At 46.5% G+C, this 144,179-nt stretch overlaps 4 protein-coding genes, 2 long non-coding RNA genes and 1 pseudogene across 10 annotated transcripts; 3 read left to right on the top strand and 4 right to left on the bottom strand.

Moving 5' to 3' along the window:
- Nucleotides 1-41,705: 41,705 nt before the first annotated feature.
- LOC142574817 (heparanase-like) lies at nucleotides 41,706-98,560 on the bottom strand. The gene is made up of 8 exons (XM_075683825.1): nucleotides 98,394-98,560; nucleotides 93,488-93,663; nucleotides 92,311-92,481; nucleotides 91,123-91,273; nucleotides 89,258-89,305; nucleotides 49,718-49,918; nucleotides 43,389-43,626; nucleotides 41,706-42,017 (listed from the first exon to the last, which is right to left on the bottom strand). The coding sequence occupies exons 2-8, from the start codon at nucleotides 93,492-93,494 to the stop codon at nucleotides 41,706-41,708; spliced, it is 1,128 nt and encodes a 375-aa protein (XP_075539940.1). The 5' UTR covers nucleotides 93,495-93,663; nucleotides 98,394-98,560.
- On the top strand, nucleotides 53,907-54,087 carry LOC142576807 (U2 spliceosomal RNA; annotated as a pseudogene).
- On the bottom strand, nucleotides 62,209-64,438 carry LOC142573833 (uncharacterized). The gene is made up of 2 exons (XM_075683070.1): nucleotides 62,736-64,438; nucleotides 62,209-62,223 (listed from the first exon to the last, which is right to left on the bottom strand). The coding sequence occupies exons 1-2, from the start codon at nucleotides 64,383-64,385 to the stop codon at nucleotides 62,209-62,211; spliced, it is 1,665 nt and encodes a 554-aa protein (XP_075539185.1). The 5' UTR covers nucleotides 64,386-64,438.
- On the top strand, nucleotides 64,881-71,077 carry LOC142576409 (uncharacterized). 3 transcript variants are annotated; one of them, XM_075686536.1, is made up of 5 exons: nucleotides 64,881-65,205; nucleotides 65,287-65,415; nucleotides 65,727-65,822; nucleotides 66,409-66,468; nucleotides 66,526-71,077. In XM_075686536.1, exons 3-5 carry the CDS (start codon nucleotides 65,769-65,771, stop codon nucleotides 66,583-66,585), a joined length of 174 nt encoding a protein of 57 aa, XP_075542651.1. In that variant the 5' UTR covers nucleotides 64,881-65,205; nucleotides 65,287-65,415; nucleotides 65,727-65,768; the 3' UTR covers nucleotides 66,586-71,077. The 3 variants fall into 3 exon arrangements, with proteins under 3 accessions (XP_075542651.1, XP_075542650.1, XP_075542649.1); XM_075686535.1 differs by having other exon boundaries at nucleotides 66,409-71,077; XM_075686534.1 differs by lacking the exon at nucleotides 64,881-65,205 and having other exon boundaries at nucleotides 65,216-65,415.
- LOC142576410 (uncharacterized) lies at nucleotides 70,665-72,554 on the bottom strand. Its single transcript, XR_012826840.1, has 2 exons — nucleotides 72,269-72,554; nucleotides 70,665-71,728 (listed from the first exon to the last, which is right to left on the bottom strand). It is a non-coding gene; the product is annotated as an uncharacterized LOC142576410 (long non-coding RNA).
- LOC142576408 (uncharacterized) lies at nucleotides 72,647-76,863 on the top strand. 3 transcript variants are annotated; one of them, XM_075686533.1, is made up of 5 exons: nucleotides 72,649-72,930; nucleotides 73,012-73,140; nucleotides 73,452-73,547; nucleotides 74,116-74,175; nucleotides 74,233-76,863. In XM_075686533.1, exons 3-5 carry the CDS (start codon nucleotides 73,494-73,496, stop codon nucleotides 74,290-74,292), a joined length of 174 nt encoding a protein of 57 aa, XP_075542648.1. In that variant the 5' UTR covers nucleotides 72,649-72,930; nucleotides 73,012-73,140; nucleotides 73,452-73,493; the 3' UTR covers nucleotides 74,293-76,863. The 3 variants fall into 3 exon arrangements, with proteins under 3 accessions (XP_075542647.1, XP_075542648.1, XP_075542646.1); XM_075686532.1 differs by having other exon boundaries at nucleotides 72,647-72,930; nucleotides 74,116-76,863; XM_075686531.1 differs by lacking the exon at nucleotides 72,649-72,930 and having other exon boundaries at nucleotides 72,941-73,140.
- Nucleotides 76,598-80,262, bottom strand: LOC142576411 (uncharacterized). The gene is made up of 2 exons (XR_012826841.1): nucleotides 79,977-80,262; nucleotides 76,598-79,436 (listed from the first exon to the last, which is right to left on the bottom strand). It is a non-coding gene; the product is annotated as an uncharacterized LOC142576411 (long non-coding RNA).
- Nucleotides 98,561-144,179: the final 45,619 nt, after the last annotated feature.

Below are 144,179 nucleotides of genomic sequence, written 5' to 3'. Positions count from 1 at the left end.
AAGCTACATAAGAACAAGGACATCATTATAGCTGGGGATTTCAATACACAGAACATATCATGGGGCTACCAGCGCACAACTAAAGCAGGTCAGCGCCTCGAAAGAAAAATGCAAGATAACAAGTATACGTTTCTTAATGACACAACCGAGCCCACGCGCCAAGTCAACAGTGTCGAACGTGACTCTAACCCCGACTTAAGCCGGTACCGCGGAATCGGGACTGTAACTTGGGCGAATCTTCACGAAAGTCTTGGAAGTGACCATTACGTGATTGAAGTTACTCTAAGCATTCCTCGCTCTAAGGCTCGCCTTGCTAACGCAGCTTCCAATACACAACTTACTGACTGGCACCGATTCCGATCAGACCTAGACAGGGCCGACGAACAGCCGGACCTACATTCATGGGTGAAGAATATTAGCGAGACGAGGAAAAATGATTGCGCGTACTGCTGAAAACCCACACATAGACTCTCATCTGCTTAACTTATGGGATAAAAGACACAGGTTAATGCAGAATTGGAAGAAACACAAACAGCATCATGGCCTTCGCAAACTTATTGAGCAAATAACATTAGAAGCACAAGAATACGCGCAAAAACTTTGCACCGAAAACTGGTTAGGAACATGTGACAAGCTCAACGGCCGCCTGCATACTGCGGGAGTGTGGAATATCTTAAGATCACTTTTGGGCCAAGGAAAACCACGACACACCATGGACAAAATAATGATGAGCTCTGGCCAGACACGCGAAGAAATAGCTGATGAAATTCGTCAGACGTTCTGTCCCTTAGACCAAAATGCAGAACAACTTCCGGATTACCCAACTGAGTCACTCGAAGAGAGTACAGCAGGCACAAACAGCCTGTTTACTTTAGCTGAGCTACATACGGCTCTCTCTTCGCTGAAACGGAACGCAACGCCTGGCAAAGATGGGATTACTTATAGTACACTTCGTAACTTACCCTCTTCTCAGTTAGAACAACTTTTAGAATACATCAACAATATTTGGGAATCCGGAATCCTTCCAGAGGAATGGAAAACGGCAATAATTATACCAATCCCGAAACCCGGCAAACCGGCCAGCTGTATCACAAACCTACGTCCTATATCTTTAACGTCGTGTCTAAGCAAACTGATGGAACGCATGGCCCTTAACCATCTCAACTGGCACTTAGAAAACAGCAGTGCTTTCCCTTACACAATCACAGGCTTTAGATCACATGTTAGCACTCAGGATACCATGCTTCGTATCTCGGAAGATGTGTATCAATATCACAGTCTCGTACAAACCAGAGCAATCGCAGGTGTAGATATACACAAGGCGTTCTACCACGTGAAACACTCCGCTATCCTCAAGAACCTCTTGACCTAACGAACCGGCGCCCGCCTCTACAATTATATTAAAGATTTTCTTACCGGTCGCTCTATAGAAATTCAAATCAATGGAGAGCTGTCAGCGCCATACCCTCTGAGTACAGGAGTCCCTCAAGGCTCAATCCTATCACCCACTCTCTTCAATATTGCTTTGCTCGATCTGCCTGCCCGGCTCTCTTCGATCGCACTACTCGAACACAATATTTATGCAGACGATATTACTATATGGTGTTGCAAGGGGTCCCTAGGAGAACAGGAGCACACCATCCAGTCAGGCTTAGATACCATTCACGAATACGTTAAAGGTATTGGGCTTAAATGTTCTCCAACAAAATCTGAATACATAGTAGTAACTAATCAAATAGGCCGCCGCGCGGAAGAGCAGCGCCAAAGCATCAGTCTCCATACCGAACAAACTGAAATACCGCGCCGATCTAACATCAAAATACTGGGTTTCATCCTTCAGGATGACGGTAGAGCTGAAGTATGGTTGGAAAAGACGATCCGACAACTAAACCAGATATACCACATGCTATCTAGAGTAACACGTAAACACAGAGGACTAAAGGAGCAAGAACTTCGAAGGACTATTGAAGCGCTTGTCTGCTCCCGTGTGCTCTACCAACTTCCATATCAATCTCTCACCAAGACCCAGCACTCCAAATTAGAAACGGCGCTCCGCAAATATACGAGATTAGCTTTAGGAGTACCCGATTTGCCGCAAACGGCCTTGTGGCCGCCACTGGGCTTTTCAACACACTTGATGAACGCATTACAATTTGCAGACAAGCGCAAATTCAAAGGCTTCAAACATCCCGACAAGGGCGCAAACTGCTCGAACATCAAGGATACCAGACAGGTGCCTTACCGCCTTTTCCACCTTTGTATTCACCACCATGGGACTCACTACCCAGATTCATGGTCCTACCCATACCACAACATTTGCAGCCGCACAAACACGAAGCTCGCCGCTACCAGTTAGTCAAACGAATAAATAGGGAAAACCCAATACCAGACACTACGTATTATTATACGGACGCTAGTCACTCGGAGGGTAGATGTCTAGCTGCAGTAGTCGGCCCTGACTACGAGCATGTAAACGCACACATAGGAGTCCCCGATCCATCCGACGCAGAGGCTCTTGCTATTCTCGAAGCAGTCACCGGCCTCATAATCCTACCCAACGCATCTTGATTCGCACCGATAGCCAAGATGCATGCCGCATGTTTGGCGACAACTTGCTACATGAGCATATACACAGCCTACTTCAATGTCACTTGGATTCGCACCCTTCGCTCTGTGTTACCTTGCGATACCTGGGCACCAAGGCATGGGGGGGGGGGGGAGAGAACTCCCGAGCTCATGAGCTAACCCGCGTAGTTAGTTTTCCGGGTTCCTCGTGCCTATGGCCATCCGAATTTAACCCAAGGAAACACAGAAAAGCTTCGCACAAGCAGCGCACATAATAATTAATTATGGGGTTTTACGTGCCAAAACCACTTTCTGATTATGAGGCACGCCGTAGCGGAGGACTCCGGAAATTTCGACCACCTGGGGTTCTTTAATGTGCACCTAAATCTAAGTACACGGGTGTTTTCGCATTTCGCCCCCATCGAAATGCGGCCGCCGTGGCCGGGATTCGATCCCGCGACCTCGTGCTCAGCAGCCCAACACCATGGCCACTGAGCAACCGCGGCGGCTAAAGAGCGCACATCACTTTTAAAGCAACTTCGCGCCAATGCCGTCACCTTTATTACTCCTCCTGCTAACCTCTCGCCAGCAGACAGCGCTATTCTCCGAAGACTTCAAACAAACTCAATAGTGACTCCTCTTTTCCGTCACTATATTCAAGGCCTACCTGGGCCATCGAAATGCCCGAACTGCATGGAATATCCGTCCCTAGAGCACTGTCTATGGCATTGCCCTCACACTCAACCCAAACTGCAGTCAGCCCTCAATAACATTCCCACTAAAATCAAGCCGCGGTCATGGACGGACTGGCTCACTCCACCACCCCATGCAACTAACATTCTCCTGCCGGTGCTTATTCAGCACGTCAGAGACGTGTTGGGTGAGGACTGGTAGCTGACCGACCAGGGTTGAGCGCCGGACGCTGGCGTAAAAATAATTTTTTTTCTCTCTCGCTCTCCTTCGTCTTCTTCCACAGCTGGCTCCGATGCCACTCATCATGCCGGCGTTCCCATACTGCCCCTCACGCTTGTGCGACTGCTCGCGCCTCCTTCGTCTTCTTCCACAGCTGGCTCTGATGCCACTAATCATGCCAGCTTTCCCAAAGCTGGTATGATTAGTGGCAACGCTGGCACGCTGGCAACGCTGTCGTGAGGGATAGTGGATGTAAAACGAATGCAGAGCAGGCCATGGCCTCAGACGTGGATGTAAGTAGGTAAAGTGCCTGCGTCAGTGTCATGCAAGAATTTGGGCCCATGTTCACAAAGAGCTCGTACGCGAGAATTGTTCTTAAGTAAAATGTCAGCCAAATCTGATGCTGGACGTACCATTAGGAAAGGCGGCAGGTAAATGGAAACGAGCGCTTACAAACGAACATATTCGTGAATTTTTTAATATCTTTATGTCTAGGTAAAAAAATTCTAGCCTTGCTCTATCGGGCCCTAATATTCGTGTACGAAATTTATTCAGTTATTTAGAGGTTATGACATAGTTAATTGCTGTATTGGTTAGAGTAATTGCAATAATAGGATGATGCAGGCATAAACAGTGCAACTCAGGCACCTTTATTCGAAGCTGCGACATGAAATAGACATTTATGACCCCAAGATAGAGTACTATTAAAGTCAAGAGGCTAGCATCTACCGATGAAATTGTATCAAGCATTTCGTATTCAACAGCGCCTATACCCCTTGCGTACTGAAAGCAGGGTGGCAAAAACGCAACCTGCGCAGTTTGCAGCACGAACCAGCCAACTGCAGCATGAACGAGCGCGTGTACAGCACAAAACAGTCTGCCCCAGCGTCATCGCAGTAAAGCTAGCTTCTCTTCCAGTGTGACCCAGCTCTTATACAGCGTTAGGGGGGAGCATCGCGCATCACGATTCAAGCAAAGAGTGTCGTCCCAACACGTGGTGAAAACATCAGAGCACCGAGGACACGTCAGAGAGCGCGGTAGGCTTTAGTGCTTCCGGTTGATTTTTTCCCATACCCATTCGCATGGACGAAGAAAAAAGATCCTCCATGTCAGCAAATCTCGATTCTTTCTCCATGATCTCGACGCAAGAGCTCACGTGTTGGGCCGACGCTGAGCAAAGGGACTGACGTCACAAAGCGTTCCCTTGCCAAGGCTGGTTGCGTGAAGTAATGCTCTTTACTAACATTTTCCTTCATGTTCTCGCCGGTGTCCCAGTGACTCCCAGCGAGCGCCAGCGTTCTCAGTGCGATTCAGTTTCAAAAGAGGCGCTGGTTTTACACTGGAAGGCACTGGAAGGCGCTGGTTTTTGCAATAGCACAGGTTTGCTCTACAATGACAAGAAAGGTTCCGTAAGTTTCGGTGATGCTGAGCGGAATCGAGCCCACTTCCCAATGGTTCCTCAAGGAGAGCAAGCCGCCGCATTAGCATGCTACGCTACAAATGCTCTGGGTATGTGCCGCTTTTCAATGAACGCCTTTGACGACAACGCTTTAGCGAGCTGCATCCTGAATGCAGTGGGTATGTGCCGCGTTTCAGTAACCCTCTAGCCAACATAGATGTCTCAGAATATGCCACTTAACGTGCGGAAAGCGCGGGAAGAAGCGAGGGAATGTTCGCAAGCACTGCCGTACCATGTTTGTCGTCTCGGAGGCCACACTTAGACTTCTCAGCAGTGCCACTAGATGGCGCAGCGTGTCGTCGTCGTCGTCGTCAGCAGCAGCAGCAGCCCAGCTCCATTTTTTTTTTCTGTTAATGCCAGTTAGAATATCGGCTATCCCCGTGTGCTCTATGATCCATACCTCTCTCTTCCTGTCTCTAAAAGTTACGCCTGGGAGTTTCTCCTCGGCGTAACGTCATCTGTGAAATTAGCCGAGGCCAATTTAGCCACCTCCTGCTGGGCCTGGCCATTTGAAACCAGGAAGCTCTCGTTCGTTCCTACGGTTTGTTTACGTCGATGACGCGACCACTTCGTCCAATGGTGCGCTGACGCGTCCGGCTTTTTGTGTGACATGCTAGTTTTGCTCGTTCGGTTCAATAGCTTCATTTCCTTGTTCAGTTTGGTACAATCCTTGGAATTCGCCTCGTGTGGTCTATCGCAGTTCGAGCACTTGGTTTCTTTCAATGTGCATAAAGATGCGTCATGACTGCCAGCGCAAGCGGAGGCATGCTGTATGGCCTGCGCAAACAGTGCTGACGTTGCCTAAGTTCAGGCACCTGCGGCATTGTAGCGGTCGGGACACATAAGGACGCACAGGCTGTCTGAGGTAGCCCTTCTTGACGTGATCAGTTAGAATGTCTCCCTCGAAAAGAAGCTTGACGCTCGTCGACAGGCCGAAGCGATGAAAATTGAAAACCTTCACTGTTGAGAAAGGAATTTTTTGAAATTATTCGTCGCTGTAGTCAATGAGGACATCGGAAGTGACTCCTGCCCTAGTGCGACGAGCGTGAACGACGAACGAGCGCATTCTATATGTCCTTGTACGCTCACGGCTTTTAGATTTTCCAGGGCGGCCTGCGTCGCTAGTTCCACCATCGCTATGGGATTCTTGTAGTGGAACTGTGCTTCGTTAATTCCTGCAATAACCAAAGTACAATGACAGATGTTCAGTATCTGTCTGTGTACCGAATTTAAAATCTTCTACACGTCGAGAGGCACGTATGCAATCGTGTAAGCCCGAGTAGGCTGCTCGGTGGGACCTTGTTCACTCCCGTCATTCATTGTGCTGTAGTATTTCTTCTTGATTCGTTTCCCTTCCACGACGGTGTAGCTGTTGTCAGATTCCATGGGCTCGCTGTTGGAGAAACAAGAGCCTGACACCTCCGTGTCAGTGGGGCGAGCCTCGCACTTTAACATTCAGGCCCAAGGGCCAAGAGACGGGCTTGACCTCGACGCAGGAGTTGGCATGCCGTCTGTCATCGCCTCGGACGACTTCTCATTCTAAAAGCGCAATTAACCCTTCACTGTAACATAAACTATCAGAGCGAGGCAAGAAACTACGTTTGGCCACTTCACTTCGTCTTTGTCGCTCCCACGTGGCGTACTAAGCAGTTTACAAAGAGAGACCCTGGTAGGGTTCCGGTATTCCTCACAGCGGCTAAAAAGGGCAATGGCAACCCATGGCAGTGTAACAGAACAGCAGACCGAATTACAACGCGAACAGCTTTCTTTTGCTGTTCAGCCCGTTTTGTGGTGGTCAGTAGGTCAGCCCGTTTTGTGGTGGTCAACTGTGAGGCTTTTATTTCGAGGAACCCGTATGGGCTTCCTTTGTAGCAATCGCTACGAACGGGTGGATGTCTGATTTTCCCTTTATTAATTACTTCTCTCCACCTTGCGGGTTTCAGCAGAACTATTATGTCAAACTCGTCCCTTTGCTTCGTGTTGTCGACAAATTCGACTTCGCCCTGCCATCTGCTAGCCACCTGGTTAGCTCAGATGGTAGAGCGGCTGCCCCGGAATGGCGGTGGTCCCGGCTTAGAGTCCCGGAACAGGACGAATTTTTCTTCAATTATGAAGCGTTTCTTTCGAGGAACCCGTATGAGTTTCCTTTGTAGCAATCGCTACGTACGGGTGGATGTCTGATTTTCCCTTTATTAGTTACGTCTATCCACCTTGCGGGTTTCCGCAGTACTATTATGTCAAACTAACGCCTGGGATTTGCTTGATTTTAAAACAAAACTTAGAGAGAGAGAGAGAGAGATGCAACGCAGAAAAAGGCAGGGAGCTTAACCAGAATTAAAGCCTCCGGTTTGCTACCGTGCACTAGGGGAAGGGAAAGAGGAAGTAAAGACGGAAAGAAGAGGAGAGACAAAAAGAAAAGCATGAATGAAAAAGGGGAGACGGGATGGGATCATTATAGTCTTTCTCATAGGCCACTGCCACGTAAAACGGTCAACAAAGCCTTGACCGACTTTCGGTTCGACTACAGGTAATGTCGCCATTCCAAGACTGTCTGTTCTGAAAGTGGCCTGTCGTCAAGGCGTGCCTACACGGCCGCTAGGGACAGCCGGTGCGCGCTGTATCGAGGACAGTGGCAAAGTACGTGTTCTATAGTCTCCTCGTCACCGCAGGGACCACAAGGCGCGCTCTCGTCCGTAGCGACTAGGAAGGCGACAGACCGTGTGAAAGCCACTCCAAGCCACAGTCGGCAAACTACTGCTGTCTCGAGTTGGGAGAGTCTAGATGAGGGTGGAAGTCTAAGGGACGGGTCCAGTTGGTGTAGGTGTGTGTCCTTCAAGCTTGGTGTGTTCCATAAAGATCTTATGACTTCACTTGCAAGCACACGAATTTTCATTGCTGCGTCTGTTCTTGAGAATAGAATAGAGTCTTGCGAGCCTTCCCCATGTGCGAATCGACATGCTCATTGCCCATTATGCCACAATGACTTGTAATCCACTGTAACGTGATGTCGTCTCCTTGCTCGACAAGATAGTAAAGCAGCAGTCTGATTTCTAGAACTAGTTGTTCGTGGTGTCCACGGCGTAAGGCAGAAACCAAACAATGAAGAGCAGCCTTGGAGTCACTGAACACGCTCCAATTCTTGGGCAGTTCATCAGAAATTACGCCAAGTACACAACGAATAGCAGCGAGCTCCGCGACAGTCGATGTAGTTTGGTGAGATAGTCGAATCTTTACGGTGGACGTCTTTGCAGAAAGATCACCGATCTTGCAGACCCATACACCATGGTTGAAGCGTCAGTATATAGACTATGTTGCGCGTTGTATGTCTCGTACAGCACGAGCAGTGAAAGCTGCTCGTGCTGTCGAACCTTTGCTTGAGCCAAGCACCATGGGGGAAACGGAACTCTCGCTGGAGCTGTGTAACCTGATGGAAGGTATGCGCGGTAGGGCAGGACTGTCTGACAAAAGGAGGCACGTGGTCGATCCTCTGGCATTGAGGCTAAATGATGGGCAGGGGCTCGAGCAAGGTGCCTTACGTGGGCTCTGAGCGCTTCCATGACTATATGGGTCTTGGCAGGGAAATCGTGTGCAAGCGCAATTGTTTCAGCCACTGACGAGCACCGCAGCGATCCAAGACACACTCTAAGTGCCTGGGCCTGGACGCTTTGGAGTGTACGGATATTAGTTCTGCGGGTGTTGGTCTGCACAGGCAAGCTATATCGCAAATACCCAAGAAAGAGCGTCCTGTATAGTTGCATCATTCCATGTACTGACGTACCCCAGGCTTTTCCTCCAAGAAACTTGAACACATCAGAAACATAGTAAAATATCCGGCCTCAAGGCGGGACACGAGTAGGGAAGAAAGCGGAGATGTGCCGCCGCAGTCGTGTCAACGCCGGGTCGTGTCGACGCCGGGTCGTGGTCACCTTTTCCGTCGCCGTGGAACCGTCGTCGCCCTCGTCACGGTGTCATGTCATCTACTTAAACATGTCGGCGGTAGTTGGTGGCGCCATGATCAAACACCGTTATCGATGTCAACAGTGTACTTCGGTATTGTTGCTAGTGCGTCCATTTGATTTCTGCGTTTCGCATAACCTATTCCTTTACATTAAAAATCATCTTCCATGGCTCTCTGCAACAATTGTTTTCATGTCGTTGTTGGCCTCAGGCGACCTCCTCAAGCTCAGCGTCACCCTCAACACAGAGCTAAAAACAAAATGACCCTGTCTAGCGCCGCAGCTGGGATTCTATGTAATGTCCCTGGCGACATTTGCTGAGCATGGCGCAAACTTTGGAACTTCATATATTGTGCGGCGTACTTTGCGCTCCGCTAAGATCCCGATAGCAGTAGCGGCTGTAGCGCAACGGTATTTCGGGACCACAACATGCAATACTGCAGCGGGCGAGGACGAAATCGCGCGAATCGCAAGCAAGTTCATTCTTGAGAAAATATGGCCCCTCCTTAATATGCGTGAAATTTATCAGGCAACAAAATCGCCACGTCAACTCTAAGAGGCAGCCTACTGCTATGGCAGTAAATGAGTTCAAAGTCGGATGAATCACTCAAATTTGCTGATGCATGCATTCATTTCTCTTTTGAGATATAGAAGAAGCACTCATTAAACGTTTTGTAACGCTCGCTGATTCTTGAAATCAACCGGACCGAGCGACCATGTGTCAGCCATACTTGAGGATCCATGCTCGTCGGACTCTCGAGCACGCCAAAACTCTGTGCTAGCTCCTCTCATTTTATGTTTACCTGTTATCAAAGCTTTCCTTTTTCCAACACACCCGGACATCACTGAACTAAACGTCAGCGGGTTGCTGCCACTCTCCTGCCGAATAGCTCGCACACAGGACAAACGTAACGAATTTTCTACGTAATTACGCCACAAAACAACACCTGAATATCATCACCTTAAGAAATTTACGCTTGTAGATACATAATTCCTTTATTAGAACAAAGTTTCCTTTGCCTTCCTCCGACGGGTTTTCGCACGTCGGTACAGTCGGTTTCTCGCCGAGTAATGTGGGCCGATCCCCGAGACAGTACTTTAGTGAACAGCGTTGTTCCCGCAGGTGGTGTAATAAAAACAGGGTCAAACACTCAGGCAATGCAATCTGCGGTATCGTGGATCGCGTCGTGGGAGTTTCCGCTTCTTGTCGTCTTGCCAGGAAGGCACGCAATCACTGCGCAGCAAAGCACGCTAGGTGAACAGCTATTTAAACACCGATAGGGAACTATCGGTTTTTAAATGGCGAACTTCGTCCGGCGGTAAACGCAACACTGCGAACATCCTGCGCCATGCCACCGCACCTTTATGTGAAGCGCCAAGTTCATCTCGAAACATGCCTCCATGTAAACTGGAAGTCACGTGCTCGTTACCGCGAAGCGATACGACGCAAAGCTTTTGCGATGAGAAGAACTTGAGCAGGTCAAGCTACGCAATCGGCCCTATTATATTGCTGCGCGTATCTTGTCTCATTTCTCGTAGCAGTTAATTGAAACGTTTCAAGAAAGCTTCGCTTAGCGTTGATTTCAGCATGTGCGTTGGTTCTGCCGCCATTATTTTTCTCCGTCTATCTTTCACCCAGTGCAGAACAGACACCCGGTTCAGCAGTCGTGGTTGACGTCCGTACGTTATTGCTCCACTGGGGAGAGGTGCTCTCGCTCAAGCTGCCGCAACACTTGCTATGTGGTAACACTGACTGGATGGGGTCTTGGAAAGCATATGCAGTGAGGTGCCCGCGCAAGGTGTAGATATTCGATGAGTAAGACAGAGGGGGGGTGTGCAGATTACGGAACCTGAATAATGGTTGACGTAATGCGTACGATCGTTAGGGCTAGCAATGAAAGGATCTATGACAAGGCGGTTTCTACGAGAGACCTTCGTTTTTCCCGAGTAAGGACTCGCATAGCCGGCGAACCAGCGAAAACCTCCGTAATATATATTCAGCTTGTTCAGGTTACACGCACAGCGCCAGTGTTTGTGAGACGGATAACTTGTCAAATATTGTTACTGAATTGTGTGCGCAAACTTACAGAAATCGAGAACATTTGTACAGTTTTGTAGCAGAAAAAGGTACTTTTTGAAAAACCTACGGAATAATTGTGAGTGCAACAACTATTGTATCATGCTTGAATACTATATTTCTGGGTCGCAGTGAGAAGTCTCGCAAAAAATATCCGACAACTACAATACTCCCTAATGCGAAATTTGAGCGCGGGTGCATAGGTGTTTTCATTTCGCGATATATTGAGGCAGGGAATCTGAGACCGAAATCACCGCACCGACTTGCAGTAGGCCAGTGCCGCAGCACCTTCGCCGAGGGAGGGGCAGTCTGGGAAGGAGATGTGGAAGAACACGACGACGAATGTGCAAGGTGTGGCACGAGCGCGTTCGCGCAGTTGCGCCGAGGGACGGTGACGCTCAACCCAGGAACGGGCGCCTATGAGTTGCCCTCCAACAAGCTCACCGAAGTCTTCACGGAACTCCGGCTTTTTCGAGTAGCTAGCAGCAGAACACAGTGACATCTGTCGCAGAATTGTAGATATAAGCATGGATGCTCGTGCGACCCGGAACTTGTTTTTGCCAAGCCTCAGACATTTCGACAACGGAAGATAAGATTACCTAGTGCAAAGAAAATGTGTACCTGTTGAGATGTCCAAGCGAATACCGCGTTGTCCTTATCGCAACGAGCTTGCGGGTTCAATTCCCGGCAGCGGAGGACGCATTCTAGTGAGGGCTGAATGCAGAGATATTCGTTTTTTTTTAAATTTTGGTGCAGATTATGAAATCCGCGCTGGCCGAAACTGATCTGACTTCCTGCACTGCACACAGCCTCTCATAGACCGAGCATTCCTCTGTGGCGTTTGATAGCGTGAGTCAACATCGAATGACTACCGGTTCACTGGTCGAACAAACGCGCGGATGCGCACTTCCGCTTCGCGTTTACACAGTTGCTCTATTTACCACGCACGATAGTATATGTTAATGTTTATGTAATCGTGATAACTTCCCATTTCAAAGCTCGCAGTGGTGTGTTGTAGTAGCAGGAAAACAAAACTTAGTCAAACGTTCCGAATTCATAGCATGGTGACTGTCATGCGTTCCGTCCTTATCGCAACGTATCCTGCAATCTTGCGATACATCACAGCACACGCCACCTCTATCGTACACAACGCCTTACAACAAAATCTTGATGGACAGATGAAGAGTTCCCATGGCCCATAAACCATCTTCCTCGATCACTGATGCGCTGATTGGCCCGGCAAGATGCATGGGCGCATTGTCGACTAGCCTAGGCATGATGATCTCCTGCCTCCGTGACGGCTGCAACCGGTGCACGCGGTTGCGGGTTGCGTCAGTCGGGTGATGTATTGTGAGCACCAACTCGCCTCGAAAGGGCCACGTCATCTTCTCGTTGCCACTGCATGCACAGAACTGCCCCTGGAAAGACAGAACGACGTCTCCTCTCTTCGTCTCGCAGATCAAGCTCAGCCTCACACTGTAACCGGACACTTCCAGAGGAGCGCTGAACACTTCCTCAGAGTAGCATCTCGAGTAGTAGTAGACGCGACTCACTCTCTGAGCCAGGTTGAACGGGATCCACGTTTGCGAGGACGACGCGACGTAGGATGCTGAGCTGAGCGCACATTTCAACTGTGTCTGTAGAGACAGGAGCTCGCGAAGCGTTTCGCTAAGAACATTGCTTGCAGACTCTGCAAGGTTGCGCTGGAATTCCTGATGGTGACGTAGCTCAGTCGTAGCTCCTGTGAGGTCGTCAAGCTGATTCCGATGAGGACGACTCACACGTTGGCTCCCAACTCCAGATGCTACTGCCCTGGAGGGCACTGGCGGCGATTTGCAGGTGCTGTCACCATTCGGAGACTTCCCACCATTCTTCATGCCGGTCTCGTCTGGTACAGCCATTTCCTGCGCCTTAGTCGTCACCGACAGACGGCTTTCAAGCGCCGCCGACAGCTGGCGGACGGTGGCCTGAATTTTGTGGCTCGCCTCTAGCACCGACAGCAGGCTCTCTCCTGTTCGCAGCGAAGTTGAGCTCGTCAAACGAAGTTGCTCGTCGATCTCAGCCTTCGCGTCTCGAATCTCTGGTGTGGCCGTCGGACGAAGCGAGTCAGTGATATCTGTGGACTCTTGTAGTCGCAAGGCGTAACTTGTCATTACCGGTCTGTGAGATGCTGTCGCCATGCCTTTAAACGGCGCAAACTGTAGGACTTTCGCCGCGGAGTCGTCAGAGACATTATCCGTCGCCACCTGGTGACTACCGTAACCGCTGGCTTGAGCAATGGAAGCGTCTCTTTCTGAATTTCGATCGTGCGTCGACTCACCATTGTTCTCTCGTGAGCTTTCGGCCCGTGATGTTTGTTCTCTTGGCTTGCTCCAACTGGTCTCCTTGTCGCTGGAAGACGGAAACTTCTTCGCCATTGTAACAATTGGCCCTGTGCTTTTTCCTTGTTTAGCACGAATATCCGGAGGTGCCTACGTGAGCATGGGTTTGCAAATCGCGCGAAAGAGAAGCACAAGTATTTAAACTCGACATGCTTCATTTGTGGCTTCGCCAGCGCGCATCAAAGCATAGTGCAGCCCGACTTGTCGAGCGACAACCATTCTCGTGAGTTGAAGGAGCAATGCCGAGACGGCAGAGCGCGATTGGTGTACGCTGGCAGTCGAGCTGATTACCGGATTAGTCAGACCGTTACTACAGCAATGGGCTGATAAAGCGACAAAATACGCCCAGGTGTTATCGTACAGTAGCCCGCCGAGTGGGTTTTCTCCGGCACTAAACCGCTGCCGGCTCACTCTGCAGATATCGTGTTTGACTGACAATGGTGGCGGGGGAACACATTCGACGTGTTTTTAGGAAAGATGAGAGAGGCCAGGGAAGGAATGCGTAGATGAGTAAACAACAAGGAAACTTCTTCGAACGCATTTCTGGAAAATAAGGTATGACAGCCTCAAGTAAAGTAACCTGAAAACAAACGGAAATTAAACGTAAATGAAGCACTTAGAATTTTATACTCGGATATTAAAACATATCACATTTTTAAGAATTCATGGGCGTTTTATAATGGCGTTATTATGTTCAAGTAGCAATTGGAGCCTGAACTTGCTCTGTAAACAACCACATATACAGAGATCGTTGTCGATATTTATCAAATTCAGGGATAACTTTCTAGATTTCCTCGACGTTACTATGACACTTTTTTTTCAGGCGAACGTGTCATTCTAATGCAACGGAATTATTGAAAGCTGTCGCTGACATTTGTAATTATCAAAAATTATTTCTGCCGCAATTTTCTTCTGACATCGCTGCCTGACGCGCCAATAACGTTCATGACTACGACGCAGAAGGTCTTACTTTTTTTCTTCATTCATGGGCTCTGCACGTTTCCTACAGTGCGTGCTGTACAGTTTTGTTTTGGTGCGTGGTTTAGAGCGGGAAAAAAATGACAGAGGATAGACAGTGAAGCGCTTCTCTGTCACTCTTCTGTCCTTTTTTCAGCGCCCAAGCAAGAATGTACAGCTACCCTGAGCACCAGCTTGCTCAAGAAATTCTCTTGGAATACCCACCATGCTCCTCAGCTTTCAGCCTTCTTAGCAGCCTAACGACTAACTACTTCTGAACACGTTTTCTTCAACTTTTTTATCGCAGCAGGACTCAGTATGCTTTTAAAAGCATATTTGTGTAAAGGAGGCACAAATGCGTGAATAAACCAGAAAGAAGGTGGCAGGATAGCGAATAAGGCACGCGCGGGCACCGTTCCGGTAAGAAAGTTACAGGTATGAAAGAAGCCGTCGAGTATCACGTGCTCGTTCATCAAGAGCATGATGTGCCACAGTGGTTACTATGAGGCGACATTACATGCAGATGCTTTTGTCGTTACTTTTCGTTTTATTATGTAGAACACAAGTTGGCTCTCCGTCCCCATTTCTCGAGCAAATTCCGCGTTATAAAAGGCACTTTGCTTCCGTTTACAACTGAAGCAGATTGCCGTAGTTTCCGCCACTCCAGTCCTTTTTCAGACGTCACGTGAACACATCCTCGCAGCTTCGCAGCGGGCACCGACGTTTTTCTCAGCTCTACTAACGCACTTTCCCACTCTCCCGCGTTCCGCAAAAGCTTTTTCTCGTTTCGTAACTTCGGCACGTGTCTTGTCGATTGCTGGACTTGGGCACGCAGTCAGAACACGAAAAACCGCGAAAATCCGAAGAAAGCTACCGCTTCAAGTACAGCGACCCCGTATCAATATCGGAATCAACTTCTCGACAATGTCATCTTTTCGCACAGTGTATTCGGTCAGTCTGCCTTTTCTTAATGAGTGCCCATCTTCCCTGTGTAACGATGAGCACTGCTATTATTTTTATGGAGCGCCGTTATGCTAAGACGCAAGTAAAACACATGAATCAGAGTTTCAGACTCTCGCGAAACCTTTTAATTGTGATGCGGATTGATGCAAGAGATTCGGGCTATTTGGTGCATGACATTCAGAGCGGAAAACCACACAATAGCATAAAATAGCACAAATGATGTTCACAAGAACAGAAAATTTGGCAAGTTTGTTTAGATTCATGGTTTAAGGCTGAGTAAGGGACAACGGCGAAGACAGCGAGTCGACAAACTTAGGCGCTGAACTAGCAACCAAAAGTTTATTGCAGTATTTATTTATTTATTTATTTATTTACACATACTGCAGCCTCGGTGAGGCTATTGCAGGAGTGGGCAGTGAGGGAGTGAAGAAAAAAGAAAGCGAGAGAACAAAATACAGGCACAAAAAATATGAATATCAAGTAAATGCGATGGTGTTCAAAAATTCTTGCATAGGTAAAGAGCGGATGCTTCCAGGTAGTGAATTCCAGAGTTCCATGGGCAGTGGAAAGAAGCTGTGCTTGAACATCTCCGTTCGGGAAAAGAAAGGGATGAGGTTAAGATTATGAGAACTCCTAGTGATAGAAGGTGTACAAAAGGTCAAATAATTATTTAATGTAACAAGGCACTCACAGTAAACCAGGATGTTGAAAAATTTCATGCATTCTAAGCGGCTGCGAGGTGAAAGAACTGTAAGACCTGTAGCAGTATAATGGGAAGAAGGGGAAAATCTCGGCTGTAGTTGCGAAAAATGAAGCGCACTGATTTCTTTTGGACTGATTCTAATTATCTAATATCGGATTCCTTACGAGGATTCCATATGATGCAGCCATAATCAAGAATGGGGCGGATAAGTGTTTTTACGTCATCAGTTTGGTATGCTCTTTGGAGCCTTACGCAATGAACGATGGAGGTAACCGAGACGTCTAAAAGCATTGTTACATATTGTCACGTGGTCGTGACGTCAAAGAACACAGTAGCAATACTGTGAAAGGCAAAAACTAGCTTTTATTGGGCGAACCTGTGCCCACAAAACAGGCTACACTTAAAGCACAACGAGAGCGGCGAACACAGTCGGCGATCGTCGTAAATCTGATCAGCGGGTCAAGCGCGTCGGCTTTTATAGAGCAGTCGTCGAATGTTCCAGACTAATCGTTCGGACCCGCGTGCCTTCCACAAAGTTCTACACCATTCGCGTTACGCGATGAAATCAGATAACACAAGGTTCGGCGACAGCAGACAGCCGGGTAGAAGCATCAATAACTTTCCAGAAACGTCGGATACATTCAGGCGCGTCCCTCGCTGTGCGATTACAGCTGTTAAGCGGCGAAACGTGGTCGCCCGATAAAGATAAGTATACGTGTCAATATCATATCAATGTGTTTTGACCATGACATGTCATGAGAGAAATGAAGACCAAGGTATTTAAATTCGGTTACTCTTTTTTAAATCCTGACCATGGAAAGTGTACGTGAAAATTGATGGAGGCAGGCGTCTGGAAAAGGAGATGGAAACAGTTTTAGAGAAATTAAACTTAATTTGGCATTCCTTGCACCACCTACCAAATTTTACAAAGGAGTCATTAAGTAAATCATGATCCATTGGTGTGTTAATATTATAATAGAGGAAACAATCATCAGCATAAAGACGAATATTAACGGACACGCAATGCGGCAAGTCATTAATATAAAATAAGAAAACAAAAGGGCCTAAAATGGAACCTGGGGGGCCAGCCGGATGAAACACTGACTGGAGAGGAAATAGATGCGGTTAAAGTGCACAGACTGGGAACGCTGGGTTAGGAAGCTATGTATCCAACCTGCCAGAGAAGGGTTATTTAGAATGGAGTTAAGCTTGCAGAGGAGTTTTGGGTGTGGCACGGTGTCGAAAGATTTGTATAAGTCAACGAAAATGCCGTCAGTCTCTCCGCCTAAATCTAATGATTGAGAAATATCGTGCGTGAATTCGATTATTTGGGTAGTAATGCTATATCCGCGACGAAAACCGTGCTAGTAATTGGATAGGATATTGTAGCTTTCGAAAAATTCCGCGATGTGTTTAAAAATTATATGTTCGAGTAACTTGCATGAATGGGAAATTAATGGAAATGGGTCATTAGTTCTGCAGAAGTTGAGCGTTACCGGATTTGTAGATCGGAATTACCTTAGCAAGCTTCCAGGATTGGGGAACAGTGGCGGTGGATAATGATCTACGGAAGATAATGGAGAGGTATCTGCTTGTCCAAAGTGAGTAGCGAACGAGGAAGGAATTGGGTATGTCATTGGGGCCGCAGCTCCTTTTTAGCACCTAAATTGAGGATCATGTTCACAACACCTGAACTAGAGACGACGATGTCTTCAATAGGAGGGTATGAGTCACAGCTAAAAGGTGGAAGTGAAGAGTTATCCTGTGTGAACACGGAATGAAAATAGGTGTTAAAATCGGACGCAATCGTGAGTGAATCTGAAACTGCGACGCCATTAGCAATTAAACTGTTAAAAGTACTGTTACTTGGCGCTATCGATTTCCAGAACATACCAGGGTTTGTTTTCATTAATTTTGGCAAAGTAACAGCATGGTAGAAATCCTTGGCAGATGTCAGTTTCTGGCGAAGTTCCTCCTTGGCATCATTGAACTCTGAAATTTTGACAGGATTACCATTTCTAGTAGACTTGCGCAATCTCGAAACTGGACGCGATAAATGCAGTAGTTCTCTTGTCATCCACGGTGAATTGATATTTATCTTTCTTGTTTTCAAGGGGCCAAACTGGTTAATACATGTTTCACCAATATGCTCAAAAAACCTTACGGCAACATCAACATCACTGGTCAAAGATAATTCATGAAACTTCTCAAACGATTCGCTGTGTCGGTAATTGCAGCATCATTGGCACGGCTAAAATCACGAAAAGACTGTATATATATATAGCGAGCCCTGTGAGCGTTGCTGTCGAGAAACTTTCTATTTTGTACAGCCCCCGATGCAAGAGTCATCGCGTACGCTTTAGTATTTGCGGAAACAAAACGCCAAAACGCAGCCAACAAAACAGTCCGAATCACATCGGAAATCTCGATAGCAGCTTGCGCGAAATCGTATGATGTATCACCTCGTTGCTGTGGGTACAATCTTGCTAATCAATTATCGCGAGCTGTACCGTTCGCACCCTTACTTGTGGAAGATAGCTCGAGAACTGATATCGTCCGCTTCTGACGCGCGGAACTGTGCGGTCGAGTGACGCGCAACGGTAAAGCTACAACGGAGGGGTTGTTTAGGGCCACATCTTTCGCTCACTATGTGTGAGCTTTGCGAGCTCATGATAAGCCATGTAGTTGCGCATCGACATAATCAGTCCGTAGCGCAGCAGCGACGTGGAGGCACACCCTACTACTCCCTCCCGCTCCGAAGACCACGACTGTTCGTAGTATTTTTCATGCACGTGGTCGCTGACTAAAAGAACATGGCAGACGACGACTTCCAGAGGTTATTGATTAAACGAAACGGTGCGATCACTTATGCTCATGGCTGGTGGCAGCAAAATAGACGAAGAAGGGTGAAAAACACGGTGCTGAATCAGCCTCTGAAGTTTCACCGTGGTCAGAAAAAATTTGTATATAAATACGCTAAGCGCATCACAAGATTCTATTGTGTATATATATATATATATATATATATATATATATATATATATATATATATATGGAGTAGGAGGGTGTGCCTCCACGTCGCTGCTGCGCTACGGACTGCCTATGTCGATGCACAACTACATGGCTTATCATGAGTTCGCAAAGCTCACGCACAGTGAGCGCAAGGTATGGCCCTAAACAACCCGGCCATTGCAACTCTTATCGCTGCGCGGCACAGTTCCGCGTGCAATCGCAGAACACGAAAGAAGCGGACGATTTCATTTCTCGAGCTATCTTCCACAAGTAAGGGTGCGAACAGTACAGTTCGCGATAATTGATTAGCAAGATTGTACCCACAGCAACGAGGTGATACAGCATACGATTTCGCGCAAGCTGCTATCGGGATTTCCGATGTGATTCGAACTGTTTTGTTGGCTGCGTTTTGTTTCCGCAAATACTAAAAGGAGTGCCGGGATGCGATGACACTTGCATCGGGGGCTGTACAAGATAGAAAGTTTCTCAACAGCAACGCTCATAGGGCTCGCTCACGAGTCTAAAGTGGCAACCACACGCAATGACTTTTCAAGTGAGGCCGCTCGACCTCTCCGCGTTCATTTAACGCTGCAGAAGGACCTCGCCCTAACTCAGAGGGAATGGTGAGTCATATGGTTGCTGGGGGCTATATCAAACATCATGCTAATGTACAGACATTTTCACTTTGCAAAACTGTCATTCTTGCGCAGTACATCTGCGTCGTTCTTTGAAAGCCGTCAGTTGCATTGCAGAAACATTGCCATATAACTAAGCGACTTATCAGTAACACATTTCCCTCTTACTCCACTTCAGGACACATATCGTGGTGCCACAAAACCTCGAGCTTACAGAATTAGCTATCATGCGCCCCCGTACATTGCGACAGTATCCTAATAGAAAGGTGAAGCGTTTCCATTGCCCAAAGACCCTCTTCAGCAAGGGCGGCTGCTGAAATAGGACCAGCCAGGTGCACTGGTGGGCTGTCGGCGAGTCTGGGCATGATGATCGCCTGTTGTCTTGACGGCCTAGCCCTGTGCACGTGGTTGCTGACTGAATTTGTCGGGTGGTGTATCGTCAGCTCCAGCTCGTCGTGAAAGGGCCACGCCGCCTTCTCGTTGGCTGCGCACGCGCAGAACTGCACGCGAAAACGGAGCGTGACGTCTCCCCTTTTCTCCTCGCAGATCAAGGTCAGCCTCAAGGTGTAGCCGGACAATTCCAGAGGAGCGCTGGCCACTTCTTCGGCGTAGCCGTGCGTGTAGTAACAAACTCGGCTCACTCTCTGTGCCAGCTTGTGCGGTAGCCACGTCTGCGAGGACGACCCTCTGAGAGACATGGTAGTGAGCGTCGATTGAACACTACTCTTCAGCGCCACTAGCTCGCGAAGCACTCTGTCCATGACGTCTCTCGGCTCTGCAGCTGTATATGGATGAGGTGAGTTGCTGGAACCTGCTGGTGGAGGGCGCTGAATGTTACAATCTGCTGTCACCGACTGTGCGGTCTCGGTTGTCTGGATTCCTGCTAGCTTTGACGCAAGTTTCTCGACCACCTGCACATCGCAGTAGGGAACGGAATATATATGCGCGATGTGCCTGCCGGAACAGCTCCCCTGTGCGATTTGGCCGTGCGCTTTCGTGTGGAACCGGTGGCACTGCGAAGTCGATTCATTGGTGTTGCTTCCTGCGTTGATTGCCTTATCTTCGTCTTGTCGCCGCGAGCTCGAACTCGGCGTTTCCTCGTCGCTCGAGCAAGAAAACTTCCTTGCCATGACACCGACTACCTCCTTGGTATCAGCGTGTCAGTACTTGCTTCTTTGCTAAAGGTGGGTGCTTAAACGTATCAGCTCTGAGGGCCCGTGGGAATGTACGCGCACAGTCTAGGTAATGCGACAGAGCACCAACTGCAAACGTCAACTGTAACGAACGCTCGCATGTTACTCGTGTGACCCGCGCGGATCACGCTTGTATAGTCGCAAACGTCGTTTCCGCCTCTTGTACACCGGTGGCCATCCTGCCTTCGAGAGCGTGGGCCAATGAAGAGGTGACAGTGTAAACTTGGCGGTGCGCGTGCTCCTTTTATGCGTGAGTGACTCAAAGTATTACCATGGCAATGGGCTGATAAAGCTTTCCTGTGGGTGAAGGTCTTATCATGCCTAACTCGCCACTCGGGTTTTCCCGTTCTCGGCTGTTCTATTGCGCGATGACACACGAGCCCTCACCTTTGAATGAGAAAAGAAGTCGCTGATGACACATTTTGCAATCTTTATGTGTGGCTGTTCTTTACAGCCGATATTACAGAAGCTCTTGAATTATTTGCGTTGGTATTACCATGAATGGAAAAAGACAGAAGTGTTGCTATGACGTGCAAAAGCATGGTTGCCTTCTTACTCGATTATTCCAAGCAAAAAGAGGAAATGAGATGAACGGACAGAAGAAAGACATGAGATGGCATGACTTGCTTGGGCGTACTCGATGCTGATGAGGAAGTTCTTGGTTAGGTTTAAAGATAGCATTGTTTAAAGATAGCATTCGAAGAAATTCCAACCTCTATAATTGCAAACAAAATATTAAAAACAGTTATTGTGTGCATACCAGAACGTAATTATTAAATTCGATCCCGAAGCGTATTTTATCAAACGAACAGGAACACAGAGTTTCAGGTTCTTGAGTCTCCACTACAGAGGAGCGATGTTCTTGCGATTACTCGCACCATATTCTGCAGTGTAAAGAAATCTAATGAGCAACATAACACGCACTGTATCTAACACAATACCGTATGAACACATACATTCTTCTTGCGATCGAATTGCTCACACGAGATTTTTATCATATATGTGATACTGCGTATGTGAGCTTTACCTTACGACAGGGGGACGGGTGACACCCGCTAGTGAGCGATATGATCATGTGCCGCTGTCTTCATGGGCTTCTAGTGCTATTGAGTAAAAATTTGTGGAGCGCTTATCTGTACCAGTTGCTTCATCGTGATACGTTTAGCTTGGCCATGGTGTTCCACATACCTCTAAGCATTTCAAGCGTCATCGCACGAAAGGCCTTAAAACACAGCAATAAACGTAGTAGCAGGTACACTCATAAAAGAAACGAATCATATTTCCAGAAAAGCATACGGTGTCGATTATCCTGGCCCACCAAAGAACACAGCCCTTGTCCACTAGCCAGACTACTTGTGTAACAAAACCTTATGTAAAACGCTCACGTTGGAACATGCATAATATAAGTAGAACGCGAGATACAAAATAAGCCAGCATAAGCTTCTGAAGAATCGACATATAGCATGAAATTAAGTATATTCAGAAAGGCTGTCATAACCTATACGTATAACTGGTGAACTTTTTTTTTGTAATAAACAACATTACCTACCGTTTTCTTAATTTTTTATCTGTGTATGTTTTGTATCGCTACTTCATAAATCCTCACTGAGGTTTGTAAAGATTTCTGGCACGTAATATCTTTGCATTTATTTGAATAGTTGTCGTAGGCGCGGGCTTCAACACGCGTCTCTGTTCTTCTAAGTACGGTACCTTTTCTAATCCCTGTCTTGAAGCAGTAGTAATGGTAGCACAATTTTATTATGTTCTAGAGCAGGGATACCAGGGAAGGCGTGACGAGTAGCTAAATGGTATCTCTCATTCACTACTTCAATAACCGTAATGACACAAACCGTGTTTTTGTAACTAGGAACCGTTTGCAACTTTTCTCGCAATCACTGCTGAATTTTCAAAGTTTCTAGTCAAGTAGTCTATCTCTTATCGGTTACACAAAGACACAGGACTTGCAGAAGAAAGGCTGTCACATACAACTTGGCAAAGCCCCCTCTTTTCGGTTTTTGCTTCTGCGTGCATTATTTCAAGCAGTAAAAAGCAAAACGTTGTGAAACCGGAATGCTACTTTGTATCTTTAATCACTCATCATCATCATCAGGTTATTTTATGTCCACTGCAGGACGAGGGCCTCTCCCTGCGATCTCCAATTACCCCTGTCCGGTGCCAACCGATTCCAACTAGCACCCGCAAATTTCCTAATTTTGTCGCACCACCTAGTCCTCTGCCGTCCTCTACTGCGTTTCCGTTCTCTTGGTACCCATTCTGTCACCCTAATGGTCCAACGGTTATCTACTCTATGCATTACATGACCTGCCCAGCGCCATTTTTTTCTCTTCATGTCGATTCGAATGTCGTCTTTACCCGTTTGCTCTCTGATTCAAACCCCTCTCTTTCTGTCTCTTAAGGTCATGCCTAGCATTCTTCGTTCCATCGTATATATCGTATATTCTACTCGCATATAAATCAACATTCTTGCCTTTGTTATTCAGGAAGGGATTCAGTGTATGTACTAATAACGTCATCATTATAAAAGTGGTTTTGCTTCTCGCGCTTCGCCACACTGGGCAAACAACATAAGTTGGTCTCAGCGTTTTCGGTTTCAATTTTGCTGCTGTATTATCGTCGTTGTTGTCCTTTACTTTTGCGGACATCTTTGTCTTTACGACCTTTCACCGACTTTTTTCGGTCAAACACTTCTCGCGTATAGCCGACCTCTTGTTTGACGGGTTGATGTGGCTCCACAATCTGCTCATCAACTCTGTAGTGGCATCGATGCAGTACACAAAATGACAGCGTTTTCGAGAATAAGCCCGTATACGTGGCACAATGCCATACGGTGAGGTGACTATGCAATAATTAAGAGTGTGCATTTATTCCATACACAAGTAGATTAGCACTTTATGTGTGAGATTAGGCGGGTAGAGAGATTCAAGGAGTAATGCAAAAAAAAAAAATAATAATGGCAAGGTAGACACGACACCGCGAAAGCATTAGTGAACTTGCCCAGTTCAACTGCCCCAGTGGTGACCTCGCGAAAACTGCCAGAGCCCAGAGGTGTATGGCTGTCCCGTACCCCCAGCGTACCCCACCCTCCTACTCCCTGGCCCTCGTTTCCGTCGCAGTGACAGGCAAACCGGAAGCCAATAGGAGAGAGAGAGAGAGAGAAACAAAGACGACTCAAAAGCAGTGGTGTCGTCTCCGTCGTATCCAGCGGGCTAAATTAGCCCGCTGGTTAATGCGGCGATCGGCTTCGAGGTGTTCCTTTGAGAATACAGTCGTTTAGCACATTTAGTTTTGACGGCGGACGATTGTGCAGTCTATCAAGGACAGCCGACATCACTTACCATAATGTGTTACTCTTGCCCTGGGGCATGTGCAACGGTAAACCTAAATGTCTAATCGTGAGTCCTCTGGTCGGTACGGCCGCACAAGTTCCACTCAAGTTTCCACTTGTGTTCCATCACAGAAAGAAGAAAAAAAAAACACAGAAATTGGCCAGGAGTGCCGATTTTTGGGCTAATTGGTTCGTTGCGCTACCCGAGATCATACCGCTGGATTCACACGGACAATAAAAAGGACAGGACGTGCGCTAAGGACACAGCGCATGTCCTGTCGTCTTTCTTGTCCGTGGGAATCCAGCGGTATCACCTCAATTACAGTAACAGAACAATTCTTTTTTTTTTCGGTTGTTTGAAGCAGTGACCGCGATAGCCTCGCGCAAATGCCGATACCGTACGCTATAGAGTAGTAGAGCTGTTTTAGGTTGTCGAATGCAGTACGGAGCGGGCTGTTGACTTTTGAGAAATACTGTATATCTTGTGACCCCGTGACGTCAGATGAAAGCACGCCGTCGCACATAGTCCCGATAACCACAGCTCGCGAGCATACGGCTCCCGTAGGTTCGCGTTGAGTCCTGGGGCGAAGAGAGTTGTTTGCGTTAAAACGGCCACAGCGGCACGCGTTGTACCGATCGAAAGTTGACGGAAATTAATCGCTTCTTTCATCGGCTGTCGCGCTGCAGCAGCTGCGGTTGCATATGCTACGTGACGTGGAACGCCGCATTCTGACCTACACGCTTCAACATAGTATTCGATCGTGAATCCTTGTCTCGCATGTCGTCAACTGTAGCGGCATCTCAGTTTAGTGGGGATTCGTGTGCTGGACTGGCGATGTTCTGACGTGTGTGTTGTCTTTGGTAGGGTCGGCCGCGTCTAACATAAGGGAGCGACAGTAACATAATGGAAGCTAAAGTAACCAACAGCCAACTTTTTGACGTTTCTGGCCGCGGCAGAACGATCGCGCACCTTCTTTCTGGGTGACCTCGTTGCATCCAACAAAGAGCTTAGCGTTCGTCCACGCAGACCAGATGGACAATGATTCACTAACCAAAAGCAAAATTGTTGCGCACCAGCCTTCAGGAACGTTCACCGCGAGAGGCTGTAAAGACGATGCTGGTTTAATTGCTTAAAAGAGACCGGGTTTTGCACTACGTTATGACTGCGCGACATTGCGCACTCTGTGACTTTGTACGTTTCCATGGCTATGACATTGTTTTTTACCACGGAAAATCAGTTATGCAGAATCCCGCGAAGTGGAGGAAGTACCACGAAAGCGAAAAAAGAAATGTATCACGGAGCTACAAAGGAAACCCAAACGGGTTTCTCAGAAAGAAAGCTTCTAAGGTTGAAAAAAATTTCTCCTCCCGTACCAGGACGAATTTTTCTTCAACTGTGAAGCTTTCTTTCTGAGGAATCCGTATGGGTTTCCTTTGTATCTTCGCGCTACATTCGGGTGGATAACAATTTTTCGCTTCAATGTTTGTTGCTATGCATCGTCTTGATGGAGTGTGATAGTGCGCACACAGTCCCACGCTGTTCATCTGTATACTTTCTTTACTTCTTTTCTCTGTTTTCTTTCATTTTCCACGCCACTCTTCGCCTACCCTAATACAGGGCAGTGAACCGGGGACATCCTCTGGCTACTCTCCCTGTTTTCACTTTTATCTCTCTTTCTCTCACTCTGCTTTTCTTTCTATACTCTCAATGGCACTGCTGCACTTCTTTTTCTGAGAGAGAGAGAGAGAGAGAGATTTACGGAAAGGCAGATAGGTCGGCCTGAACTATTACTTGCTCTGGCCTGCTACTCGTACACTGGAGAAATTGCGACTAGCCTCTACAGCCGCCTTTGAGTACAGAGGGAACGCTGTTGTAACAGGGTAGCTGCGTGGGCTGTTGATGGAACAGTAATTCGAAGAGATAAGGCCTTATTTACCTCACAATTCATACGAAACGGGCTGAGTAGCACCTTCTATTCGCGAAGAAGCACTCTGTCCTTTCACCTTCCTTCCTGTTACCCATTATCCAGACCGAGCTGCCTTCTGCGGCGTGCACCCGAACCTTTACCGTTCCACGTTTAAACGGCCTCCCACTGGAAGTGGGAGGCCACTCTTTCCAGCACAGTCCTGGACGACCAAAGAAAGCTGACTGACCGGACCAGCCAGTTTGCAGCAGCGAATGAGGCCCTGACAAATGAATCCGATCTCTGGGAGTGACTAAGTAAAGAATAAACAAAGTTTGACAGCGAAGCTGTTTATGGCTAAGGTTCTGTGGATTTTTCGTGTCCGTCAGCAAATCTGCGCGCGCAACAACTCAGCTCCCGAATTTGATGCAAAATCGCCTAATTCTATGCAAAAGCTTATATGTCTCATCACTTGTATATGCATTTTCATTAAATTTTTTATCAACAGGCACCATTTTCAATATAAGTAGACGATCAGGTAGATAGTATATTATTTTATTTTAATGCCCACGAGGTACGAGCCATTTCTTAAGGAGGTATGTGCCGTTCATTGTCTTACGTGACTGACAAGTGTCTCGTTGGCAAGGCATAGAAATACTTGCGCATTCAATAACAGTGGGGATACAAGAATGTGTGTGCGTACCTATCGTCACGATGGCCAGTGATGAGGGCAATAAATGTGTTCGAACCTGTGTTCAAAATTCTGCCACCCCTGTGCCTTGCGCTAAGCAGCGTCGCTGGTCACCCACCTTCTCAGAGTGGTATGACTCATGAGTTCTTTACTACTACTACTACTACTACTACTACTACTACTACTACTACTACTACTACTACTACTACTACTACTACTACTACTACTACTGGTACTACAACCGCTACTACATTTTTTTCCTTGCGTGAGAATTGTGCGCTAAATGTGCCTGTATGTTGTTGTGTGGAGTCTGGCAGTTGCAGTATTCGTTTTGTCTGTAACAGAAAACTGTTTATAAATACCTGCTATAGTAAACAGCATCCGCGGATATGAGATGATGCAAATTTTATTTTCCGTTGTTACAAAGGAAGGAGCCATAGCACAAAAGCTACTGAACTAAGCAGTTTGAAGTTGCGTCCACTCCCACGAGTGGCAGCCTCGGTCAGCAGCTGCATACGCGAAACGCATAAAACAGGTAAGAAAGAGGGAGAGAACTACTACGCTAGCACATTTTTGAAGGCAGTCGCGAATGAAAAAAAAAAAAGTGAAAGACTCGAAAACAGGCAGAATCACGAGCTTTATTACAAAGTAAGCTATACATACAAAGCACAATTATTCAATGAATTAAATTATGGGGTTTTAAAACTTGCCACAATGGTGATCTCGTTTAGAGGCGCGCCGTAGTGAGGGCTGAGTATTAATTTTGACCACCCGTGGTTCTATAGCTTGCAGCAAATGCACGGTGCAAGAGGATTTTTTGCATTGCGCCTCCATAGAAATGCGGCCGCCGCGGCCGGGTTCGAGCCCGCGACCTCCAGTTCAGCAGAGAGAACGTCTTGGAAATATTGGAGATAGAGGAAGAAGTCAGTATGAGTCCTTAACTGATTGTTTTTTTACAAGTTTGTCGCCTACGCTCTTTAAGGAAGGAAAAGTCTATATCATTGTTGCAGATAAGCTCTTTTGGAAGTCAGGGCAATGTAAATCCCAGCATATGTTTACAGTATTTACTACGACAACAGCTGATATGCCGACGCCCATGACAACAAGGGCAGCACCATTGCTGTACTTTATATAATCTCTGGGCAAATGTCCGTAGTTTACCGATGACTCAATTACTTATCTACTTCTAGCAAATTACCCTGCGCCCTTACTCAACTGCCGACGTAGGGGTAGTTCCACGTGGTCGTCAACACATTGCGCGCTGGTACACGAGAATGCCGCTGTCGCGAAAAAGCACACAAACAATGCCGAAGATAATCTAGTAAATGTCCCTATGCCGTGTGACAGCTTCCCCCGTTTGTTCGTGCTGATACTACTGCAGGCATGATTCACGCTACTCGCATAGAATTTAGTGTCAAGGTATGCCGACTGGCGCGCGCAATCTGCCCCAAACATATCTCTTCACAAAAAAAAAAGAAAAACCGCCACACGCATGCGCATTCTAGTTAACTAGTCAGAATTCCGCACTAGTTCCTTTTAATTCTTTTGAAAGGCGACTGCAGCATTTTATTTTTATTTTGTTGTTGTTTTTCAACCATGTCAAGATAAGTGGTGCTTCAAATTGACTGATTCTCGTATCGTACGTTGAGTGAGGATTTCCTTAGAAGCTTAAATGGTAATAATTTATAAGATTCAAAATGGTATGTATTGAAACGCAACCCTGCTGAACTGGGTAGCTTGGAGAGCTGCTTCGTGTGAATCGTCGGAGTGTATACCTTTCCTGAACGCTAAGAGCATCGGCACAGTTTCTTCAAACGGCAACTGCGTTTTTTTTTATGAAACCGTCAGCGAACTCATCATTTCCAAACATAAATAAGTTTTATAAAATCAATGAAGCATTTCAATAATATGACCGTTCCATTAAGTGCACTGTGTGCTTTAGGGATACCTGGAGCCGACGCGATATGTGCAGATTATATGCCCTGATTTATTATTACATTATGAAGAATAGGTGGGCGCTCACAGGCACCACGTACCGGACGCCCCACTCCTCGGTCACCGTCGTCTGCACGCGAAGTGATGACGTCAGTAGGCACAGTGTGGGCAACAAAAGAATTGTACATACGCCCCCGCGAGTCAGGAGCATGTATGACAATCTTCTTTGCCAATGAAAGAAAAGACGCAGCTGGAGTTTCGTCCAGATCCACCGGCTTAGAAAAATCCGCCACAGTTGCCATTTAAATAAACATTAAATAGAAATGCCAAGTTTAGCCACACTTCTGGAATTGCGAATGGGTAAGTCATGGGCGAGCACAAACATGGTAGCCGGAAGGCACAGAAAAATGAAAGAAAGAACTAACGATGCAGAAAACAGGAGTTTCTAAGCCCCTTTGAAAGTTGAGCGACAACATCCCGTGACCTCATTGGCAGCGTTCACATAGCGCTAGTTAGCCGTCTTACACTTATGAAAGGGCTATTTTTAATTCAAAAGTAAGCAACGGAAAATCTCGTGATTAACTTCCTAAGGACATGCTATGCCCCAAGGCGGTTGCTCTGCTCTAAGAGGCTCCGTACACGCCGGACTTATGTTATTGGCTGCGTTGTTTTTGGCCCGCAGAATCTTGTACGAAATGCGAGCAAGCGAGCCTGTCATCAGTCGTCCCCCGGAGGCCCCAACGCCACAAAATTTTGCTGTCCGCTACACGGAAACCCAAAGGAGGAAAATACTTGTCCACATGGGCAGGTAACTTTTAATCTGTTTTTATTCTGCGTGCCTATTCTTCGTCACATATATGAATCAGTCCTGTATGGTTAATATTACTGACACGAACTAATTATTGTCGCCCGATGGTGAACGGTATAATATTCCGTGTCTGGGAAACCGTACGCGTCTTTATAGAATCTGTAGCGAACTACTCATTACCTTTATGTCATGCTTATTTGATGATATATTCTATTCTATTTGATTATGTTTGAATTACATTGGGGGAATTCAGGGAGACCAGATTGCACGGAATCTTTTAACGCTTCACATTTGTGTTGCATTTAATTTTTTCGAGAGAAGGAAATAGTGCGAGTATGTCAACGCATTAAAGGCGGCTTTATTAATCTTCCCTGTGCTCGGCACGAATTAATGTGCGCATATACATGCCCTACGTAGGCAAGTATATATCAGGATGTACGTATGCTCAATGCGACATTTACTCAACTGGCATTATTTAAACACCCTACCCTGCCTTCATTTTAGATAAATCCAGCACTGTGATGTAAACACTAACAAGGCGTCCGATTCTAATTTTCATCAAGCAAACCATGCCTTAATAAGCACGTCATATATGTGTTTTATTTTTAGACTGCAGAAGGATATCTTCACCTTCGGTGACTATTTTCTACCTGTATATATTTACTTAACGTATACTGGTGACGCTTGTTACAAGAACTGCACGAAGGAAAAAAAGCGCGAAAGGAAAAACAACACTAGATATGGCAGCTGCGATCAACAGGTTTATTCAATGTCGTTTTTAGATAATCGCTTCCTACTTTGGTCCCGTTTGTTTAACTAAAACTAGGGAAAAAGGATTAGCGCAATGAACTTTGTCTTCGAAAATTGAATTGATGTTTACTTCTTGCACGGAGTACATAGAAAATATGCGAAGAAAATGCATTTAGATCGCTAGCTCGAGGCTAGTTGAGTTGCGATCTATAAAGCAACTATGTAGAGGAAGCAAAGCCATGCAGATAGCACAGACACACGTACTTACCAAGCTATAGTACGCAACAATAAACACTTTACATCAAACAATGTATACAATGCATTTCAGAGACTCTTCAAAATGCAAATGGTGTATACTAAATATTTACGAGTAAAAGAAAACGCGCAACAAAAAAGGCAAGCGGTGAATGTAATATTACACATGGAAAGGAAGGACACTAAAATACAGTTTTAATGGTCCCTGAAAATCAGCGGCATGTTTTTAAACTACGGTACGGCCTTCATGCATGTGCGCGATCTGAAACCGCAATAAGTGCATGCGGCCTGTCAGTGCATTATGCAGCCGTTTTCTCGCCCAGCTTGACTAATCTGCTTAGGTGTAACTGCAAAGCTGCTATGCCAGCAACATGCCCACTTCCGCCGCAGTTGCGGGGCCATGCACTGGCAAGGAGGTAGAGCAGCGACAGCGGCGTAGGTCACCGTTCTTTCTTTCTTCTTTTTTTTTTAGGGTGGGGGGGGGGGGGAGGGAGTGCCTCATACGATTACGAGGCATGCCGTAGTGGATGACTCCTAACTAATTCTGGCCACTTGGCGTTCTTTAAGGTGCACCCTATGCATGGCACGCGGACGCTTTTGCATGTTTGCCCCCACCAAAATGCGGCCACCGGAGACCGCGGCGGCCGCAATGCTGTGCTGGTCGACGGGCGGGCTTTGCTGGTTGACGGTTAGCTGCGCAGCTCATTTCTTCTGGCTGAGGATGCGGCGGTTCGGAAACTCGACAGCGACTGCTGGATCTGTCGGCGGACGACGTCAGAAATTGAATCCACCTGGGACTGGGTCGCAGGGAGCATCTTTCCTAGTTCTTCACGAACAATCTTGTCAGTTGTCGCCTCTCTCAAGTAGTTGGAGCAGACGGCTTCAACTCCTGCCGATTCTGGCATCGACAGACCATTGAATTGTCTCGTGCGCATTCGCAGCGTATTCTCGATCATCGTCGCTCCTTGGCAGAAATTCTGCTACAGTCTTGGCCGGGTAGCACATCGGTCGGGCGAAAAGGTTTTGCTTTAGATCACTCGTGAGAAAATGTACATGCGTTTTTCACCTGAGACATTTCCGGGTCGATAGAACTGAAGATTGTGGAACGGAAGCGTCTTGTTGAGGAGCTGCACTCGGGCTTACAATAGAAGTCCAGCCAATTCTCCTCTGATGACGCTTGTTAAGGTCTTTAAGAACTCGCTGCAGAACAAGTCCCGTGTTGTTAAGGACGACTCGATTTTAGAACCAAGTCCTCTTCCAATGAAAATTAGACGTGACGCAGCTTGTCCTCTAGTTTCCACTTGTTGTAGACGTCTCGAGCCAGGTCTCCGTGTCATCTGATAACGCTCCACGGTTCGTGGGTGGCTCCCTGGGTGGTTGAAGCATAATCGTTGAATGCGACACCGGGCTTGATGCTGCGACTCCTGACTTGATCTTTCTGCTCTCCTCGGATAGAATTCCACGCTCCGGGGGCAAGTGTTATAGTGTGCTACATGCTCGGTGGTCCGCGACGACGTTGGCGTTGTCTTCGCGGTTGGCGCTTGCTTCACGGCTTTGTGGGGGTGTCCAAAGCATAAACGATGAAGCAGTTTCCCCAGATGTCCCATTGTAGTGACGGCGAAGAACACAGCAACCACAAAAACTGTGAGCCACGAAACTAACTATTTATTGGGTGAAGCTGCGCAAAGAAAAAAGCAAGTGATCAATGCACAACGATCACGGCGAGAACATTCATCAATCATCGAAATCTGGTGTGCGGATCAGACGCGTCGGCTATTTGTAAGTCACTCACTGAATCTTCCATCGCAATCACTGGTGCTCGTGATTGGCTTTCACTGATGTTTTTAACGCGATGGCGTGAAGGGCCCTGTGCCGCAGAAAATCCTGTGTTGGCGTCGGCGCGCGTCGCCGGCGTCCACGGCTTTGAAAATCATCCCCTACCACGCGTCCCCAGCCACGCAGGCCCTTCGCGTGGTTCATAAGCGTTGCTGAATTAACAGAATTTCTGAAAGTAAAATGCGTGAGAAAATTTTTCAAGTACGACTTACACACAGCCTGCAGTCATGGTAGCGTCCGATTGTAATTTGAACATGCGAGAAAACAATTCTGTTGCACCGAAACTCGAACACAAACCCCTTTTAATGCGATAATACAGCTGGCGTTTGAGGTCTGTCCAAAAGTTGGAGCGGCGCGGACCGCTCGATTCATTGCAACACCATCGAAAAAAAAAAAACCACGAAGCTCTCCTTCGTGCATAGCGTTTGCCGCCAGCGTTTTCAGGAAAATATTGCGGTTACATAACCTGCAGTAAGAAGCCCAGTCAGGGATCGTCGAATACTATCGCGTTCCACTCTTCGAAACTTCAGCGTCCTCCCAAATTTTTTTACCCACTGTTTGCTCTGAGACTTCAGCTCAATCTCGTAGTCATAAATCAAAGTTCCGTCACTGGTGAGAATTCATCGTTGTCCACTAAGGTTTCCGCTAATGCAACCTTCTTTCTGTTGGAACTTTTCCTCAGGAGTCAGCAGTTCCGGCGCCATCTTGGCGCAGACCTTAATTTTTAGTCAGATTACGATGAACGGACGACATTCCCAAACCAAGTGCGTCGGATATCAGTTCAACAATGATTCGGCGGTCCGTCACCACAAGAGAGCGCACACGATCGATGTTCTTCGCACGAGGGGGTATGGCTTCCTGATTTTGCGTACACCTTGGAAATTCACAGAATTCCCCGCCAAAAATATGCTAAATTCACTTAAACGCAGTTGCTTCCCTTACAGTATTATTTCCATAGGTCTCTCGTAACTTTTCAAGAACTTTAGGCGCATTCTTGCTCGATTTCACAAGGAATTTATCATTGATCCTTGTTTTGCCTGTTCGTTGATCTATAATTTTACAAAATTCACGCATAAATGTCTGCCTTACCTCAAAGCACTCGGGCTCGTACCAGAGACAACCGGGTCCTTTTGAGTGGAGAGAGCGTGAAAGCGGAGTCACCACATCCTCTCTCTTTTTTCTTTTTTTTGCTGACTCGCTGTATCAACTTTTGCGACAGATCTCGTACAATCCCAGATGCTTAGTTTCTCATGAGTGCTGTGCAATTCAAGCGGAAGACGTCAGCGAAAATTGCACTTTTAATTGGCAGATCATTGTGTAGTCCGTACAATAGATTTCTCATAAGCTCTGGAAGGCAGCTATTGAATCACATTTTTATGAATAAACAAAAAAAAATCATATCAGTCCTCCGTTGAGACGCATGCTTATTTCGTTTTTATTGTTCGGCTGTTGCCGGCAACGCCACGTGGTGCAACGTCTTCCGGTGGTCGCGCAGGTGCGGGTGAACCTTGAAGAAATACAGAAAAAAGAAGCACGGCGACATTAGTCAAGAGGACGCGGAAAAGAAAAGCGAAAGAGACGCAGACTTTTCTCAGACATCGGGCTATAGCGTCACATCTCTTAGCGACATTAAAATGTCGTTCGTATTTATTCGGGCAGGCGATGCCACAACGAATGGCTTGCATTTGTAGTGCTGGTGTTTGATACAGTGTGTTTCCAAAAATCGGTAAGAAATTCCTTTAAAATGGGGAAAATTTGATAATTAGGTGATTTCCTCGGCATAGAGTTTTAACATCTCTAGACATAATTACACAGCTAATTAGTAAAATAAAAAAAATTGTTGATTATAAAGGACATACGATTGACCCTAAGTCAAACTTGAATTTTAATGGGGGCGAATTAAAAGAAAGAAGAAATCCGAGGACGCTAAAGCACTTCTTACGAGTTGTGAATGCGAAAGCATTAATGTCCAACTGAACGCCGCTGAGAGGTCCTTCGATTTATGAACACCTCGTGGGCAAGCGAGCGTGTTGAGACGCTTGGCGCGTTTTGATTTGGCCTTACCCGTGCGCAATTCGAACGCACGAGCGAATTTGCGCGGAGAAGAGATGCGCGAGTAACACAGGCTTCGGTGAGAGAAAGCGAGGACGACGTGGCGTCGCGGCGATGCCCTCTCCCCTCACGCATCACCTGACATGTTAGCGCGGAAGCAGGTGTCCCCTTTCGCCCGCTCTGCTTCGTAGATGCGCGCTCGTGCCTTAGAGTCACAGCCAATGTCGTGGCGTTTGGCTGCCACAGAATACAGACGCCTACTTTATCGCTCGGGGGGTCGTTTGACGCTTTTGCATAAAAATTCGAGTTTACTTGAATTAGGGGGCACGTTATAGAGAACCCCAGGTAGTCAAGTGAACCCGGAGTCTACCATTACGGCGCGTCTCATAATCATATTGTGATTTCGGCTCGTGAAAGGTCGGAATATATCTTTTTCTCTGTTAAAAATCATTTGTCTAATTTTTATTGTCACCAGTCTAATTACTACTTTGAGAGATTGTGAAATCTATGGAACTGTGACACAAAGAAATGCCGAGGATATCACTTAGTCATCGCCTCTTCCTTGTACTTAAGAAATAAATTGAACACATTCTATGAAGCACCTTAAGTAATCATCAATTTACACCAAGAAGGATTTTCTATCTCGCTTTTTGTTTCCTTGCTTCAAAATTGAACCTGTTGTAAAAGAATACCACCGGGAGCGTGTTGTTTCACCACGTACACTCAGTAAAGCTCGTCACAGCAATTTTAGTGTTTTCCAAGCACAACAGGGTAATTATTTCTCAGTTTTACGTCCTTTGTAAAACGCGCCTGTGACAGCTGCATTCTCGTCCTTGAGCTGGATTATTCAAACAGGCCGGTATTACTTACACCAAAAAATCGAAACACATAATCAAATAAGTACCAACCATTCACAATTTAACTTCCTAATTAATTACTTTACGACTATATTGCAATTCACGAATTCTGGACGTTGAGCGTACATCCACTTAGAACGAATTTTCAGGATGCGATGGGTTTCTATATATGTGTCATCAAACTTTGGCAATAAATATCTCGAAACTATAGTGTCATTCTGAAAATTATTTACGATTACAAACTCACCCCCCCCCCCCCCCGCTGCAATTCGCATATTTCAACATGTGCCGTGGAGCGAATATTTAAGAAATTAATTAGTGAGTTCGTTGAATATGTGCTTCGATTTTTCGTGCAAATATGTCCGCTTCTTTAAATAATCTAGCTCATGAACTAGAAGTAGGCTATCTGCTACCGGTGAGTGTTACATATTCTGTAAAACTTCAACATGATCACCCGCTATAAGAAAGAAATTTAGGCTTGGCGTGCCTTCCCGTCAGGTGTAAAACACCTTCCTTTCACAGAAGAAAACGCACGAGCTCAAAGGAGGCCGGGAGGCAATGCGCCCTCGCATTCCTCCCTGATGGCCGCTCAACTGGGCGCTGATTGGCTTGACATAGCGCCACAACTTGTCTATAAAACGCACAGCTGGCAATGAAACACATGTAATACGGAATGGTGTTGTGTGCGCTTTTATGGAATCCAACTAATGAGAGCAAATTTCTATTCCTTCATTTCTGTTGATGTTTTTGAAAGGCTCCATTCGGTGTGCTCAGAAATTCTGCGGCCAGCTAGTATGGATTTCATGTGAGCACGTGAAAGCGTCAGAAGACAGGGAAGCCGGGGTGTGAGAGAGAGGTGGCGCTCTCGAAACTAGGAACGTTATATCACCAAAATATGGCTCTGTGTCTTGGCACTTCACTTTTTATTTCAATAATCTCTGGTATACACCGCATACTGTCAACCCGTTTAACTTGGCGTTTCAACGTTTACGAACTTAGGACTACCACGAATAAAAATTTAAGAAAAAAGGGGGACATTTCCCAAGCGATGAAACAATCTTGCTAGGATCGTAAATATACAATTTGTTTCACGAGAAGGACCAGCCTGCTGCCGTGGACAGCGCGGGACTATGTGATAGCAGAAGTGTGGTTGGACGTCTGGCGGCTTCGGCTTTTATTTCAGTAAGCATTTTGTTTGAAGATGTCACGCTTTGTGCACCAGTTTCCTTCTGCGTTCCTGTGTCGGAAAGCGGAGTACGGGCTTACAGACTTTCTTTACAAAAACAGGTAAATATCTAACGCATGAATAAGCCATCAACCGTGGTCAGGCCTGCAAAATTTCTAAGACCAACCGGAGAACATTGGCGCCATTGTTACAGCTAAAGACCCCGGTTTCGCGCTTCGACGCAACTTTTATTATAAGGCCTCATGGAGGGCTGGATGTTAAGAATACGGACCTTATTATTTTCAAGCGTGCGCTCGCCAAGGCGGCTTTCCTAACAGCGGAGCAGCTGTTCGACGACACGTTGTGCACGAACCCCTTCCAGAACATTCTCGTGGTTGCCACGCCGTTCGAGGCGAACGCGCGCGCCTACCCCGAGGTTCAGCAGATTTGTATGGCAAGTGTCGTAATAGAAGTGGCGGCCTACGTGGCTGCGTCGGACGACACATGTGAAGGAGTGATCCGCGGAATCAACGTGGACATCAGTGACGCAGAACTGACGGAGATGATCGTCAACAGGAGAAACCCCGGCACTCTGGGGGTTCGAAGAATCAAGAAGACAACAACAGTGATTGTGTTGTTCGACGGACACAAGGTCCCCCTAAACGTCGTATGTGATGATGTTCGCTACCCTTGTTCCTTGTATCGCAGGCAAGTAGACGTTTGTTATGCGTGTGGAGAATTGGGCCATAGGTCCGACGTTTGCCCGAAGGGCGAAGACCAGAAAAAATGCCGCGGATGTGGCATTCTCACACCATAACACCATCAATGTGATCCCAAGTGCACCATCTGTGGTGGGGCACACCAGACGGCGGACCGCAAGAGCAAACAGCGCTTCCAGGTATCATACATCGTGCGCCAAAGACGGCGGCGCCGCAGGCGCGCACAGCACGCGCAGCTGGCGGCAGGACCGCGTGGCTTCGACACAGCTAGCGACGGATAAGCAATGGCGGGAGAGAAACCCTTCTTCTCCCCCCGCCGCAACATATCGACATCGAGAGGACGCTCCCGATCCAGAGGTGGCCCCGGCAGCAGATCTTGCTCTCGCTCCAGAGGGCGCGACAATAGCAGCAGACGCTCCCGTTCGAGAGGACGATCGGGTTCCAGGGTCCGAATCCAGGAACCAATGTCCTGGGCGGACAAGGCCAGGATGAACATCCCAAGCGGCAAAACGCTAACACAGGGCATTACGCCGGAGCATAAAAGAGAGCAATCTGAAATTTTAATGCTTAAGAAGGAAAATGCAGAGCTAAAAGAGGCACTACGAACGCTGCGGTCTGAGTTCGAGCTCTTCCGTAACTCGCGTGAACCCCGCGAAGTAGCCTTACCCATCCCAGTTCAAGCAGAAGGGTCGAATAAGCGCAAAGCTATCCCCCCCCCCCCGCGACTACGGAAAGAGAGCCCATTCAAATTGACGAGTCCCCCGCTCAGGACCCTAAGCCAGAGCCAAACATACTCGCGTCTTTGAAGGTAATTGAAGAATTGCTCACGCAGATGAGAGAGGCCTTAGCCATTCAACCTAGCACTGTCGAGCATATGGACAGTAACATCTCCCACCTAACACGTAGAGTTGGCATCCTCTAGTCTAAAATGAAAGTGATAGACTCCAGCAAAGTCAAATGCATCACCACTGGCACCATTGCAAAAGCTAAGAAAGCACAGCAGGATCCCGATAACACGAGTTCCCTGCAGGCTCTGTTAGTTCAATAGAGATCAAAATGGCGGACAAACCGGAAACCTAGTTATCTAGCAGTGGAATTGCGCCAGCTTCTTAAGGCGCAAGGCTGCTCCATTGCAGCTCATCAGAGCACAAGCGATAATGCCGCACGTCCTGCTCTTGCAAGAAACACTTAGTGAGAAGGTAAATTTATCGGGTTCAATAACCTCATTGACGAGCATTGCTCCGAACTTAATAAACAGCAATGGAGAGACGCCTGCTCGGCAGCGGATGGAAAAATGCGCAAAGGAGGCAGATGGACCCTCTTCAAACATCTCTTAGACGATGGACAATCCAAATGTAATCAGAGACTAGTCATAGACTGCTTAATTAATAAGGAAAAATGGAAGGCATCTCAGAGGCCTCCATATTTCGGAAACTAGCGAACAAATACCTTCCAATTGGCCAAAGCCCAGGTTCTCCCCTCCCTCAGTATGAGGGCGCGCCTGCCCGAGATCTGGACGTGCCCTTCTCGGAAGCTGAGATCAGGGAAGTGCTGCACAATTTAAACGGAAGGTCTGCCCCAGGCCCCGGCGAAGTTACAAACCGGCTCTTAAGAAATTTGGACGACAAAGCAATTCAAGCTTTAGTGAAGGATATAAATGAGGTATGGGAGGAGGGCGTTGTACCGGAGAGTTGGAAGAAGACCACAGTGGTCCTAGTCTCCAAGCCAGGTAAATCACCCAGCTTGGAGAACCTCCGTCCTATCTTCCTTACTCCTTGCATTAGCAAAGTAGCGGAATATGCAGTGCATAACAGGATATCGAGACATATCGAGTGCAACGAACTATTCCCGTATAACATGGTTGGTTTCAGGCCCTTGCGTTCAACGCAGGATGGCATGCTCCTGCTCAAAACACAGATAATCGACTCTCAAAGCAAAGATGTAAAAGGGGTCCTCGCACTGGATCTATCCAAGGCATTAGATACAATTGCACATGACTATATCCTTCAGGAGATATCGGCCTTGAACTTAGGAGTTAAATTCTTCTCCTTCGTTGCATCCTTCCTCGAGAGCAGGACGGCGGCCATAAAGTTGAGGCAATCAGTTTCGGAATATTTCACACTCGGAAAAAGGGGTACTCCCCAAGGGGCAGTTATCTCACCCCTTTTGTTTAATATAGCAATGCGCAAGTTGTCGGAAAGCCTTGCAGCAATTCCTTACGTAGGTCATGCATTATATGCTGACGATATTACAATCTGATGTCCTGGAGGTTCGAAGGCTACAGTCGAACAAATGCTACAGGAGGCTCTGGACGTTACAGAGTCTTTTTTGGAAGATACGGGACTGGCACTCTCGCCTAGAAAGTCGGAACTCCTGCTGTACAGACAGGCTAGACGAGGTGCTAGGGGACTCCCGCCACTCGATCAGGTGCCCATTAGCGTTCGTACCAGAGATGGGCACACCATCCCGAGAGTGTACTTTATCATAATGATAGGGCTTTCAATAAACTCAAAGGGATGCAACGCTAAGACTATAGCCCAACTCACCACGAAAACTGAGAACATTATTAGATTAATTATGAGAGTGTCCAACGAGAAAGGCGGCATAGGCGAGGATATACTCCATAGGGCTCACCATGCTTTCCTCATCAGCCATGTCATTTACATAGTCGCGGCCCTCAACGAAAACGGAACTGGATGACTTAGACACCCTTATGCGCAAAAGTATCAAAAGGGTGATCGGCGTGCCAATCACGGCTAGCACAGAGAAACTCATGACATTGGGAGTACACAACACAACTTCGTAATTAATAGAAGCACAAAGATCAGCACAAATTATTAGATTAACAAACTCCAAAGCAGGCAGAAGACTTCTGGATGCGGTAGGCCTCCGTCCTAGCTTCAATCAGGAAAATACCACGTAACTTTATATTCAAACAAGGAACTTCTTTATTGTAGACCCTTTTCCAAGAAATGTGCACCACCATCACAATAAAGGTCGAAGGTTAGCGAGGCCTAGAACTTTCTTAAAGAACATATCCGGAACGGAGACCTTTGTTGACGTGGCGCGACACGCCAGTGCCAACAAGTTCTCCGTAGCCATAGTCAATGACAGGGGAGAACTCCTCTTGGCAGCCTCGCTGAAAACCTCCTCGGTCGATGTGGCGGAATAGGCTGATATAGCTCTCGCATTATTGGACTCAAAACGCACTATGGTGTACACGGACTCCCGAGCAGCCGTTAGAGCGTTCGCATCGGGATTGATAGCCAAAGAAGCAGCCAGAATTCTAAACGGCAAACACCCCTCTGACATTGTTCACCACATAGTCTGGTTCCCAGCTCACATGGGACCAGACGTATTACCGGGTCACCTTAACCCCAATGAGATAGCCCACAACCGTGCGCGAGGTTTCGTATGCCGCGACGGGATGGTGTCTCGGGTGTGTTCGGGAGAGCTCGTCCACAGTGATCCACTAGTTACTTTTCATGAAATCACCTCTCATTACAGAGGGAATAGGCAGAGTTTTTCTTTCCCCCATCATAGGCTCAACAGGCCACAAGCTAGCACGCTGCGCATGCTCCAGACGGGTTCCTACCCCTCTAGGGGCTTTTTGAACATGCTCCACCCGGACATTGTTCCACTCTGCCCAGATTGTGGCACTGACTTTAGCTCATTAAATCACATGCTCTGGCAGTGCCCTGTGATACAGGATTTTAACCGAGAAGACTGGACGAAGGCCTTCACAGACCCGAAACAAGACGTCCAGCTCCTGGCTGTCCAGAGGGCCCGTAAACGAACGGAGAGGCATCTCTGTTCCGACATGGGACTAGCCAACGGCTGGGTAGGTACCTGCAGGCCCCCGCTTAGCTCCTCAGGACCACAATAAAGTCGTTTGTTGCAGCTGCTGCTACAGAAGCCTTAAGTGTAGCTCAGTACTGAGGTTCTGCTTCTGTGGGCCTTCATTTTCCTTCAACTTGGCATCAAACAATGCATGAAGTTAAGCCAGTATGCCCTCTAAGCTCACTGTATAGTACATCGTTTATTTACAAGATGGACAGGTAAGTACGCTTACCTTGAAAGAGTTTTAGGAGATGAGCACTTCGGAGTGGTCTGCTGATGCTCTTTATGGTTACTTTGTTTCTTAAAACGCAGAATATAGTTTCGCGGTAATAGCGATATTGTAAAAAAAATACCCTTTCACTGCTATTCTTTGTCGCAATGTTTAGTGTCTCGTGAATACCTAGAGTGTTGAAGAAACACCTGCGAAATGTTTGAAGACATACGGATGTTTTCGAGCCCCTTAGCACTCCTGATAATACCTGCGACCCTCCCCCCCCCCGCCCCTACAAACTACACCAAATATACATCCCGCTTCATTTGAAAAAAATCTTACTGCTGGTACCCGTAATGATTACAGCGGTTGCTTGAGGTAGCTATTTTTGTGATGGTGCTTGCGGGCGGATACACCTACAAATGAGTCGAGCGGCAAAAGCACCCACAACTGCTGGAGCTATAAAAAAAAAGCAACCTCACCACATTGTGCGAGCTTCCTGCAGAACGGCGCGACGGCGTGGTCAGAAGGTCCCGGTGCAGGCGGGCGCCTTGTAGTCGGCGAACACGAAGAAGGCCATCGAGTAGGCGCCGATGGCCATGGACTGCCGCGGGTGGAGGACGGCCGGCACGATGTCTGGGAAGCGTAGAGACTCGCTGAGCACCAGTGGGCGACCGTTGAGCAGCACGTCCTCCGCCACCAGGTTCCCGGCGGGGTCGGGACCCACCGCGTAGGCCATCACGTGACTCGCCTGCAGCTCGGGATCCTTGGGCGTCAGCACGGCCGTCTCGTTGGACAGGTTCAGGCCGAACACGATCACCGCGCCCCGGTGACCCTGCAGCGGAAGCGGTCCCGGGTGCTGGCACGAAACTCTAGCACCCGTACGCACACGCGACGGCTAGAGGGAGGGCGTTGTTCCGGGGCTCGAGCCCCCTCCGAAGCTTTACGAACGGTCGAGCGTCATCTGCTACAGCACTTGGCGGCGAGGCTTCCGAGAATGGCGAAGCCTACTCTCCCCCCTGAAGTGTCATTACCAGAGCTCTGTTACCCACATCATTTGAGGTTTCTTTTGAGTTGCCTCTAGCTATTCACTTAAAGGTTTATTGTGCCTACAAGCTTACTGCATCATTGTTGGCGCCGATGAAGACGGAGTTGAATTCACAATTTCCCTTTATTTCTGCAAATATCGACATAGGAGGACAAGCGCAGTAGAAGCACCGGCGGCGGCTACCTCATCCGTGCTTTTTTCATTTCCACATTTCTTTTTAAATTTCCACTGTGAACACCTTGTACAGACACAATATTTTTCAATATATACAAAGGACAAAGTCCAATATATACTTAAATAGACGGAAGTAGCTAACTAACAATTATTTCTAATGGTATCGATAGCCTATGCCTAGAGAACTAATATGTTGCTGTATGTTTACCTCCATTCAAATTCACTTGCGTTCTTTTTTTTTTACCCTGAAAAAAGAAACTGCAGTCTGCATGACTAAATTCACTGCAGAGGTCACATGCCGTTGATTTCACATGCCCCTGATAAAAGACTGCCGAAGGAGTCATTACAGTCTGCGGTGACCCCTTCGGCAGAGTCTTTTATCAAGGTCGTGTGAAATGCACGTGAATGATGTGTGTCTCAATATTGCTTCCGTTTCCAGTAGGCAATATTCACGCCTAGTGGGGAAAAAAATCTAATAATTTACAACATTTATTAGGGATGTAAACAAGGTCACTTGGATGCGGAGGTCATAAATATATATAATTCACTCAGTAACCAAAACGAGGCCACGCTGGACTCACTCGAAACCAGATTCAATATCAGGCATGCGCAGCAGCGCTTATATTGCAATCGGCGTAAAAAGAAATAGGCTGCAGTTTTGCCGGAAAGGCAAAGCAGTATTAGTGATAGCGAAGTCTAAGACAACTACACGGAGGAGCATTACACCGCTGAGAAACGCCAGTCTCTTCGTAATGCGAGGGGACTCGGGCTGTGAAATTCAACCGTCTCCTACCCATGAAGTTTTCTAAATACTCATTTTACGATGCTTACAATGTATTCCACGAAGTGTTCACCCTCTGCTGCACAGCGAACGGGGCCGCCATCGAGTTTGTGTCAATTTGCTCATAAAACGGGTTTTTTCGGCAACCTCCTCTTTTTTTTAAATGAAAGCAAAATGCCGTCAGCACAGTGGCGCTCGCGCACCTTGATGGCCCCGTCCCGGAGGCAGTGGGCGTACAGGCGCACCGCGTCGTCCCTGGGCTGGGTGCGCAGCTGGAGCGCGCGGGCGCCGACGAGCCGCTTGTGGACCAGGCTGATCCAGTAGTCGGGCAGCGGCCGGAACTCGTCGTCGGCCAGCAGCCGGTTGTTGCCCTGCACCAGGTCCTGGCGGAACACCACCGACACGCCCTGCCTGGCGGCCGTGCCCAGCGTGTCCAGCCAGCTGCGACGCGGGTCGCGTTTCAGTTTCATTGCGATAGCAGTCGCGTGGACGCTCCAAGCGAAATTTCGCCGTCGCCCTGAGGTTTCGTGTATGTCTAGGTGTATGTGTACGCCCTATGTCACGCCATGCTATACGACGGGCAGTACAAGGGGCATATATTGCCGCACCATTCTATCACTAAAGTTGATCGTACCAGGTTTCGCACTCTTGTCAAAATGGTTCCTCGGAAGTTTGAAAATGGCAGCCCACAAACAAATGTCGTGAAAGAAAACACCGACAGCTCGTGCCTTTCATCTTAAAACTTCTCAGACGTAAATACTAAAAGTACGAAAAACTAACAGAACTCAAACCTGAAAATGATGTAATTTTATTGTCGCGGCTGTGCGCTACCTGTGGGATCGGCCCAGGAAAGAGCTTCGAAAAATACCTGACGCGGAAAAGCGGTGGTAAATTCGCTAAGAAAGACGTTATGTTAATTAATAAACAAATGAAATTGTGCGATCGCAGGATTCAAACAGAGGATGTCTAGCAACTCTGCTCGATTTTACTTAGCTTACGTTGACTTCAATTGATACTGCCACTACAGGTTCGAGTCTTGCACTTTGTGTAATATTCTAACATGTCGCTATCGCATTCAATGCTTCGTCCTTATGGCGAAACTGCGATAATTTTTTCTGACACTGAAAGCCACGGCGATGCGCGAAATCAAGGTGCGCGAAATTAACTAAGCAAAAAAATATAAAAAATTGGGCTCTTTAGAAACATTTGGAAACACCGAACTTTTATTGAAGCTGGTAACATTTTTGAACGACAGAACCGAGCAAACGTCATGTCAAGATGCAGTACGCCTGCACTATATAGTACAAACATGCAGGCTCTACATGTTGCACATTCCGAAAATGAAATACTGCGTAGCTTTACCGGGAACAATCTTTAGGGTACAGAGGCATAAGATCGCAAAGCTTTAGGCGTCTGACATACTGCATTGAAAAGTAAGATCACGCTGGGGCATATCACCAAACTGTTCCTGCCATTCGAGTGACCAAAGGGCTAAATGGGTAAATTACGTAGTCAAATAATTCACAAAACAATATCAACCATAAGAAGGAAACTTATGAACCAATAAAGGTGGGTAAGAATCCCTGGATCCGGACAGGCCGCCATTGGAATGTGAACCTAGCAACGTTTAACGCTACAACGTTATCTGGTGAGGCGAGTCTAGCAGTGCTATTGGAGGAATTAGAGGGCAGTAAATGGGATATAATAGGGCTCAGTGAAGTTAGAAAGACAAAAAAAAAAGCATATACAGTGCTAACACGCGAGCACGTCCTGTGCTACCGGGGCTTAGCGGAGAGACGAGAACTAGGAGTCGGATTCCTGATTAATAAGAACATAGCTTGTAACATACAGGAATTCTATAGCATTAAGGAGAGGGTGACAGGCTTTGTTGGGAAACTTAATAAGAGGTACAAAATGAAGGTCGTACAGGTCTACGCACCTAAATCCTTTCATGATGACCAGGAAGTTGAAAGCTTCTATGAAGAAGTGGAATCGGCAATGGGTGAAATCAAAACAAAATACACTATACTGATGGGGGACTTCAATGCCAAGGGTAGGCAAGAAGCAGGCTGGGGACAAGTCAGTGGGGGAATTGGCATAGGCACTAGGAATAGCAAGGGAGAGCTATTAGTAGACTTTGCGGAACAGAATAATATGCGGATAATGAATACCTTCTTCCGCAAGCGGGATAGGCGAAAGTGGACGTGGAGGAGCCCGAATGGCGAGACTACAAATGAAATAGACCTTATACTCTGCGCTAATCCTGGCATCATACAAGATGTGGACGTGCTCGGCAAGGTGCGCTGCAGTGACCATAGGATGGTAGGAACTCGGATTAGCCTAGATCTGAGGAGGGAACGGAAGAAACTGGTACATAAGAAGCCGATCAGTGAGTTAGCGGTAAGATGGAAAATAGAGGAATTCAAGATCAAGCTACAGAACCGGTATTCGGCTTTAACTCAGAAAGAGGACCTCAGTGTTGAAGCAATGAACGACAATCTTATGGGCATCATTAAGGAGTGTGCAATACAAGTCGGTGGTAACTCCGTTAGACAGGATACCAGTAAGCTATCGCAGGAGATGAAAAATCTGATCAAGAAACGCCAATGTATGAAAGCCTCTAACCCTACAGCTAGAATATAACTGGCAGAACTTTCGAAATTAATAATAGTAAGACAGCTGACATAAGGAAGCGTAATATGGATAAAATTGAACATGCTCTCAGGAACGGAGGAAGCCTAAAAGCAGTAAAGAAGAAACTAGGAATAGGCAGGAATCAGGTGCATGCGTTAAGAAACAAAGCCGGCAATACCATTACTAATATGGATGAGATAGTTCGAGTGGCTCAGGAGTTCTATAGAGATTTATACAGTACCCACGACGATAATGGAAGAGCGAATAGAGTAGAGAAATTCGAAATCCCACAGGTAACGCCGGAAGAAGTAAAGAAAGCCTTGGGAGCTATGCAAAGGGGGAAGGCAGCTGGGGAGGATCAGGTAACAGCAGATTTGTTGAAGGGTGGTGGGCAGATTGTTCTAGAGAAACTGGCCACCCTGTATACGCAATGCCTCATGACCTCGAGCGTACCGGAATCTTGGAAGAACGCTAACATAAACCTAATTCATAAGAAAGGGAACGCCAAAGACTTGAAAAATTATAGACCGATCAGCTTACTGTCCGTTGCCTGCAAACTATTTACTAAGGTCATCGCAAATGGAATCAGGAACACCTTAGACTTCTGTCAAGCAACGGACCAGGCAGGATTCTGTAAAGGCTACTCAACAATAGACCATATTCACACTATCAATCAGGTGATAGAGAAATGGGCGGAATATAACCAACCCTTATATATAGCTTTCATTGATTACGAGAAAGCGTTTGATTCTGTCGAAACCTCAGCAGTCATGGAGGCATTACGGAATCGGGGTGTAGACGAGCCGTAAGTAAAAATACTGAAAGATATCTATAGCGGATCCATAGCCACCATAGTCCTCCATAAAGAAAGCAACAAAATCCCAATAAAGAAAGGCGTCAGGCAGGGAGATACGATCGATCCAACGTTATTCACAGCGTGTTTACAGGAGGTATTGAGAGACCTGGATTGGGAAGAATTGGGGATAGGAATTAATGGAGAATACCTTGGTAACTTGCGATTTCCTGATGATATTGTCTTGCTTACTAACTCAGGGGACCCATTGCAGTGCATGCTCACTGACCTGGAGAGCTAACGCAGAAGGGTGGGTCTAAAAATTAATCTGGAGAAAACTAAGGTAATGTTTAACAGTCTCGGAAGAGAACAGCAGTTTACGATAGGTAGCGAGGCACTGGAAGTGGTAAGGGAATACATCTACTTAGGACAAGTAGTGGCCGCGGATCCGGATCATGAGACTGAAATAATCAGAAGAATAAGAATGGGCTGGGGTGCGTTTGGCAGGCATTCTCAAATCATGAACAGCAGGTTTCCATTATCCCTTAAGAGAAAAGTGTGTAACAGCTGTATCTTACCAGTACTCACGTACGGGGCAGAAACCTGGAGGCTTACGAAAAGGGTTCTACTTAAATTGAGGACGACGCAACGAGCTATGGAAAGAAGAATGATGGGTGTAACGTTAAGGGATAAGAAAAGAGCGGATTGGGTGAGGGAACAAACGCGAGTTAATGACATCTTAGTTGAAATCAAGAAAAAGAAATGGGGCATGGGCAGAACGTGTAATGAGGAGGGAAGATAACCGATGGTCATTAAGGGTTACGGACTGGATTCCAAGATAAGGGAAGCGTAGCAAGGGGCGGAAGAAAGTTAGGTGGGCGGATGAGATTAAGAAGGTTGCAGGGACGGCATGGCCACAATTAACACATGACCGGGGTCGTTGGAGAAGTATGGGAAAGGCCTTTGCTCTGCAGTGGGTGTAACCAGGCTGACGATGATGATGATTATGACGATGAAAGATGGGTTGTCATCGTCACCGTCGCTAACTGCATCCATAGTAGGTGATAGCCGAAGAATGCGTATGCAAATGGAGCGCTGCCAAATTCGAGAAAAATTTGATATGTGTGCCTGCCAATTACTTTCGATGGTTTCCGTCACGTCATGGCGGAGGCGAACATCTTTCAATGTAGATGCCCCCATGATTTATGTTTTGGGGTACGGAGGCACAAGGAGCAATTGCAGTGCGGTGTTGTGGCCGGTGCTTGAGCTTGATTCTTAGGTTGTGACCCAGTGTCGATAGAAACAGCTCTACAGAGGCGCCAAGCCGCCCCACAATAAGAGTTGCGTTCAACTCGTTGCAAGTAATTCGATAATTAAATAACTTACTTCTTGTTATTGTATTGTCACGTTGTAGTGTCAACGCTATATGGGCAGTAGTAATACAGTAATACCACCAACGCGTGATACACGTATTACTCGTGAGATTAATCGTATTACTCCATGAAAAGGGATAACTCCATCGGATAATTTTTTTCTCAGTGGCAGCACAGCTGGCGATTTCATCACAATTTTTAGTAGTCATTCACTAGCTACAATACTCAGCAAACGTGAACTTGCCAGCGAAAGAAAAGCAATATCGGTAGGAACGTTTTCCTCGTTGCCTTACGATAGTCAAGCTATATATAGAGATTCTCGGGCCTCAGGACGTCTTGCTCATGCCAGCCTAAGCCGGTACTTCTGGTATTGGCCTATCAACGACTTACGCCGTCATTTAGCGGCGAGTTCCTGCGCCGTCTGCAAAGTGTCAATCGCCGACTTACACAGCTTTCGACAAAGAACGACGTTTGTTCGCTGCTTGTCCTGGTTGTATTTCACATTACAGTACACTACGCAAAAAACGGTCCGTTTGCCTACGCTAATCTTGTCGCCTTCAAATCTGATACCCCGTATGGCAATCGCACAAATACCGCTATACTTCTTCGCCGAATCTACTCAAAAATATTTCCCACGATGGCATGTACGGCGATAAACCCTCGAAATTGTCGGCTAAGATGTACTCATTGACAAGCTGAAAATTCAGTAAATGTTATACCGAAAAAAGCCGCAGTTTCGCCGGAAAGTTGAAGCATCGGTTGGGATAGCAAATTATCAGACATCTATACGAAGTAAGGATAATATATTTATCAGCCATATAAACTTGCAAACATTCGATTACTAAGTTAACAAGCATGGTGTCAGCGCGCACACGCAAACATCAACACATCCCACTCGATAACCGTGGACACTCACCGTCAGAACGTGGGCTTGAGGAAGCACGGCAGCAGTAGCGAGCGAAGAACTTCATGCTGTCTATAGCTTCAACGCAAACTGAGTGGCGAGAACACAGCTCGCACAAAGTTACGAGGCGTCTGCAAATCGCTTTCAAGATAGGGCGCGTGCGTCCGTGCGCGGCCGAGCAAAGTACGCAGTTGCTACCGGAGTAGAACGCCGCCTCCATCCTTCCCGAACTGCCTCCCTACTTTCCTCCGTCGCGCGCGCGAAATTGAGCCGCGATCATCGGTTCCCTTTGCGCGTGGCGGCGAAATACAAAGTTGCTGCCGCATAACAATGCCGCCGCTCATCCCCCCACAGCCTTTTGCGCGACTGAAGATGGTTCATTTTCTCTCAGCTTTCCTCCCTTCTGCGCCTCAGATTAAGCCGCGATCGTCGGCTGCCTTCGCGCGCTTTCACTCAAATACAGCATACGGTGAGCGGGGACGGTGTTATCGCTCTTGGGCTTTGCACAGAACATCACGGCAACAGCGACACCGACGGCAAAAAAATGCGCCTGGAGTGTCCATGTATACGCTATTGCAATAAATAACCGCTCTGTCCAGCGCATCTGTGCCTGTGCGCTCCAAAAACATAGTTCTCCAGAGATGTTCATATTGAAAGTAGTTTGCTGGCAACCGATCGTGTCGTTGCTGAAACAGTGCGCGTAATTGGCTGGTGCGCCTGCACTAGTATGTACTCGTTATATTGTACAGGGTTGTACTTGCCAGGGTAGCATGCAGGGCTGTATGTTCACCCAGGGTATAGCATACATAGGAAGGCAAGCAGGCTTACACGAGCGACGATGCGTACGTGTCCGAGATGGCGAGCAGTCCGTCGCCGGCGGCTGACGCGGCCTCCGTGATCCACAGCGACTTGCGCAGACCGTTACGCCTCAGCACTGACCACAGCTGCTGAATGCTGTCTGAGAGGCCGCGCAGCGTCGTCCCATTGAGGATGTCGGCCACAGTTCCTGCCGGGTGGCGGTGGTGGTAGCTGCCAAAAAAGAATACGTATACAATGTAACTGTGATTTTTCCCTTTATTAACAATTAATGTAACTATGGACAAGGGGAACAGTGACAACCCATTGAAGTAGAGTACGGTCGTGATCAAATGCCTCTATAGTCGCTCTCGGAAAGAAGTAAGGCGGTGTCGCGACATGCTATGCGTTTCATTGCGATAGCAGATATACGAACACACGAGGCACGTTCGCGCCTCCGCCGCCGATGTCGTCGTGTTGCATACTGACATCTACGGCAAATCCGCGGCCAGCGCGTACGCGACTAGAAAGGTCGGCAGAGGCGCGCAGTGCGGCGGGCTGCAAAATCGACAAAACCAAGTCGACGCACCGCCACGCTTTGTTTGGTGGTGTGCCCTTGTGATAACCTTGCGATAATTCGGTTGGGACTGTTGGAGATTACGCTTACAGATACCGAAATCGGGGTCCCTATACTTCTTGGAAGACAATTATCTACGGTTTTACACGTATACTCAGTGCGGTCGCCGAAAAAAGCAAACGAAAAGATGAGGGAGCGCGAGGATGGACGCTTCGGCAGGGATGGACGCACTGTATACAGCGACGCCACTTTAGATTGCTGTCTTTACGTCTACGCCTGCTGTAGCTGTATAACATTAACCTTCATTGGTTGGTATTATCTGCAAAAAAATTACAATTGCTACATGATGACAATGACAATTGCTGTGTTCTATGTGCCAGGCCATCTATTTCTGCCGCCTGGCGAAATTTGTGCATGCTATATGCGAACAACTCGATAGTATTGTCGCCGTGTCGGAGTACAAAGTGCACTGCACCGAACCGGTTCGCGAACCGTTGTAATCTTTATTTGCCCAACGGGAACTGAACCGAAACTAAATTGGAACGGGCTGAACTTGCACCCAAAGCAAACCGGTATTTCTTTCGTTTCAATATTTTTTGCTTAAAACTCATTCTAACCTTGTGAAGTGACCAACTCCACTTCATAAATTACAGTATGTGCCCCGAAGTTAATTTCTATTCCTATATCGTGTTCGTTGTCTGCGGGCATGCATACGGCTGTGACTACTGAAAATCGCGACCCTTAGTGCAGAGGAAGCTTTAGCTCGGGCGCACCTATCCAAATACACAGGGACTGAGAAATTGCTTCTTTGGGCAACCACTATAGCACAGAATTTGATAAGGTTTGTTACACGTCAAAGAAAAAAACTAAAGTGTAGTAATTTTACCAAGCGAATCTTTTAATGAAACCGTCAAACTTAAAAGATAGGAAACGTTGTTGGAAATCGCTAAATTGCAAAGAAGGTAACTAAGAAGTTTACAACTACCAACTAAGCAATGAAAAACTACATCACATTTGTGTAAACTGCGTCAAATAAAAGAGCTAAAGCGAACAAAATTGATATAATGTACACCACTCTGAAATATACCAACACGTGAGTATGACTTTTGCAAAACTCTTGCAAACAGTGTAACGAATTTACGCAAGCTGTAAATTCATATATGCAATTTGTCCGCTTTATATTGTCTAATCGACGTAATTTACAGGACTGAAATTACTGTATTTTTCTTTGGGGTGGGGGGGGGGGTTGCAGACTTACGGATTTTTAAACCTCGCGCTTCTATATAGCTTGAAACTTGGCGATGTTGGGCAATCTTCGCAAAACACTCCACGCCCTACATCAAAATTATGGTTCCTACAGTCACTATAATTTCACTTTTTTTGTTTAAGTCTAAGGAACCTCTTCAAATTTGATGCAGTGTTTGCCAAGAAAAAAAAGCTAGTTCCCCGCTTCCATGTAATTTAAATAGGTGCGCGTGAGCGAAAGTTTGCAGCGCGTACTACTAAAGTCGTGCATTCGGTGTGCACGGGGCACACAGAGCCGATGCAGAGAGCAAGTATGGAAAGGCGCTTTGTAAGGCGTAACAAGCAGTACTTTGACATGCGACAGCAAAACTTCGTCTTGAGCAAACTCGGCGGAGCAATTGGTGGAGAAACTGGTGCCGCGAGGGCGACGTGGCATACGGAAGGAGGCACAACTTGATTGCGACGCCTTCGCTTCACTTCAATATACAGGCTGATTATTTTTAAGTTTTTACGGAATTCTGGGGTTTTACGTGCTGAAAATCACGATATCATTATGAGGCACACCGTAGAGGGGGCCTCCGGATTAATTTTGACCACCTGGGGTTCTTTAGCGTGCACCCAACGCGCGGCACACGGGCGTTTTTGCATTTCGCCCACCGTCGAAATGTGGCCGCCGTGGTCGGAGTGCGATCCTGCTCCCCCGGGCTCAACACGGCAACGCCAAAGCCACGCGCCACCGCGGCGGGTCGGAATTTTTGCAAAATCGCCTGTGGCAGAAAGCGTAACTATTGTCGTTGAGCTGGATGCTGGATTATTCGGAGAGGCGGACATTGCAAGCGCGAGAAGCCGAAACATACATTGAGCTAAATAAAACTAGACTGAGTAACATTTAAATAATTACGTTACTGCAGATATGGGAATTTACGCAATGTAGCCGGTGAGTTTGCAAAACGCATCCACTTGAATTTAATGTAAGGATGGCGCCGATTTCGACATATGATTTCCCAAAGTGGGGGACGAAATACATGGGTGTTGCAGTTACTTTTGTGCTTGGATGCACGAAAGAGCGTGTCGTTAAAATACTGGACCAACAGGGCATTCTTGCGGCGAGTTTGATGGCGCAAATCTCCAAACTGGTTACATTCTGGAAATTGATTCCTAGCGGATACGCCTGACACTCTCACTGGCTATACAGTTCGTAAATTGCAATATGTGGTGTAAATTCAGTAATTAGGAAGTTAATTGGTGAATTTTTTTAATAGTGATGTCTGCCTCCAGGAACAATCCAGCTCATGGACGAGAATTATGTTATAGGCAACAGGTGATTTTTAAATACTCCATAAAACTTACATTATAACTACGCTAAACAACACTTCAATAGGAGGAAATGGTTATATAAAATTGCAGTCCCTTTGCGTTCTTATCATTTTCTGAAGATATAGTTCCACGCAGAAAATAGTTTAATGTCAAGCAACAGTGAAGGCTATGCAAGATGGATTGGCGGGATTTCTGTGGGGCCGTAGTTCGTAATGACACTACGTCACTTGTACCTTCATTCAACATGACATTCCTGATGCTGCGTTAATAATACCCCAGTTTTGTTTTTATAATACGGATGTACTCGAGAATTAACCTGCGAAGCGCGGTATTGTTTCTGGACTAAGATATATTGTTAGAATACAGCATGTCGCAGAGAATAGTTTTTGAAACGAGCATGAAATAGTTGCAAGTTTCTATGTAACCTGTTTCTCTAAAAGTATAAATGAACTTCTCTTTTATAGTTCTACATCTTGTGAAACTACGTAGCTGTAAACGCGCATCTCAACGGTTCCTGCAATTAAGAAACCGCTGTATGTTGCTTCCCACCCGCCGTCCGCGTCCGTGGCCCAATCCCGGCCACGGCGGCCGCATTTAGATCGATGCGAAATGCGAAAACATCCTTATACTTTGATCTAGTTGTCCGTCAAAGAATCCCAGGTGGTCCAAATTTCTCCCCCCCCCCTCACCCCCCCCCCTAACTGATGGCCTTATAATGAGATATTGGTATTGGCACGTAAATCCCCATATTTTTTTGTATACGGCTTACCCATTTACGTTTGTGCAGCGATTGTACGGACAGCCAAAAATCATGAGTCATTCCACTCTGTGAATGTGGATGACCAGCGAAGCTGTTTAGCACACGACTCGCAGGTAACACACCATTTTGAACAAAGGTACGGGCTCATTTATGGTGATTTCTTGTATACGTTCGCGTCGACGACGGGGTTTCCGCCCCGAGGAGCCGGATGAAACCAGGCACGCGTGACGTTTCGACGGGAGCGCACCGCGGGAGAGCGCAAGGAAAGTGGATACGCAAGGCGCTTGGAACGCCGACAAAGAGAGGGCGGTGCGAACGTAGACATGGCCGACGCGGGTGAACGTGTAATAGCTGTTCTTATCAGCTTAATATCTTATACTTGTTCTACTTGGACACAAGGTATTAAACTTACTTTTTTTGCAAGTTCGAGGAGTGCGTGAAGCCTGCTTCACCTCAGTCGCTTTTGGCCCGTTATTGCGCTATCTCCGGGTTTGGGCCCACACTTTCCGCATATGCAGAAGAAAAATGCACGCAACCCTTGCCATAAACAGCTTCGCCGTTAAAAAGAAGCGTTCGCGCCGTCGCCGTTGACACGGTTGCGGTGCGCTGGCATCGACAGCACATGCGAGGCACCCGCATGGAAGTTTAGTAGATTTCCAGAGATGCGCAGCGCGTTTGGGCTGCAAAAAACGACGAAGCCGGTGTTAACGCACCGCCGCGCCAGGCTCGGTCTGTTCTGCCGGAGCCGGGGCGGTATCGTCTTTGTGTGAACACACATAATTAGCGTTCCTGCAGAGAAGCTTGCACACCGTGATGCATAAACATGGTCTAAGCGGAACGGACAGTAAATGTCAAGGTGAATACGGCTAATATTAATGCGCAGCATTCTTTGGCCACCAGTACCACAGAAATATTGGAAGCAAAATCGTGCAAAAATCGGGTCTGTAACGCAAAAATCGTTTCCCGTAGGAATACACAGAGCGGGCTCTACGGAATATACGTGGTGTTGGCGTGGGCAAACTTGAATTTGGGAGCGGGTCAACCTAAACTTGAGGGTAATTTAGGGGTGGGCCAACCTAAATATGGGAGTGGAGCCAGCCTAAATTTAGGGGTGATATGGGGGTGGGCCCACCTAAATTTGGGGGTGATGTGGGGATGGACCAAGCTGAATTTAGGGGTGCAAAGCTTGAAATTTGGGGTTGGTGAACCTAAATGTGGGGTTGGGCCAACTTGAAATTTGCGAGAGCGAACAGGGAAACAAAAGCACCGACTAGGCTAAACATAGGGAAAGAAAAGTGCGAGCCTAGCCAACAAATGCTACGAATTATGAGACAATTGGCTGATTTTTAAAAATTTTTCTGCTCTTAACGTTTTCGCGAAGCCTCTGAAACGCATGCAATTACGAGGAGAACATAAAAACGTTTGAAGATTTGCCAGTGCAAGAATTCTAAGTTATGTGTTAACAGCCGGCCAAAAGCCATGTTTGTTCCTATAAGTACCAAGCTCTCTTCTTAAGCAACCTGGATGCTATATTAGTAGTTAAATGGCACATGACGAATTTTAACCCTTAATTTGCTTTATCATAGGGAAAATCCTCTGCTCAGTTATGTTTGCTTTTTACCACTTTCGGAAGTGAACCTCGTATAAATGCGAAACATTTTTTTTTGTCTAGTCGGAGCCGAGGTCAGAGCAAGACCACGCCGAAGGACGCACCAATTTTTTATCGGAGAAATGTGTGCTGGTCCCAGAGACTATGCAGTTGGAAAAGCCACTGGATGTGGTACACACAAAAGCCGGATGTAGTGCGAATTAAGGCTGGCCACGGTGATAGGTGATACAAGTGAGCGCAGGCACTATTTTAAACACTAACACCAAAGTTAATTCAAATGGATCGTGAAGCTTCTGGTGAAAAGCGACCTAGAATCAATTGTCACCGATACCAGCAAGGATGGTTATGGGAGCAGTGATTGAAGCGCGACTAGGTGAGGAGTGAACAATTTTTTTTTTTACAGTTAAGCTGTATATGGCTAGGGTTCCGTGCATTTTTGTTCTCAGTGAACAAAAACTATCATCATCAATGGTTCATAGCACCATGAGGCAGAGGCTACAAGCGCTTAGCAAAGTCAGGCGAACAGTGCTTAAATTCTTTCTAATCATGCACACAACATACAGAACAGTATGACGAAAACTGTCACCATCAATGGCTCCCACCCCCACGAGCAATGGCTCTTACTCCTATGAGTAATGGCTCTTCCTCTCGTAAGCAAGCAAACGATCCAATAATTCATAGTCCCGTAAGGTTCATGGCTACTGGATCACTTTGCGTGAATTAGCTGCGATGACACTACTCCTGTTGTCGTTGCCGGCGGTTTCAATGTGAATGAGTCGGTACCGAAAAGGGAGTTGTTTACGCGTTCCGTGTTTCAGACATATCCCTTGTGACGCCACACCGATCCGGCCCAACCGACCAACCAGGGGCGTACGTACATCGTTTTGACATTATCCAAAGATAATGATTTCAGTTGTAAGTGAAATATTGGCCACCGATCAAGGCAATAAATGAGCGTGCGTACCTTTCGTCACGACGACCACCCACCAAGACAATGAGTTCGTATCTTTGTTCAAAATTATGTGTAACCCCGCGTCGTGCGCTAAACAGCATCGCTGGTCAACCACCTTCACAGAGTGGAATGGCTCACCTTTTTTTTCCTTACCGGGCCCACCACCTCACGTTTTTGGAAAAAGCTTTTGTACAACTTTCTCATAAAAGGATTGTTAACAAATTATCGGCGTCAACCGCGCGATCGCGCTCGTGCCACTGGTCGCGCTTTCACCGTCGTCTTCTTCCACAGCTGGCTCGTTGGCGCTCATCGTCCCAGCGTAGAATTTCACTTCTCTCGTCATAATGGGGAGGCAGCAATTACGGGGGTATATATATATATATATATATATATATATATATATATATATATATATATATATATATATATATGTCATTGCTTAAGGATGTATGAGACATTCATTGTCTCGCGTGACGGGTACATTTAATAACAGACGTGATAGGCGAATGTGTGTGCGCACCTATATGGTCACGATGACCACAGATCAGGACAATAAATATGCACGTACCTTTGTTCAAGATTCTGTGTCACCTCTGTGTCGTTCGCTAAACAGCTTCGCTGCTCATCCACACTCACAGAGTGGAATGGCTCGTGAATTTTTTTCGACACCACGGGAAAACAGATTTTTCGACCCATGAGCCACATAAAGGGACACTAAAGGCAGATATTAAGTCAAGCTAAAGTGATCGCTTAGTGCTCGAGAATCTCTAAGGCGTCAAGATTATCGTGAACAGAGTCCTAATAATAGAGAAATTTAGGTAAATGCAGGACATGGTTAGGGACTCCCCTGGCACATTCAAGTACTTGCCAGATGACGAAAGCACGCCTCAGTTAAATTCTGTCACTATCACTCGAACATTCGTTGCAAAAAACATCCTTTTATTGAATTATAAGACGAAATAAAATGCTACTTGACCTGTTCTATTTCATTTTAAAGAACTAATTGAAAATACCCTTGACAACGACGCAGGCGGTCAAAATGTATCCTTTTCGCTCGATTTCGCGCTGCCCACGCTTTCGCGTTTCATTAGTTGGTTACAGCGTAGTACTGCGCTGGTTTTGCTGGCTCGCAAAACTCGCAAGAACGCAACGCAGCAGAGAATTCACCTTCCATGTGATTTCGCGGGATGCCCGTACGGTCTACGTCACTTGACCAAAAAATTCGCAGTTCCGCCGGAAAGGCGAAGCACTGATTGCGATAGCAAATTAGTAGATAGCTGTACGAAATATAGAGCTTTATCGGCCGTATAAACTTGCAAACATTCGCTTACTAACTAAATTAACAATGATAGAATGTGTAAGCGTGACTCAGCGAGGTCGTAGAAAGAAACAGACGCACGGAAACAGCGCTCTATTTTTGTCTCTGTTTCTTTCTACCACCTTCTTCAGTCGCGCTTACATATTCCATCATGGATTCAAACCAACAAGCCCGTCAATCTTTTTAACTAAATTACCCAGCATGGTGTCCCGCGTGGAAACGTAAACATGAACGCGCATCGCTCGATGACAGCGGAAACTGTCTATGAAAACGCTGGAGGTAGGAATCGCGGCAGCAGCCGTGAGCTAATTGACCTCTGTGCATGTGTCGCTTCAAACCGTACGAAACGTCGAAAGCACAGCGCATGCGAAGCTACCGGCATTACGTGCAGTCTTCAAACACCACAGGTCGCTTTGAAGATGAGGCCCGCGCGGATGTGCACTTTAGCCACGTTTCAGAGCGTTTTCAAGACACGCGAGCGCCGGTAACGCGTCCCTACGGCGTCCACTAAAGGCGCCTCTATGGAGTCCGCGATTCGCGTGGCCAACGCCGTGGTAGACGCCGCGATAGTCTCCACTCTGTACGGAGCGGCGGACGAGGAGGACATCAAGGCACCGTAGCAGCCGCCGAAGAAGAACGGCCATCCTCCCTTGCCGAACACCCCTGTCTCGCGCGCCACTGGAGAGGGCACGCATCCGATCGAGCCGCGTTCCTCGCTCGCGCACGCGAGATTGAACCACAGAACACCTGAACTGAACCTTCCACAGCGCAACGGAAATAAGCGTAGCGGTGGCGTCGTGAACTAAAGTATGCGACCACAGATGGCGCTGTACAACAGGAAACGGAAACGGGGTTTTGCACAGTAAAGCCGTGTTCTGTGGCAGTAAAGTTTCGTTCGTTCTCCGTCCTCGCTTCACCGTTGGAACTTGAAGCTTCTCGGACGATGATCGGCAGTTGTTGATCAAACGCAGGCAGGAAGCGATGAGATCAGATGTACAAGAAATATTTATAGGTAAACTTTTCTACATACATGGCAGGTAAAACAAATACATTACAAACTTGAACAATTGAGAAACAAAGTCTCACTCTTCGACTGTCTCAATGACTGTTAGAGCCCAGACTCGTTTTAACGTACATAGTACGGAGGCTCACTGATCTATCAGCAATCCTGATTTCAGCCAAGTCTCAGGGACAGCATGTCGTCCCGATTTTTATAGCCCAAATATACAAAGAAAAAAAAAGGCGGTAGGGCCGTTGGCCCGTCCCACAGGTTCAGTTGCCAATCAGGGTCAACCGTTTGTTAAGCCACAACCCACAGGGATGGGCTTACTCTTAAAAATAAACATTGGAAAACAAAGCTCTTTTCCTTCTTCGCCAAAACTCCGTTGCCCTCTCATTTCTTCGTAGTTAGTGACGGGCTCAGCAAAACACGCCAGGCCCGAACAAGTTATCGCTAGACCGTTTCAAATCCCAACGGCGTCTAGGCCGCAAATGTCTCGGAAGCAGGGGCATCGATACCACGTAGTGCGGCCGTACTCAAAGTTTGTCCGCGTGGGAGACTGATGGCCCTCCTTGTCCTTCAAACTTATTGTCTACAAGACAAAGTTCTCCGAGTGCGTGTTTCCAGGACGCCGTCGTCCGAATGCACTCTTTACGTGTGCACCGCATTCCTACAGCGTGCACTGTAAGCTGGCCTTCGACACCATACCGGCAGCCGCACCCAACAACAAGGCTGGCGATTGCGTTCCGGACGCGTAGACGATTAGGTCCATGCTCACTGCATGCGGAACGGGGTCAGAGTTGCTAAGCCCTTCTTAACCTCGGCGGCGCCTCCAATTAGTCAGGCACTCGGGAGCCACACTCACAATACCTTGTACAGCGGTCCCTTTCAAGGCTGGTCTGTATGGACTCGTGTGACCGTCGGCGGACTGCCAACACCGTGTGCACAATGCCGACTTCCCGGAATCGGCACTCGCCCACCTGGCACCTGCCGCGACGCGTCACCCAACACCGCGCGGTGCCTGTGACCCCACATAACACAGCAACTGTCGCCCGGCTGACACGGGGGCAAGTGAACCCCCTCTCTATGCACAAAGCACGTGGCCGATTCGTGACACTTAAGAACCCGAACAATCAGAGCGACCTTACACGTCCCTCGTAAAGAGTATACTGGGCTCACAATGTGCCCAGCTATACTACAAGAGCCAAAGGGCGCTGTATCGTAAAATTTAGGCTCTGAAGGTTCCGTCAAAGAAAATTGACATACGCCGCCCAACACGGGTGCTGCGGAGCCCGTAAGGAACAGGAAAATGAACTAAAAAGACCACGAAAAAAAAACAATTTTCGCACAGTGATAAAAGAAAAGGGCGAAGGCTCAACACATTCATGGCAGTGAGCATGCAAAAGAAATACTCATGTAAGTACAGGAACACTTTCCAACGCGCTGCACAGCACAACAGCAGAAAAGTGACATATACAGGGTATATACATAGTATGTACACAGTCTTATAACCCTCACACACATAAACGACAACAACCACCGAAAGTTCCATCAAGGCTGAACTGTCCCACGCACACGTCCTTCGGGTGAACGGGAACATTCACGCCTGTCGTAGCTGGCATGGCTGTTTCTGTCTATCCTTTCTTTTCTGCTCTTTACTCGGTTGGCTCCCATGAACGATTCGAGAGCCTTGACAATGCATCAGCGTTGGCGTTACTTGTTCCTTTCCGGTGACGCACCGTTACATTGTAGCGCTGTAGTGAAAGCACCCATCTTGCTAACTTGGCCCCCTGCGGGGTGCTGGTTGTCAAATATGACAATGGGTTATGGTCAGAGACAACATTCACCACTGCTCCGAAAAGCCAGTAGTCAAATTTCTTGAGTGCCCAAATAATAGCAAAGGCTTCTCTCTCTATAGTCGACCAGCGCGCCTGTGTCGGGTTAAAGCGATGGCTAGCAAAAGCGATCGGCTTTTCTTTTCCGTCCGCTGACATTTGAGTTAAACAGGCACCGGCCGCCGTCGCCGACGCATCAGTGAATAGCCAGTACGGCTGATGAGGCTCAGGAGTGTTCATGGCGACAGCCTGACAGAGAGCTAATTTCAGACTTTCGAACGCGCACTGCGCTTCTTCCGACCATGGAATTGAATTAGGAACCCCTCGCCTTGTCAAAGCTGTAAGCGGGCTAGCCACGTCGGCGTAGTTTGAGACATAGTCCCGATAATATCCGCAAAGCCCCAACAGACTTCGCAACTCCTTCTTTGTGTGAGGTGGCACAAGGCCTTCTATGGCAGCTATCTTCTCAGGGTCTGGCGCATGAGTTCCAGAGCCAACTATGTGTCCCAAATAGCGGATATGAGTTTGCGCTACCTGGCATTTTTCAGAGCTGGCTTTCAGCCCAGCATCACTTAGCAGTTTAAGCACTATGTCTACATGCTGCAGGTGTTCTTTCCAGGTATTTGAAAAGATTGCAATGTCATCTAGGTATGCTGACGCATAAGCTTGGTGTGCAGCCAGCAATGAATTAACCATCCGTTGAAAGGTAGCCGCAGAGTTTTTCAGCCCAAATGGCATTACCTTCCATGCGTAGTGCCCATCATGTGTCACGAATGCCGTGAGATGTTCGCTTTGGGGTTCCATCGGTACCTGCCAGTATCCTCTCCTCAGATCAACGACTGTTATAAAATTCGAGTGACCAACTCTGAAGATCAGCTCCCGTGGATTGGTCATTGGAAAGGCATCTACTCTGGTCACGGCATTAAGCGTTCTATAATCGACGCACATGCGCACTGACCCGTCCTTCTTACCAACACACACAACCGGGTGTGCAAATTCGCTCTCCACCGGATATATCAGGCCCAACTCAAGAAGCTCTTTCACTTGCCTACTAACCTCTTTCTTTAATAGTTCAGGGACTCTGTAAGGAAACGTCCTCTTTGGTTTACATCCTTCCTCCAGTTCGATGCGGTGCCGCCCTACTTGTGCCCTCCCAGGCTTTCCGTCAAAGACGCAGCGATGTTTCTCAAATACCGCCTCGATTTCCATGCGCGCATCTGAACCCAAATGAGCTAGCTTGTCTTCAGTTATTGGGTGCTCGCTCACTGAAGTGCATAGAGCTTGCGGCGCGTATTCCACCTCACCAAATTCTCCGTCTTCCTCGAACACTACCCCCACATGACTCACTCTAGCGTAGTACGGCCTGAGTCGGTAGCGTGCACTACCGAAGTCTTTCTGTCATTTATTTGCAAGCGATACGAGTGTTCTCTCTCTCTCCCAATAACTGTGAAAGGACCCAGCCACCTGGCAGCCATCTTGGTTGCCCGATCTGTGTCAAAGAGGAGTACTTGGTCCCCGACCTTAAATTCTTTAGTCCGTGCCCTCCTATTGTAAACTTCAGCATATTTGCTCTGGCGCTCGGTGCTTGTCAATTCAGCTACACTCGCGGCTAGTTCTAGTTGCTCCCGCAGCTGCTGCAAATACTTGGCAGGTTTCTCTCTCAGAGTTGAGGGCACCGCGATCTCACCCGTCCAAGTTTGCTGCAATATTGATAGGGGCCCATTTGGGTTTCTACCATACAATAGCCTGAACGGCGCCACCCCGGTAGTATCATGCGGCACTTCGCGATAAGCCCACAGAACAAATGGGATGAGCTTGTCCCAGTTTCTTCGGTCCCGCTCCATTACATGATACAACATATTTTTGAGGACTCTGTTCCATCTCTCAACCACTCCATTGCTCTCAGGGTGTTCAGCAGTGGAGAACCTGGGTGAGCAACCCAGTTTTTCCAACATTAGCTGTGTCAGTTGAGCTTTAAAGTTCGTGCCTTGGTCTGAACAGATGGTTTCCGGCACTCCAGTACGGCTGAAAATCTCCTGTAAAGCCTCGCATGTGGCCCTCGCTGTCAGGGATCGGAGCGGCACTACCTCAGGCCATCTCGTGCAAAGATCGACAAGACACAAAGCATATTTGTGGCCCCTCGCAGATGGCACCTCAATAGGCCCAATGATGTCCACATTGACCACCTGAAATGGATGCTCCGGTCGCGTAAGCGGCGTGATGGGGACTTTATCGCTCTGACGGCTATCTGAACGTGTTTGACACTGGTGGCACGTCTGACAATGCCCAGCGATTTCCTTCTCCATTCCTGGCCAGAAGAAACTGTACTTTATCCGGAGCTTCGTCTTTTTCGGCCCTAAGTGTCCACCCCACAATGACTCATGCGCGAGCTGCAATACCTCATTGCGCTTTTCTTCTGGTAGGACCAGTTGTCTGACCTTGACCCCCGCTAAGGAATCCCAATGGTACAAAAGTCCATCTGACACGAACATGCCAGCTTTACCGTTTCTCGCATCATTCCAGGCCTTCTTCAGGCTTTCATCGGCAAGCTGAGCAGCTCGAAATTTCTCCCGCTGACTGGGCACCCCAGTGACATCTTGAATGAAACTATTCTCTTGCAATACAGGGATGTTGTCTGTCGTTTCTTCACAACTTAGGCCGCAGTCTGGCTCATTGTGATCAACTATTTCGACTGATCGAACTCCAACGGAATTGGCTACCCGCGGAATACTTTCTCGTCCAAACTCGTCTTTTTCCTGCGCCTGTAGTAGTTCCCAATCTTCCTTTGACAACAGGCAGTCAACCCCCTTTGCAAGTTCGTCTGTAACCGCGCACACCAGATCGATCCTCTGCGGTTCTATCACAGCGCCCGGGCGATGCATGCCTACGGGCAGCGTAGCTAGGTTAGCTCGAATGGTCTTTCCGAATGCCGACTCGAGCCTTACTGTTCCCGATGGCTCCTGTAAAACGACGGGCAACATGCTTTTACGGACGACCGTTATCTCACTACCTGTGTCCAACACAGCTTCCGTTGCTATATCCCCGCACATGATATGGATTAGGTCCAGCTTTGACCTCCCTGAGCTAGCATGTTGAGCTAAGATTTCTACTCTAGCGCTAAGCACCCTTTCTTGCTCTGGTAGAGGTTCTTCACTTACAACAGCAACCTTCTGTACCCTTTGTTTTTGCACAGTCGGTGCCTTCCCCTGTTGTTCTTTATTTGAAGCTTTTGGGCAGTCTCTGGCTAGGTGTCCCTGTATATGACACACGTGGCATTTTAAATTTGTCCTCTGCGGGCTAGCTAGTTTTGCTTGCTGCGTCAATGAGGCTGTTGAGGCTGGCTTAGTTGCTCGTCCTTTCCCTTTAGCTTGCTCGAAAGTCTCCAGCACTTTCGCCACCTCCACTGGCTTAAACCACTCTTCGCCCTCCCGCAAAAGAACACATTCAAGGGCTTCTGAGCTTAGACTGGCTTTCATACGGTCAGCGACCATAAGCTCCGTCATAGCTTCTTTTGTGTTTGCATGGCGAGATTGAAGGTAATAGGCCAAATAAGTTCTAGCTCGGGACGCGAACTGAGCCCAAGTTTCCTCCTTTCGTTTAGATGCCTTTTGAAACCTCCCCAAGTATTCAGCTGGCGTGAGCTTAAGTTCATCTAGTACCGCCTTCTTTACAGTCTCGTAATCCGTACATTCCTCATCATTGAGGCTACGCAACAGATAATGGACCCGCTCAGTCAGCGCTGGCATGATCAAATGTACACGGCTATGTGCTGGTACTTGAAAAGATGCAAACAACTTTTCGACCTCATCAAACCATATCGGAACGTCAGCGTCACACGGCAACCGGTATGCCTTAAGCACTTTAGCACATTGTGCTATTCCATCCGTGATGGCACCGCGCCGATCGCTTCCTTCCGACACCGAAGGCGGCCTGCCCGACTGCTCAAGCTCCACTCTCCGTAGAGCAATGCGCTCGCACTCTAGCTGTAGGCGCACCTTTTCCAGCTCCAGCTCCAGGCGTCTCACCGCCATGGCTTCTGGATCCGTCGTGCTCGGAGCCTGCGCAGCGCCTTGCGCCTCACTATCCATTTCAGTATCCGACGTCTCAGACTCGGTCTCTCCGACGCGTTGCAGCTCCTGCCGTCTCTGACCCTCTATTTGTCCAGATGCAGTATCAATGTTTATGTTAGCCTCAATCGCATTTGCTGTTCTGCGCGTGAACACCATTAACCTCACTGAACAACAGCCATGCCAACCTCGACAAAACGCAAGGAATCCCGCTCACCCGTTGCTGCTGGGGGCGCCGCCTGACGTCCTCGTCCAGATGAAGTGCAACCCTTGCGGAATTGGCTGGTGGCCCTCTGATGCCTTGCGCCTGGCTCGCTGCTCGTTGTGGGGCTTGCCGATCCTGTCGTGCTGCGCCAGTAAAGTTTCGTTCGTTCTCCGTCCTCGCTTCACCGTTGGAACTTGAAGCTTCTCGGACGATGATCGGCAGTTGTTGATCAAACGCAGGCAGGAAGCGATGAGATCAGATGTACAAGAAATATTTATAGGTAAACTTTTCTATTCGCGCTTTCCAGAAACGCTAGCGCCGCCGCGCGGATCTTTTCGGAAGCCGGGAGGGGGTGATGGATTTCTCGCTCACGCGGTTTCTGCAGCTGCGTTGGCGTACTTGTGCTCTTCGTTATGGAAGAAAACAGTCGACGAGCGAAGAGCAACCGCATGTGCAGTGTGCCGCAATGCACAAATCGTGCAATTTCCGGAAAAGTGAGCCTGCACCACTTTCCAAAAGATAAAAAACGGAGGAAGTTGTGGGCGATCAAGCTCCGCATCGGGAAGCAAGTGAGCGAAGAAATGGTCGTATGTAGCGATCATTTTAACAAAGACGACTTCTTTTGGGGCCACCTTGGTGAGTAATTGACTGTTGCGATGCTCTCAATGATTTCATTTTATTCTTGTGGTGAGCTGATTGTGAAATTTTGCCTTAAAGACGGGTTGAAGCCCTTACGAAAGCGGCTGAAAAGAAACGCCGTGCCTTCGCAAAAGATCCCTATGCGCTCCCACGAAGCAAGTGTGAGGCCTAGGGTTCCCCGAAGAAAGCCCCCCACAGATTCTCAAGGTAAGTTTAAGTACGCAAGTGTCACCGTTTATTAAATGTTCTGCCTGCACTCGCGCTGTTTCGGTAAATATTCCTCGACGGTGCCTGACGCTGCGTAGTGAGCATTTCACACTAGCGAACGTATTCTGCATCTGTTCTTAGTCGTTCTGTGTGAAAATCAAACAGGCGGTCAATGTGCAAGGCGTTCGCTACTTTTTTTGGCTGTAGTGAAAGTTGTGTACCGATCGGAGGTACTGCGCAAGCGTTTGTGATCTTGTATTTGTTTTGCTTGGTCTTAAAGCATCTCTTCTATTGACCTAACAATGTTGCAGGAAACGAGGGCCAACAGGACGACGTATCTGAAGTCGTCATTAATGAAGATTGCGCATGCGAGCTTCCTGATAATTTGGAAGAAAGTGAATACAATGGTGAGAATTTTTTTTCCGACCTTCGCACCCAAGTTTTGATGATGCATAGGCGTTATCGCATGTTTAAGTTTGCCGTTTCACCAAACAAGGCGAGTCCGGTTGTGCAACTGCAAAGGGCAATATATCGAGAGTGGTATCGCCGAAAGATTTTGGGCACCTAGATAAATACACGTTCTACTATTAAGAGACTAAGGCTTTTCTAATGTCACCTTAGGCAAGTAACCTACTGGAGTGACTCTGATGCAATAGTGTTCTGTGTGTGTGAATGTGTTTTTTTCTATGAATGTGTTTTTTTCTATGATCTTTCTCACTTTTTGTGCTTTTCTTTGTAATATTTCGGCACCCCCCTTACCCTTTCACCTGTGCACCAGGTTAGCAAAGTGGATGTTTACCTTCCAGGTAACCTCCCTGCCAACCTCCCCGCCTTTCGCATCTGATACTTTCTCTCTCTGCTCTTGAATTTTAGAGCAAAGGCAAGCCAGTGCAATGCATCTTGTTTTATTTTGCCGTAGGACTGAATACACCGTGTTGTAGGACACTTCACATGGTTTTATGAAGGATTTAGTTCACCATCATTGTATTGCAGACCCACCTGTGCAGGATTGGCTTCCCCCCCTTTCAAGCTCTTGCTCACGAACAACAGCAGGTAACTTTTTGCTTAAAACTGTACCAATTTCGCTCTAAATTTTTTCTTGCGTTACAGAACGAGACGCTGCAAGGGCACTTGTTGAACTTCAAGAGCTGGGCCACACACCTGAGCTAAACAAATCCGTTCAAGTGAACTCACTGGACTTCACACAAAAATTTAGGATTTCGGACGTGCTTCTTTCTGATGCTCACCTAAACACTTTGACTGGCGTACCTTCTCATGCACTTCTAAACAAGATTGTTTCACTCGTAGAGAAGTATGAGGCGGCAAATAGGATGGAAGCTTCTGTGAGGGACAGAGTTATTTTGGTGTTCATAGTTCTGAAACAGGCTATGTCATTTTCCTGTCTCAGTGTACTTTTTCAATGCAGCATTTCGTCCATACACAGATATTTTGTGCACACACTGCCTCTTGCTGCTGCAGTGCTGAAAGCTGCCATTGAGTGGCCTTCAAAGGAGGAAATTTTAAACAATATGCCTTCGCACTTTAAACAGTATCCGAGAGTGCGAGGTGTTGTAGATTGCACAGAAATCCCAGTTGAAAGATCTCGCTGTGTGAAATGTCAGCTACTGACATATTCACAATACAAGTCGACTTACACTGTAAAATTTCTCATATGTGTAAGTCCAGCTGGCACAATAACATTCATCAGTGAAGCATTTGGTGGACGAGCCTCAGACAAAGCCATTACAGCTGAGTGTGCAATACTGGAGAAGTTCGAGTCATTCACAGATGACATTATGGTCGATAGGGGTTTTTTCATTGATGACTTGTGCACTGCCCGTGCAATTGGCGTAATTCGGCCACCTTTTGCTAAAAAGGACTGCCAGTTTGACCGCAATGATGCCCTTAGGACAGCTGATATTGCTAGGGCACGGGTTCATGTAGAACGAGCAATACAACGAGTTAAAATATTTAAGCTCTTCAACTCAACTCTGTCCTGGGAAATGCTGCCTTATATCAATGAGCTGTTCACAGTTGCGTGTGGGCTAACTAACTTGTGCGCACCAATACTGGCTGATGATAAATTTCAGTAAGCACGCTTGCAAAGCTGACACAATTCATCCTCATCATTGCAATCCTATTTTATGTCCACTGCAGGACGAAGGTCTATCCCTGCGACTTTTCAATTATCCCTGTCCTGTGCCAGCCGATTTCAACTAGTGCCTGCGAATTTCTTAATTTCATCACCCCAGCTATACTTCTCCCGTACTCGACTGAGCTTCCTTTCTCTTCGCACCCATTCTGCAACCCTAATGGTCTACCGGTTTTCTAACCTACGCATTACATGATGTGCCCAGCTCAAATTTTTCTAATAATGTCAATAAGTATATTCGGTATCTTTGTTTGCTCTCTGATCCACACCACTATCTTCCTGTCTCTTAACTATATGCCTAACATTCTTCGTTCCATCGCTCTTTGCGCGTTCCTCAACTTGTTCGCAAGCTTCTTTGTCAGTCTTCACGTTTCTGCCCATATGTTAGCACCGGTAGAATGCACTGATTGTATACCTTTCTTTTTAATGATAATGGTAAGCTTCCAGCCAGGATCTGGCATGTGCTCCAACCCATTTGTATTCTTTTGCTGCTTTTACTATAACTTCGAGATTGCTGGTGCCATTACCCTGCTTATCTTTTAGTGCATACATCTTGGTTTGACCTACGCCAAGCTTCCTTCACCGATTTCATGCTGCGTCCATCTTTTACGGCTTTTTTCAGTCTTTATCGCGTTATAATTTCGAATCAATTATTTTCGCCTTGTTGATCAGTTTTGACAGTTTCGCAAATTCTATCTTATCTCTTGAGTTGGACACTTTCATTCTTTGTCGCTTCTTTATTAGGTCCTTTGTTACTTGGGAGAGCTTGCCTACTGGTTGCCTTGGTGCCTTGCCTCCCACTTCAATTGCTGCCTCTGAAGCCATCCTCGTAACGGTTTCATTCATTAGCTCTATGTCATCTTCATCTCTGTTCTAAGGCTGCATATTTGTTTGCAACTACCAGCCTGAATTGGTCTGCTTTTACCCTTACTGCATCTAGATTGGCTTGTTTCTTCTTGACCAATTTTAATCTTTCCCTGTTCAAATTGAGGTGAATCCTAGCCCTCACTAACCTATCAGTGTTGATCAGACACATATTGCTATGGTTAACGGAACACAAACTGGCGAATGTTAATGTTACTTTAACAGAACAATCTCTTTTGGTGTATTTTCCACTTAATTTGTGCGACATCATCAGCTGTTCAATTATACATACTGTCTATAGTATGCGCTGTTGGGTCAAATAGGCGTGATGGTTATTTTTTTTTTATTTTTTCATCACTTTGTCGTGTACATTGCAATGTGTGACTAAGTACAGCTGTGAACTTGTGGGCATTGCAACCACAAAGACGTGAAGAATGTGAACCGAGAGCAGGTGGCAAATATACGAGCATGCGAGAGCCTCGCATGTGGCATACATTTATTTGCAGACAACCTATACAAATGGAAGTGATGTGTACACATTCAGTTAAGAGACATATGAAAGTTGAGAGGAGGGCGAATATCAACATTTTCTAACAAATAGTAAATATTGAATATCACATAGCAAAACGCAGACACACATTTACAGGAGGAATGTTTATTGTGGTATGTTTATAGGTGTGATACGTGTACTGACAAGTAAAAAAGAAAGCAGCCAAGTATATCAGGTACAAAGGACCAGTTATAAACACAGAAGCACTAATTTTCAAGTAAAAAACTACTTGTATTCGCTCAAGTACTTTAGAGTGACTGCAAACAAGCTCTTCAGGAATTATGAGCTGCTGTGTGACTAGCTTTTCGAAGAATGCAAAATAAATAGTTGCTTAAAAAAAGGATCAACAGCTTTCTTCTCTTTTTTGCAACATGTGCACTGTAGACACTTGTAAAGGTGTCATTTGCAGAGAAAACATCACAGGTTGTAGAGTAAAAAATGAAACTCCATGACTAGACATCCAAAAGCACTAAATGACAGAATACAAGCAAAATTTGCAGCTGGCCATTTATGCATATGCTGCAAAACCTAGAACCAAACTTGAACTCCTCATTTTGCTTCTTCGATGCTTCAAAAACTCTTGCCATTTCAGTTCTCACAATTTGCTATACTTTCCTTAGCAGACATTGAACAGTAAATATAATTAACAATTGCTTAATTGCTGCTACATATATTGCAATTCACGGCGGCCGCATTTCGATGGAAGCGAAATGCGAAAGCACCCGTGTACTTAGATTTTCGTGCACGTTAAAGAACCCCAGGTGGTTGAAATTTCCGGAGTCCTCCACTACGGCGTGCCTCGTAATCAGAAAGTGGTTTTGACACGTAAAACCCCATAATTTAATTTTTTAATATATTGCAATTCGTAAATATTACAAAGTACTGAATAGCTTTTCTTCTAAGTATCCCCCCTCCCACTGAATGGAAGTGATCAACAACGAAAAAAACCTATGAACACCAACATACTTTCAAGCCTTGCTAATCTGCACAAGCTTAGGTAGTACCCTTTTGAAGTAGACATACTGCAGCCTGTCTACAAGTGCCTGAATATGCTCGGTGTCTCTCGGCACATGAATGACAAGGCTCTCAACTTTCGAATATACTATAAAATGACACAGATTCATGTTAAGGAGGAGCATGCCCAGTTGAACCTGGGAATAATACTTGTGAGCACGTCTCAATGCATAATTTTCTCCATCACACACAATAAATGCCAGCTTCTTAGCATTTACAAGGTCTTGTATGCTAGAGTGCTTGCCTAGAACAGGACACTTCACTTCCAGCAAGATGTTCGTTCCCCTCTGCTCACTTATTCCATCCGGGCTGTAGCCAAGCCAAGGAACATCTGGAATGACGACGAGTCCCAGCTTGCTCACGCTTTCGTTATGAGTCTTCTCGTACTCTTCAAGTGCAAGAGGCTCGTTGTCTTTTCCATACATTGTGGCTTCATTTCCCTTGAAAGGCTCCCTGCAGTACAGCCTGTCCAGCTTTGCTTCCCAACTGCGTGTACCTCTTTCTTCAAACGTGTAGAGTTCTCTGCAGATGCTTCCAGTAATTCTTTTTTTTCTTTCGCTGTGCCACAGAGTGGATGACTGATCAGTTGTCTCGCGGCATATTTCCCTAGCTTTGGCATAGGAGAGGCACACATTTTGAAGATAGAAACTCTTTTCATTTTCATTGAGATGTTCAAGAGTAAACCTTTTCAGTACTGTTTTTTCACCATCTAGCACCGATTCAAAAAATGAAAATTTTGTGTGCTCTCTCAAGTAGCAACCTTGTGTGAAAATTGTGTCGATGGCGCGGACTATGTTCAAATTGCTAGTGAAAGGGATTGACTTTCTTGCACGAGTTTTGTGTTTTGCCAGTGCAGAATTTGGTACTGCATCGATAAGTTCTTTCCTAATCAGGGCTTGAACATCTTCAGGGACACTTATTGGTTGAAGCTGCTCGACGTGGCAAAACAAACTAATTGGCCTTGGTTTGTAGATGCTGGCGGCACTGGCACGTCCCCACTGTTGTTGCACATCCGTGCATGACAATGCATCCAGGGAAGTGGCACTTGTCCTGTACATCAAAATAAACATACCTTGCTGAAATACTCTGTGTATTGGCTTTTTTCTGCATCTTTCATATGATTCAAGAAAATGTTTCCTAACAGTGTCGCGATGGGGCTAGTTGGAATTCTATGATGCAACTTGGTAGTGCGGAAAAAAAAATGAGACAGACGGGAACCATTTCAGTTTTGAGTTAGCGCTTGTGTACATTGGTTCCATTTTGTTTCATCCTTTGTTTCCGTGTTAGTAAGTTACATCAACAATATTTTACAGCAGATTCAGAATCAAAATCCTACAGTAAACAAATAAAAAAGCCCAGAACGTTTAAAACATTTCTGGGCATTCTGTGGTTATTAATACAGCCTGTGCCCACCTGAAGTGACTGAAGCAACACATACTCAATTGATTGCTGTGTGCATGTTCTTGAAACTCTGTTCCTAGTGCAACAACAAGCCCCAGATGGCATTGAAAAGGCATCATTGCCACTGACTTCTATGTTCGCCTTTTACAATGTGGCTCTTAGTTCGACATAAGGTAAACATATTCACTGTCACTTGATGCACATTACAGGCAAGCCAACTAATGAAAATAAATAAACACATGATGTATAAAGTTTTACCTGTTCAAATATATCAAAGTGGCAAACAAATGTTTGCATTGACCAGAGAGACCGGCCTTGCACGTGCATTCTCCCTGAAAACAATCAAACCAATGTTAAGCACGCAAACGACCTTAAAACCGCGCTAATTATTTACAGGGCAAATGCGTAGGCTCCCACATGCACATTGAATTCTGGAAGCCGAAAACAACACATTGGTGCTTTTATGACACTAGAACGACGAAATTGCGCGTTTAAGCCCGAGAAGTAAGTAAAAAAATAATTGCATTTAACGCGTTGCACTTTGGCGAAATCGCCGTACAGCACGCGAAAACGCTAATCATGCTGGAAACGGGGCGCGCTGGCACACCTCATTGTCTCGCTCATAGCTTCTAAATCGGCACTACTGAAATGTTTCCGTGTTACCTGGCATTTTTAACAAGCATTCCACAAATAAGCCATTGCAGGGAGCCATGAATGCACATAACGTCATCAATGCACACAACGTTTATATTATGCAGCGGCATGAGGGGTACTGCGCTTTGTTTACATCCGAGCGCCACCAATTAACTGCTTGGTGTCAATTCTCGTACATCACGTATATCTTTAAAAAAAACGTAAGGTGAAATACTGACCTTTACGGCGCCGGTTTCATTGCAGACTTGAACTTTTATAGTATGCGGGGGGCCTCTCACGGCGCTTGTCTGCAGGCATAGTGACTCGACCTCGACAGCCGCGCTTGTCGTCGCTCGTATACCGCAGCATATTATATGGCCAGCGTTAAACGCAGCCTCTCCTTCTACAACACATCTCTGCGTTTCCTTTGCAAGATCAAGGATCGCGCTTAGAGATACTAGAGGCCCGTGAGCCGCCTGCACCTGTAGACGCGCACGCTTTCGTGTCGGCTCCATCACCTCTATCCCCGCCATATTGAAACGTTCTCCGCGCCCCCTATTCGCGCTTTCCAGAAACGCTAGCGCCGCCGCGCGGATCTTTTCGGAAGCCGGGAGGGGGTGATGGATTTCTCGCTCACGCGGTTTCTGCAGCTGCGTTGGCGTACTTGTGCTCTTCGTTATGGAAGAAAACAGTCGACGAGCGAAGAGCAACCGCATGTGCAGTGTGCCGCAATGCACAAATCGTGCAATTTCCGGAAAAGTGAGCCTGCACCACTTTCCAAAAGATAAAAAACGGAGGAAGTTGTGGGCGATCAAGCTCCGCATCGGGAAGCAAGTGAGCGAAGAAATGGTCGTATGTAGCGATCATTTTAACAAAGACGACTTCTTTTGGGGCCACCTTGGTGAGTAATTGACTGTTGCGATGCTCTCAATGATTTCATTTTATTCTTGTGGTGAGCTGATTGTGAAATTTTGCCTTAAAGACGGGTTGAAGCCCTTACGAAAGCGGCTGAAAAGAAACGCCGTGCCTTCGCAAAAGATCCCTATGCGCTCCCACGAAGCAAGTGTGAGGCCTAGGGTTCCCCGAAGAAAGCCCCCCACAGATTCTCAAGGTAAGTTTAAGTACGCAAGTGTCACCGTTTATTAAATGTTCTGCCTGCACTCGCGCTGTTTCGGTAAATATTCCTCGACGGTGCCTGACGCTGCGTAGTGAGCATTTCACACTAGCGAACGTATTCTGCATCTGTTCTTAGTCGTTCTGTGTGAAAATCAAACAGGCGGTCAATGTGCAAGGCGTTCGCTACTTTTTTTGGCTGTAGTGAAAGTTGTGTACCGATCGGAGGTACTGCGCAAGCGTTTGTGATCTTGTATTTGTTTTGCTTGGTCTTAAAGCATCTCTTCTATTGACCTAACAATGTTGCAGGAAACGAGGGCCAACAGGACGACGTATCTGAAGTCGTCATTAATGAAGATTGCGCATGCGAGCTTCCTGATAATTTGGAAGAAAGTGAATACAATGGTGAGAATTTTTTTTCCGACCTTCGCACCCAAGTTTTGATGATGCATAGGCGTTACCGCATGTTTAAGTTTGCCGTTTCACCAAACAAGGCGAGTCCGGTTGTGCAACTGCAAAGGGCAATATATCGAGAGTGGTATCGCCGAAAGATTTTGGGCACCTAGATAAATACACGTTCTACTATTAAGAGACTAAGGCTTTTCTAATGTCACCTTAGGCAAGTAACCTACTGGAGTGACTCTGATGCAATAGTGTTCTGTGTGTGTGAATGTGTTTTTTTCTATGATCTTTCTCACTTTTTGTGCTTTTCTTTGTAATATTTCGGCACCCCCCTTACCCTTTCACCTGTGCACCAGGTTAGCAAAGTGGATGTTTACCTTCCAGGTAACCTCCCTGCCAACCTCCCCGCCTTTCGCATCTGATACTTTCTCTCTCTGCTCTTGAATTTTAGAGCAAAGGCAAGCCAGTGCAATGCATCTTGTTTTATTTTGCCGTAGGACTGAATACACCGTGTTGTAGGACACTTCACATGGTTTTATGAAGGATTTAGTTCACCATCATTGTATTGCAGACCCACCTGTGCAGGATTGGCTTCCCCCCCTTTCAAGCTCTTGCTCACGAACAACAGCAGGTAACTTTTTGCTTAAAACTGTACCAATTTCGCTCTAAATTTTTTCTTGCGTTACAGAACGAGACGCTGCAAGGGCACTTGTTGAACTTCAAGAGCTGGGCCACACACCTGAGCTAAACAAATCCGTTCAAGTGAACTCACTGGACTTCACACAAAAATTTAGGATTTCGGACGTGCTTCTTTCTGATGCTCACCTAAACACTTTGACTGGCGTACCTTCTCATGCACTTCTAAACAAGATTGTTTCACTCGTAGAGAAGTATGAGGCGGCAAATAGGATGGAAGCTTCTGTGAGGGACAGAGTTATTTTGGTGTTCATAGTTCTGAAACAGGCTATGTCATTTTCCTGTCTCAGTGTACTTTTTCAATGCAGCATTTCGTCCATACACAGATATTTTGTGCACACACTGCCTCTTGCTGCTGCAGTGCTGAAAGCTGCCATTGAGTGGCCTTCAAAGGAGGAAATTTTAAACAATATGCCTTCGCACTTTAAACAGTATCCGAGAGTGCGAGGTGTTGTAGATTGCACAGAAATCCCAGTTGAAAGATCTCGCTGTGTGAAATGTCAGCTACTGACATATTCACAATACAAGTCGACTTACACTGTAAAATTTCTCATATGTGTAAGTCCAGCTGGCACAATAACATTCATCAGTGAAGCATTTGGTGGACGAGCCTCAGACAAAGCCATTACAGCTGAGTGTGCAATACTGGAGAAGTTCGAGTCATTCACAGATGACATTATGGTCGATAGGGGTTTTTTCATTGATGACTTGTGCACTGCCCGTGCAATTGGCGTAATTCGGCCACCTTTTGCTAAAAAGGACTGCCAGTTTGACCGCAATGATGCCCTTAGGACAGCTGATATTGCTAGGGCACGGGTTCATGTAGAACGAGCAATACAACGAGTTAAAATATTTAAGCTCTTCAACTCAACTCTGTCCTGGGAAATGCTGCCTTATATCAATGAGCTGTTCACAGTTGCGTGTGGGCTAACTAACTTGTGCGCACCAATACTGGCTGATGATAAATTTCAGTAAGCACGCTTGCAAAGCTGACACAATTCATCCTCATCATTGCAATCCTATTTTATGTCCACTGCAGGACGAAGGTCTATCCCTGCGACTTTTCAATTATCCCTGTCCTGTGCCAGCCGATTTCAACTAGTGCCTGCGAATTTCTTAATTTCATCACCCCAGCTATACTTCTCCCGTACTCGACTGAGCTTCCTTTCTCTTCGCACCCATTCTGCAACCCTAATGGTCTACCGGTTTTCTAACCTACGCATTACATGATGTGCCCAGCTCAAATTTTTCTAATAATGTCAATAAGTATATTCGGTATCTTTGTTTGCTCTCTGATCCACACCACTATCTTCCTGTCTCTTAACTATATGCCTAACATTCTTCGTTCCATCGCTCTTTGCGCGTTCCTCAACTTGTTCGCAAGCTTCTTTGTCAGTCTTCACGTTTCTGCCCATATGTTAGCACCGGTAGAATGCGCTGATTGTATACCTTTCTTTTTAATGATAATGGTAAGCTTCCAGCCAGGATCTGGCATGTGCTCCAACCCATTTGTATTCTTTTGCTGCTTTTACTATAACTTCGAGATTGCTGGTGCCATTACCCTGCTTATCTTTTAGTGCATACATCTTGGTTTGACCTACGCCAAGCTTCCTTCACCGATTTCATGCTGCGTCCATCTTTTACGGCTTTTTTCAGTCTTTATCGCGTTATAATTTCGAATCAATTATTTTCGCCTTGTTGATCAGTTTTGACAGTTTCGCAAATTCTATCTTATCTCTTGAGTTGGACACTTTCATTCTTTGTCGCTTCTTTATTAGGTCCTTTGTTACTTGGGAGAGCTTGCCTACTGGTTGCCTTGGTGCCTTGCCTCCCACTTCAATTGCTGCCTCTGAAGCCATCCTCGTAACGGTTTCATTCATTAGCTCTATGTCATCTTCATCTCTGTTCTAAGGCTGCATATTTGTTTGCAACTACCAGCCTGAATTGGTCTGCTTTTACCCTTACTGCATCTAGATTGGCTTGTTTCTTCTTGACCAATTTTAATCTTTCCCTGTTCAAATTGAGGTGAATCCTAGCCCTCACTAACCTATCAGTGTTGATCAGACACATATTGCTATGGTTAACGGAACACAAACTGGCGAATGTTAATGTTACTTTAACAGAACAATCTCTTTTGGTGTATTTTCCACTTAATTTGTGCGACATCATCAGCTGTTCAATTATACATACTGTCTATAGTATGCGCTGTTGGGTCAAATAGGCGTGATGGTTATTTTTTTTTTATTTTTTCATCACTTTGTCGTGTACATTGCAATGTGTGACTAAGTACAGCTGTGAACTTGTGGGCATTGCAACCACAAAGACGTGAAGAATGTGAACCGAGAGCAGGTGGCAAATATACGAGCATGCGAGAGCCTCGCATGTGGCATACATTTATTTGCAGACAACCTATACAAATGGAAGTGATGTGTACACATTCAGTTAAGAGACATATGAAAGTTGAGAGGAGGGCGAATATCAACATTTTCTAACAAATAGTAAATATTGAATATCACATAGCAAAACGCAGACACACATTTACAGGAGGAATGTTTATTGTGGTATGTTTATAGGTGTGATACGTGTACTGACAAGTAAAAAAAAAAAGCAGCCAAGTATATCAGGTACAAAGGACCAGTTATAAACACAGAAGCACTAATTTTCAAGTAAAAAACTACTTGTATTCGCTCAAGTACTTTAGAGTGACTGCAAACAAGCTCTTCAGGAATTATGAGCTGCTGTGTGACTAGCTTTTCGAAGAATGCAAAATAAATAGTTGCTTAAAAAAAGGATCAACAGCTTTCTTCTCTTTTTTGCAACATGTGCACTGTAGACACTTGTAAAGGTGTCATTTGCAGAGAAAACATCACAGGTTGTAGAGTAAAAAATGAAACTCCATGACTAGACATCCAAAAGCACTAAATGACAGAATACAAGCAAAATTTGCAGCTGGCCATTTATGCATATGCTGCAAAACCTAGAACCAAACTTGAACTCCTCATTTTGCTTCTTCGATGCTTCAAAAACTCTTGCCATTTCAGTTCTCACAATTTGCTATACTTTCCTTAGCAGACATTGAACAGTAAATATAATTAACAATTGCTTAATTGCTGCTACATATATTGCAATTCACGGCGGCCGCATTTCGATGGAAGCGAAATGCGAAAGCACCCGTGTACTTAGATTTTCGTGCACGTTAAAGAACCCCAGGTGGTTGAAATTTCCGGAGTCCTCCACTACGGCGTGCCTCGTAATCAGAAAGTGGTTTTGACACGTAAAACCCCATAATTTAATTTTTTAATATATTGCAATTCGTAAATATTACAAAGTACTGAATAGCTTTTCTTCTAAGTATCCCCCCTCCCACTGAATGGAAGTGATCAACAACGAAAAAAACCTATGAACACCAACATACTTTCAAGCCTTGCTAATCTGCACAAGCTTAGGTAGTACCCTTTTGAAGTAGACATACTGCAGCCTGTCTACAAGTGCCTGAATATGCTCGGTGTCTCTCGGCACATGAATGACAAGGCTCTCAACTTTCGAATATACTATAAAATGACACAGATTCATGTTAAGGAGGAGCATGCCCAGTTGAACCTGGGAATAATACTTGTGAGCACGTCTCAATGCATAATTTTCTCCATCACACACAATAAATGCCAGCTTCTTAGCATTTACAAGGTCTTGTATGCTAGAGTGCTTGCCTAGAACAGGACACTTCACTTCCAGCAAGATGTTCGTTCCCCTCTGCTCACTTATTCCATCCGGGCTGTAGCCAAGCCAAGGAACATCTGGAATGACGACGAGTCCCAGCTTGCTCACGCTTTCGTTATGAGTCTTCTCGTACTCTTCAAGTGCAAGAGGCTCGTTGTCTTTTCCATACATTGTGGCTTCATTTCCCTTGAAAGGCTCCCTGCAGTACAGCCTGTCCAGCTTTGCTTCCCAACTGCGTGTACCTCTTTCTTCAAACGTGTAGAGTTCTCTGCAGATGCTTCCAGTAATTCTTTTTTTTCTTTCGCTGTGCCACAGAGTGGATGACTGATCAGTTGTCTCGCGGCATATTTCCCTAGCTTTGGCATAGGAGAGGCACACATTTTGAAGATAGAAACTCTTTTCATTTTCATTGAGATGTTCAAGAGTAAACCTTTTCAGTACTGTTTTTTCACCATCTAGCACCGATTCAAAAAATGAAAATTTTGTGTGCTCTCTCAAGTAGCAACCTTGTGTGAAAATTGTGTCGATGGCGCGGACTATGTTCAAATTGCTAGTGAAAGGGATTGACTTTCTTGCACGAGTTTTGTGTTTTGCCAGTGCAGAATTTGGTACTGCATCGATAAGTTCTTTCCTAATCAGGGCTTGAACATCTTCAGGGACACTTATTGGTTGAAGCTGCTCGACGTGGCAAAACAAACTAATTGGCCTTGGTTTGTAGATGCTGGCGGCACTGGCACGTCCCCACTGTTGTTGCACATCCGTGCATGACAATGCATCCAGGGAAGTGGCACTTGTCCTGTACATCAAAATAAACATACCTTGCTGAAATACTCTGTGTATTGGCTTTTTTCTGCATCTTTCATATGATTCAAGAAAATGTTTCCTAACAGTGTCGCGATGGGGCTAGTTGGAATTCTATGATGCAACTTGGTAGTGCGGAAAAAAAAATGAGACAGACGGGAACCATTTCAGTTTTGAGTTAGCGCTTGTGTACATTGGTTCCATTTTGTTTCATCCTTTGTTTCCGTGTTAGTAAGTTACATCAACAATATTTTACAGCAGATTCAGAATCAAAATCCTACAGTAAACAAATAAAAAAGCCCAGAACGTTTAAAACATTTCTGGGCATTCTGTGGTTATTAATACAGCCTGTGCCCACCTGAAGTGACTGAAGCAACACATACTCAATTGATTGCTGTGTGCATGTTCTTGAAACTCTGTTCCTAGTGCAACAACAAGCCCCAGATGGCATTGAAAAGGCATCATTGCCACTGACTTCTATGTTCGCCTTTTACAATGTGGCTCTTAGTTCGACATAAGGTAAACATATTCACTGTCACTTGATGCACATTACAGGCAAGCCAACTAATGAAAATAAATAAACACATGATGTATAAAGTTTTACCTGTTCAAATATATCAAAGTGGCAAACAAATGTTTGCATTGACCAGAGAGACCGGCCTTGCACGTGCATTCTCCCTGAAAACAATCAAACCAATGTTAAGCACGCAAACGACCTTAAAACCGCGCTAATTATTTACAGGGCAAATGCGTAGGCTCCCACATGCACATTGAATTCTGGAAGCCGAAAACAACACATTGGTGCTTTTATGACACTAGAACGACGAAATTGCGCGTTTAAGCCCGAGAAGTAAGTAAAAAAATAATTGCATTTAACGCGTTGCACTTTGGCGAAATCGCCGTACAGCACGCGAAAACGCTAATCATGCTGGAAACGGGGCGCGCTGGCACACCTCATTGTCTCGCTCATAGCTTCTAAATCGGCACTACTGAAATGTTTCCGTGTTACCTGGCATTTTTAACAAGCATTCCACAAATAAGCCATTGCAGGGAGCCATGAATGCACATAACGTCATCAATGCACACAACGTTTATATTATGCAGCGGCATGAGGGGTACTGCGCTTTGTTTACATCCGAGCGCCACCAATTAACTGCTTGGTGTCAATTCTCGTACATCACGTATATCTTTAAAAAAAACGTAAGGTGAAATACTGACCTTTACGGCGCCGGTTTCATTGCAGACTTGAACTTTTATAGTATGCGGGGGGCCTCTCACGGCGCTTGTCTGCAGGCATAGTGACTCGACCTCGACAGCCGCGCTTGTCGTCGCTCGTATACCGCAGCATATTATATGGCCAGCGTTAAACGCAGCCTCTCCTTCTACAACACATCTCTGCGTTTCCTTTGCAAGATCAAGGATCGCGCTTAGAGATACTAGAGGCCCGTGAGCCGCCTGCACCTGTAGACGCGCACGCTTTCGTGTCGGCTCCATCACCTCTATCCCCGCCATATTGAAACGTTCTCCGCGCCCCCTATAGTCGCTGGAAAGTGCGAATAGTCGCTGGAAAGTGCGAATATACATGGCAGGTAAAACAAATACATTACAAACTTGAACAATTGAGAAACAAAGTCTCACTCTTCGACTGTCTCAATGACTGTTAGAGCCCAGACTCGTTTTAACGTACATAGTACGGAGGCTCACTGATCTATCAGCAACCCTGATTTCAGCCAAGTCTCAGGGACAGCATGTCGTCCCGATTTTTATAGCCCAAATATACAAAGAAAAAAAAAGGCGGTAGGGCCGTTGGCCCGTCCCACAGGTTCAGTTGCCAATCAGGGTCAACCGTTTGTTAAGCCACAACCCACAGGGATGGGCTTACTCTTAAAAATAAACATATTGGAAAACAAAGCTCTTTTCCTTCTTCGCCAAAACTCCGTTGCCCTCTCATTTCTTCGTAGTTAGTGACGGGCTCAGCAAAACACGCCAGGCCCGAACAAGTTATCGCTAGACCGTTTCAAATCCCAACGGCGTCTAGGCCGCAAATGTCTCGGAAGCAGGGGCATCGATACCACGTAGTGCGGCCGTACTCAAAGTTTGTCCGCGTGGGAGACTGATGGCCCTCCTTGTCCTTCAAACTTATTGTCTACAAGACAAAGTTCTCCGAGTGCGTGTTTCCAAGACGCCGTCGTCCGAATGCACTCTTTACGTGTGCACCGCATTCCTACAGCGTGCACTGTAAGCTGGCCTTCGACACCACACCGGCAGCCGCGCCCAACAACAAGGCTGGCGATTGCGTTCCGGACGCGTAGAAGATTAGGTCCATGCTCACTGCATGCGGAACGGGGTCAGAGTTGCTAAGCCCTTCTTAACCTCGGCGGCGCCTCCAATTAGTCAGGCACTCGGGAGCCATACTCACAATACCTTGTACAGCGGTCCCTTTCAAGGCTGGTCTGTGTGGACTCGTGTGACCGTCGGCGGACTGCCTACACCGTGCGCACAATGCCGACTTCCCGGAATCGGCACTCGCCCACCTGGCACCTGCCGCGACGCGTCACCCAACACCGCGCGGTGCCTGTGACCGCACATAACACAGCAACTGTCGCCCGGCTGACACGGGGGCAAGTGAACCCCCTCTCTATGCACAAAGCACGTGGCCGATTCGTGACACTTAAGAACCCGAACAATCAGAGCGACCTTACAGTGGCTTTACTGGGTTTCTGGCTGCTGCGTCTCGATCGTGCTCCCGCCAGTTTGGTTGCTGTGTGGCAAACGTAGCGCCTACATATATAAATACATGTAGCGCTAAGTCATATCGAGTTAAGGCACACTCTGAACTGTTTTTTACGGGCATCCCGGGCGGTTTTTCGTTTATTACGCCGCCGTTACCCCGAGTTGTGCCGCCGCGCTCCAGCTGCTGCATTTCCTGTAGGGCTACTGACAGAATGCGGTTTTCAGGTGGCACGATGGCCTCGACTGGAATAAGCGCACACGACACCAAAGATTGAGCAAGCCTGAAAATATTTTATTTGCATTTTACAAGTACAACAAAAAGCACACGTCTACGCATCCACACAAACGCGGTTACATAGTCAAGAACATAGTCAAGAAATGGCTCATTAAATGGGTAGCGCAAACGCACAAGAAAGAAGACCTAAGCTACAAAATGTACGGTCGGCTGCTAAGTATAATAATTTCCCTGTCACCGCGTGTCACTTTTAGACAGCATCTTTACAGCACTACCAGGCCGGGTAGTTTGGCAGAAAGAACGCAACAGCTTACGGCCGTCAGCTGCCTGTTGTTGATGAGTGTCATAATTATCCTAATCTCCGCATCAACGTCGTGCAAGTCCGCATACAGGTGGCATCTGTATCTGAACCATATGTGCCAGCTTAATACATGTGTAGTAAATTATGATAACCACTGCATCTTATCAAACATGTATTGGTTTTGCAAATGCGCATTACAGCTGACGGAACGACATACTGTGTGTGAAGCACAAGAGAACAAAGACAAAAGGAGGATACAACACTTGAAGAAGAAATGAAGGATTAGTAGGCGTACAGCAAACAAGCGACGACGGAGAACACACAATGATGCATCGGGTGTTCTGTGACATCGGTTTGCGTACTTACGGTGTTATGGAGATCAACGGCATAAAAACGTACCTTCAAGCGTACTCCCTCAACCTCCGCCGCATTCATTATCATAATCAACGCCTAAACAATATGAGGCACTATTTTTTGCCAAGAGTAGAGCTCTTTATAGCAAGTCTATGCAATGACTAGCAGACGAAACCAGCATGCTTTTCGAAAATGTTTTACTGCCGAAGTATTCGAACGCCAGCGGCCAGGAAACACATCGATGCCAATAGGCCGTCGGCTGTCGGTGGTTAATCAAGTACAAAAACCTTGACGCTATGACTACAAAGCAGCTTCAGCAATCCAATTTTAAAAAAATCAACTGCCTATTTGCCTGAGGTAAAAAACATCTTTAGACACCTCGATTGTTTATGTCAATGGTTTGTGTAAAGTAAAAAATTCAGCATGTTCAGCGCCCCTAACAGAGAAAGTAGAAATTAAAGTATGTGACCAAATTACAGTAGCTCCACTTGCGCGCTTACGCTGCAACGCGCCTCGATTGATTTTTCGCCCTCTCCGGCCATTTGTTGAACTTGAGAGTGTGCGGGGCCTGATTGCACCGAGTTCGCCTAAAACTCCTTAAACTTCGTAAAGTAGCGACACTCTTCTCCTCCGCCTTCACTCCTCCTCGTTTCTCCTCTCTTTCACGCTCCCTCCTCGACCGTGGCGCCACCTACACTGCTCGAGCGTAGCGACGGCGCCAACATACGCTCCTCGCCACTCCGTAGACGCTTCTCGAGCAAAAATGGCGCTGAAGCAAGGCGCGAGAGCCCACGTGGTGCTATTAGGCCAATAGCGACGCGGCGGCGGCCTCGGCCAGAGCGCGCGAGGAGGAGGCGGCATTATTCAAAGTGTGGCGCTACTTTACGAAGTTTAAGGGGCTTTACGTTTGCCGGCTCGCCCTCACACGTTTTCACTCATACGGAATCTCACGGCGACGGCGACGGCAGAAATGCGCCTGGAGTGTCCATATGATTGCTATAGCAATAAAAGCAGCTGCAGCGACGAATCCACCTTGGGTCGGTACCGCCATCTGTCGAGTGCCGTTTTACTCATCGACGACAGCAAAGGGTGCTGATGACCTATGCAACGTCAGCGCTCCCCCCGGGAGATCTGAATTTCGAAGAAGGCATTCGGACCAATGAGATGCAATTTTCTCGTGAACTAAGTCTTGGCGCGAAACAAGCGTTGCGAGGTATCTGGAATGGTATTTAAACAGTCCACGTCGACTTAGTATTTCCCTTTTGTGTCACATTAAGGCTTTGGCCTTAGTAAGTGGCAAAATGCGTAATCCCTAAGTCTTATCAGACGTTGAAGGCAAAGCATTAGGTATGCTTTGTCGTTATTATTTATATCAGTTGTTTGTTTTGATGCTGATAGGACACCAGAAGCGGTGCCGAGTCGTAAAAGTATTGATGTCAACTTAGCAGATGGCCCCCCAACATCAGCACCCGTCATGCGTTGACGATGCCGAATTGTTCACTGCGCCAATAATTTGCTACTCCGCTCTAGTACGGTACGTGGTGATCGCTGAAAGAGCATAGGATGAATTTTCGGAGCGCCACACATCAATATTCAGTGTATTGTGAAAGAAGCATGGTTGTTCGTGCTAAAAGCATTCGGCTCGGTCAAAAAATTACTGGGTAAAAGCGCTATAGTACGAACGTTGTCCTAAAGAAAACCGTGTTCCTCACAAATACCAGCGAACGCTGCCTGTACCGGTGCGGTTCTGAATTTCAAGGAAACGCTGAAGTAGTGTCGCCGAAGAGCTTTTTCCGTGGGGGCTGAGGTCAACTACGGAAGAAGAAACTCAACAATTTTGACTTGAGTGGGCTGCGACAAGTCTGGTACATTGCAATTTAAAGTGGAACCAACTCCCCACGGTGCTTGCCACTAATTTGAACGAGGATGAAACATTGCCTCCACCTTTACCAGAAACAATGCATCACATGCTCGGGAAGATCGGTTTTCACTTTAATAAACGGTCCCGCAACGCTCTCCTTGATGCTTACAGTGCCACCGTAAGTGGTTGCGGTAAATTAGAGAATTGCAGCGCCAAGGCAGGCCAATTTTCTACAATGACGAAACGTGGGTTAACGTAGGGCACACGGCTGATAAGGTGTGGATCGACGACAGTGTTAAAAGTGTTGAACAAGCCAACGCTAAGCAAACAGGGCCAGCCACTCAGCTGGCCTGCAGAACCCAAGTGGTAAGAGGACCCGATTGATTGTGACACACTATGGGAACGAGAATGGGTTAACGCAATGTGCCGGAGAAGTATTTCAAGCGAAAAAAGACACAGAAGACTACGACGAAGCGATGGAAGCGTCCCACTATAAAAAGTGGTTCCAAGAAACACTGCTACCACGCCTTCCACAGGGCAGTGTGATAGCCCTGGACAATGCGCCGCACCACCGGCGAGAAAACGTTCCCTGCATGAGTAGCCTCACAGAAGAAATGCAGGCATGGATTTCACAAAATAGGCTTCCCTAGAGTGGCGATATAGTAAGTGAAGTGTATAAAACATAGAGATTGCGAAAGTTGATGACAACGCATGCCGTGTGGACTGCATGGCTGCCGCTGTGGTACAGCTCGCTTTAAGGCTACCACTCTATCACTGCCAGCTCAGCTCCATAGAGCTGGTGCGGAGCGACATGAAGAATTTTGTGGCTTCTGCGAACCGCGTATTTAAAGTACAAGAGCTGAAGGAACATGCTGCAGATATTATTGCTCAAGCAAGTCAACAGAAGTGGAAGAAATACGTAAAACACGTGATCGAGGAAGAAGAGAAGATGCGACAAATGGACCACATCATTGACGAAATTGTCAACAAGAACCAGATTTTGTCAATATATACAGGGGAGGATACAAGTTCTGACAAGAAGGAAGATGAAAACTTTAGGTCCCATTGATTCCACTAACTTTAGGCACTTCTAGTGGAACATTGCATTGTTTGCCAGGCACGCATTAAACTTTAGAACCTGATTCTACTTTGAATCATGTTACAGTTTGTGGCAGCCACAAACTGTTACGGGCAAGCGAAAATTGAGCTGTCGAGCTTCGTTATCAAGCGAGTTTCGGCAGCGCAATGTTGAATGCTTAATAGCCTTAGTTTGAGCATGTAACGATGCATGGTTCCCGACTGCTGCAACTTAAGTAACGTTACTATAGTTACACATTGTCGGGCTCGGAGTAAGTTATTAGCCTTATCGTTTCCTTTAATTTTCAGGCGTAATAACCAAGCTGTGTCAACTGCGGAGAGCAAGTACCGACAATGGAGTGAGATGACGACAAAAAGACGCCGAGCAGACGACGAGCAGACAACGTGGCGTAGATGAACACATCTGGAGAAGCTTTCACCTTTCATATCGGCTAACGAGCCCTGCAGCTTCCACAGTGCCGCAGCGTACTACAGAGATGAGTATAGGAACTTTGGGTCAGCCTTCTGAGACTGACCGAGGGGGGGGGGCGGAGGGGGCGCATCCTTGGAGGCGTTTTTGCTTTCCCAGCCCTGATATATTCACCTTCTGGGGATGGATTTTTTTTATTTTGTTAAAGTAACTCAAATAACTCTCTCCGCGGCAGCGTGCTGCTCTTGGAGTGAAAACACTCGGCACGTCCTCCCATCGCGCCTCTTCACCCCTTTTCCTTTGACTTCTACTAGTCTTTCCATTTACACTATCTTGCTACGAATACAACAAAAATCTTACGCTCAGCGAACACAGCGAATTGGTTATTTGTATCCACACAGACTTGCCGTATGTTCGCCAGGCAGTGCAGCCGATGTCTCGAGCCGAGAAAGCAACACGCCGCAGTTTCTCAACTCCAGAGACCTCAGTGATGGACTGTATAGTCTGTATGTGCACCTTCTGACAAGGCGAAACCCTCAATGTTCTCAATGCTCTCGAATGTCCGATCCCTCCTTTCTTTCTTCTCGTCTCTCAACCCATTTTTCTCTCCTGTGTAGGGTAGCATAACGAACGCGCGTCTCGTTGAAGTACTCTCTCACACGGCAAGCAGCTCGGCGCAGCTTTCGGATTTCCCTTCTTCACCGAGCGGCAGCTGCCACTTGGAGCTTGCTCAATAACATGAGTGATGCGGCGGCACGCGGGCTCCTGGGTCACATCAACAGAACCTGGGAAAGCTCGAAGTTGCCCGCAGAATGGAAAGAGGCCGAGGTACGGTTCATACCTAAACCCGGCAAACCTCTGACCATCGAGAAAATGCGCCCCATCTCGCTCACGTCCTGTGTGGGCAAGGTCATGGAACGCATGGTTCTCAGAAGACTTCAAGCGCACCTGGACGAGACAAATCAGATGCCGGCGACGATGTATGGAATCCGCCAGCACCTGAGCACCCAAGACGTCCTGATCCAATTACACGAACTAGTGATTAAAAGAGCAACGAGGCACGCGCCCCGGGATATACTGGCTTTGGACCTCAAAGGGGCCTTCGACAACGTGTCCCACGCCAGCGTGCTCGAGAACCTGCGCAAGACGGGGTGTGGCCGGAAGACCTACGGCTATATTAAAGATTTCCTAACCAATAGAACAGCAACTATCCGGATAGGAAATGAACGGTCAGAGCCTGTGGAGCTCGGAGACAGGGGTACCCCGCAGGGGTCTGTCCTGTCGCCTCTGCTTTTCAACCTAGCACTCCTGCACCTGGACGAGACAAATCAGATGCCGGCGACGATGTATGGAATCCGCCAGCACCTGAGCACCCAAGACGTCCTGATCCAATTACACGAACTAGTGATTAAAAGAGCAACGAGGCACGCGCCCCGGGATATACTGGCTTTGGACCTCAAAGGGGCCTTCGACAACGTGTCCCACGCCAGCGTGCTCGAGAACCTGCGCAAGACGGGGTGTGGCCGGAAGACCTACGGCTATATTAAAGATTTCCTAACCAATAGAACAGCAACTATCCGGATAGGAAATGAACGGTCAGAGCCTGTGGAGCTCGGAGACAGGGGTACCCCGCAGGGGTCTGTCCTGTCGCCTCTGCTTTTCAACCTAGCACTCCTGCCCTTGCCCGAACTACTCAATCAGATCGAGGGCGTGGACCACGCGTTCTATGCCGACGATATAACGGTGTGGACGAACCGCGCGGAGTCCGATGCCTGGGCGGAGGAAGCCCTGCAGAGAGCGGCAACGACCATCCACGAGTATGCCAGGACCTGCGGCCTGAGCTGCGCTCCACAGAAATCGGAGCTGCTCATGGTACAGCCCGGAAGACCAAAGAAAGAGCCGCCGCCGAACATAATCATCACCATCGACGGCACAGAGATCAAACCAACGCAGCAGATCCGGATACTGGGCCTGCTGTTGCGCAGCGACGGCAAGGCGCACGCAGCCGTCAACAAAATCAAGACCACATTCGAGCAAGTCCTGAGCATGATCAGGAGAGTCACCAACCGGAACAGAGGAATCAAAGAAGAAGACGCACTGCGCCTGGTGCAGGCATTCGTCGTGTCACGCGTAACGTACTCCGCCCCGTACCTCCAGCTTGCGAAGGTGAACCGCGAGGCGCTGAACACGACGATAAGGAAAGCAGTCAAACTCGCCACGAGCATCCCAGTCTACTCGTCAACGCAGAAGCTGCTGGAAATGGGTGCCCACAACATGGTGGAAGAGCTGGCGGAAGCACACCTATCCCATCAGAGAGTAAGGCTGAGCCGGACAGAGCACGGTCGGGCCGTCCTACGCAAGATAGGATGGCAAATTGAACAGCTACCGACAACGGAGCCGCTCCCCACAACGTGGAGAGACATTATTAAAACCAAGCCCCTCCCCCGGAACATGCAGCCGGGGAGGAACAACGAGAGACGCTCTGCGCGGACCAAGGCACTGGCTCGACAGCTGGAAGAGGACCCCGAGGTCCTCTACGCGGACGCCTCGCTTCCCAAGCACGGAACAAGAGCAACGGCGGTCGTCACCACCATTGATAAACTGGTCACAGGCGCGTCGATACGAATGACGAATACAGCCGAAGCAGAAGAACTGGCCGTGGCCCTCGCACTCGCACAACCGGGAGTGAGGACCGTGGTCACAGACTCCCAGACCGCCTACGCAAGCTACCGCAAGGGGAACATCTCTCCCGCGGCACTAGCGATCCTCACCAAATGCAAATCACCGGGACGGGCCGTTGAGCTCGTGTGGGTCCCGGCTCACCCGCACGTGGAAGGCAACGCACTCGCCGACCACTATGCCCGAGAACTTTCAATCCGGGCCGAGGACGAGCCAGAGCTACCGCACCCCGTGACAAGCTACAAGGAAATCACGTAAATGTACAGAAGCGGCAGATGTAGGCTTCCCCGTCCGCATCCGCAACTCAACCGAATGCAGCAAACGATCGTGCGACGCACGCAAGCGGGGTCGCTAGCGCATTCCGTGCTCTTGCACAAGATGTTCCCAACAGAGCATGACACTTCTTGCCCTTTTTGCAGACGGTCAAAAGGCACTCTAGCACACATCCTTGCAGAGTGCACTAAGCTCAAGAACCCCCCACCATCCCTACCCCCCACCCTCCCCAGCCCCAACCCCCCCGAGCGATGGGAGACCTTGTTGTCCAGCCCCGACCTACCGACCCAGCTCGCGCTGGCGGCTAGGGGCCAGGAACTGCTGGACGCATACGGGACCTGAGAAGAAGGTTCCACCCCATCTGGTGCCAGCGCGCACCAACCGTCACTAAGGGCTCAGCACAAAAGTTGATTCTCTCTCTCTCGATGGCGCAGCTGTGCAGCTGGTGCCCACGGGCGGACGTTACACTTAAGTCCAATCACAGCAACAAACCATAATAATATTAAGAATATTATTAGCAATTATAATAAAATAAATGTAATAGCGAGATACTTACTGGTGGAACGTGACGGCGTCGATGCTCTTGTACGCGTCCTCGATGAAACTGTTGTGAAAGAAGAATGGAAACAATATCAGCTGGCGATCGAGCAACCTTACCGTTCGTGCTCGTGGGCAGTCGCTGCTAGACCGCAGCAGTAATAGGACAAGCATGACTCTCAAAATACAAGCGGGTGACAACGACCTGCGTATGTCCCCTACTCGTGCCGTAAGCTAGTAGACGTTATACTTCAGCGCTTATCTCATAATGCCAAATCATGAACATCGTCGTCACCAGCCTATCTAAAGGCCACTGCAGGACGAATTCTTCTCTGAACGATATCCAATGACCCCTGTCTTGCGTCAACTCGCTCCATCCTGTACCTGCAAATTCAGTAATTTGATCGCACCACCTAATCTTCGAGCGGTCTCGTCTGTCTTTACCGCCTATAGACACTCATTCTGTTGCTGAAATTTATCATCGCTTATTTGTCGTAGGAATTACACGCGACCAGCTCAACTCAATTTTTTTTTCTCGATATCTTAAACAGAATATCGGCTACCCTCGTTGCCCTCTAATCTAGACCACTATCTTCCTGTCTCTTAACGTTTTGATTATCCGTTTTCGTTGCATCGCTCGTTGCGCTGTCTTAGATGGGTATTCAAAGTTTGGTATTAAATTTAACATACCTTGAATTCGTTAAAGGGGTCCTGAAACTATATTTTAATTAATCATAGCATGAACTAACTATCGAGGGCGGTCGCCTCATGAATTTTAGCTCCCCCTCACCCCCCCCCCCCCGAAAAAAAAATTCAACTCATCAAGTTTAAGTGGTGTTAGAAGTACAGTTATCGAAATTATGCGTGGCTTCCTCTCTCCTTTCGTCTCCACTAACGTGCTGAAAAATACACAGGGGGGTTACAGCAAGGAGGGAAAAGCTCCATCCAAAGGTTGGGTATCTTGGTTAATTTTATCTTTAACGGCGATACCTCCAGTTCACGCGCGCGCGTCGCTCTCTCGACTGGGCGCTTGGGCTACCTCGCCTCACCACGCCCCCAAAGCTGCGTCACCCACAGAGACTAATTGGAGCACGCGGTTCTCAGCGGCCATCGAGAAAGGAAACTTCCTCATGTCAGCGGCCAAAGCGCTCGTCGCGACACCCCGTTGCGGCCGCGGTATCGACGCTGTACGCAGCACGCCAGTGCGATCTCCTTGGCTACGCGCGCCAGATGCAGCTGCGATTTGGTATTCTTTGGTATTTCGGAGATCTCAGGCATATATATTCTTTATTTATTGCACTCAACATTATAATTAATGGAAATAATTAGAATGTTTCGCCATCTGTATATTATCGTCACCATGTGGGTGCCCGTCTTCATCGCACTTGTGGGCGCATCATCAGCGTGGACTGCACCTAGGGTCATTCGTCGTCTCTCTCGGACTCATAAAGCTCAGCCCTTACTGTGAGGTCACTATTTATTTATTTATTTATTTATTTATTTATTTATTTATTTATTTATTTATTTATGCTCGTTTAGGAATGACCAGTGAAAGCAGATAGGTGGTAGCTAATTGGCACCGTCTGTTGTGTCGTGGTGGTGAAAATGCTCAAAACTATATCCGGCGAGAACAAAAATGAGACATTAATTTTTCTTTTTCTTTCCCCTAACCATAGTATCCCTTAACGCTGTGTCTGGGCCGATGTGTTTGTTCGTTCGTTCTTAAAATGTGTAAGATTCATTTATCGTCGACTCGATTTGGCACTCGTCGACGCGTGCAGCTGTCGCAGCACATTCGCCCTGCGTCCCCCGACAGAGTCACCATGACAGAGAGGCACGTGCTCGGTTAGCCTGTGCGCACGACCCTAATCCTCTCTCGCCCACCTGTCGAGGAATGCGAGGGCGTCCGGCGAGGTGTCCCCGATGTCCGGACCCACGAGGTGGCCCTTCGCCGGCCAGAAGAGGAGCAGGTGCCGCAAAGCACCGTAGTCGCGCGCCAGCTCGTCCGCATGCACCAGACCGGTGGCCTCGAGCTCTGCGTGTGCAGGCGTGCAGCGCATGAGCCCCGCTGCGCACGTGGCAACGCTACCATCTTGCCACCAGAGCTCTAGTGAGCGCCTCTGAAAGAGCCGGGCTAGCTGGAATCCGCTCACAGATAGGTGCTTTTGCTCTGTTCAGGTAAATGCTATGCGATTGGGAAAATAAAGGCCCGTTGTTTCTGGCTAAAATGTCACCTTCTGGCAGAATACTATAACCAAAGCCACGCCATGAGAAGGGACAGCCAGTGCGGCTGTCCCTTCTTAACTCGGATTCTCACGTGGACTCTCCCGTCGCCTCGCATGTCTCCGGCGTATATGCTAGTCCTATAGAGACAGTCCACGTTGCCCGAGCGGCATGGTTTCGGTTACAATACTGATCTCGTGGTCTTCCGTAGAATTTGACAAGGCGCTCTGACACAGCGATGCACTTGAGCCGGCAAAATTGGCCGTCTTCAACTTCCAGCAAGTGAGAATATAGGTAGTTCTGGCTATCCACTATACGCCCAATGTTTATTTTTTGCTCTTAGTGAAATGACGGCTGCCTGGCTTCACTTTTGGGTCATCATCTCCACTACAAAAGTACTTTCTTTTTTCTTAAAGTCCTAAGCTGGACCAACTGGAATTCGGGTTGCGGCCACTCCTTCATTACTGCACTGGTTAGTGGCTAGCGGAAGAAACGTCAGGAGGAGTTATTTTACTCTGAGAAGCAAGCTCCAAATGAATATGTGTTGTCAATGTAAACAGGATACATACGAACGACAAGAGACGCAGCTCTGGCGCCGTGCCCATTCGCTGGGATTGAGCAAACTAAGGCATCAAGATGAAATCAGACGCGTACGTGTTTACTCGCTTTTCCATGACCGTTAGATCGAACGGAAACACAAAGAACAGAATTGGCCCTTGATTCCAATCAGTAAGAATCTGCACGTTGATCTGAGCACAGAAAACTAGATTGCCAGCCGCTGAAGCTACATGCGACGGCATCAAGGATGGGAGTACACGAGATTTCGTAGCCGGTGTTGGCCGCACGTACCGCTTCCGAGCTGCCAGTGCACTTTGAGCTTGAGCAGGTCGCTGAACCGCAGCAGACGCACGGCGTTGGACGAATCCCAGGCCCCGCTGCGCCGGTTCAGCCCGTTAAGACTGAACAGAAGCTCCCAGCCGACAGCCTTCACGAACGTGTTCAGACGAATCCAGTCGTCGCCTGGGGATAACAAAATCTGGTGTGTAGGGAATCGAGAAGGCTCGCGTATTTAATTCACGCGGTTACCTGCTTGTCCTATTGGAAACGTAACGGCAATTATGCAGCCAGTGGGGAACTTGACGCTATCATTTCGTGTCTTCCAAGAAAACAAAAGCAGGCCACAAGGGAAGCTCGAGTTAAAGAAAGCTAACGGAGAGCCAAGCGCTTGTCAGGTGCTAAAATTTCAACACAACGACCTACATGTGTCCGTATACGACTACAGAAGTGATCATTGACAGGGGCTAGACACGTCGATTGCGACGAGCTGCATCCATGTTCCCTATCCTGTCGCTTTCTGTACCCCTGTCTGAGGGACAGAAGGCACGCAGTTTGGAATAATAGTGACAATTTTGCTATTCCTAGAAAAGGTACTTTGTGAGTGAGCTCGCATTCGCATGCATTTTATGACGGACAAAATTTGTACGTTAGCAAATGACAGTTACGCTCAGTTGACGTCTGCACCACGTTATCGATATTTTTTCTTTACCCTGCGCGTTTAGACTGTTCAATGATTTTTTTTTCTGCTGTTACTTGCGCTCGGCGCACGAAAACTGATAGCACTGCGTCCGCGTTCTCCTTGTGTGTACCGTTTTGTCCTTTCTTTTCTCACCTCAGTTAGGCGACATTTGCACACCGCTGCTCCTAGTTACATTTCACGATTTCTTTCTGAGAACGGCACCGGGATATACTGCCACGCGGGGACACCATCTTGCGGCTCTATCTAATACGCACAAGGCTCACGTACGGGCCCGGCGAATTTTGTTAGACTTTTCCGATTTGGCACTCGATCTGAAGGGAAACGCTTTTGCCGTTTCGCGTTCTGAAGGGAAACGCTCTTGCCGTTTCGCGTTCCGAAGCGAAACGCTTTTGCCGTTTCGCGTTCCGAAGCGAAACGCTTTTGCCGTTTCGAGTGCTCCCCCACTGCTAGCGCGCCCACCTGCGGCGCATGCGCCCTTCGCGTGCGTACCGTGCATGACGAGGGGCCCCTTGTACTCCGGGTAGAGCAGGTTGTTCTGCCAGTCGCGCACCGGGTCCGGTGCGGTGCGGTTCTTCTCGTTGAACAGCAGCAGGTTGCTCGTGGTGCCGCCCACGCGGAGGATGCTCGGCGCCAGCGACCGACACAGCGCCAGCAGGCGAGGGTTCCTGCGGTGTGGAAACGGCACGCGTCGCTTCGGGCGTTCCGTGTGGGGTGTACACGTCACTGCCAGAGCGCGGGTTCTCTCCGAGTAAGAAAAGTTTATGCCGGAGGACGTGCTTTCCTGTACCTCGGGCGTCGAAAGACATTGCAAGAGCCGGAAATACGCCGCGACCATACCATGTTCTAGACGGTACCAATTGCACGCGGCGCAAATGTGAAAGACAACTCTTAATCCCCTTCAGTCATGGTGCGCGCATTTGTGCGCGCGACTTGCTTTTCCTGTTTTGTCCAATAGTTGGAAGACAGTACATCACGTGCAAAACATTGCGGTTATGCATGCATGGCTCTTGAAATCACGTCAATCGTTGGGGCGGGGAGGGAGGCAGTGCACAAAGACATGATTGGCCCCCGCTACTCCACGGAAGTTGCGCACCCTGCATCAACGTGAAGAACATCCATCTCCTTCAGCCTATTGTAAACATTTGCGTACGCGACATGGTTTTTGCAATTTCCGTCTTCGTTTTAGTTCACCGCGCTTAGTATCGATACAGACGACCAATTTGGTGATGATGATGCAAAAGAATTTTTTTTTTTAGTTTTCACAATGCTTGCACTCAATGACTAACTTGTTAGTGTGCGCTTTTTAACGACAAATGCGACATGAATTATTGTGCAATAAATACATACTTAATTATTCTGTATATAAGGCTACTTTTAGAGGTGACCCTTCTTTTTATTCTTACCACTCAAGACTGGAACTTTCTTGCCCAAGGTCCTGTTTGTATAATATCAAATGCCGCCTTTTTTCACGCTTTCAAGGAATAAAAGACTACTGTTGCTAATTAACTTGATACACTACGCTTGCTGTAATGCCTTTTAAAAGGCGATTCAGGCCCCTAATAAGTAATGAAATAAGAAGAAAATGTAGGAAGCATCAGCCTGCTGCGTTCATTTTACTGCAGTGGAGTGCACAGCGCCTTGTCATAACATTATGTAACGACACATTAATCGGCAGGTATATACATACTCTATACACATACTATATATACATATATATATATATATATATATATATATATATATATCGCTCACACCTGCTACCGGAGGGCGGCAAAGCGCTAAGGACAAGTCCTCTTGCATGAGGCAAACCTATTAGTAATTTTATTTCCCCGTAATATAAGGATACTAATGTTTGACCAACACTAACTAGCTTGACCACAGACATAAATATGATATGCCTCTAGCAGTTCTCGCACGGTTTCATCTCTACTTCTGCCCATGATGCTCACCTCAGGAAGAAGTGGCTCACGACAGCATGACCGACATGGTTCACATGTCATACACGGGAAACATACGCGGGAAGATGCGCATACATATTTTTTTTTATTGTTGGCGTGTTTCTTCATTCGCCCGTTCACCCAACGCCCGGTCTGCCCGACGTAGATTTTTCCGCCGCTTAGCGGTACCTGGTATACCGCTTCAGAGGAACACTGCACGTAGCGTTTTGCATGCTTGGCTTTGCATGTTTGCACGGCACATCCCGTGATTCGGGGGCACAAGCGAGCCATATTCTTCGGGGCGGAAGACAACAGGTACTACACCTGTTAGCTCCACCTGTGAGCCGCCGGTCGTGGCTCACCTTGCGGAAATAAGGTGTCACTTGTGTCTTTCTTCGAGAATCCTGCTCAACTCCCTCACTCACCTTGCGATTAATGCTGCGTTTGAGCTTCTGCAACAAGATTTCTGCCACCGAAGTCATAATCGAAAGAGCTTATCCGGCCCTTAAAAGCTGGTGGACCCGATTCTAAACACGAGGCTCGAGCAGGTGGGCACATGAGCTTCTAAGCGCAATCTCTAGGTAGAGATAGGCCATTGCCGTAGCTTCAGAAGAACTTCAGTTTGGCCTAGTTGGTGTTTACTGCATATCATATTAACCGCAAATAAAAACGAGGACAGCGGAAGAGAACACTGAAAGTTACACTTGAAAGTTACCGCCCGTGTAGTTTTTGTGTTCTCTTCCGCTGTCCCCGTCTTTATTTGCGGTCAGTATGATATGCATTGCCGTAGCGTTTAAAAATATTCAAAGCATTGTTAATTTTGTCGTAACTAGTTAAAGAATATTGTTGGTTTACTGTAATTAAAAAATCGTCCACGTATCTAACAACTTTTAACACACGTGTCCCCTTAAGGCTGTCGTCAAGGGTTATGTCCATTTCAGAAAGAAATAGGTCGCATAATAAAGATACTACTAGGATAAAAGTGCTACTGAGATAAGCGTCCAGTAAAGAGAAGAAATTGTCAGCGCTCAGACCAACAGCATTCTGAAACTCAATTTCATCTCAGTCATCAAACGTGTCTCCACAGAGCAGCACACAAATCACGGTGTGACCCGCCGTGGTTGTTTAGTGGCTATGGTGTCGGGCTGCTAAGCACGAGGTCGCGGCACCGAATCCCGGCCACGGCGGTCGCATTTCGATGGGGGCGAAATGGGAAAACGCCCGTGTACTTTGATTTAAGTGCACGTTAAAGAACCCCAGGTGGTCCAATTTTCCGGTGTCCCCCCCTACGGCGTGCTTCATAATCAGGTCATGGTTTTCGCACATAAAACCCCATAATATTGTTGCTGAAAGATAAAAGAAGAGGAAGGAAGAAGAAGATCGCGAGACGCTGGCTGCTGCGTGTTGTTGCTGGTCAGCCATCTTAGCTACACTCACTCCGCTTGTGTGTATATTGTAAATACAGTCTTTCTATACTCTAAACATCCCCATAACTATTTTTTAAACTTCTGGTGCGTAAAGTGTCGTCGCAGCAAAAGCCGGTCAAGGCTTTGTTGACTTTTCTACGTGACAGTGGCCTATTAGAAAGACTATAATGGCCCCGCTTCGGCCCTTTTCATATTTTTTTCTCACGCTTTTATTTTTGTCACGCTCTTCTTTCCGTCTTTACTTCCCCTTTTCCCTTCCCCTAGTGCAGGGTAGCAAACTGGACGTTTTAAGTCTGGTTAACCTCCCTGCTTTTCTATCATTTGCATCTCTCTCTCTCTTTCTTTCTCTCTCCGGTGCGTATAGAATCAAGGCTTGGAATTCAGTTTTCCGAGAACAACAAGCAATAAATAAGCTATCAACCGAACTGCTGCTTTTCAAAGATGAAGTACAAGATTAGCTCTTCGGCGTTATTTTATGTGTGGCCTTGAATCGCCTGTAGAGCTTGGTGCACGAGATGTGTGCCGCGGTTAATTAGAGCACGCAGCCGAAAGCATCTCAGTAAAATTCCGAGATCGTGCGTGGCGTGTCGAAATAACAAACGGGACTTAAAGATATCTTTCCCTCCTGAGATGGTTCTGTTGTGTAATTTGCTATGGACACTCCCAGAATATCGTTGGCCGTCGATAAAAGAGCAGCGACACTTAAGTTGTTATACAGTTTCCTAAAACTCGCAATTATTTGATGCGGCTCAAGTGCCGGCGGGCCCTTCCTAAACAAATGGGGGATGACTAAACGTCAGCGAACGCGATGACTTACAAGCACGCACACGAAAGACGATTTACTTGTTTCGCGAAGCCAGAGTAAAAATAGCATGTAGCTATAAAGCTCCCCATTAAGAGCAATCGGCTGTGTCTAAACCACACGTAAAGACAAAAAAATTGCCGACGATTACGTTACTTCCTAATGCGAAATTTGAGCGCAGCAAATAAGCTGTTTCACCTTTTCGATAGATTGAGGCAAAGAAATCTAGCAACACATGTATTCGCTATCACAGAATTTTTTTTTTCACACGTATTCCTTTAACAAAGACTCCACTAACAGTTCTTGACAGTCATGAAGGAAGCTTTGTGGTCGGAGAAATAGACTGATATATGTTCGACTTGGTACACCAATGCTTGATTCTCAAAGACGAGATGTATACAAGTGCCTCGCGAGGTTGTCACAGCCGTGGGACGCGTTACGAGCGAGAGGAACGGGATGTTCTCCCGCATAAGTGTTAGGAAATTGCTGTTTGTCTTTATGTCAAGCCGCCACCGATCTGGCTCTCTGATTGCCACCGCACAGGGCGAACGGCAGCGGCAATTTCGGCTCGGGCGGTGCACATATACAGATCCGCCGCCACCGATCTGGCTCTCTGATTGCCACCGCACAGGGGTTGCATTGGAGGAGGAGCGAAGAAAGGAACTAAGTTCGAGCCGGCGCTTTGACAACCGGAGACTCGCAGGAAGAGGGGGGAGGGGGGCGGCGTGTACACCCAGCGGCAAACGATGGGGGCAGAAGCGCGCGCAGCAAGCGGACAACACGATAAAGGGAGGAGGGAAGAGATAGCAGCGACTGACTGATGCCGCTGACGCCGATAGTGAGTCAACCCCAGCTGCGGAGTTGGTTTCAGCGACAACGAATAACCGGCGCGTCGGCAACTGAAGAGCACCCTATCCGCCACACAAGAACAGGGGGGGGGACCCTTTCCTCCTCTTTCTGCATGGCGGCAACGGTGTTCTATGCAGTCACGTTATCTTGACTCTCTAGCGGCGTCAGCGGCATCCAGCGGTATCAGTCGATCGCTGCTAGCGCTGAGGGGATGAAAGGGGGGCGGAGCTGGTTACGAGGCCGACGACGACGCCGACGACGACGCCGACGCGAAACCCAGGAACGGACGCCAAAGAGCTGCGCTCTAAAAAAAAAATAAGCCACGCGCAGCTCACAACACCCACGTCGGGCAGGCCGGAGCGCCGAGAGGGAGCACTCACTCGAGGTCGAGTTCCAGCCAGTCCCACGACCGGCGGAAGAGCGCGGCGTCCAGGTTGAACGAGACGAAGCGCTCGTCCACGATGTGCGCCGGCGCGCCCAGGTCCACGGAGAAGTTGCACACGCGGCGGGCACCCCGGACGCTCCCGCCGGACGGCAGCCACGGCGCGTCCTGCGCATGTCGAAAGTTGGCCGCCCGCCGTTCCAGTCGTTCGGCCGTTCTCCTTGAGAATCTGCCGCCGTCACTTATCCTCGGAGCTCGAAGCTTGGCAGACCGCAGCGCGCTCATTCGGGCTGGCCGTGCCCTAAATCACTGCCTTCAACTAATTACAGTGCCGTTTTGCGGCAAATATACTCAGGAAATGCTCGAAGAAATATGCTCCGAGAATTGTAGCCCCGAGGCAACATATTCTAAGGGTGTTAATTCGGAGGCTGTCCCGTACCAGCTCCTTGATGTCCATTTCAAAGGTGTTCTGCGAAATGCATCGATGCTCTATATTGAAATTTGCCCTTCTTTACATAAAAAGATGTTTTGCATATAAAAAAAGAATGTAGGAGGGACGACGTTGCAGTCTGCTGCAACTTTGACGAGGCTTATTGATACTGATGCTACCTTCATGTTTCGTTGCAAGCTGGACATGCCTTAAGGAATCGTCGACTTTAATTCAATAAATTCCTATATGTACCCTAATGATATATCATACAAAGTTAACAAGCGATGCAAATCATGTCCGCCTCCTGCAGTAATGTACCTCAAATAGCAAAAGTGTGCTGTCTGTCACGAGCACATGTTTTGTAAAGTTTCTAATGAAATCTCTGTGTACTTCACTCATGCTCTGCCGCTCAAGAGCAATAATAAATGTTGCCCGGTCACAGAAGCTCCGTATACAGACTTCCGCGGTCTCGCATGCTGGCATTGTCCGCTTAATAAGGTGTCATATAGGTAGAAGCAGAACAGCAATCTACATAAACGTTGTCCTCTCGCAGATAGAAAATCACGGCCATGAAGACAAAACACAAGAAGGACACACGCACCTCACTTTCGTAATTCTCGTTTCATCTTTTTATTTTTATTTCTTTTTGCTACACACTATGTGCAGAACACCCAGCAATCCCAAGGTCTTTCTTTTTTCTTCTTTTTAGTCTTGCGGAAGTAAACCGCAGCTCATTTAAGAAGGACACCTCGCCTACCCCTCACTCTTTTCCTGACATTCACTAAGAGTAGATAATGTATGCAAGGTGGGGTAAGGGGCGTAAAATATTATTCAGCTTCTTTTTGAGCGCGCTTCAAAAAACGAGCTTAAGAACGGAAATATAACCCGCAGTTTTCTGGGAGTGTCTGCGACGGCGTCTAACATCCGTGCCGCTTTAGCTTTACGAGCGACAAAGCTTTCTTTGCGAACCTTCTCGGACTTTTGTGACCAAGGCTGCTAGGTACTGCGGCTATCTGCGGCCTTTACTTAAAAAACTCAGAGCCCTTCCACTCTGTGAAAAAGGATGATCAGCCAAGATGTCTATGTGGGCCCCTTAATGGCGAACTGCACCTCCGCCGCAGGTCGGCCCGGCATTGCACTATCTTCGGGATTGGCCCACACTACGGGTAGTGCTTAACGCCTGCTTCACCTCCGCCGTGGATCGGCCCGGCATTGCACTAGCTTCGGGTTCGGCCCACACTACGTAGAGTGCTTAACGCATGCTTCACCTCCGCCGTGGATCAACCCACACTACCGGGAGTGCTTAACGCCTGCCTCACCTCCGCCGTGGGTCGGCCCGGCTTGCACTATCTTCGGGATCGGCCCACACTACGGGGAGTACCTAACGCCTGCTTCACATCCGCCATGGGTCGGCCCGGCATTGCACTATCTTCGGGATGAGCACACACTACGGGGAGTACTTAACGCCTGCTTCACCTCCGCCGTGGGTCGGCCCAGCATTGCACTAACTTCGGTATCGGCCTACGTATGGAGAGTGCCTGCTTCACCTATGCCGCGAGTCGGCCCGGCACCTTCGGGATCGGCCACGTATGGGGAGTGCTTAACGTATCTTCGGGATAGGCCTACGTATGGAGAGTGCCTGCTTCACCTCCGCCGCGGGTCGGCCCGGCATTGCACTATCTTGGGGATCGGCTCACGTATGGGGAGTGCTTAACGCCTGCTTCACCTTTGCCGCGGGCCTGCCCGGCATTGCACTATCTTCGAGATTGGCCAACGTTTGGGGAGTGCTTAACGCCTGCTTCACCTTTGCCGCGGGTCGGCCCGGCATGGAACTATCTTCGGGATTGGCCCACATATGGGGAGTTTTTTGTCTACACACGGACACAATCCTGGGGGAACTAGCTCATAACAGCTTCACTGTAATTCGCTTTGAAACAGGTGACGTCCTTGCTTCTTAATCATTAATTTATTTAATAAATTGATTGATTAATAACGACGACGAACGCGGAAGAAGCGGCACGAGCGCGTTCGCGCGGTAGCGCCGAGGGGCGCCAACGAGCCTGCTGTGGAAGACGACGACATCGGAGCCAATCATGATGATATTTTTGTATCAACACACGGACAGGATCCCGGGGGAACTAACCCTTCGCAGCTTCGCCGCAAAACAATTGAATTACGCGCCCGATGGTGCATGGGATTGAACCTCGAGCCCGCCAGCACAGTACTATAGCCTGATGCTATAACCATTAGGCCACAGTTGCTATAGTAGATTCCTGTTGTGCCTATAGCTGTAGCTCTTTGAGAAGATCTACGCGTGTCTCGCCTGGCGTACGGGTGCGCGAAAGCACGTGCGGGCGTGCCAGTTACCCTTACGCGAAAGACGCAGGAATCAAATGGGAAAATTTATGGCTTTAATTAACCAATTCACGAAAGCTTCGCTTCACATAGATTGTACGACGTGCAATGGATCTGCTTTTTTTTACGAGACACAGATCCTAAGTAGGACTTCATATCCGTTCGAATTGAAAGCCCGAGTTGAATTTTACCGAACAACTTCATCCTTACGGTTAGTACCTGGTAGCGTGCCGCGCTCGAAGGCGTCCATAGCACGGGCAGCACGTAGTAGAGGTAGAAGGCGTAGCAGGACACGCCCAGGGCTGCCAGGCACAAGAGCAGCAAGGAGATGTGCCCCACCGCCTGCACCGTGCTAACGGCTGCCTTTTCTTCTGGCTTGCTGACCTTGTGGGCGGACTTGCGGGCCGCCGAGGGCTGGCGGACACCCTTGGTCGACTCGCGGTGCGGCATGATCCTCGGCCGGCCTTCTTCTTCCAGTGCCGCCGAGCCCGAACCCCGTGCCGTTGCTTATGATGATGATGATGTGCCACCAAACCACGGCTCGTGTCCACTATTGGGGACGCTTAAGCTTCGCCTTTGAGAGCGGAACGCGATAGCATTCAAAGGTCTCTCGCTGCTTCTCACGCTTCCCGGTAACTGCAGCTTAGGTAAGCATAAGGTTTACCGGGAAACACTGGCGGCGAACGCTATGCACGAAGGAGAGCTTTCTGGTAGAAACGCGGCCTCTCTCGTGGGACGATCGCGGAGGTAGTGCACAACCGCGCAAAAAAAAAAAGTTTTTCAGGCTTGTGTTATTGTTTCGCACTTTTAATATTTAAATATGAGAAGATTTAACATAAGAGGTATGCGGTGTCCGTGTTTCGTTTCACTACATTTGTTTGTGGGGTGTCATTCTCAATATTCCGAGGAACAACTTTGTCAAGAATGTAAGACAACGTATGAGAAACCTTAGTGATAGGCTGATGTAACAATAAAACTCGCATATACCGCATGTCATATAGTAAGGTGTGGCATAGACATATACCTAAATATATACGGGAATTTTCACTCACGAGGACGCTGGCGCCGGATTTCAACGCGATAGCGTTATGGCCCCATGTCGCAGAAAATCCGGTTAAAGGGGCCCTGAAACGCTTTTGACGATTTTCTACAAACGTATTGAGTCGTTAGAGTAGGTCCTTCTGATCATTAATTGACACATCTAAGTGCTCCGCGTAAAGCGTGTAATTTATTATAAGGTTTTAAATATGCACATCGCTGCCGATCGCAGCACACTGCTCGGCGGAATTTTAAGCCGCCCCTACCCATATGACCGAAATCACCCATACGACGTCAGTGGGGCGAGCTATCCGATTGGATGACAAGGGCGCGTGATCGATAATTTTTCCAATTTTATGATAAACAAATGATCTTCGTAATAGTTGGAATGTTAGTTAATTTATTGTTATGAAAAGAAAGTAACATAAAGAGAATGCACAAGAATAATTTTTCAGCACACTTAAGCACTTCCGGCACACAGCGTGTGTCGTCTGCTTGTGTTACAACGTACTCCATTTTGAAGAGAGCTCCGCGGTCAGAGTCGGTCTGTCTTTTCGCGAGCACTATGATTCGACTTTGTTGCCTTGTGGACTGCAAACGTAGCGACTGGCAATATGCCAAGCAGCGACATCGTGTCCCTCTGTAAGGCATCATACGAGTGAATTGGCTGCTGCGCACCGGACTGCCGCTATCCGATCGGCGCCAGGATTTGCGCGTTTGTGGCCGTCACTTTACACCGGAAGATTACTAACGCAATAGCGTTTCCCGAGTCCGCTATTAGGGAAAATGCAAGCGCAAGGGGACAGAGTCTGGCCGCTTGACTTTGCCGTAACGGGATGAGCCATGAGATAATAAGCAGAAGGGGAAATTGCGAAGGCAAAGACTGCTGCAACGCGGTGCTCCCCAGACGACTCCACACAGAATCGACTCCAGCAACGCACGTAAGTGACGTCACTAAATGTCAACGTCACATGCACGCGTATTTCCGTTTTTTCGACGGCGCGTGGTTTGATTGTTTGTTCGCACGTGACATTCAGTACGCATCCCGTCAGCCGCGCTTGCGGGTCGTGCTTTTCTGCTGCCGCTGGTGCTAGACCCAAGGCCTGGTTCTGCTGCATCCTCGCAAGCCTTTGACATCATCCTTTTATATGTGCGAAAGCTGCTTTGCAGGGTTATTTTATATTTGCTAGCGTTATTTATATCTATTCTAATAAGTATATTGATGGTATTTTGATTGTGTTAGTCGCGTATTTGCCGATCTTGCTGTCCTTGTTCGCGACCGCTTGCTTTGTTCAACCCTAGCGCGGATTTCTCGGATTTAACGTATATATAGTGGATGCTGACTAGAAGGTAGCCTCCTTTCGTTTGTGAAAAAGCTCAGATTTATTTTCTCGCAGTCTTTTTTTTTTCTTTTCTTCTAGGTGTCATTTTAGATTGCACTGCTTGCAACATGACACGTGTTTTGGTTGCCGGTGACTCGATGGTGAAATACGCGGACCAGTATTTCCCATCGCGTCGTAGTTTGTCAGTCAGTGTTGCCGCGCATAGAGGAGTAAGGATTGAGCATTTGCTGTCAATGATTGCTGACAAGCTAGCTGGTTTTGATGTCACTGTGCACGTTGGCACTAACAACACTTGACAGTGTCAGCGTGTGCATGGACAAGTATCGCCAGCTCGCTCAGGGGATCATTGAGAGAAATACCATGGTGCATGTAGCTTTTTCCGCCATTCTTCCTCGGGGGCAGAATCAGTACAGCTCATGGGAAGCTCAGTCCTCATGGTTGAATGACCTGAATGATAACTACGAAAAGATTAATTCAGCCCTGATGCAGTACTGCCACGAGTGCGGCTACACACTCCTGGGTGGTCTCGTGGACAACTGGCCCAGTTGCCTGAGCAGAGATGGTGTCCACCCGAGCCGCTTTGGTAACAAGGTGCTGGCAGACTTCCTGTACCAGGGGGCCTGCACCCTGTCCATCCATCTGGAGAGAAGCCGCATCCAGCAGCCCTACAAGGAGACCAAGGCACCTTCTTCATGGACCAGTTGGACTCGGCAGGACAACATCCCTGCTATCTCCGAGGCTGACTTTCTCCCGCTTGATTTGCATACTTTAATTTCTTCGCAAGCAGCAAGTGGACCTTCCACAGCACCAGCTCCTGTCTGGAAAGCCAGCACTGCTCCCTTGCAGAGGCAGGGCACCAACCAGCTTACCAGAACCCTTCAAGGTGCTGGATTTTCACTTGTTGGCAGTGTCCGTGTCCGTTGCAAGGGAAGCAAGGCTTGGTTCACCTGGGACAGCCTGCCTTCCCCCACTTTCCATGGCCCAAGTGTACCAAGTAGGGGAAAAGCCGAGGGGAGGTCTGCTGAGCCAATGATCCCTGGTCGAGGTGCAAGCACCACTTGTGTCTGGAAAACTAGGAGATCCACACAAAAGTATGAGAGTGCTCCTGCTGTGTGCTCACCTGTGGGGGAAGGAGAGGCCAGTGCTCAAGAAGCAGCTCCCCACTCCCACTGTGGCGAGAGGGAGTGGAAACTGGTAGTATCGAGGAGGAGGCGGAAGGCTGCAGCACTGCACAAGCAAGAATGGAGCTGTGACCTGGCTGCAGACAGGAAAGGCAAAGTTCTTGCTGTGACAGCTGCCAAGTTCTTGAAGTTCGCTTCACCTTTGAGAGCAGTTGTAAGCCAGAAACAGACATGCATTGACAGTATAAAGTCTGAGTCTGCTCCTTCTGCTGTCTCTGGTAGAAAGCTTGAAGCACAAGCCAGTGCCCCTCATGACGCCATTTGTGATAGTTTTGGCAAGGTGCAGCATGTGGCTAGCAGGCAGAATAGACTGCTTGGTAGTTGCTATGGCTTGGTGCAGACCTGTCATAAATGGTGTTCCAAATGAGGTCATTGTCTGCAAATGCTGTAGGTCAGAAACAATTCAAGATGGAGGGCAGATGACGAGCAATCCTGGCACAGAGGCTGGTGACCTTGACAAAGCTGCGTGCATTGCTCCCACGCGACGTAGGTGTTGTGAGGCTGCTTTGACATCCAGCTCTGATGCCCAGGCTGTTTGTGAAGGAGCTGGTGCTAACACAACCAGAGTTCCTAACACTGTCACTTTATTGCATGGGGGAAGCAGCAAAGTTTATTTAAATGCAACATTTGATAATTTTATTTCCTTTAGGCAAAGCCTTGATGAATGGTGCAGGGAGGGCAAGCACATAGTCACAATAAATAGGTCTCATAGAAGTCCATTTGCAACAGTATCTAAAGAGTTTGAGTATAATAGGATTTCATATAGCTGTGTTCATGGTCGTGCTATAAAACCAAGAGGCACAGGAAAGTGACCCAAGCAAGCATACAATGGTACTGGTTGTGAAATGGCAGTTTCAGTAAGCCTGTGCAAATCACCTACTCTTCACTACAAAATAACCAAGCTGCAAGCTAAGCATAATCACGCCACGAAGTATTATGACTTGTATCCTCAAAGCAGGCTTCTAAACGATGTAGAGAAGGTAGAATTCCTTGATTTTGCCAAATGTAATATTGGCCCAAAGTATTTTAAAAATTTGGTCGAACAGAAAACGGGCAAGAAATTAACTACAAACGACGTTAACAATCACAAGCAAAGGTTTTCTATTCCTATTCGCAACGAGCAGGCTCACGAAGAAATGGTTTTAGAAAAAATAGACACCTTGTTAGCAAACAATCCAAACTGGGTCATTCACTATGAAAAGAATCAAATAACCTGCAATTTGTGCTACTTCAGACAACGCACATGCGTGAGATTTTGGAAAAGTACCCAGAGATATTATTTATTGATGGAACATATAAAGTAAACATTGAAGGCTATATCTTGTACTCTATATTGGTTGAAGATGGTGGAGGTCGTGGAAGACCTGTGTGTTATGCCTTTTTGCAAAATGAAACGACTGAAATTGTGGAGGCTATGTTTGCCAAGTTTGCAGAGTTTAACCCGTTCATTGTATCTGCTTGCAGAGTAGTCATGATAGATAAAGACATGAACGAGCTACGCATTTTGACCAAGATTCTTCCTAATTCTGAAATTTTGTTGTGTACATGGCATGTGCTGCACAGTGACATGTTCATCTCAGAGTGCAAGTTGCAGATTCTTTTTAATCCTTTGTACTTCACCTGCGTTTTTTTCCCTCTTGTACAGGTCCACTGATGTACCAGCTGCATGCATTCACACTACCATCAAGTCATCAGGAGCGTCTGTACCTCTCTCTAAATATTACACTATTGTCTAAGATGGAAAGTCAGACTTGTATATTTTGCTGTAATGGTTCTGCCAATAAAAGATTGATTATACATATTTATTTTCTTGCAAAGCTGGCATTGTGCATGTAACAGGCCAGTGCAGCATATAAGCTATAACTTTTTTTTTGTAAATGCATAACACTCACCTGCTATGAAACCAACTTGCACTGCGTAGTTCATATGAAACACAGAAGATGATTGTGCACCATCATGAGTGCCTTCGCATTCTTATTTAGGAGTATTTTGCATCAGCTATGCAGCACAACTTGGCTTCCATGTTCAAGAACAAACTAGCCTACACACAAGTTTTTTTGCACTAACTACGTTAGGTATGTGCCAATTAATTCCTAGGCGAGTCTTTTTAAATACTCCTCCTTGATCAGGTGCTTGTCACTGTCAAAATTTATTTATTTAAAATACCTTACAGGCCCATTTAAGGGCATTGGGTAAGGGGGGGACACAAAGTAAGTGATTCAACAAGAGTAAACAGTATAAACATCAATACAGGCTTTCACAAGATAAGTAAAGCAGTATAGGGGTAAACAGTATAAATATCAATACAGGCATTCACAAGATAAGTAATGCGAAGTTCAATAAATGTTTGTCTAGGCTAAGGTTTAGAGAGCGTAAACACAGTAATATACTCATGCACACAAAAATACAAATGTGAGAAACAGGGAAGGAAAGCAGGTAAATAACATCCTTATACAATGTTTCTACAGGAAACTTTGCAATTCTTCGCGAAAAGCATCACAATCTCTTATGCTCGTAATGTTATCAGGAAGACTGTTCCACGCGGTTATGACACGTGGCAGTGCTGATGCATTAAATGACAGTGTATTGCCGAATATGCGCATGAAACTATGGCTATTGTTAAGACGACGTGACGTGCGCGCTGGTACTTCAAGCGGCAACACATGAGGTCGATTACTATGGACGTATCTATGGAAAAGACAAAGAAAACTTATCGTGCGACGAGTTTCAAGTGGCTGGAGCGAAATATCTGCTTTAATCTTGGTCATGCTACAAGTTCTGTCGTAGTTATTTGTGATGAAGCGCGATGCCCTGTTCTGAATTTCTTCTAGCATATCAACTAGATAATTTTGATGTGGTGACCATACAGATGATGCAAATTCTACTGTGGGCGAACAAAAGTCTGATATGCTAATTTACGAACTGTAGCAGGGGATTTACGCAAGTTCCGTCGAAGATAACCCAGAGTTTTCGAAGCTCTTGCGCAGATAGCTGTTATGTGTGTACTCCAGGAAAGATGAGTTGTAAGTTCAATGCCAAGATACCTGTAGGACAATGTCGGATGTACGGCAAGGTATAGCTTTGTCTACAATTTTTATTGGTTATGAACACAAATGAACAGAGAGAGCATTTAAAAAATTCATGCTAAAGGGCAGCACTCTATAACAACCCAACACTCAAGTCCAGATTACACTGTTTTGCAATAAACTCGAAAAGCACAACACAAATTTACTGTTCGATTGTCTTTCACTGTTGCATGGGTGATCAAGTATTGGGCCCCTGTACCTAATCTGAGCATACTTTAAAGTATTGTAACACAATTCAGTCATTCATATTACATTTTTGCATGCCCTATGCATACATTTTTTTTTTCTGGAACATTTTCTGGGCATCCCATAGACATTTCGCTGCAAGACTTGTGCGTATTACATGGATGTTCAGTGAACGTTTAGAAAAAGGCATTTTGAATGTTGCCTGAAAACAGCCTCAATATTAATTCAAAGTTATTCTTAGTTTGTTTGACTGAAAGAATACAGCACATTTTTATAGTGTACGACAGTGTAGCCCATCGAAATGTTACTTTAATGTAGCAGAGAAATCTGTGCTGATTAAAAGAGCTATATAAAGGTAACCTGCTTCACTACATGAAATGGGTATGAAAAGGTGACATATCTGAGGGATAAAAATAATTTCAAGTTCACAATTGGTATAACTTGGTGTAGAGCACTCACCTAAATAAACCTTTCCATGCTTTGTTCACATACTGACTTCCACTACACTATAACACTGTTGAGCATGCAACAATTTTCAATTAAATAAGTAGCAAAGTGAAAGCTCATTTGTATTAAACATCTAGAGGAAAAGCTACAAATTAAATGTGGTGTGGAGAAAACACGTAAACATGCACAACTTAAGCATTTCGTGATTAAGCTACTAGAAATTTATGGCTTTTTATTATTTCGCTGCAGGCTAAGCTAACCAATAAAAACTAAGACTTACACAGCATGCTTTGCCACATTGAAATTCATATCACCCTGTTGTTTGGATGCTTCAGGTCACGAGTAGCTGTTCTAGGTACTCCAAGGCTTCCACCATAAAGTGAACCCGTATGGCTTAATGTGCCTTTTCTCTGCACCAAGAAAGAAATGTAAATAATCATGTGAAAGTTACTACACACTTCTTTCCTTGGCATTTCAGAGTTGGTAGAGCACACTAAACATACACGTAGCGCAAAAATTTATTCGTTTACTGCCCCGCTAAACATCCTACCATGCTGCGGTGAAACTCTGCACTTGACCCACCCCCTTTCACCCGTGCCTAACCGCATAGGTCATGTGCAGAGTGTCACAGAATTCTGTTTCGAGGATTCTTTGCATGTGCTAATGTTTGTCCAGCCATTGAGCATAAGTAAATTAAAAAAACTAGACTAAAACATAGCACTGCTAACTGTCTAAGTATGCAATAGGTTGTGATGATTGTGACATTTCTATGCATGTGTAATCTTGCACATACTCATTTATCAAAATGACGTTCCTATAACTTGTACCTCCCACAAACCTGTGATTTCATGCACACTGTGACACAATCGTACACACTCAACCCACCTCCAAAGCGGGTGAAGTACATTTATAAGGCTATAAAGCAGTGTGTGACTGTTGGTGCAATTGAATCCGTCTTCTAGCAAAGTGGCCCATTGTTCTAACCGTTAACCCATAATTGCACATACACTTGTGCCAAAGTCACTCTTTGAAACATCCGGTGCGTGCAAAACGTGCCAGTTTCTCGCATTCTTCCCTCTTGACAGCTGGTACTTTGAGATGAAGCGTTAGACTGCACTGCCTTTGGGATCAGGCTACATTTTCTGCTAGATCCTTCAAAGTGGTTGAAGTTCACCTACAATGCTATCACATTCAAAGTAATAAACTAACATTGTCCCAGTAAAATCCCATTAGTGGGTCCTTGCAGCTGTTTATATTATGCATTAATGTGTCATGCTCATAATATGTCATGCTATCTCTTAATGTGTCAAGCACCTAGAAGTGACACCACTATGTTTTTTAAGTCCAACCTTTCACTTGTCTGCCAATCATGTATGTCGGCATTATGAGCAGAGAAGAAATCATGCTCACTCTACTGGCACACCCAGCTTAGCCTGCTCAAACTTAGTGGAGCAAGGTCTTGTTAATTCATCAATGTATTAAAAACTCCTTCATCAAAATGTGTTCACACTAAATCAGGTGTCACACTTTCAGAATGGATGGCAGGGTGCGAAGTGGTAGTAGAACAGTAATTATACCACTTTGCTTGAGCAAAGTTTCAGTAGAGCTAAAACCGAGTTCAAGCATGCCTAGTGCATCAATTAATGCAGCTTTCACTGGGAAAGACATGACAGGGTGCTGAGTGCAAGCAGAACAGAGAAATGAGTTGCTGCATCATGCTGTATGAAATGGTGCCACTGTGGGCAGGAGGAAGTGGCCTGATACAGAAGAAAACGGTTCAACGAAGGATTACTCGGTTGCATGGCGATGGAGCAAAAACAGCGGCCGAGTGCACCCGCGTCTAGGGCAAGCTGCCTCGGTGTTCTCCGGTTACGGATACTAGAACTGAACACGTTGCACCATCTGGGGCGGTATGCCCCACACTATGAAAGAACTCAACCATCAGCAAGAGCATGGAGTTTCCTACTAAACTGAGTACAGGGACTTCCCTTGCACCACACATCGGCACACATTTCAGTGCGAACACCCAACGCGCGTAAATTCGATGTTAGTTTGCAGTGGCGGCGCTGTGGACTATTGTTTAGGAGCAGCAATAACTATTCGTTACTACATAATAAGTGCAAATTTTCTCGGACGCAGTGCCAAATCCTTCACTAGAAATGCTGTTTGCAAAACGCGCTACTTGTCCATCCAGACGCGGAACAGTTATAGCAAGCCGAAAGCAGACGCACTTGTTTAGATACAAACATTGTAAAACTCGTAACCGCATCGTGAAACTCACCGTCAGACTCATCATTGTTGAAAAGCATTAAGAAGCGACTCTCACGCTTGAAATTTAAACAACGCGCATAAGAGACGCGAACTCACGAACACTACGATTCGCTAGGACATAAGCATTGGATTGACTTGCAATGCTTGCCCGGATCTCTTTCGTACCTGAACAATGTGGGTGTTACCGCTGGTTTCAGCATTTCATTTGTTTATTATTACGCGCCGGTTCTGCTAGAAGCGGTGTCAAGCGAAAGTTCTGCGATATCGCTACCCGTTTCGCATATCCATTGCTCGGTCAGCTACGTACGATGCACAGCGCCAATGCGTGTAATACATTACGTTCCCTCTAGGTCAGTCATTGTTCACCGCTTTTCAACGCACATGCCTGCTAAACGCTTTTACTGTGAGTCGAATCACACTCAAGTCTTATGTGAAGCGTAAACTCGAACGTACAGGCTCAATTTACAGAAGCATAATAAAACATTCGAAAAAGCGCCGGCTATGGCTGATGACTGCTGTTGCACGCTTCACAGCATGATTACCATTCATTCTGTAAAGAGCACTCATTCATTCCTCAAAAGAAACCTGCACAGCATTATCATTGATCTAAAAAATAGCCTATGCCTGTGAAGCTGCGAGCTCAGTATGAAGTTTCACTGCGTCTCCACACATAATTAAACGCTTTAGTGCATGAAATTCTATCAGAACATGCAATGTTATTAGAATTTATGAAGCTTCACAGCCCTAGACAAGCGTTGAGGTAAAGCCCTCGGCAGACGCAAACACATCGTGGAATCGTACGAGTGACTCCACAATGCGCTTGTGCTTAAGGTGAATGTAACCATTTGCTGCCGCTCCGCTCAAGATGCCGTCTCAAAACGTGAAATTCGGTCATATCGTGCGACATAATTACAAACTTGTCGAACTTCACGGCACTGCCCAAGCGTTGAGGTAAAGCCCTCAACAGACGCAAAGATATCGTGGAATCGAACGAGTAACTCCACAGTGCGCTTGTGCTTAAGGTGAATGTAACCATTTGCTGCCGCTCCGCTGAAGATGCTGTCTCAAAGCGTGAAATTCGGTCATATCGTGCGACATAATTACAAACTTGTCGAACTTCACGGCACTGCCCAAGCGTTGAGGTAAAGCCCTCAACAGACGCAAAGATATCGTGGAATCGAACGAGTAACTCCACAGTGCGCTTGTGCTTAAGGTGAATGTAACCATTTGCTGCCGCTCCGCTGAAGATGCCGTCTCAAAGCGTGAAATTCGGTCATATCGTGCGACATAATTACAAACTTGTCGAACTTCACGGCACTGCCCAAGCGTTGAGGTAAAGCCCTGGACAGACGCAAAGATATCGTGGAATCGAACGAGTAACTCCACAGTGCGCTTGTGCTTAAGGTGAATGTAACCATTTGCTGCCGCTCCGCTCAAGATGCCGTCTCAAAGCGTGAAATTCGGCCATATCGTGTGACATAATTACAAACTTGTCGAACTTCACGGCACTGCCCAAGCGTTGAGGTGAAGCCCTCAACAGACGCAAACATATCGTGGAATAGAACGAGTAACTCCACAGTGCGCTTGTGCTTAAGATGAATGTAACCATTTGCTGCCGCTCCGCTGAAGATGCCGTCTCAAAGCTTGAAATTCGGTCATATCGTGCGACATAATTACAAACTTGTCGAACTTCACGGCAAGCTCAATAGAGCTCAAGCGGTGACTCTGAGATTGTTGCAAACAGGAACTTATCCAAGTCCAAACTTTATTAACAAGATATATCCTGAAAGAGAGATACCAATCAATTGCGAGAAGTGTAATGGCATCATTACTCTGGATCACATGCTTTGGCAGTGTCCTGTGACTTTCACAGACTGTGACAAGGAGAGAGACTGGTGGCAGCGAGTCCTACACAGTGGAGGTCTTTTCGATCAAGTACAGGCCGTCCAGAAGGCCCATGATACGGCGGTAAAGTTAAACCTTACTGTCCCGACGTGGGAGCCGCCTGCGTCAACCTAAGGGTTGATCTTCAGGACATTAAATAAAGTTCATCATACCATACCATACTGCCCAAGCGTTGAGGTAAAGCCCTCAACAGACGCAAAGATATCGTGGAATCGAACGAGTGACTCCACAGTGCGCTTGTGCTTAAGGTGAATGTAACCATTTGCTGCCGCTCCGCTCAAGATGCCGTCTCAAAGCGTGAAATTCGGTCATATCGTGCGACATAATTACAAACTTGTCGAACTTCACGGCACTGCCCAAGCGTTGAGGTAAAGCCCTCGACAGACGCAAAGATATCGTGGAATCGAACGAGTAACTCCACAGTGCGCTTGTGCTTAAGGTGAATGTAACCATTTGCTGCCGCTCCGCTCAAGATACCGTCTCAAAGCGTGAAATTCGGTCATATCGTGCGACATAATTACAAACTTGTCGAACTTCACGGCACTGCCCAAGCGTTGAGGTAAAGCCCTCGACAGACGCAAAGATATCGTGGAATCGAACGAGTAACTCCACAGTGCGCTTGTGCTTAAGGTGAATGTAACCATTTGCTGCCGCTCCGCTCAAGATGCCGTCTCAAAGCGTGAAATTCGGTCATATCGTGCGACATAATTACAAACTTGTCGAACTTCACCGCAGTGACAAGCGTTGCAGTAAAACCCACGGCATGAGTAGGGCTGCATGAAATGGCATGAAAGCACAGGTGGCGCTTTTGCGCGTGATGTGAAGTGAAAACATTTTGTGCCACTCTGCACAAGTTTGCATCTCAATGTGTCTTTTTCAGGCAGACCAGGTGATGTCGTTACAACTCCGTCAAGCTTAACAAGACTACACAAGCGTTGCCATAAATCTTGCAGCAGAACTAGCTAAGGTATTAGTAAATTTAATTAATACATGGGCAACGCTGAGCGCCGACAGTGACTGCAAACATTCATTCTGTCATTGCACGCATGTCTGTGCGTAGCTGCTTGAAACGGAGGAAGTGCTGTGCAGTGCAGTATTAGTTATATCAACATTTACACACGTCACTGCAAAACTTAAGGATTCTACGGCTTGTATGCTTAGTCAAAATACAAAAATAGTGAATCAATAAAAAGTGTTTTTATTAATGAGATGAACGAAAACATTCCATGCCTTTTTGCACACAAATCACAGCATGTATAAAAAAAACTGAAAATCTCAAGGAACTCCTAGTAGATATGTGCAACTTTCCGATAATAGCATGTATGCCAAGATAGCATCAGCTGTCAAAATTAAGAAGTACCTTTCAACTCCTTACAGTCTGTCACTCCCTTTGTGCAAAGCACTGTGAGCTCTCTGCTGCAACCTTCTTGGCGCAGCGCTCCTATGTCACTTTGTCAGAGCCACTGTGGAGAAAAAAATAAGACAAAACCAATTTTATACCCCGAAACAGCAGAAGAGGTAGCGATTGCGCTTGCGCTTACCGACCCCCTCTGCGAGGTAGTGTTTAGCGACTCACAATCCGCAGTTCGCAACTACGCGCGGGGGCGCATTTCCTCCGAAGCTCTCCAGATTCTAAGGAAAGCTGGTCGACAGCACTTCGATAACACCGCCATCATATGGTTTCCAGCGCACGTCGCCACCCCCACCGATGAGGGCCTCATTAACTTGAACGAGGTAGCACACCGCTCTGCGCGAGAACTGACCCGCCGCGCAGAATCGGGGACCGCCTCTTCGAGTTCGGAACTGCTGGCTCAAAGCACGCGAGAACGCCTGGTCAAGTACAATGACATCACCAAGCACTACCAGCTAGGCAGGCGGTTGCTGCCCCCACCTCACCCCATGCTGAAACGTCGCCAGGCAGTCATCTGGCGACAATTGCAAACACAAACATTCCCCAGTCCGGTGCGATTGCAGCACATTTTCCCCGCGCAATACCCGAATGCTCTTTGCAAATTATGTCAGGACACTAGAGCGACGCTGTCACACATGTTGTGGGAGTGTCGGGTTACATCAGCTACAATGGCAGTAGCTCCGGAGGCTCTTGCGTCGAAGTGGGCCGCCGCTCTGCGCAGCTCCAACCTCAAGAGACAAGAGTGGGCTGTCCGGCAAGCCCGAGAGGCGGCGACGAGGCAAGGCCTCGAAGTCCCCTCATGGGAGACCTGAGCCCGGGTCATCAAATTTGCCGGATTCAGATTAAAGTTGTTTCCATCCATACCTGAGCTGGCTGCCAGCCATCACTGCCATCTAGGGGCCCCCAATGCTTGACATGATGTCAAGCAAGCTTCACTTTTCAGCTATCCCCTGCCTCCAAGCAATCTTTTTGCGCCTTTCTTGCTTATAATATAAGCGGAGAAGTTATGCACACAGTACGTAAGCCACAACATTCAGCAATGATAAGTGACATTATTCTCATGCACTGAAACCTAATCTTTTTATTGTTGCAGTTTTAATATTGAATATGCATGCTTGGATAGTGAAATTTTCTCATTGAATCGATAGCAATATTCAGGAAAAATTACCTCTGAATATCGAATCAAATATTGAATATTCCCATTTTCTAAAATAATGAAATGAAAAATGCCGTATAGTCTGTTAAGGAAAAAAAGACCTGCTGGCCTTTTTGGATGCGTATAGTGCCATTAACAACTAGATGTCAAGTCAACTAGGAAGCTTGTAAATGAGAAGCAAAGGAAAGCACAATCATATCTGGTGTGCAATGACCATGACACAAATAAAAGAAAATGAACAGCATGTCCCAGACACATGTAGTAGAGTATAGTAAAGTATACAGCTCAGTGAAGGAGTTAAGGGCAATATTGCAGCCCTGCATATCATTTTGAAGGAATCCAAGCATATGGAGAGATTGACCAAACAATAAATTGCTTTGTCTAATTAGACAGAGCAAATCCAAAGTCTTCCTAAAGCAGGACATGCTTACTCAACTATAGCATGTAAATGACCTCCTCCATATCTTTGTTTAGAAACTGGATCATCTGCGCAATAATCACAGTTGTCCTGCACTATAACCATTCAACAATTCTTCATTTATATCAGTCTTCCTCCTTGTAGACTGCAAGAAGTGTTGTTGTCCCTTACAGTATTCAAACAAAACAAATGTACTATTGAACAACTTCAAATAGTGAATTCTTGAATCGAATACGAATTGAATAGCAAAGACTCTTTGATTCATATTCGGAATTTTGAATATTTGCACACTCCTATTATGAAATTGTAAGATTGGCTTGTAATCGCAATATATGTGGCAAATTTTCTATTAAAAAATGTGGGTTAGCTCCCGCATGCATCTCATTTCACAGCCAATCAACCATCACTTAATTTCCTCGCGTTGCTGCTGTTTACTCTGTCTTTTATACATTGCCACTTCTGCACTGATAATACTTGCTACTGGACATATCAATTTTATGAGCAGCATGACGTATAATATCCTATATACTAACAAGGAATAGATGATACTAGAAATTATCAGTTATCATGTACAATATGGAAGACAGTTAACTGATAATCTATAAGAGTACCAAAATCGGTGCTAGAGGAAAGGAGGGCAGTAATGTGCAGCAGAGGATTGGGAGGTGTAATTCGAGGTAGCATAATTCACTGGCCTAGAATGGAGTCAGCTAATGCAAGGCAAGGATATGACTGAAGCTTTCAATCCTGAAGCAGACATAAATTGTTTAATGAAGTTAATGATGGCTAATTTATGCACCTTGAAAAACATGGGAGCTTGAATGTAAAAATTAAATGTACCCAGCAGCATAGATTGGATTCAGATTGTACTTAGGCACAGAGGATGGCCTGTCTCTCCTGCCAGATGGTGTCCTGCTTGTCTCCCCTCACAGCCAGTAGTTGTGGACGGTGGTGGCAACTGATACAACCAATGCATGCAATAATGTAGAACATAATTTAGGTAATTTTTGAAACATGGAAGTCTTTTGTCTACCAAAGCAGGTAACAAAAGTGGTACTCATATTTTTGAGTCTGAGAAGAATTAGTGTGCATGTAAATTTTTTTCATATTGGATCCTAGCTGTGCTTCAAACCACAGTGTGCCACATGGCTCTGTTCTGGCCCCCTTGCTGTTCATCATTCGTCCTGCATGGAGGCTTCAAGACATCACAAGCATTGAGTTCTTTATTTATGCTGACGACATGACGATTTGATCAACGTATGGGAATCTTGATATGCAATTTAACAGCTGCAAAATGCTCTTGACATACTCACTGAATATGCAGAGACTGTTGGTCCCCAACTATATATAAGAAAGTCCTGCTGCATTCATGTTACTAACAATTAAGATAAGAAAAAGTAAGGTCAGTCTTCAAAACTGACTTTGAGGTAGGAATCAACCCATCAGTCATGCTAAGAATGAATGAGCTACCTCTCCTTAGCCTTGGAATTTATCTTTCTGATTCAGGCTCAAACTAGCCTAAGCCAGTCTGGAAGTCATCGACCTTGACTTTAGACTTAGTATACGGAATTCAACCAAGTGCTGGTAGAGCTCACACTGAGGTGACACACCAACTTGCAAGTTTTTTTTCATTTCACCATGTATCACCTATCAAGCAGAGTTTCGTTGACCGAGTGCTCAGCAGTGGGCTATACTAGATTTCACCATCTGAGAAGTGAGGACAATAATGGTACTGAATCATGTCTTATCTCAATCCAAATGTTTAAATTGCATGCCCAGCTTAGCACAATTATGGAACTTGTCATTCTGTGCAAGCATGTAAAACGGCTACGATAACTGATCTCTCTATTAGTTGCAGCTCTCTCTTCTCATTTATACAGAGATCCTCCCATGATAATGACATTTTCTGACCTCCTGCTGTATGGCACTGTACTTATATTAGCGCTAATACAAGAATAATGTTTAGGAGAAGTAATTATGCAGTTATTTCTTACGTGAGATATCAGGATGCCTAGAGGACACTGTGCAATTTACCCAGGCTATGATTTTCAGGGCAACATAGGATGGATCGCCGTCATCACCCCATTTACAGCATTAAAAATTATTTTTCTTTTATATGCACACACCTGTCCATTTGACACGAAGAAAAGGCTTATTTCAAGACTGTGAGACACTAATTATGCATGCTATCAGATCCTGCCACACTAAATCATCTAGGAAAGTTGGCGAAGATTCTAGACAGCATCAAAGAGAAGAAAAATTGAGGTCTGGAAACTACGGGCAGGCTAATGTGTACTTTTGTGCTCTCATTTATTCCTATGAGGATACTCGAGGTTCATATGTGATGGCTTTGTGATGAGAAAATTAAGAAAGAAGTTAGGCAAGGATGTCAGCTGCTATGAGATGTGCTTTATTAGAAAGTATAGGCTGCATTAGTACCTGTGTGGGTAAACCAGCATGTTCCCTGAACAAGTGAAGCTATTTTAGCCTACAAAAGCTGCCTTGAGGCACGCTACTTGTTTTGCTTCAATTGTTGGCAAAAGGTATCTTGCTCTCTTAAAACAATTTTCACAGGAAAGTGCTGCATACTTATAAGATGCACATCATATCTAAGGCAACATGTAAAGCTTTATTTCGATAGCTAGTAAAGCCTTGGCCATCACTAATGTCTATGCTGTGTACTGATGTGGCAGCACCACGCTTACACATTTAGACATCTTTTGCAGTAAAGCATGCAGGAATGCAGACAACATTGAAAACCTGTCTCACGTACTGATGTTTAAATTGTGTCAGTTTCCATCGTCTCCATGCTGGGTGATCACACGAGAGATCAACAGGGGTCAAAAAATTTATATTTTATGCACATATCACTCAGTAGCATGAAAGTGAACATGACTTCTATGCCAAATGAATATTTAGGAGAAAAAAAAATTGGGAAATTCCTCAGTGTGGAGGCACCTATTTCATGCACATGGCATTCTCGGAAATTCGCAACAATGTGAAATACAATATATTACAGCTACAAAGAATATATTTTTGTCTGTAAAACATAGACGTAAAGAAGGGCTAGCTAGCCGTGCAAAACAGAAGTGTTTTAGCATAACTGCTTAATTTGCTACAATTTTCAAAAGTTGCTATATCTATGGTTTTTTATCAACTATACCAGTCCATGGAGCCTGTTGAAATTTGGTGGACTGTGAGACCTTAACCTATTCAACAACTTTGCGCAATATTGTTGTTGTATCACAAATTATCAGTTTTACAATTCACTTCAAATGTTAAGTATTGACGAAAATGAATGCGATATAAAAATCAAAATAAAGAAAGAACATTGTAAATTAAAAACAAGTTGCATTATTTTGTTTGTAAGGACAATACTACAGGTGGTAGAAATGAAAGCTTCGCCAGAACACAGCAATGTGCTAAGAAAAAGGGACATCGGGGAAAAAAGAACATGCGCAAGGCTCTGACTTGCCTAAACTTGACTATGATTGTGACAGAAAGGCAGTTTTGGCCTTATGGTTATCACATATACATTAAAAGTGCGTTTACTGCAATCATTATTCGCTTTAATGGGAATAAAGAAGCGTCAATATAACCTTTATGTAGCTCTTTTATTTAACAGCATATGTGCGCAGCTTATGGCATAGATAATTTTTAACGAAGGTTTCTATTTCTTTGCGTGCTACAGAATTAACTGTTAGCTCACTGTGAATGCGCACAGGTAACAGAATGTACGGCAGGTGAATGCCTCTAAACATGTCACACTGGTCATTATATAAACGTCGTTATATAACCTAAGATGCGGTGGTGGGAGTGGCAATGGTGCTGGTTAGGGCAGTGTTAGCTGGCACATAGTTCCAGCTGCCAGGTGCCTAAAACTGCCAAAACTACCCTTCTGTGGCAATCATGGTCAAGTTTAGGCAAGTCAGAGCCTTATGCATATTCTTTTTATGCTGATGTCCCTTTTTTGTCTGATTATGTCTGATGTTTAATAGTACGATGGCCTGGAATGACTAAAGAATGCCATGAATGTTGCATGATACATTTAACACTTAAAAATGGATTGCTATAAATAATAAATATTGGCTGTATACAGGCTTAAAATAACTAGCTGTATAGGAGTGTAAAATATATCTGCTGTTAAAATTACAAGCCTACAAGTGATGTTTGTCCTTGCTAAAATGCATGAGGAGATGAGAAGACAAAGCATTTGAACTGGTGTGGTCTTTTACCAAGCACTCTGGGCCTTTCCATAGCCCTTACGCAGAATGGTTTGGAAGCTGGCACTCCATGTGCACTGCAGCATTGCAGCTTAAGCCTTCAACTGGAGGAAATGCTATGATTTAAGACTTTGAAGACACTGTATATATATCCAGCATACCTACACCACTGAGAAAAGTACCTGACAGTTTTGTTATTGAAAAGTAGGTTGTTGCCAAGGAAAAGGGCTGTACTGAAAGGTAAACAGGTGTACATTATATCGCACTTCCTGTCACAGCCTATGCAAGGCTGATAGTATTTGCCAAATAAATAAATAAAAACAAAAATAAATGTAATAATAAATTGTTGTTATGCTGTTTTATGGATAGACCTATTTTATAGACATGTTTTATGGCTAGGCTACCTGTTCTCCATAAAGACATGGAGAACAGCTGGACCCTCCAAACTTGTTGCATGTTGATGACTCACTGCTCATCAGAACGTAAGAATGTGTACATGCCATCCGTTTTTATTCTCCACATTCCAAATTCCAGACACCTTGCTTGTCTTTCCATTGGGATCAGGCTGCACTAAGTGTAAAAAGGTAAAAACAAAAAAAGCAAAATCTGATTGCCAAACAAAACATGCATCCAAGTGTGTATGCTGCTAACTAGGCTTGGTATACCTGATCCCGTTATCTTGTGACGAGGTGTAACATGAGAGTGCAGAAGCACCACCATCCATTCACTTCGTCTCGACTGCCTTACTATTTGGCCAGTTACTGTCACTCATGTGGATGTAACCCCATGCTCAATCACGCACTTATGCTTTTCCATCATTGTAACAAATTAATGAGTGAAATAATTGAAACATTTTGTATCAACAAATTACGAGAAAAATGCATTAGCCAGGCTTAAATTGTGACTCTTGTGACCAAGAAATGCAATTATCTAGATGTGTGTCCTAGAGTGAAATGAATTATTGTTATGTTTTTATTTTTGTACATGTCTACCATTCTCTAACATTGTTTTGTTATCACGTGACTTTGTGAATCTACTTTTGCTATTTATTTTTCTCGTTGTGTATACTGTTGCTTCAGGACATACATATATCTATGTATATATTAGCGTTTTCCTTAAACAATTATTTTTCTTGCGTATACAGTGCCAAGTCTTTACTTTCTTCACCTCTCTTCTTTTGTCTGTGTTACATCGTGCTGCCAAGCAAGGCATCGCTATAAATCTGCACCCCCCTTGCCCATCTTTCAGTTATTCTGCACTGTGTGTAATTCATTACTGACCTTTATATATTCCGTGTATCTTCCAAATTGCCTCTGAACATTTTACGCAAGAAAAGCTTTAGGTCCGTGAATGAAACGTGAGCTCCACTTTCAGGGCCTCTATAAGTTGGTTAGTTAGTTAGTTAATTCGGGTTTTATGGCGCAAAAGCAACTAAGGCCATGCTGCGCCAGCCACAAGATATTAAGGATTCAAATGTTAAACAGTGGAAGCAGCGTTATTTTAGAGTCTGTGTAAAAAACCGGTTTCTTCTAGAAAGCTGAACAAGTCAGCGAAAGGTACTAGTGGTTCATCTCCGACTATTGAGGCGGGGTGTAAAGGTATGTGTAAGTTATAGAGATTCTGTAAAAGCTTGTGTCTCTGTGTTTCAATATTTGGACATGTCATAATAATGTGCATAACGGTGAGTGGTTCATGGCACTTCTCGCAAGTTGGCGGGTTTTCGTTTTGAAGTAGAAAATTGTGGGTCAGGTGCGTATGGCCGATTCGGAGTCTACATAGGATCACCTCATAGAAGCGTTGCTGGTGACAGCATGACTTCCATTCTCTAAGCACGGGTTTTATTGTGTGTAACTTGTTATTTGTGCATGTGTTCCATTCTAGTTGCCACTTTAATGTCAGGGCCTTATGAATAGCTCGGATACTGTCTTGGTATGGAAGTGTTGTTTGCGTTATACCTTTGTGTGCTGCCATGAACGCGCATCTATCTGCTGCTTCATTCCCTGGAATCCTGACATGGCTTGGGACCCAGCATAATCATATTGTTCTTCCATATTCGTTATAAGCCAACATGTTTAGGATGTCACCAAGTAGGGGTTCGGACGCGGAGTTAAGGTTTAGAGCTCTGAGTGCGCTTAACGAATCGGTATATATGATAGCATTCGTCTGCTTGTCACTGGTAATTTTTTTTACTGCCGTCCATATTGCGAAAACTTCGGCGGTAAACCCTGAAGGAAAGTTATTTATCCGAATGCTATTTTGCCAATTTTTCGTAATTATTCCGACACCTACGTATTCTTGCGTTTTGGAGCCGTCGGTGTAAAATTCCGTGTAATGTTTATATTTTTCTTGTATAGCTCGAAACTCTTGTATTATGTGTTCTTGTGGGATGTCTTTTTTCTTTAGATGTGTTAGTGTCCAGTCACATAGCTGTGAAAAGTTGTACCATGGTGGCAATCTTGGTGGCCTTTCAGCAACCTGCAGGGCCTCGTGAGGAACATCATAAGCCTGACAGTATTCTTCGTATCGTAAGATTAGTGGCCGAATCATGTTCGGTTTGCTTGTGTAGTGTATCCTTGATATGCACTGTGTAACGATGTTGTAGCATATATGTTGTGGTGATGATCGAACTCGTAGTACATAGGAAAGTGTAAGCAGTGCTCTGCGTTGCTGTAAGGATGGCTCATTGCAGTCAACATATAAACTTTGGACAGGCGATGTTCTGTAGGCACCGCTTGCCAGTCGTAGGCCGAGATTATGAACTGGATTGAGTCGCTTGATGTATGACTGCCTAGCTGCACCATAAACTACACTACCGTAGTCGAGGATGCTACGTACGAGGGACCGGTATATACGTAGTAGACAAGTTCGGTCAGATCCCCAGTGCTTGTGTGATAGCGCTTTGAGGATATTTAATGCTTTATTTGCTTTAATTTTAGTTGTGTTAATGTGGGCCAGGAAGTTCAGCTTTGTGTCAAACGTTACGCCTAGAAATTTATAGTGTTCTTTGACCGGCAAGGTTGTACCATGCAATGTGAGAACTGGGTTCAAGTGTAATCCTCGTTTCTGGGAGAAGAGAACTGTAACAGTTTTGTCTGTTGAAAAACGGAATCCATTTTTGTCAGCCCATTGTGTAAGGTTATTTATGGTTATTTGTAGTTGTCTTTTGCAAGTGGATAGATTTGAGGCGCGGCAAGCAACTTGCAGATCGTCGACATATATGGAGTGCATAACAGAGGATGGTATGATCTTATTAACAGAGTTCATTTTGATTATGAAGAGTGTCGTGCTCAGAATACAACCCTGTGGAACGCCATTTTCCTGTGTAAATGTGCGTGAAAGTATTGCGCCGAGACGCACCTGAAATGTTCTATTTGCCATAAAATCAGATAGGCAGTTTAGCATTCTGCCATGCACTCCCAATTCAGCCAGGTCTCTTAAAATTCCATACCGCCAAGTGGCATCATACGCTTTCTCTAGATTGAAAAATACTGTGAGACAGTGTTGTTTGTGTAGAAACGCGTTACGTATTTCATGTTCTAGTCGTACGAGGTGGTCAGTTGTTGAGCAGCCCTTTCTGTATCCGCACTGGTGCACGTCTATTAGATTCCGTGATTCAAGGATGAATGTGAGTTATGTTTATAATGCTCTCACAGGATTTGGCTAGACAACTTGTTAGTGCAATGGGTCTGTAGCTGCTTGGGGACGTTGTGGATTTACCTGATGTCAAAAAAGGCACTATTACTGCATTTTTCCAGTCTGTGGGCATTATTCCAGTTTCCCAGATCTTGTTGAAAAATTTAAGAAGTGTTTCTGTTGATGCTTGAGAGAGGTGTGCCAACATTGTGTAGTGGACACGGTCAAGGCCTGTTGCTGCTTTTTTACCGGTAGAGAGAACCCTGTTCAATTCTTGCATTGTGAGGGCGTTATTATAAGGTTCATTTGAAGCCCCAGTAGTGGGCAGTCTCTGTTTCTCCGCCGACATTTTATATTTTAAGAAGTCACTTGAGTAGTTTGCTGAGCTTGAGACCTTGTAAAAATGTTGGCCTAATAAGTTCGCCTGGTTCTGCAGTGTTGTTTGTGTGCCTGGACATGTGAGTAGTGGAATTGTGTATGATGTACTCTCCTCTAAACTTTCTTACCTGGTCCCACATTCGTTTTGACGTGACCGTATTATTAATTGAGGATACATATTTTTGCCATGACGATTTCTCTGCCTGCCTTCGAATAAATCGTGCTTTGGCTTTGGCCTGTTTGAAATTTAAAAGGTTGCTATAAGTAGGGTACCTACGTAGGATTCCCCAGGCCTTATTTTGTTTCTTTTTGGCTTCGGTACACTCGTTCGTCCACCAGGCAATTAACCTTTTGTGTACAATACCGGATGACTGGGGTATTGCCTTTTCTGCTGCAGAGATTATTACTTCAGTGATTTTTTTATTAAGTTCATCAATGCTTAGTTCTTGTGAAAAGACAACTTCGAGTCTCACGTTTTTCGTAAAAAGCGGCCAGTCAGCGAGCTGTAATTTCCACTGGCGTGGCCTTGTGATTAAGGTTGGTGGTAATGATAAAAATTTGATGATTGCGGGCAAGTGATCACTGCCATAAGACTTATCGACGGTTTCCCATTTAAAATCATTAAAAAGAGATGGTGAGCAAAAAGCTAAATCTAAACAACTAAAAGTGCGGGAAGTTGGTGAAAAGTATGTCGGTGCACCTGAATTTAAAAGGCAGATATCATTGGATAGAATAAAACCCTCAACCATTTGCCCTCTTTGGTCAGTTTTGATACTGCCCCAAAGAGTACCGTGAGCATTAAAATCCCCCACTAAAACAAATGGCTCCGGTAATTGACCTGTTATATTTTCTAAATGTTTAGTGGTAAAATGGGTGTGGGGTGGGATATACAGCGAGCAAATGGTGATGGTTTTGTGAGTTATAACAGTGACAGCAACGGCTTCTATGTGACTGGTAATCAGAACTTCTCTAACTGCAATACCGCCCTGCACAATAATGGCTACACCACCCGAAAGCCGGTTCATCTGAGTACGGTCGCGCCGTACAACAGTGAAACCTTTTAAAATATGTTTGTGTTTTTCACCTAGGTTTGTTTCCTGTAAGCATAAGGCCACAGGAGAGAAGTTAAATAACAGGTCTTTAATGTCACCTAAGTTATGTAAAAGACCTCTACAGTTCCAGTGAATAATAAAAGCCATTATGGAATTGAAGGGTAAAAAATGGCGTTAACAGTTGAATAGGAGGTAGGTAAGATATTAGGTGACGTTGATCTCAGGAAGAGTGATACAAAGGAGCGATAACCTTCAGGTTATCGCTTTCTTATTTTGGGTGGTTATTGGGATCTTGTCCCTCTTACCGCGCTCAAGAGAGCGCTTGTCCTTCGGTGTCAATGACACCGGGTTTTTTGTGTCGACCTCCATCGCTCTCTCTGAGGCGCTGGAGGACCGAGAGTTAGGCGCCGAGACACGTGCCTCGGGCCTTGGGGTTCGTTTGATTTTAGGGCCCTGCGGGGCTGGTGTCTGCAGGGCCGTCGAAGAGGGTGGAGCAGTACTGACTGCTTCCACCACGGGGGCGGGAGGAGTCACTGCGGCACCACTGCGCGTGGGCTCGGAGGACTCCGGAGGCCTCTGTGACGCTGCCCCCGCCTGCGTCACTTCGGCATAACTTCTTCGAAGAAGGTGCGACAGTCTTTTCCTGGCTTCGAAGAACGAGATTTTTTCTTTAACAGTTAGTGCAATGACTTCTTTTTCTTTTTTCCAGCAAGGGCAGGACCGCGAATAAGCTGGGTGATCTCCCTTGCAGTTAACACAATGTGGCGAAGAAGTGCAATTCTCTGATTGGTGGTAGTTGGAGCTGCATTTAGCACAAGTTGTTTGTCCTCGGCATGCATGTGAAGCATGTCCAAATCTTTGGCACTTGAAACATCGTCTAGGATTCGGGATATACGGTCTCACATTGACTTTGACATAACCTGCATCGAGTGAAGTAGGCATTACGCTTGTTCCGAAGGTGAGTATAACATGTTTGGTGGGGATTTCTTGATCGTTTCTGCGGATTACTATTCTCTGTACTTTGGTAACATTTTGTTCCTGGAAACCTCCCAGCAGTTCCTCGTCGCTTAATCCAATAAAATCTTCTTCAGATATTACTCCCCTGCTTGTGTTGAGTGTTCTGTGGGCTGAAACAGTCACTGTCGCCTCGCCAGTACCGGTAAGTTCAGACAGCTTATGTGCTTGATCTTTACTATTCAATTCTAGGAGGAGGTCCCCACTAGACATTTTGGAGGCTTTGTATGTCTGTCCGATTTTATCTTTCAGGCATTTGGCGACCAGGAATGGAGAAAGCTTTCTAATAGGCGTGTTACTTTCACTGTGGACTACATAGTAATTGGGGAAAGATAGAGCGTTGCTTCGAAAGGAGAATTGAAATGGTACTTCGGTGCGGCATCTTTTGAGACGCCGATCATGGACAACAGAGATTTGAGCTGCCATAGGAAAGTGTGTGTGTTCGGCAACAGCGCCGACCGCCCACCACGGAGCCCAACGAGGGGACGCGGCAGGGCTTGTGTCCAAGCCTGCACGACGCCAGCCATACGCCGTCACTATAACCAAATATGGTGTACCCAAGGTAGGATATCCACACAAGGTTAACCCTTGCCGCCGTGGAGAAAGGAAGTAAATGGAAGAGAGAAGAAGACAGGAAAGATAAAAAAGTGAGAGATAAAGACAAAGGTTTGAGGGGAGAGAGATAGGAAGAGGCGACTACCGATTTCCCCCGGGTGGGTCAGTCCGGGGGTGCCGTCTACGTGAAGCAGAGGCCAAAGAGGTGTGTTGCCTCCGCCGAGGGGCCTTAAAGGTCCGAACACCCGGCATCGGCTCAACCTCCAGGATCCCCCTTTCCCGGACACGGCAAAGCCGCGCACGGCCACACGCGGGAGGGTCCAACCCTCGTGTGCTCGGGTCCGTGGTGTCGCAACATACCAAACGCCTGCTTACGCAGACGCCCCTGCGGGGCCTCTATAAGTGATGGATGCTTCTTCCTAATCTGTGAGCCAGAGATGAATCCTGGGCAGCCTCTACAGGGGGGCCCACATCAAAATTTGCAAAAGAGAATAAGGGGGACCTCACTGCACACTATGAGTGCTAAAATGCGAGCATTCTCAGGGGAAGCCTGGGCCCTCAGGACTCGGACTCTGCCGGTGCTGCAAGCTCATTTCATTCTAAGCCACGGCGAGCAGGCACCATACGCAATTAGGCCATGCACAGATGCTTGTGTAACTAGCTTAGTACCACGTTTTTGTGGTTTTTATATGTTTTCATTACTTTCACTGTGCTAAGGCAGTCAATGTGTAGTAATACAGCTTTATGAATGCTTGTGCCTATAATATATTTTATGGGGAAAATAACCGTTAGTGCCTTGCTTGTAAGGATGCTTGTTTGCAAATTAACAGCCTCACATGCATTAAAAGAAGGTCCCAGTGCTGCAAACAATACTCTTGTTTGTGATTTTGAGGCGTCAGTGATGAACTCTGAGCATGTATACTTCTATTTCAGTTCTAAGTATTGCAGTTGCATATATGCACACCTAGCACATGCTTGGAAGCTTAAGGAATGAGGTGTCGCACTCTTTGCATTGTTACTGTTGAGGTGGCAAATGCTTAGCATGGATCATTAAACGATTTCCAAGGATCGATCTGTCCAAGATCTGGCAACAATGCTCTTAACATGCATTCTGAATGGCAGTCTGCATGTTGGCTGTGTAAATAGCTCAGAGTATTTGACACACCATCTACTACAGTGTGGCAACAGTGTTCAGAATCTGAGTGAATGTTAGCACGAGGCTACTAAGTGGCGCACTTGACTGGGAATGCAGAGGTTGAGGGAGTAGAGGGGAGGTGGGGGGGTCGGGGCTTTGCCAGCCACATACAGACATCTTGAGGAAGGGGGGATGTGTCCTTCGTGCACACCCCCTCCTTTGTATATGCCACTGACGTTGCTACAGGAGTTGAGCACTTGGGGCATATTTCTTAGTCAGCTTTAGGCAATCCCTAAGCCCAAGTGATGGATTGTCTAAGGGCTGCTCCCAGACAAAATCTCTGAAGAGATATTTCCTGTGTCTGGGTAAGGTCACAGGCAAGGAGCAGACTTATCGGGGAAGTAAGGCACATATATACGTGTCCCACCAGAGGCAAGATTCCAGTGCGTGGTGAAGAGCATCGGGATTACAGTTAGGTTAGATGGAGGAATACAGTTAGGTGTCACAAATGAGGCAGTTGATTGAGCCAATTGGTCTGCCCAAATGGTTGAACCAATTCCATCTGTGCCCTTGTACTCAGTGCACCTCAATACTGAGATGTAAGGAAGTGTAGAGTCTGTGAATTTATTGACAGATTAGTAGCATTCTTAACTGTAACTTGTTTGAGCTGCTTCACTGCAGTAAGTGACTGAATCTTTTATCATAAGTGATAGAGAGGGACTTGCACTATTGTGATGTTGGGTGCTGTACAGATGGACTAGATGGCATCATGAGAGGCTTGCAATGCAATTCAAGTAGTATGGCGAGTTGGGCATTTCTGCCTTGTACGTGACGAAAAAACCAATAGCGGGGTGAGATGGGCTCACATAGTTTTGTTGTGCTCAGCATGTCACAGATGCTTATTTCTGGTAAGCCTAACAAGATTCCATAGTGCTATGTTGTGTAACAAGATTTTTTTATATCTGCAAATATGTAGTTAGAAAGAACCTGATGGGGCTCAGTGTATACCGATTAGTCATTGATCGTCAACTTGCGATCCCTAAAGCCGCATTGATACGGCTTATTTAGCTTTCTAGAGAGTGTACGAGATGATGCGATTTATCATTTTCTCGAAGACTTTGCATAGACTAGCTACAGTAAGTATCACAGACCTGTTGCTAGCTAACAATGATGGATCCTAATCTTGCTCCTTGAGAAGAGGAATTACAACAGCTTTCATTTTTATGCAGAACGAAGATGCCTGAAATGACTGCAGATTTTGTTTTATAATTTAAAGAATCATTAGTGTTTCAGGATGCAAGTGTTTTAATATTTTGTGTATGTATAATTCCATCAAGTGCCAGGGGCAGACTTATTACAGAAATTTAAGGAGGCTTTAAGCTCAGAATGATAATAGCTATAATGTGAAGCATATTTGAAGTTTACTTGTTTTCGTTCAGCAATTTCACATAAAAGAATCTTAATAATGTGCATCACTATAGGAAATAGGTTCGAAATGTGAAGCTCCCACCCTCCCCAGGTGAATTCTTTGCCTGACCTCGTAATGTGTTCCCTTAATTGGTAATTGGCCAATGGCAAAGCATGGGCTTCCTTCCAGTGGCGTAGCAACAGGGGGGGCCGGGGGGCCGTGGGCCCCGGGTGCAAGGGGCCAGTGAGGGGGGGGGGGTGTCAGATACGTCTGAAGACACCCCTCTTTCCGCCGGCTACTTCCGGGGAGGTGGGTGACAGAAGACCTATGGGCCCCGGGTGCCAGACGACCTAGCTACGCCACTGCTTCCTTCTGTTTAAGCCTTCCAAGCTCAACAAGCAACTACGACTGGGTCACCGTACCTTTCATTATACATTATCTTGAATACATATTCAAGATCTTCGAGACCGGCCCAGTTTACTATTACTCTTTCAAGGATCCGCTCAATTTACTCGACGATAAGCACGAGGACGCGGCTAATCCCGGGAACGCAGGAAAAGAAAGTTTCTGTTTATAATTGAGCACAATGGTGGCGGCCGCATCGGTTTCTCCGCGATCCGAGTCAGTAATATTTGCGCAGCTATGATGACATTAAGACGCACGGCGCTGCAGGAAAAGGGGTGTCAAAACTGGTTCACTGGTTGCTTCGATCTCGAAAACAAATCGTGGTGACCGACTTTTGTGGTATATAGACAGCTAGCAAAGAACTCGTATGGGCCCGACCCTTTGAGGAAACATTCGAGTGACAGTGCGAAGACTGCAGTTTCACGTATCCGCCACACTGTATATAAATCCATATTGCGGCGCTCGGAGACTGCTGTAAACACAGCGTGTGGCGACGTAAACGTGGGCATGTACGCATGCAGCGCTTGTCGTCTGCTGCTCCAGAGAGGAAACGGGGGAGAAGCGTGCGTGTGCTTGCGGCCCCACCACATTCCTCGGGTGACGCACGAGACGCTCAAAAAAATTGCTTTCGACCTCTGCAGGCACCTGATAGATAGCATAATATTTTTCTGCCTTGTAATATTGAACGCTGACTATTGTTATAGAGAAACGCATGACAGTATAGTTGAAATCATTTTGCGTTGATGTCTATCTTCAAAATGTGTACATTAATGAACGCATAAGACAACTTTCTTTCATATCTTTGCAAGTTAAACGCATTGTTTAGTAAGGTTTGATATATTTCAATTGTTTTTAGTTTAATTTATTAAAGTGACGTCACTTCCGTGCGTTGCAGGAGTCGATTCTGTGTGGAGTCGTCTGGGGAGCACCGCGTTGCACGAGACGCTGCCAAATGCGAATGGTCTGCACGGTGCAGCCACCTGGTGGCACAGAGCTCAACCATACAGAGTAGCAGCAACGAAGTGTATTCTTCTTTGCTGCTGGTGTGTATTTTTCGCAGGAGTGTAATCATGAACACGTTGTTTTTATAAATGTTTAAAATGTTTTACACTTGGTTAAAGCAATATTAGCGCTTTGTTTGGCTGGTTAAGCTCTGCACCAACAAGTGTATGGACCGTGCAGACCGATCAGGCCGCTCACGTACGTCTACGCTAAAGTTCCTTCATCAGCTTCAGTTTATGCCTACAGTCATTTGCCGAAATGACCAGCTTGCATGTGGTTACCGGAATACAAGACACGTTCGGCGCTACGACAGAATGCTCGCAACGCACGCTGCTTCGATAGCTCTCGCTTGGGGTCGACGGCCAAGCGGCTAGCGGAGCGGTCTCGCGCGGGCGGGGGCGGGCTCCAAAACAACCGGAAGTGGACGATGTGACGTCGCATCGTGACGCTGAACCAGTGAAGGCGGAGCTTAGCCCCGCTGGCTCGGCGAACGAGTTGAGGAGGAAAAGCATGGCTAGGGAGGAGGGTAACTTCTAATCGCTTGTAGCTCCATTAATACGTAACGCTTCACTTAAATTGTGGTGCGAATGTTCTACTTAAGCTGTACCCTACGCGTCTACAAAATTTGTCCGAACCGTTTCAGGGGCCCTTTAAAGAGAAGGTTATCTAGACAAAATTACAAAAATACACGTCCGGTTGGTTTCAAGTAGAAGAAAACATCCAAATACCAACGACAATGGCACATACCATCAACAGGGCTTGTTATGAAGAAGAACCAGTCATTAGGGTGACACACAAGTCTGGCAGGTGTTCTGACCTGTCAGAAATTAAGGTGTTAGTATGACAACAGCTGCGCCGTAATGCGCCCACTGCGAAGCTCTGTGAAGTTTGCCGACCATTTCCGCAGGAGCTGGTCTTCGCTTAGAGTCCGCACAAACATGCAGCCAGGCGTTTGCGCACGCGGCGTAGTAGTAGCGGGTACACACCTCTCCTTGGCTGCCCCTGTGGCGCGGCAGCACATCGCTGACACCACAATACAAAAGCTCCCGCACACCACAAAACAACCACAAAACACACCACAAAACAAGTGCGGCGCAGCAAAGGATCGAGACAAAGAACGAACAGGGGAGGTATTCTGTAACGGCGTCCTCCATATTGATATGTCCATTTCGGTTGCTGTTCAAGTTCTGATTGGCTGGGCTGAGTTCCGCATCCGAGACTGCGAGGTGCCACAGCCAACCAGCTCTTCAGCAGCAGACGAAATGGACATGTCCACTAGGTGGGCTCCTACAGAATACCCCCCCATGTGAGGACTCTGGGGACACCCTTGCTTGAGGCCGCGTCTGACAGGGAAGGAATCAATTATAGACGACCGTTTACTTCGCAGATACACCCGAGTACAAAAGACCGATCCTATTACAAACTCAACAGCAATACCGAATGCTTCCAATACTCCAAAAAATGTAACGATACTCGACACAATCAAAAGCCTTCACTTGGCCCAGCGATACGAAACAGCTTTCGATTTTTGTCCTAAAAGCGAAGGTAAAATGATCCCTTGTCAATGCTAAAGATGCAAGAAACTGATCGCTCTAGTGCACAAGAAATCTGCGTCTGGCTGACCATGTCCGGAAGAGCATCGCTTATTCTTTTCGCCAGCATTAACGAGACTATCTTGTAGCCCGCATTTATTCATGCCCATCATACTGTAGGCCGTGTGGCCCAGACTGGAGGGGCAGGGTAGAACAAAAAAAAGTTGTGTGGCAGAATTGCACAATATAAAACCTAAGAAAGCAAACAAAACAGCAGAGAACAGCAATGTTACTTAGGAAGCACTGATAGTGAGTTTGAACTGAGGGTTTAAGAACACTACTCCCGCGCCACAAGACACGGCGCTTGTCAGGGAGAAGAAGGCTTGTGCAGAAGAACGGGTCGTAAAGTTTGAAATTGCACCCTTGCAAGAAGAGCACGTCGACGACCCGCGCTCGCGCAAAGTGCAACACCACTCCCAGTTTGTCGAAGGACCGGAACCCCTGAACATTCAGAGAGAGGAAATGGTCCCTTGCAATGATGCAAACGAAAAACGCCACCAACTTGCGATGCGCGGAACTTTTTGGGAACTTTCGATTTACTCTCTGCGAACTGCTCGAGTCCGTTCCTGCTTCGCGTGCTCTCTTTATCTCTTGTTTAGCACTGTCCGTTGCTTCTGCCTTAAGGAGAAGGTCGGCAACTTGACTCACTGGGTTCTTTAGAAGTCCGTTGTTCGGGGGCATACGGCATCCGTTGGCTTGGGCCAGTCCCGTACCTCGCACGGTGCCAAGTGTCGGCGTCTTGGCCTACCGGAAGACGCGGCCTGTCGGTGAACTGGTTGGCTGGGATGTCGGCATCGTCCGCTGTGAAGTCTGCTGACTGGTTGATTCCGTGTTCTGGAGGAGAGATCGTGTCGCTTGAGTTTGCCTCGGTTGTTTTCCTCGGTCCTGGATGGAAATAAAACCGCGTCATATATCTTCAGACACTCTTGTCTGAACATATATTCGGACACGGGCCGTGCGCGGACTTTGCAGCGGTGCCGCCAGATGGCGTAGCGCGTCCAAAGACAAAGTGGGGGGGAGAGTATCCAGGCTGCAGTACGCGCCTCATGTATGACGCCTTTCGGTGGAGGCAATACGGAGTCTGCCTACGTTGTTTCGATCCTAATTACATTAACGTCGACACTCCATACTGAGATAGTCCCTGCAGGAATTTTCATTTTTTTACCGTAAGCCATGCCATAGAACTCTCTACCTTACGTACACAACCTCTGTAACGCAGCAGGCACAAGTACCCTAGACGTTGTCTAAACGTTCTTTCAACAATCGTAGGAGCCGCAGAAGCAACGTTAGCAATAAGTAAATCTAGCGCAATCGTTCTTCTTTTTTTACCTAAGTATCGCACGTTACCTCAAAATGTGAGTTATATAAAAGGGGCGACCAGCAAGCTAGGCAGAAAATCTACTCGAGAAGAGAGGTGTTAAGTGCAGAAGGAAGGCATTTCTATGTTAGATATCGTAAACAATATTGTCGCAGTTCGCTTTAACACGGTGTCCTTGTGTGTTGTTTCGATCTGCAATCCTGCCCAATTCTCACTCCTAGCGATGAGTGATGACCGTAAGTGACAAGAATAAGGGGAATCTAGGGATTCGATTTTTTCGCACAACCACATTTAGATATACTACGCTCATGTATCCTTCTTTCTTTCTTTCTTTTTTTTTTTGTAACTGTAGCATCTTTTTCATGCTTTTTCATGAACAACACCTTCGTGCTTACCTTTTTCTTAACTTACTGGAACAACTTATTTAATCATTAACCCAAATGATGTGAAGTAGCATATCAGGCATTTCATCAAGTCAACATCAACTATATTGAAGATCGTCGTCGTCTCTGTCAGAACTGGCTTCACCTTTGTGTGCGACAAAGGCGCCTTTAAATTTTTTCCCTTTCTTTTTCTTTTTATTCCCCCGGAGACATGCCTTAAATCAAATCCCATTAAAATAACTTCATTCTGGATTCGCTTTTTCGAGGAGAGTACTTTTTCTTCGCCTCATTTCCGCTATTTTCGTGAATACGCTTCCTTTCATTTATTTATTTTTATTTATTCTTACGTTCTTTACTGCTTATTTGCTGTTTTTGTTTTCCTGCTATTTGATATTCTACCCCAACCGCCTGCAGTACCGACTCTAGGGCTAGGCTAGCATCCCCTGCTATTAAAACACACCTTTGTAGTTCTATTAGATGTACAAAAATGTGACAGCATAGACCTTTTTTTAAAGCCTGCTACCCGAAAATTCCCAAATAGATTTCTTAGAAAACAAATTTTAAAAAGAAAGAAAGAGCATTGCACACACCAACATGTTTCAAGAACAGTGTCGCCACGGGCACCATCCCCGGAAGCACAGTGGAACAGTCGACCATCAAACCGAAATGGAGGGGAGTCTACACACAAGCTATTTCGGGTGTAGACCCTTCTCACAGCGATCCCACGGGCGCCACCACGTTCGATCATATGGTGACACGTCCATTGCTTAATTGCCTCCGCTGCCCCCGTCGCCTCCATGTTTAAGCGGATGCCAGTGCGGCTCAGCAGACATCTGTTTCAGAGAATATTGCAGGCGTGGACCGGGTGGACGACAATGACCTTCGACCTCAGCTTCAGAGGACGCGCTTTCGAAGTTCGTTACGCCCCGTCCAAAGGGCGCGGGCAGCGTGTGCGGTGCTCGTGCCATCAGTGTCTGTTGCTCTTCAGTATTTATTTGCCAATCTCTTTCAATCATCGGCTCATCGGGTTTCTGACTCACCAGCGTTTCAATCAATCAATCAATCAATCAATCAATCAATCAATCAATCAATCAATCTTTATTTTCATAAACAACAAGAAAACGTATAAAACGATTATTTGGACCGTTAGTTTAAAGTGGCTAGTGGCCGTTCCAATAAAATATACAAGAAAATAAGCACAGATAAGCTAAGAGGGAAAAAAAATTCACGCGAAACATAACTAAATAAAATAAAAAAAGCTTATATGCATACATACATACATACATATGCACGCGTATAGGTGTACAGTTCTCATATACACATACATATTTTTAACATGCAATGAACATAAACTCAAACCATTTTTCCCAACAAACACGCAAGTTCACAGATACTGGATAGACAGGAAGAAAATGGCTTGCGTGTCTGGCGGAAATTACATGCAGTTTTTATCTCAAGGGGGCTCAAGGGGGATCATGTTCGAGATTTTAGTTCCATTACATTCTATTAGTCCTTCGCCATAAAGCTTACGACATTTGGGCAGGTTAAAGTTACCGCTTGAAGCATGTCGCGTATAACGTGTGTAGGAACGGAAAAATGATCAACAGGAAGAGGCGAGTTTCTATTAGTTATACTATTGATCGGAACAGCAATCTTGTAGTCGCGCAATATCGGAACTGAAAGAACGCTTTGTTATTGGAAAATGTTACCTATAGTTGATCGTGGCTTACGACTCTCAATATTCGTTTTTGGAGTCGTTCTAGAGGTTTTAGATAACTAGTGTACGTCACACGCCATGAATCCAGGCAGTAACTTACGTGACAGTCACATAATGAAAAAATACAGTGCACATATGTACAGCTTGTTGAAAATATCGGCGAGCTTTCATCAGAGCACAGCAGCCATATACTACATTTGCTCATACATTCTGTGCTTGCTCATGGCAGTGTAAATTCTCATCAAAAATGACCCCTAAGTATTTGAAAGAAGGAAGAAGTGCAGAGCAGAGCAATGGCTCATACCCACATAAGGCAGAGGATACAAGCAGTGAGTCATTCACCCGTAAGGAAGGAAAATGGGTTTTTGTTTGAATTGCCGCATAAGAAAATTATGTTTTCTCTTATATTCAAGTTATTTTCTCGTATATTCAAATTACAATCCAACGCTATCGTGTCCCTAGGTTGTGTGTAGCCTGGACTTTCAGATTTTTCTGACGCATTATAATTTGATAAATTTAGTTAGCTCAGTAACGCCTATGCGCCAAGCGGAGGGCCTGCGTGGTTGTGGTTCGGGATTATTTTTTTCTGGCAGACAACGTCACCGATGCCGACACCGACACCGGCGGTCTTGTCCGTGATAAGCGCGCGTTCGCGCGCGAGGAGCACACCCTCCCAGCGACCGACAAACGTGGACAAACGTGACAAACGTGAACGCGCGTCCCGCCGTGGTAGCCAGGGCTACATCTAGCCGTAAAATTCAGCGAGGGTGGTGTTTCGTGAACCCCCAACTAAGGCGCACTGATACACCTTCAGCGCGCCAAGGGCACCAGCGCCGATTAAATAATCGACGCCATCGAAGAAACCGTAGGGCCGGGAGGCCTTAAGACCCCCCAACACCAGGAAGGAGTGAATTTCGTCGCAGCTGTCGCGTCCGCAGCAGCCGCCATAAAGCTCTCGTCCCGGGGTATTTTTTCATCTTGAATGGCGCCTAGGTCCCTGTCGCTCAAGTCGAACCGCGAGTCTTCGACGTTTCCGCATTCCCTATACCCCCCCCCCCCTTTATCGTCCGTACGTGGGAGACGCCGCACTTACAGCCGTCTTGTCTCCGTATGGAAAAGTTCTTGCAATTCAGGAACCGCAGTTCAAAGGAAGACCGAAAGTCGGCACCGGCGTAAGAGTCATTCGCGTGGAAATGGCGAAATCCGTGCCAAATTTTACGTCGATCCAAGGCCACTGCATCATGTTCGACTACTGAGGAATTAGGAAAATGGGCTCACGGTGTGGGATAGAGGGCCAGTTCGGGAACGCATGCGAAACACTACGTTGCGAAAGGTGCGAAGTCTTCGGCCACGAGGCTGCCAACTGCACGTCGCCTTGTCGCCGCTATGCCGGCAACCACGTCACAGCGGAGTGTTTCCTGCCCAGGTCTTACGCCGCTACAGCCGCAGGCTTACTAACATCCCCGCCAGCATCGAAAGCAATGACGGCCAGCAAGAACACGATGAGCTCCCAGAAGAACAACTTAACTGACCGGAACGCCGAGGTATAGGTTCCGTCAGAAGAACCCCGGCACAACGAACACTCCGAACCCCCGATCTTCCTCGGAGGCTTCAGACAGCTCGGAAGACGAGCAGTTGTCGCCACTCCCCTCTTCTGAGAATAGCACTACCGAAGCGAGTTTTTTTTTTTTTTGGCGTACATCATCATAATCATCGTCGTCCTATTTTATGTCCACTGCAGGACGACGGCCTCTCCCTGTGATCTCCAATTACCATTGTCCTGCGCCAACTGATTCCAACTAGCGCCTGCGAATTTCTTAATTTCATCTACCTACCTAGTCTTCTGCCGTCCTCGACTGCACTTCCCTTTTCTTGGCACCCATTCTGTAACCCTGATGGTGCACCATCTAACCTACACTTTACATGACCTGCCCAACTACATTTCTTTCCGTTAATGTCAATTAGAATATCGGCTATCACTGCTTGTTCTCTGATCCACCCCGCTCTCTTCCTGTCTCTTAACGTTATGCCTATCATTCTTTGTTACATCGCTCTTTGCGCGGTCCTTAACTTGTTTTCAAGCTTCTTTGTCAGACTCCAAGTTTCTGCCACATATGTCAGCACCGCTATAGGATGCATTGATTGACGCCTTTCTTTTTGAGGATAATGGTAAGCTTCCAGTCAAGATCTGACAATGTCCCGAATGTACTCCAACCCATTTTTATTCTTCTGTAAATTTCCTCCTCATGATCAGGGTCCCCTTTGAGTAATTGACCCAGGTCTGAGACTTTTTCACAGACTCTAAAGGCTGACTGGCTATCCTGAACTCTTGTTCCCTTGCCCGGCTATTGATCGTTAGCTTTGTCCTCTGCATATTAATCTCCAACCCCACTCTTATATTCTCCCTATTAAGGTCTTCAACCATTTGGTATAACTTGTCCCCAGTGTTGCTGAACAGGACAATGTCATCTGCAAATCGAAGGTTGCTCAGAGATTCGCCATTGATCCTTACTCCTAAGCTTTCCCAGTTTAACAGCTTGAATATTTCTTCCAAGAACTCAGTAAACAGCACTGGAGAGATTGTGTCTCCAAGTCTGAACCCTTTTTTTATAGGTACCTTCCTACATTTCTTGTGGAGAATTAAGGTGGCTGTGGAATCTCTGTAGATACTTTGCAAGATACGTAATGCTTCTATGACTGCTGGTATCTCGACTGAATCAAATGCCTTTTCGTAATCTATGGAAGCCATACAGAGAAGCTGATTGTACTCTGCACATTTCTCAATTACCTGATTGATGACCTGGATGTGATTCATTGTAGAGTATCCCTTCCTGAAACCTGCCTGTTCCCTTGGTTGACTAAAGTCCACTGTTGCCCTTATTCTATTGGATATTATTTTGGTAAATATTTTATGTAGTACTGGGGGTAAGCTAATGGGCCAATAATTTTTCAATTCTTTAACGTCTCCCTTTTTGTGGATTAGCATAATGTTTGTATTCTTCCAGTTTTTTGGGACCTTTTGGAAACTCGTATAAAGAGCCGCTGGTTTTCCAAGCATTGTGTCTCCACCATCTTCGATTAAATCGACTGGTAGTCAATCTTCTCCTGCCGCTTTTCCCTATTTCATGTCTTGCAAGACCCTTCTAACTTCATCGCTAGTTATAGAAGGAGCCTCTGTGACCTGTTCATTACTACTTTGAATAGAGGTATCGTGGCTTCTTTGGGTACTGTACAGGTCAGTATAGAATTCTTCCGCTGCTTTTACTGTACCTTCGAGATTGCTGATGATATTTCCCTGCCTATCTTTCATTGCATGCACCTTGGTTTGTCCGACGCCTAGTTTCCTTCTCACTGTTTTCAGGCAGCGCCCATTTTTTTACTGCTTCCTCTGTCTTTCTCACGCTATAGTTTCGAATATCCCTTATTTTAGCCTTGTTGATCAGTTTTGACAGTTCCGCGAATTCTTTCTTATCTCTTGAGTTGGACACTTTCATTCTTTGTCGTTTCTTTATTAGGTCCTTTGTTATTTGGGAGAGCTTACCTACTGGTTGCCTTGGTGCCTTGTCTCCCACTTCAACTGCTGCCTCTGAAGCCACCCTAGTCAGGTTTCCTTCATGAGCTTTATGTCATCATCATCTCTCTGTTCTAAGGCTGCATATTTGTTTGCAAGTACGAGACTGAATTGGTATGATTTTACTCTTACTGCGTATAGGTTGGCCTGTTTCTTCTTGACCAATTTTACACTTTCTCTCTTCAAATTGAGGTGAATCCTAGCCCTTAATAACCTATGATCACTGCTTTACCCTAACTAACACTTCTACATCCTACACTATGCTGGGATCAGCAAAAAGTATGAAATCGATTTCATTTCTTGTTTCACCATTAGGGCTTTTACAAGTCCACTTTTTGTTCCAACGCTTCCTGAAGAAGATGTTCCTTACTTCCATCTTATTCCTTTCCGCGAATTCTACAAGCACATCTCTCCTCGAGTGTTCCTAGAATCCAAGCAGTAGTTGCCAATTGCTTGTTCACCAGCCTGCTTTCCCCCCACTTTTGCATTGAAGTCGCCAATGACTGCAGTATACTGAGTTTGCACTTTTTGCATCGCTAATTCAATCTCTTCCTAAAACTGTTCTATTTCTTCTTCATCGTGACTGGAGGTTGGAGCATAGGTTTGTACTACCTTTATTGTATACCTCATATTCAGCTTTATTACGACTACTGCTACCCTTTCATTATTGCTGTAGAATTCATCAATGTTGCCCGTTATGTCCTTATGGATTAGAAATCCTACTCCCAACTGCTTCTTATCTGGTAGCCCTCTATAGCAGAGGACGTGGCCATTTGTCAGCACTGTATGAGCCTCACCGTTCTTCTAACCTCACTAAGGCCAATGATATCCCAAAAAATACCTCATAGTTTCTCAAAGAGTCCTGCTAGGCTGTCTTAAATTTACTCGAGAGGGTTCGGATGTTAAACGTTGCAAGGTTCTGTTGCAACGTAAACAGCGGCCTAAGCTAATATTGGTGTAGAAGAGGCTCATTGAAGAGCGGGACATACTCGTATATACCCAATGCATTCGTGGCGCACTATTGGCGGGGAGGAGTTACGGTGTCGCCATCTATCGGAAGCGCCTCGCTGGCGTAGTATGAGGGATCATGCGGCGCGCTCCTCATAGGTTTTGCTGTCAGCGCTCACTGAAAACACCACGCGCGAGCTCTCCCGGACATTTCTATAAGTACTTTCGAAACTAGAGAAATTTCTTACTGTCTAAATAATAATCTTGGGCAAACTGAAAGCACACAATCGTTTACAGACGCTATCTCCTTACCGAATACGTACAGTGAACGCCACTGCGCGCGGTCGCCGCGATGGAGTCTCCCGAACCGGCTTCTTGCGTGAAAGGTAGGTAAACGCTGAGAGCAAACTATGTGAAATATGTTCTTATAGTGTTTGTATAACTAAATGGAGCGTAATAGAACGAAGCCTCAATGCAGCGATCGCGCAGATTCGTAGCGACCGACTGCGCGTCTGCATGCTTGTCCGCGCACTGTTTCGCTTTCTCCGCGCGCGCGTTTTCGCACCGTGCCATGATTAGGCCGCAGAGTATGAGCATTTGACAGTATACAAGCAACCATTGTTGCGTGGGCGCTATCAGAGCTGTTCAAAAATAATTTCATTGTAGAGACTTCGACGCCTACGGGGACTGTGATGTCCCGTCGCGACGATTCAATCTTTTTTTTTTCTTCTAAATTCTTTGACCTTTCAATATTATTTCTCGAGTTGCGTCGCACTGTATGTTTATCGGTGTTCTCAGCGTGCAATTTTCCGCTGCTCCTTTTTTGTAATCCAGTGCATTAATTCATAACACAAGCATGACCATATGCCATGCTTTTTTTAAATGTGCTTCTTACCGCTGCCTTTTCCACTCCACTGAACTTGCCAGTATCTTTAGCATCGACAAGTTTATAGACCAAACCGTCATGACATTAGTCGGGCAGCGGACTCGGGCGAGCGTCACAGTGCGTGTTTTCAGAACATCGCAGACCGGGCGACGTAGCAGAAATCTTCCTCGCGTCTGTGCTTCCTGCATACTCGAGTTGTAGCCGATGACTATTTGCCGGTTTTATGTTTCGCGAGCCAAGCTTCACGCAGCTTCTTGTCCTGCGGCTACGTGTGAATAAGGCTGACACCGGCCTCCGTTACGTGCGTCCGGCCCTGCGGAACCGAGCAGTAGCCTACCATGTTAAGCGCCTTCAAAGGCAGCCACTACCTATTGTAGTGCTTTGAAGCGTTGTAAAGGAGACACTCGAAGCGGGAAAATCTCGCCACTAAATGAGGACCGCAGCGTACGAGGGAATTTAAACTCGTTTTCAGCTCGCTTCGGCGCGCCCGAAGCAGCCGACGCGGCCGCTATGTCCACGTGATCCCTCCTAGCACGTCACGCCGACGGTGGCGCCAGCTTTTCCAGTGGTGGAGCTCGAGGCCAATAGTCTATATTCACGTGGACGTAAGCGGGAATTTCTTGACCATGGCACATATAGCAACCTCTCACATGAGGTATAACCTGCACGCAGTTTAAAGAAACACTATTGAACAACAACAAAAAAAAAGTTTTTGGAAGACTGAAAGAAACCCGAAAAGCACGCGTGAAGTGCCGCGCGACTAGCCGTGATGCACTCGTGTTTTGCGGCCTTTCTTTATCGATTTCTTTAACGGATTTAACGGCTTTAACGGCCAGCCTGTTTCTTTGGTGTCTGCTACCTACACTCATCGAAACTGTGGTGTAGAAATTCTAGTTTTCAGCTTCCTGTAGGTAGGCGCAGCTACACGTTTTATATACCATTTAAAAGAAATTGTGACTTCCTAGACTAGCTACACGCATGTAGCTGTAGGTAAGGTGTAGGCATAGTTTCTCACTATATCCAATATAGTGAGAACAGAATGGTGCTAGCCAGGCGCGTCTTCAAGGTGTCCTGGCTCTCCGAAAACGATGCAAATCTGAAGTCACCATATTAGCCTCGAGAATGACCTAGAGGGGCGCTGCAAGCTGCGGTCGCGTGACGTCAGGGCACGGACTCGCGCCTGTTGTCTGCTGCAGTTCGGGCGGTGCCCGGGCGTCTTCTGCAGTGTTTCCGTTTGTTCGCTCTCGTTCTCAATGCTTGTATACGTATGACGGGCCTCTCAAATATATCTTTTACGAAGCCTTCGTTCGCGGAAATGTAATCAAGGAGCTTATTTCCTAGACGACAATACATTTCTCAAAGGCAATGCTACAGTGCCACTCACCCGCCGTGGGTGCTCAGTGGCTATGGTGTTGGGCTGCTGAGCACGAGGTCGCGACATCGAATCCCGGCCACGGCGGCCGCATTTCGATGAAGGCAAAATGCGAAAACACCCGTGTACTTAGACTTAGGTGCACGCTAAAGAACCCCAGGTGGTCAAAATTTCCGGAGTCCTCCACTACGGCGTGCCTCATAATCAGAAAGTGGGTTTGGCACGTAAAACCCCATATTTTTTTTATAGTGCCACTCGAGGGAGCTCAGACCAGCCAATTACGGGTTTTTCATGCGCGGATCTACACTTTGCAGCGGTAGCTCACGTCAATAATAAAAGCATAGACGCAAAAGCACAGCACATAAGAATCCAGTGAGAATTCCATACTCACTATGGTGCAACATGCTTGTCACAATCAAACGTGGGCTATGTATGACTTGTACAACATTTATCTTGATTTTAACCCACTAAGACAGGTTTGCTGACGACGAGTAGTTCATGGTATAATATCGAATTGTTCTATTTCTTCACAGAAACGCTCGGCAGTAACACGAGAACTTAACTAACACTACAGTTTAGATTCTACGAGCACCACTTCCGTTTTCAAGTGCTTCTCAAAAGCCCGTTCTGCACCGGTTAAGCTTAAGTGGGGGTAATTTGAAGCAAAGCTGATTGAGGCTTACAGCTCTTTGCAGCACACGGAAAGGAATGCACAAATATTCCCTTTCCATGCTACATGTTCAGCTCACTTGAGCAATTTACTGATGCTTCTTGCTTGAGAAACAGACATGATGCACCTCTTTGGAGAACTGACACAGGTTTCTCGGGCCAAATAGTTGAGTGAAATATGCCTTTTGTACCTTTTCACTGCAGCCAGCAAGGAGCCGAAGCCCCATTCATTAGTATAGTGTGGCACATATATTGAAGATATCATTGTTGCCCAGTCGAGGTCAAAAGTCAAGTGAAATTGTGTGAGACTTGTGGTGTCTTCCTTATGAGGCGGGCATGCGAGGTTTTCTTGTACGTACTGACGAAACGAATAGTTTTCAGTTTGTATAATTAAACAATGCAGGATCGAGACATGGTGAGGTAGAATGTGTTTGAATTTTCCATTTCAAGGGAGCCTAAGCTGCGCTGTAGTACCTCGAGTATGCTATAGGCATTACAATTGCCGCTGTAAAGAGCTATTTCATGGTTTCAATTGGAAGTTGCAGAGAGCAGCTCGGTTTCGCGAACAATGTGTGCCTCGACATAAGGACAGCCGGTTATTGTGCCATGCCGTCGATAAAAGCTAGCGAGGGCCACTATGACACATTTCATCGCTTGCAGTTGATTGGTTCTCGATCTTAACCACGAAATTTTCTTTCATGTGATTGCTGTTATGGTATTGGTTAAGTATACATATACAATACATGATGCGCCGTCGTTTTCCCAAGTAACCACGGATATCCGGGCGACGTCCGACGGACGTCCTTTCTGGATATTCGGGATGTCCGTGGGATATCCATGAATGTCCGACGTACGTCCGAGGGACGTCCCTGGGAAATCCAAAGGTAATTGCTTTGGCGTCCGTAGTACGTCCGACGCGGACATCCAGCATGGATATTCAGGGGACGTTCAGGATGCGTGTATATATATATATATATATATATATATATATATATATATATATATATATATATATATATATATATATATATCTGTGTGTGTGTGTGTGTGTGTGTGTGTGTGTGTGTGTGTGTGTGTGTGTGTGTGTGTGTGTGTGTATCCGGGGATATTCCAGATATACACATACCTTGAAGCGACAATAGTGGCCGGGACACATTCAAGCACCCGCCCATTATATATATTACATTGGTCGAGTGCATGAATGCATTCTTGTTTTAAATAAACAGGAAATGAACCTACACCAACTTCCAAATACAATTAAACTTTTATTGGCACCTTATACATATACATATAAAG

This window comes from Dermacentor variabilis, chromosome 3, assembly GCF_050947875.1.
Source record: "Dermacentor variabilis isolate Ectoservices chromosome 3, ASM5094787v1, whole genome shotgun sequence".
Lineage (NCBI taxonomy): Eukaryota > Metazoa > Arthropoda > Arachnida > Ixodida > Ixodidae > Dermacentor > Dermacentor variabilis.
The sequence above is the reverse complement of the archived record's forward strand: the minus strand, read 5'-3'. Positions and strand labels throughout refer to the sequence as shown.

What these genes read in the sequence shown, in the direction of transcription:
- LOC142573833 (XM_075683070.1), bottom strand. Translation starts at nt 64,385, where the DNA reads ATGGATAGTGAGGCGCAAGGCGCTGCGCAGGCTCCGAGCACGACGGAT.
- LOC142576409 (XM_075686534.1), top strand. Translation starts at nt 65,226, where the DNA reads ATGCTCTCAATGATTTCATTTTATTCTTGTGGTGAGCTGATTGTGAAA. An exon ending in GCCCCCCACAGATTCTCAAG is followed by an intron (nt 65,416 to 65,726) that starts GTAAGTTTAAGT and finishes ACAATGTTGCAG; the next exon opens with GAAACGAGGGCCAACAGGAC. An exon ending in GGAAGAAAGTGAATACAATG is followed by an intron (nt 65,823 to 66,408) that starts GTGAGAATTTTT and finishes ATTGTATTGCAG; the next exon opens with ACCCACCTGTGCAGGATTGG.
- LOC142576408 (XM_075686531.1), top strand. Translation starts at nt 72,951, where the DNA reads ATGCTCTCAATGATTTCATTTTATTCTTGTGGTGAGCTGATTGTGAAA. An exon ending in GGAAGAAAGTGAATACAATG is followed by an intron (nt 73,548 to 74,115) that starts GTGAGAATTTTT and finishes ATTGTATTGCAG; the next exon opens with ACCCACCTGTGCAGGATTGG. An exon ending in TTGCTCACGAACAACAGCAG is followed by an intron (nt 74,176 to 74,232) that starts GTAACTTTTTGC and finishes CTTGCGTTACAG; the next exon opens with AACGAGACGCTGCAAGGGCA.
- LOC142574817 (XM_075683825.1), bottom strand. An exon ending in GCCCTCGCATTCCTCGACAG is followed by an intron (nt 89,306 to 91,122) that starts GTGGGCGAGAGA and finishes CTTTCACAACAG; the next exon opens with TTTCATCGAGGACGCGTACA. An exon ending in ACGTACGCATCGTCGCTCGT is followed by an intron (nt 43,627 to 49,717) that starts GTAAGCCTGCTT and finishes CCCGCGTCGCAG; the next exon opens with CTGGCTGGACACGCTGGGCA.